Source organism: Podarcis tiliguerta (genome assembly GCF_965153285.1).
Source record: "Podarcis tiliguerta genome assembly, chromosome: 8".
Lineage (NCBI taxonomy): Eukaryota > Metazoa > Chordata > Lepidosauria > Squamata > Lacertidae > Podarcis > Podarcis tiliguerta.
Window position 1 is genome coordinate 78,273,292 of NC_139541.1, and position 141,984 is coordinate 78,415,275.

A 141,984-nucleotide genomic window follows, 5' to 3' on the forward strand; every position below is an offset into this window, starting at 1 on the left:
CTCTCAGCCTCACTCACCTCACAGAGTATTTGTTTTGGGGGAGGAAGGGAAAGGAGAATGTTAGCTGCTTTGAGACTCCTTCAGGTAGTGTTAAAGCGGGATATCAAATCCAAACTCTTCTTCTTCTTCTTCTACCCAAGCAAATAGGCTGTAACTGGGAAGCCCCTTTCCACTGCATGGCGTCATTAACAAGGCTTGTATTGACTGCCCACGAAGGTAATCAATTTGTGAGGCAAAATACCCTTCTGTCTCCTGGGTCCTTGTGTAAAGAGAGTTTCCCTCACTCCCAAAATGAATCAGCACTGTCAAATTTTAATCAGCAAGGATGAAAAGTTAGTGACATGCTGCTTTATTTTTAATAGGTTGTTTTAGTTCTGGTCCATTACTAAAATAGTGAATAAAAATATTGTTAGAAGAGGGCCTTTTTTAACATGAGTGGCAGCTTCTTTTAAAAAAACAACAACTCACACATTAATATCTGAAGGTGAAATTTCTATACTGAAACCTGTAGATACTCAAAAACATTTAAATTTAATCAAATAAGCTGCTAAGAAGCATATCATCTATCAGACTGACATCTCCAAGAAAATCGCTGGTGTATTCGCCACTCCTACGTTACAAAATATGCGCGTCCTTTTACCCAAGTGGGGACCCTACATGCAGAAAAACGCTATGCAGAAACCCATCCTCATCTGTGTATTCTTTTTACAAGCATACAGATTCGCTAAACATTTCCAAACCACCATGAAATCTAGAAACGTTGCTTGTTTCTAATTTAAAACTGGACACCAAATGCAAGTCACTTGGACAGGGCGTCCAAACCCCTGAAGCAGCCTTCTCAATGTGGTGACTTTCAGGTATCTGAGATTGCAAATCCCAAAGGGTTGAGAAGGCTACTGCAGAGCCCATGGATTGTCCTGAACCATTCCTCTCTGTGGAACACATACTTCTCATGTGGACTTAAATATTTCTGTATGCCAACGTATTTGAGTGATGCTCTTCTCTTGTTAAAAAATAAACAAAATCCAGTCTTGTTTAAATCCTTCAAAAGGAAAGAAGCCAAGGAGTTACAGACACCAAAAATATAATCTACAGAGCTCCCATCTTCAAAATATTTCGTACAGTCTCAGCTAGTAGCCTCGTCAGCAACTAGTTCATCTCTTTCAGAAAGGGGAGTAGCAAATTCCTACCTCAAACTCTCTCCCAATGGTTCACTCCAGTCCTATTAAAGGTAAAGGTAAAGGTACCCCTGCCCGTACGGGCCAGTCTTGACAGACTCTAGGGTTGTGCGCCCATCTCACTCAAGAGGCCGAGGGCCAGCGCTGTCCGGAGACACTTCCGGGTCACGTGGCCAGCGTGACAAAGCTGCATCTGGCGAGCCAGCGCAGCACACGGAAACGCCGTTTACCTTCCCGCCGGTAAGCGGTCCCTATTTATCTACTTGCACCCGGGGTTGCTTTCAAACTGCTAGGTTGGCAGGCGCTGGGACCGAACAACGGGAGCGCACCCCGCCGTGGGGATTCGAACCGCCGACCTTTCGATCGGCAAGCCCTAGGCACTGAGGCTTTTACCCACAGCGCCACCCGAGTCCCTATTACTATATTACCAGTCCTATTACTATACTCCTTTTTACTGTACTCCTGAGTGATCGGGAGGCAAAGTAGAACAAGGAGGGTCAAGATGTGGTCCCATGGACCTCCAGTTGCCATTCCGTATTCCAAGAGCATTGCAAAGCTATTCTATTCAGGCTGCAGTCACCAAAACTCAAAGCAATTAGCCGAAGCGCAGGGAATCAGGGCTGTTTTTCAAGACAAAAAGCAGAACACACTTCCCATCTTTCTGCACTTCCCAACTTGTGGGTAGGAGAGGTTCACTCTGCCTCACCTTTTTGGGACACTGTTAGTTTGGACTTTTGAAATCAGCTCGGTAGGTGAAGGAGAAGGTGCTCTCAAACAATTAAAAAGCCACCTGGCTACCTGCAAAGAGGGCACATGTACGTAAAAGCACACACAGCATTCAGCAGAGGCACAAGTGCCTTTTGAATTCTGCTGACAAACTGAAACAGCTTTTGAATGCAAGATGCAGCTCATCACCATTCAGACTCACCTGAAAAAAAGAGAAACCTCATTCACCACAGACCTCTGAAAGTCCTAGCCCTACCATGACGCTTTTAGGCAACTGAGCCATTGCTTGAACAATAAAGAATCTTGTGGCACCTTAGAGACCAACACTTTTACTAAAGCATAAGCTTTCCTGGGTCAGAGTCCACATCATGACAAGCACCTGATCTAATGAACTCTAGCCCATGAAAGCTAATGCCACAACACCTGCAAGTCTTTTACATTTCTAACAGATCTCATTGCTTCTGCTGCAACAGATTAAACCATGGCTACCCCTCTGGAAGCTGAGCCACAGCTTGCCATTTTCAGAGGAGTCTTATCTCTATGTACTCCTTTAAAAAAGCTGAAAAGACAGAAAGGGAGCAGTAGGTCCCATTCAGGAAAGCGAAATAAGCCTTAACTTATGAACTAGAGTCAAAAACAGCCACAATGAAGGATGTGGGATGAAAAGGACTTTCAGGAAATCAGTGATGCTGGAATAGTTAGCAAGTGACCATCAGCATAATTAAATTAAAAATCATCATTACACAAAAATATGATGCTAACACACTTGGTGGGAAGGAAGACGAAAAGACAGCCACATAAAAATAAAATATTATACTGTGGCACAAACCTGGCAAACAGCACACCTAGGATTATTCCACATAGTATATAACATTATGAACAATATTCTAAGGCAGACATCTATAGATAGAGAACTTGAATATTACGTTCTCGGCTATACATATAACAAGGTATACCTTTGGGTGTAGCTGCTGAAAATTTCAGGAATATCCCCTTTATTTTTTTGCTATTTATTATAGATTTGTTGCTTAATACCAAAATGTCCTTCAGCAATTTGCACACACAGGGTTGGTGCCAACGTTAGCCATACTCAGAGTAGAACCATTGAAATTAATGGATATGACTAACTTAGGTTCATTAGTGGTCTACTCCAAGCAGAATTTAGATGGATACAACCCGCAATTTCTTTTTTCTTTTTTAAATCAACATCAAGTTTTAACAGTAACACCACAGGAACCCCTCCCCCCCAAAAAACAAGAGTTAAGAGACAGCAGTGAGCATTTTTGTCATAATTCCTCAATAGCCTGGAAAAAGAGATACAGTGGTGCCTCGCAAGACAAAAAGAATCCATTCCGTGAGTCTCTTCGTCTAGCGGTTTTTTCGTCTTGCGAAGCAAGCCCATTAGCGGATTGGCGCTATGAGCGGTTTAGCGGCTATTAGCGGCTATTAAAGGCTTAAGGGATTAGCGGATTAGCTGCTAAAAGGCTATTAGCAGCTTAGTGCCTTAGAAAAAGGGGGTGGGGAGCGGAAAAAAAACCCCAGGAATCGCAAGACATTTTCGTCTTGCGAAGCAAGCCCATAGCAAATTCGTCCTGCGAAGCACCTCCAAAACGGAAAACCCTTTCGTCTAGCGGGTTTTCCGTCTTGCGAGGCATTCGTCTTGCGGGGCACCACTGTACATCTTAATCCACTGTAACATCCCTACTGACTCAATTCTACTCTATCAGTCACCCAGCAGCAGCCATACCACAGGGCAGACACCAGCTGCAGCTGGCTCTTCTCCCCAACTGTCGCCCACCAAGTGACAGGCCCCAACTGAACTATTTCCACCCCAGCCAGAAACAATCTCTTTAAGAACTGCCTCCTGAGGTAGCTTTCTTTTCTTTCCCCCTTCCCCTCTTTTCCTTGTGCATCATTCCTTTTGTAACACTGTGAGCCTGAGAAAAGACAGAATCTTACAACTGGATCCTGAAAAGCTCCTTTTTTTGGCAAAAAACAATTAAAACTCCATGGCAGGAATGCTCTCTGAAACTAGGGAAAATCCAGAGGTGTTTAAAAACGTGCTGTTGGGGGTGGAGGGCGGAAGAAAAGTTAATCCTGAAATATGTCTTTTTAAAAAATTGTTCCAACCCTCAATATGTTTTTATATCTCCCCCTCCTCCCTAAATGGCCCTACAATGGCAGATCTGACTCTTAAAATTATATTTTGGCTCCCAAGAACTGGGTATCTTATTCTCTGTTGTGGAAAGGGGGAAACTGAAATACTCCACCCCAATAATTCCCACATACGTATCGATTTTATATATATATATATATATACACACACACACACACACACACAAACCATCCCTCTCTGTATGTGTATACAGCGGTACCTCAGGCTAAAAACTTAATTCATTCTGGAGGTCTGTTCCTAACCTGAAACTGTTCTTAACCTGAGGTACTACTTTAGCTAATGGGACCTCCCCCTGCTGTTGCTGCGCCGCCACCACACAATTTCTGTTCTCATCCTGAAGCAAAGTTCTTCACCCGAGGTACTATTTCTGGGTTAGCGGAGTCTGTAACCTGAAGTGTCTGTAACCCAAGGTACCACTGTTTATATATAGATAGATATATATAGATATTAATATAAATATATATAATCAATATGTGGGAATTACTGGGGTGAAGGGTATATATAGTAGAAAGGGGAAGAATGAGATAGTCCACCCCAATAATTCCAATGTATGGATTACAGTATATATTACTAATATATGAATATACAGTGGTACCTCGGGTTACATACGCTTCAGGTTGCAGACTCCGCTAACCCAGAAATAGTGCTTCAGGTTAAGAACTTTGCTTCAGGATGAGAACAGAAATTGTGCTCTTATGGCGCGGCGGCGGCGGCAGGAGGAGGCCCCATTAGCTAAAGTGGTGCTTCAGTTTAAGAACAGTTTCAGGTTAAGAATAGACCTCCGGAACGAATTAAGTACTTAACCCGAGGTACCACTGTATACTACTAATATGTATTAATTAACATACAGTATTAATAGATTATGAGAGAGGGAGCAGGGCTGACGTGTCAAAACAGCGCCCCCCTCCCAGCAACCACGCATTAATGTTACGTTAATACACCTATCTATGCAATATCAAGCTGTCTCTCTATCTTACATCCTCTTTTCCTGAGGCCAAAGGGGCTCCCACAGGACAGCGCCCTCCCTCAGGCTGCTTCTCCCTCCTCCCCACAAGCGAATAGGCCCCATTCACCTGAGAGCGAGCGAGAGAGCAGGGCTCCCCTGTCAAAACGGCCCCCTCAGCCACCAGCCCCGGCCAGCTCGCAGATTAGAGGACAGGAGAGGCCATTCCTCACCCGCCCCAAAAGTCGCAGCTCCCACACCGGAACCGGAAGTACCCCAGGGCCATAGAGCGTTGGGAACGCGAGGGGACAGAGCGCATACCTTCCTAGCCGAAGCCCCCATTCGTCCGGAGTGAGTCGCGTGACCGGTGGCGGCGCCGGCCAATCACAGCGCTCCTCAGCCCTCCCGCTTTCCGTTCTCTGCGAACATCCCCCTCTGCTGGTCAGTAGGTGGGAATGCATCGCAAGGAAGCGCCCGCGCAGGCGCAGGAGGAGGGGAAAGCTCTGTTGGGGTCTTAAAACGGATCCCCATCCCATCCCATAATCCCCAAACATGCATTGGGGAAAGGCAGGAAGGGGCGGAAAGCCAGCTTTAGCCCCTGAACGGCAGCGCAAGAAGTTAAGAGCCCTGCTGGATCAACCAATGGCCTCATCTGGTCCTAGAATCCTAGTTGGAAGGGGCACCCAAAGGTCATCCAGTCCAACCCGCTGCAATGCAGGAATATGCAGGTGGCCCCGTATATGGGGATCTTGGTGCTGCCACCACCACGCTCTAACCAACTGAGCCAACGGCATCCTGCTCCCACAATGGCCACCAGGGTGTCTGTGGGAAAAATCCTCAAGCAGCAGGAACCGAGGGCAAGAGCACTCTCCCCTCCTGTTGTTTCCAGCAATCTGGGCTGCATCAATAGGAGTATAGCATCTAGATCAAGGGAAGTAATAGTGCCACTGTATTCTGCTCTGGTCAGACCTCACCTGGAGTACTGTGTCCAGTTCTGGGCACCACAGTTCAAGAAGGACACTGACAAACTGGAACGTGTCCAGAGGAGGGCAACCAGAATGGTCAAAGGCCTGGAAACGATGCCTTATGAGGAACGGCTAAGGGAGCTGGGCATGTTTTGCTTGGAGAAGAGCAGGTTAAGGGGTGATATGATAGCCAGGTTCAAATATATAAAAGGATGTCACATAGAGGAGGGAGAAAGGTTGTTTTCTGCGGCTCCAGAGAAGCGGACACGGAGCAATGGATCCAAACTACAAGAAAGAAGATTCCACCTAAACATTAAGAAGAACTTCCTGACAGTAAGAGCTGTTCGTCAGTGGAATTTGCTGCCAAGGAGTGTGGTGGAGTCTCCTTCTTTGGAGGTCTTTAAGCAGAGGCTTGACAACCATATGTCAGGAGTGCTCTGATGGTGTTTCCTGCTTGGCAGGGGGTTGGACTCGATGGCCCTTGTGGTCTCTTCCAACTCTATGATTCTATGATTCTATGATTTGGAAATATTGCTGCCTCCAACAGTGGAGGTACAGCACAGCCCCCCCCCCCCCGGCTAGTAGCCATTGATAGCCTTCTCCTCTATGAATTTGTCTAATCTTGCTTTGAAACCATCCAAGTTGGTAGCCCTCATTCCCAAGAGGGGTTAGGTTGGCTCCAACTATGTTGGGGGCCAAGATCTACCTGCTCAGACAAGCCTGTGGAAAATAAGGTGCAGACGGTGCTGATCACTAGGCTCCTGTTGAGGTAAATTATATTTAAATTGCTGTTTTCAGAGCTGCATTGCCATTGTTGTTTTTAACCAGTTTTGTTTTTATTATTCTGTATTTTATAACAGATGTTTTTAAACTTTTGTAAACACCACCTTGAAGCCCAACTTGGGAGAAAGGCGGGATATAAATATATTAAATAAACAAGATACCTGGAAATGCCACCTTGAGCTCCATAATTGAAGAAAGGTGAGATACAATTAAGTAAAGGTACCCCTGCCCGTACGGGCCAGTCGTGTCCGACTCTAGGGTTGCGTGCTCATCTCGCTCTAGAGGCCATGAGCCGGCGCCGTCCAAAGACACTTCCAGGTCACGTGGCCAGCGTGACGAAGCTGCAGCTGGCGAGCCAGCACCAGTGCAGCACACGGAAACGCTGTTTACCTTCCCGCTATAAAGCGGTCCCTATTTATCTACTTGCACTTAGGGGTGCTTTCGAACTGCTAGGTGGGCAGGAGCTGGGACCGAACGACGGGAGCTCACCCCACCGCGGGAATTCGAACCGCCGACCATACGACTGGCAAGTCCTAGGCACTGAGGTTTTACCCACAGCGCCACCCGCGTCCCGTTGAGATACAATTATCAGAATATAAATTTTTAAAAAAGGATAATTCTAGGCCCAAGGGGTGGGGTTGACCTGTCCTTCAAAAGTGCCAGGGCTGAAATAAACCTGCCCTTGGAAGACACCCCCTTTGACTCACTATCTCTGCTCCCTAACTGCCAAAAAGTGTGGAGCAGCTTTTCCAGATGACTTGCTTACTGAATACTCACCTGGGTTTTTCTCCGGGGAGGCTAGAAAACAGTTGTGTCAAAGCAAGCGTTATCCTACGCTGTCAACTGTGTTTCACTCTCACTTTCCTTATGGCAAAAAGTCCAGTCCTTTGGGGAAGTAGGCTTGCTGTGGAAGAGCTCCACCTCAGCTTTAACTGCACAACCCAAACTTGCTGATATGGAACTGAATCCCACCCGAAAAGGGCAAGTCTGTGAGCATCCAGCGTTGTTGGAAGTTAGCAACTGACAAGGAAACAAGCCCCGTACACAATCCGAAGCAGTGCCTGTTTTATTAATACTTCACATCTTTCCAGGGCTCAGCCTTGGCACAGAAAACAGGTTATAGGGCTAAAATTAAGGCAGTAATAATGCATACATTTGAAAGGTAAGCCCAGAGAAGGTACAGTACTTCGTTCAAAAGGACCCATCCAACATTACCACCATCCCAAGATGTATAAATTATTCTCCCTGCCTGGTTACAGATTCTGTGACAGCTTTTGAAGATTTATTTTCCTTACACACCTTGAAATGCTTTTTATGTGACCATGGGGTTGGAAATCAAGTGGTTGTGTTTTATTCTTATTATAACAACATCAAAATCCTTTCAGCTACTTCAACCTTTGACCTTAGGCAACATTTGGTTTTAAAGGAAGAAGCAGAAAGAAACCTGAAGAAGGGAGAATGTGACAAAAACCATTTGCCAGTACTGAGGAGGTGGCAATGTCTTCTAAATTCAGAATGGTGCCTAGGGACAGTTTCATTGTCGAATGCCAAAAAGGAGAAAAAGGCAGGGGGAGGCTATCTATGGTGCTATCCTCTTTCTAGGGATCTATTTGGTTTCCAAGGATGAGCTTTTATAGAAAGGTCACATCCCTTTTGCTGGTAGCTGCTAAGGACCTGCAGTGTCAAGGTCACCTTGGGTCGTATCCAAGGTCAGTTACACTCAGAGAAGACCAGGGCTTTTTTTCAGTCGAAACTCACCAGGACTCAGTTCTGGCACCTCTCAGGAAGACGCCATTGTCATTCTAAGAGACCGAGGGAGGCCTTCCAGCCCCTCTCTTTCTAGAAAAATAGCACTGGAGAAGACCCACTTAAATTAATACACTTGACTAACTTAGGCCTATTGATTTCCAGTCGGTCTACTCTGTCTAGGATTTAGTTACAATGCAACCCATTAGGAAAAACACACCGTGGTTTTCTGGTTCTGAATGTGAAAAATTTACACTCAGGACACAAGAGTCAAGGCCTATAATACTCGCTCCTTAACACATGTGTTGTTGTTTTTCTGTCATCACACCACCAGCCTATTTCTCCCCTCCCCTCCCCTCCATTAAATCTGGATTTCCCCTTTGCAGGGAAAACCCAAAGAAGTTAAAACAGAAAAACAAAAATGGTTGCCAACGACCTGTTTGCGATATCTCAGTGACCCATTCAAAGCATTAAGTCCTTGTTTGGAAGCACCCTAAATTTCTAGGCCCTAAGGCTGGACGGATAGGCTTGACAAGTGCCTGGGCAATGCCTTAAGAAACCTTTAGCGACCATGAAAGAGCTCAGCAAGATTCTGACTGGCCAGTCGGCAGGGGTACGAGAATCTGCAGTTACAAGAAACATTCTGAAATGCACAACAATGTTAGGTGCTCGCCAATTTTTTTACTGTGAGCAAATTTCCTCCTCAGCTCTACAATACCCCTGCATGGACATTTAAAAAAGATTTTGATGGACCACCTAGCACTTCCATGCTAGTGACATGTTGTAGCCTATACAGGGGGAAGAGAAGCACAGCCTGCCACATCCCACACGATAATATCCTGGCTTGTAATGCTGTCTGTTTTCTCTGGACCTAGCTGCATCAGACAGCCTCAAGTGCACTCTTTAAAAGTGGTGCAAGCTTTCAGCCCCAAGAGGCTTGCTTCGCACAGAGAAGATGAGAGGGGGAGTTTGTAACTCCGCATTAGAGAAGATTCATCGCAGCCACACATTCAATCCTTGGCACCTCTAGATAGGGATCTCTGCAGCAGCTAGAGAGAAAAACCAGGAGTGTCACTGTTAGGGCAACACCAGGTGAACCAACAGCTAAGTCTCATGACTTCATAAATGTATTGAAAGACATGTCCTTGTGGAATATACCGCTACGTATCTATGTTAGATCAGCTCCTGAGCTACTCCAAAACACAAGGCTGCCCATTAGCTATTGCAGTGTGCGTGGACTTTGCAAAAAGAATCTGAAGTACAAAACGTTCCACGGCAGTTCGGCATAAATCTTCAAGCAGAGGAAAAGGCCTTAGGGGTACACCCATGAAACTAACAAGACTACATTTGCTAGTCTGACATTTTTGCCCTAGCAGAACAAGTCAGTGTTGTCGACCCGATTTTACAGATGGGGAAAACTGAGGAAGAGAAACTAGGAAGCGAAATGCAGGGGGCTAACACTGAGGGCACTTCCCTCCCCTGCAATTCTGTCATTAGTGCAATCTTCCTTCCTTCCTTCCATTCATGCCATGCCTTCTCTCCCTAAGGGAAACCTGTCACGGATCCCTGATCAAGATCAATGTAATTTTCCCCTCTTCAGTTTGCCAGTAGGGAAAACATCCCCGTTTGCTTTGCCCAGGGATCTCTCTGCTACCGGTAAGATTCAAAATGGGGAGCGAGGCCCCTTCCCTCCCAGGCCACAGTGGGCCCATGCTCCTTCACAAGGTTGCAGCGCTGTCTGTTGACTTGAGCTTGGTCTCCATCTCCAGTCGCGCTTCGGCCTCCTTGTACTGGCTAGGGAACATGCTGCTCCCCACCAAACTGGCCGTGCCCTCTGGGTCACAATCCACAGGGAACGGAAAGGGGGCCGAGATGCCGGAGTGGATGGAATAAGCATCCAGCAGGAACTCCTGTTCTGCGGAATCTGGGAAGTCCATAGCAGCCGGCAGCAGGATATCGCTCAAGGTGGGGCCGTTGTAGGAAGAGAAGTCTTGGCCCAGGTTGTAGTCCTCAAACAGGTCCGGCACGGTGATGCGCTCCAAGTTGCTCAGGCTGTTCCTGTCTTCCGAACCGGTCAAGGAGCCGTCTGCAACCAGAACAAGGAAATCAACGCTACCCGGGGGGCATCTGAGAACAGTCACAGACCCCCTCCACAAAACATGACATAGATCAGGGGTCAGCAAACTTTTTTCAGAAGGGGGCCGGTCCACTGTCCCTTAAACCTTGTGGGGGGCTGGTCTATATTTTTTTTTGGGGGGGGGGGGAATAATGAACGAATTCCTATGCCCCACAAATAACCCAGAGATGCATTTTAAATAAAGGGACACCTTCTACTCATGTAAAAACACACTGATTCCCAGACCATCTGCAGGCCAGATTGAGAAGACAATTGGGCCAGATCCGGCCCCCAGGTCTTAGTTTGCTTACCCATGATAATAAATAATAATAATAATAATAATAATAATAATAATAATAATATTTATACCCCACCCTCCCCAGCCAAGACCGGGCTCAGGGTGGCTAACATCCAATATAAAACAAACTGATTGAAATACAACTTTAAAACAGGATTAAAATACAACATTAAAATACTAAAATACAGCCTCATTAAATGGAAACGCAAATAAAAAAATTTTGGGGGGATGAAAACGTCAAGTCTTCAGCATGGCTAACTTTCCAAACTGGTCCTACATGGGCCATAAAAAGCCAGGGAAGTCCCCAAATAGGAGTTCCATCACAGGAGGGGAAAGGAAAAAAGGAGAGGGGGAGGGAATCAAATTGATTCCAAGCCGAAGGCCAGGCGGAACAACTCTGTCTTGCATAGAATCTTCCTTCTTAGCAAACCCTGTTAAGTGTAGCGATTCCATTTACTGAAATTGGGGAATGCTTAAATGCATCACTGTGTGGGGAATGTTCCCCAGTAACTCTCGTGTCATGTGAGAGGCATCTTATTACATTCTCCGCCTTATTTTCTGCGCGACCGACTTGGCTGCATCTCTGTGAACACTGAAGGAGAGACCCGTGTTAGATAACTCTTCTCTAAACACAATAAAGGCGAGAGGCTTGCTAATGTGTGAATGGATGTGACAGAAAGAAGTACAGAAGTTGATGTTCTCCCAAAGAAGCAGTAAAGGAGAAGTCTGCTGGAAGGAGAAAATGGAAGCCTCTTAGAAAGAACTGAAAAAGCCAATGCAATTCTGGGCTGCATCAATAGGAGTATAGCATCTAGATCAAGGGAAGTAATAGTGCCACTGTATTCTGCTCTGGTCAGACCTCACCTGGAGTACTGTGTCCAGTTCTGGGCACCACAGTTCAAGAAGGACACTGACAAACTGGAACGTGTCCAGAGGAGGGCAACCAAAATGGTCAAAGGCCTGGAAACGATGCCTTATGAGGAACGGCTAAGGGAGCTGGGCATGCTTAGCCTGGAGAAGAGGAGGTTAAGGGGTGATATGATAGCTATGTTCAAATATATAAAAGGATGTCACATAGAGGAGGGAGAAAGGTTGTTTTCTGCTGCTCCAGAGAAGCGGACACGGAGCAATGGATCCAAATTACAAGAAAGAAGATTCCACCTAAACATTAGGAAGAACTTCCTGACAGTAAGAGCTGGTCGACAGTGGAATTTGCTGCCAAGGAGTGTGCGGGAGTCTCCTTCTTTGGAGGTCTTTAAGCAGAGGCTTGACAACCATATGTCAGGAGTGCTCTGATGGTGTTTCCTGCTTGGCAGGGGGTTGGACTCGATGGCCTTGTGGTCTCTTCCAACTCTATGATTCTATGATTCTATTCTATGATTCTAACTGCATGGCTTAGCTTGAGAGCAAACACTGGAAAGGAAGGAAAAAACAGTTTGTTTGACTGTTTAAGGAAGAAGCTGCAATCTTCAACTAAGAAAAACTAAGCCCATGCTTGGATAAGCATGAGAATGTGAATACTTTCCTTATATTCTTCTTTAGCTATATGCTCTGCAAGTAAAAGCTTTTTTGTGCATTTTAACAAGTGTTTGGACGCTGTTTAAATTTAAAGGAAAGAGTCAGTATTGCACATGATTTGGCTTCCTAGCGGCAATTTAGCTACTCTGCCAACAAACCCTCTCCTTGGTTTAGCTCAGTTTTTAAAGCACTTTGCAGGGACGGAGATTCCAGAATAGCCAACTCAAGTGACTTTTCCCCAAGGTAACAATAGCTATCGGAAATAAGAAGAGATTTTCTGGATCCCCTCCTGCCATTTGCAGCTGTAGGAGGTGAGGACAGGTGACCCCACCTAGGCCCAAAGTCACCCCCACCCCCAACCAGGCCTCAAAACTGTCCAGAATTCCTTTTGTCTTCTAAAAATCCACAGCTACAGCTTTTCTGTGGATTCTCACAAGATGCTGGTACATAGGCAAAACGTTATTTTTTTATCAGTACAAGAAGGCTTCAAAAGGCTAATGAATAGACTCTGTCAATGCCAAGAATACTCAGACCTGAGAACTGAATCTTATCTCATTCAGTTGCAACATCTTCGACATGCTGAACCACCAGGGCTCCTCGACCCACCCCCCTTTGGCTTCTCATTCCCCCTTTCCTGAGAAGGGTGCCAAGAGTCCACAATAGTCCCAAGACAGCTTTCTGTTCATGCTCAGAGGAACTCATGGGCAGGACTCTTGAAGAAGGAGGAGAAAGGGGAGGGAACGGGAATGAGAATAATAATAAATAATAATAATAAATAATAATAATAATAATAATAATAATAAATTTTATTTATATCCCACCCTCCCCAGCCGAAGCCGGGCTCAGGGCGGCTAACAACACTAAAATAGTGCAACATTCTAAAAACATATACAGTGGTGCCCTGCAAGACGAATGCCTCGCAAGACGGAAAACCCGCTAGATGAAAGGGTTTTCCGTTTTTCGATGCGCTTCACAGGATGAATTTCCCTATGGGCTTGCTTCGCAAGACGAAAATGTCTTGCGAGTCTTGAGGATTTTTTTCCGCTCCCCACCCCCTTTTTCTAAGCCCCTAAACCGCTAATAGCCTTTTAGCAGCTAATCCGCTAATCCCTTAAGCCTTTAATAGCCGCTAATAGCTGCTAAACCGCTAATAGCACTAATCCGCTAATCTGCTAATAGGGTTGCTTCGCAAGATGAAAAAACCGCTAGACGAAGAGACTCGCAGAACGAATTAATTTCGTTTTGCAAGGCACCACTGTATACTCTGTGCACATGACTGTGAACCCGTGCATGCTTTTTGTGAGTTATCACACTTGCTCCTTCTACCAGTTCATGGATGGTAGAAATAAAGCTTTTTCTCTGAAACTATTCCTTGAGTGTCTGTTGACTCCCACTTCCCTTTTCCCGGGCGCAATATTTTTCCCACCCGAGGGCAAAGCCTCATAAGGCTACACAGCAACTGGTATTCAGAAGCATGCTACTTCTGACAGTGGAAGGAGGGCTGTCCGAGGCCTAGATTTTGCTTCATTTTTACACCAGCTCACCACAACAGTGGCTCAGCCTGCAAACTGGGTCCCCGAAACATTATGGAAAGCCTCCGGTGTGTGTTTGGGGAGAGGGGTTGGTGGTCCCAGCACTGTGCCCTCTTCGATAATTTTCTGTACTACTGCATAATATTCCGTTTCGAACTCAGTAGGCTCCAAACAGAGGCAGGCTTCGGCCTAGCCTGGCTGGACTGACCTGCGGACGGAGTCAAGTTGAAATGGTCCATGTAGCCTGGCTTTTTCTTCTTCCTTTTGGCTTCGATCCCATGAGGGTCTGGTGAAACAAAAGGCAAAAGGGAAGTTGGACACAACTGTCCACGGTGTGCGGATTCTGCAAAACATAGCTGTGACCCCTTGGGCAGCAAACCAAGTTGCCGCCAAGTATACAAACCTGCGCCAGAGAACTCCTCTAGGACATCGGGCATGCCTTGCTTCCTTTTTTTGTTGACCCGGTAAGTGTCTGCAGAAAGATTGACCCAAAGGTTTGGCAAAGAAGTACATTTTCATTTTATTTTTCGCATTTTAGGTAAAAGGACCCCTGACCATTAGGTCCAGTCCTGTCCGACTCTGGGGTTGCGGCGCTCATCTCGCTTTACTGGCCAAGGGAGCCAGCGTACAGATTCCAGGTTATGTGGCCAGCATGACTAAGCTGCTTCTGGCGAACCAGAGCAGCGCACAGAAACGCTGTTTACCTTCCCGCTGGAGCGGTACCTATTTATCTACTTGCACTTTGATGTGCTTTCGAACTGCTAGGTTGGCAGGAGCAGGGACCGAGCAACAGGAGCTCACCCCGTCATAGGGATTCGAACCGCTGACCTTCTGATCCTAGGCTCTGTGGTTTAACCCACAGCACCACCCGTGTCCCTCGCCAGCACCCTCTTGTTTTTCCTATGGATAACAAGCCACCCACTGCAGCTTTTTGAGATTTCACTAGGTGTTTCCCCCACTAGGCACCAAGCTTCTCTTCACAGCCTTGAGGACTAGAAACTTGCGAAAGCCACAATGAAAGCTGAATTCCTCATTCTGCAGAATTTGCAGAGACCCGTGAGATAATGAGCGCTTCAAAGAGGAAGCTGCTCCAAATTTCCCACTGCACACAAAGGCAAAAGATTTGTTTGAACTGTAGAAGATTTTAGCAGCTGAATAAAGCAATCTGCTTTAAGGGCCCCAGACCCCAGGGAGAATTAACCTGGTGCTTGCATTCATGCAGTGCTGGGGAACCAGTGGTCCTGCTGATGTTTTTGGACTCCAATTCCCATCATCCCTGCCCATCAGTCGGCCTGGCTGGGGCTGATGGGACTTGGAGTCTAGAAACTTCCAGAGAACCACAACCTCCCCATTCCTGCATTAAGGAACGAGAGAGTGCCATAGCTCAGTGACAGAGCACATGCCTTGCACGAAGACGTTCCCACGTTCAATCTCTGGTAAAAAGGTAAAGGGACCCCTGACCATTAGGTCCAGTCGTGACCGACTCTGGGGTTGTGGCGCTCATCTCACTTTATTGGCCGAGGGAGCCGGCGTACAGCTTCCGGGTCATGTGGCCAGCATGACTAAGCCGCTTCTGGTGAACCAGAGCAGTGCACAGAAACGCTGTTTACCTTCCCGCCAGAGCGGTACCTATTTATCTACTTGCACTTTGATGTGCTTTCGAACTGCTAGGTTGGCAGGAGCAGGGACCGAGCAACGGGAGCTCACCCTGTCACGGGGATTGGAACCGCCGACCTTCTGATCGGCAAGTCCTAGGCTCTGTGGTTTAACCCACAGCACCACCCGCGTCCCCTCAATCTCTGGTATCTCTAGTTAAAAGGAACAGGTATAAAGTGAAAGGGAAGGCACACTTTGTCCAAGACCCTGCCAGCCAGTGCTAAGCTAGTTGGATGAACCGCCTGACCTGGTACCAGGCAATTTCTTATGCTCCCATCATACCGTTGTCCTTTGGCAGGTAGGTGAAGTTGAAGGGGTCGCTGGAGACACTGTCCGTCAAACGGCGGAGGTATACCTCCACCTCCACCGGCTCCGTGATGTCAAGGTGCTGGTATGGTGGCGTCTTGAAGACAATGGCAATCTGCCGGTGAACATCAGCTTGCGAAAAGTCAGCTTTCCCTTCCCACTTGTCCCTTCGAAAGATGATGGAGATGTCTTCTGCAAGGACGACAGAGGCAAGGAGGTCCTTTTAGATAAGGTCTTTTTATCTTTAGATAAGGTCCTTTTAGATAAGGTCTTCCCCTCCCGGAAGCCTGATTATTGTCTGCCCAAGAAACTACTCTATTCCGAACTTAAAAATGGGAAGCGTAATGCTGGTGGTCAACAAAAGAGGTTCAAAGCAAATCTAAAAAAAAATGTAGTATAAACACCGACAATTGGGAAACACTGGCCTGCGAGTGCTCCAATTAGAGAACAGCCTTTAATGAAGGTGTCATGGGCTTTGAAGATGCTGAACTCAGGACGAAAAGGAGAAATGTGCTAAGAGGAAGGCACGCTTGGCAAACCCTCACCGTGATCAACTCCCGCCCAGAAACCTATGTCCCCATTGGAAGGATGTGCAGATCCAGAATTGGCCTCCACAGTCACTTATGGACTCACTGTTAAGATTGTATTCATGGAACACAATCTTACTCGGCTACGAGGGATCGCCAAAGAAAGAAGAAGAGTTCTGCCTCCTCATAAGAAGGGAAGCTGAACCCATCACACTTCTCTGTCTTCCTCACGGTTGTGTTGAACCAAAGCTGAAATGTTCTGGAAGGCCTTCAAGAACCATCTTAGGTAGTCAAGATAACCCCAGAATAATTGGCAGTTGTTGCAAGAATGAGCTAATATATGTTTATATTCACTTCCTTTGATGTGTGGTAGTCAGCTGGCTTGATGCTATGCTTATCTGTAAACCTTGAGAAGCTTTGGCTAACTGCCACCTATGGCCTCACCGGCTAGGTGTTCTAGGAGGTTCTGGGTAAACTGACGTATGCTGGTTAGTGCATAAAGGATGTATATACATTTGCTTGGGGGTGGACAAGTCATGACAACCTCTCACTGTTGCAGTATCCGTCCTGAATCCGTAAAGGCAGTGAGACTCTGCACCCTGTGTTGTAAGTTTACACCTTTCTTTAATAAAGCACTAGAACGAGCCATTCTGGCATTTCTGAAACCCCTCTTTGGGATTCCTGCATCAAACCACTCTCACAGGCCTGCGGTTGGGGCCTGCAGTTCAGAACAGCAGGCACCCAATCAAACCAGCTCAGCAAGCCTGATGTGTTGGGGAATGAGAAAGATCCCTGGGGGTTCTTTTCACTTACCTTTCTGGACTTTATCACACAGCAAATAGAGCTCCTCTCCACCCGTACAGCTGCCATACTCCTTATTCATCCGGTAGATTTTCAGCTCCGACGTGTTTGTGGATTCTGCACGTACCCAGACCCAAAGTGTTAGAATCTGACCCTGCTTCCCATAACCACATGTGTTTTCTTTTCCGCCCCATGTGTCTGCAAGAGGCCTTCTCCAGAGAAAGCCCAGGTCACACACATAGCAAGGGGTGCTTGGGAGGAACATTCCCTTAAAGGGCAATCATCCAAAGATAAGATACAAAACTCATTCCGATGTCAGGGCTTACTCCTTGGAAAAGCAAATTCACAGGGCCTGCGGAGTCCAGCTTTGACCAGGACACTGATTTGAAAGCTGAAGTGGCGTGGGTTAAGGAGCTGTACTGGGTTCTTGGTCCTGAGGCTGATGATCAGATCCCTGAACCTGAGGCTGGAAGGCAGGCAGGCAGGCAGCTGCTGAACCATCCTACAACATCAGGGCCTATATACCTGGAGACAGAAAGCTCACAGGCACCTTCCCCCCACCTCAAGCCCAAGCAACCGCCTCCCACTTTACTTCAATCAATGGCACAGGAGACCAATGGCGTACAGACAAAGTGTCCAGCACCCTTTGATGGACTCCAGTTCTCCACAAGGAAACTGAGCCCAGTCGAGGTGGAGGCTGTTGTTGATTTCCAACCCTTACTGGAGCAAGTGTCTCACCAGGAGCTCTCCATGGTCCTGAAGCAACCAGCTTGCCGTACCCAGGGCTTCTCCCCAGATCAGAATATAACGCTTTTCATAGAATCATAGAGTTGGAAGAGACGACCACAAGGGCCATCGAGTCCAACCCCCTGCCAAGCAGGAAACACCATCAGAGCACTCCTGACATATGGTTGTCAAGCCTCTGCTTAAAGACCTCCAAAGAAGGAGACTCCACCACACTCCTTGGCAGCAAATTCCACTGTCGAACAGCTCTTACTGTCAGGAAGTTCTTCCTAATGTTTAGGTGGAATCTTCTTCCTTGTAGTTTGGATCCATTGCTCCATGTCCGCTTCTCTGGAGCAGCAGAAAACAACCTTTCTCCCTCCTCTATGTGACATCCTTTTATATATTTGCACATGGCTATCATATCACCCCTTCACCTCCTCTTCTCCAGGCTAAACATGCCCAGCTCCCTTAGCCGTTCCTCATAAGGCATCGTTTCCAGGCCTTTGACCATTTTGGTTCCCCTCCTCTGGACACGTTCCAGTTTGTCAGTGTCCTTCTTGAACTGTGGTGCCCAGAACTGGACACAGTACTCCAGGTGAGGTCTGACCAGAGCAGAATACAGTGGCACTTTTACTTCCCTTGATCTAGATGATCATGTGCAGTGTGTCATTCCCTCCTATCCACTAATTACAACCCATTTTCTGGGTTTTGTAGGGTCTCAATCCTAGAAAAAGCACTGGATTGGCGGGATTCCTAACACCATGTCTCTGCTCCCCCCCCCCTCGGTGTTTGTTTACTTGCCCTTGTTATTTTCCTTTGTAACCACGGCTAGAAATAACCACTTGCCCACTTCACCCCCTTCCAATACTCCCCATTGCTTACTCTTGTCAAAGATGGGTTCTGAAAGAACAGGGCTGAGGTGCCGCATCTTCCCTGTGCGATCTTGGTATGAGACTTGAAAACAAATCCTGACCACGTTCATGTCAACCTCCTGGTGGTTTTTTAATGAGCCAGCTATACAGAGAGAGAAGGAGAGAGAGAAAGTGGGAAAGAGCAAACCAAGCTCAGAATAGATGCATTTGTTGTATATGAGCAGAAACAGGGGCTTTTCAGTGGTGGCTCCCCATTTGTGGAAAGCTCTCCTCGGAAAGGCTCGTCTGGCACCACCATTACATAGCTTTAGGCACCAGTAGGGCTGCCATACGTCCAGGCTTTCCTTGATACGTCTAGAAATTGGGCAGCGAAATGGCGCCCAAGCAGATTTTTTGCTGAATTGGCAAAATGCCTGGGGGAACCCAGACATATGTCAAGGAGGGTTGTTATTTTTTTTATTTAAAAACTGCTTTAAAAATCAAAGAATAGCCTAAAAATGTTTTGTTTCTTGGGAGATTTTTTGAAGCTAAAAAACAAAAAGCTCAATAACTTTGTCCTGATTTTCACTTTGGGTAATATGGCAACCCTGAGTACCAGGCAAAAACATTTCTTTTTCGCCAGCCCTTTGGCTCTCAATTATCTGTGGCCATCTTGAGTGGGTGGGATGTTTTAATCCCATCTTTTAAAGCTAGGATTGTCTTTTACCTGTTTTTCATTCATGCCAGTTTAAATGTACGTGTTGGTTTGTATAAATAAGTCCCCAATAAATTTAATAAATAAGACTTATAGCAGTACTAGTAGCAATAATAAGTAAATGTTAGGGGGGGGGGTTGGTCCACAGAATAAAACTATGTCTCCCTCCACTCCTATTAGGTATCATAGCACTGGTTCTTGGTGAAAACAACAAGCCCATAACTCTTTTCCAAGCCCTCTTTAAGAGAGGGGCAGAGCTGGGGGGGGGGGGCAGATGATGGGCGTTGTAGCCCAAAACATCTACAGCGCAGGTCACAGCAACCAAAATGGCCACCATGCTCTTGTGATAAAAAACAACAGGAAGATGGCGTCCTGGATTTTGGCTTCAAGGTGTTGCCATTCCACCAGCCTCAGGAGGGCCACAGGCTCCCCAGTTTTTCCTTGATGGGCTGCCCAACTCACAAAGGCCTCTGGCCCATAGCTGTCAACTTTCAGATTTGAAAATAAGGGATCAGCAGCCTCACCTGTCCCGGGGACAGTCTACGGGATATCTAACAATCCGGGATAGCAGCGGGAAATGGCGCTGGAATAAGGCTATTTCCCGCAAGAAAAGGGAAGATTGACAGCTATGCTCTGGCTGCCAAATTTTGGTTCTAGTCCTGCAGGAGCTACTATGACCAACCTGGCCTCTCAAGGCGGCCTATGAGAGCGCCCGCCCCGCAATACCTTTGAAAGGATCGATCCCAAGTTGCAGCTTTTTCTCTATGGATTCCTCTATGTCCTTCTTCTTCACGCACTGGATCCCAAGGTTGTTAAAACTGCAAAGTGATCAGAGGAGAGTTTAGGGTTCAGGAAACCAGAAGGCTGCCAACAAAGGAGGCCTTTTGCTTCCAAGCTGCATTAAACCACATTGGTCTATTTCTCCATCTAGATCAATGTTGTCTGCAATTCTCAGCGTCTTGCTCTTTTTCAGTCCTGACCGGAGACAGCAGGGGATCAAGAGCATACCCAGGAACTTCCCCCCACCCCCCATCTTGATATTTTATTAAGGATTTTCTTGTTTTACAGAAGTAAGTGTAATGCCTCGTGTGGTTTTTTCCATGTAACATTTTTACAAATCCATTTCATTTGTTGAGACATTAGGGGGAGAAGAAAAGAAAAAAGAAAGGGGGGGTGGAGAGAGGGAAGATGGAAGGGGGGGTCGGGTGGCGTTGTTTCTATTATGTTTAATGTATGTAGAGTTTGGTGTCAGCGTTGCTTGTGTTGTTCACTTGTGTTCCTTTGGTGGTGAGAGAGGTCGGGGTTGGCCTAGGGTGTGATTGTTTGCTTGTGATTGGCTGTGGTGATCTTTGTTTTCGTGTGTGAGTGAGGTGGGTGGGTGTTTTGGATCAGGTGAGCCATATTGATTTGTATGCTGTTGGTGGATTATTGTCATTGTCCTGTTGGGCTGTGTATGTGATAAAGGGGAGCCATACCGGGGTGAAGGCGTCTTCTTCTGTTTGTCCCCGTGTCAGTTTCAGTTTATTAGTTAATTTTTCTAGTAGGGCTATTTCCCATACCATTTGGTACCATTGGTCCATACTTACTCCTGACAGGTCTCTCCAGTGTCTGGCTATGATGCTTCTGGCTGCTGAGAGTAGGTGGGTAATGAGTTCTTTGTGGTGTAAATGGGCATTGTTGTCTTGGAAGATGTTTATTAGGGCCAATTCTGGGGTGATGTCTATTACTTGCTTAGTTATTTTACATATTTCTTGTATGGCTGTTGTCCAGAATAGTTGGATTTTGGGACACTCCCACCACATGTGGAGGTATGTGCCTGTGGAGGTGCACCCTCTCCAACATTTTGGTGAGGTTCCTGATACCCAGGAACTTTAAAAGATTTTGAGCCCAGACCAATAGGCATACGTTTGCACAGAATTTGCATGTATTGCTTCATACGCACAGCTGCAAATTTTGACTGCAAATGCCACGGAAAGCAAACCAAGTTATTTCTCATCCAAATAACTCAAAGAAGCCATTCATTCAACTGGCACCCTTTGTACCCTGTCCCAGATCACGCCATTGCACTTCCTCTTCAATTCATTTGCTGCCCAATTCTTTTCCCAACAGATCCTGCTTGAAATCAGTTGGATTCCCCTTCAATTACTCCCAGATCATCTCATTTATTATTATTTTTAAAACACACTTACTCAAAAGTTATAAGACAGCTTTGTCCACTGTCGTCATATGTAATATTTGTAATATCTCAAAATGGTAATTCCAATCCTCAATTCCTCATCACCATCATCTCTAAATATGGTTATCTTAAATTAATTTATCCCCCTAAAATAAGTCAGATTGTGCACGCACACACAATACAGTCTGGTGTAGCAGAAAAAATATTAATGCTATTCTAGGCTGCATCAACAAATTATAGAGTCCAGATCAAGGGAAGCAATAGTCCCGCTCCAGTCTGCCTTGGTCAAACCACAACTAGAATCATAGAATCATAGAGTTGGAAGAGACCCCAAGGGCCATCGAGTCCAACCCCCTGCCAAGCAGGAAACACCATCAGAGCACTCCTGACATATGGTTGTCAAGCCTCTGCTTAAAGACCTCCAAAGAAGGAGACTCCACCACACTCCTTGGCAGCAAATTCCACTGTCGAACAGCTCTTACTGTCAGGAAGTTCTTCCTAATGTTTAGGTGGAATCTTCTTTCTTGTAGTTTGGATCCATTGCTCCGTGTCCGCTTCTCTGGAGCAGCAGAAAACAACCTTTCTCCCTCCTCTATGTGACATCCTTTTATATATTTGAACATGGCTATCATATCACCCCTTAACCTCCTCTTCTCCAGGCTAAACATGCCCAGCTTCCTTAGCCGTTCCTCATAAGGCATCGTTTCCAGTCGGACACAACTAAACAACAGCAGTCGTCACAGAGCTGCAATTCCCAGAGTGCTTTAACTATCAACCTCTCTCCACAGGGAACTCTGGGAACTATGGCTTTGTGAGAAGGAACAGGGCTCCCCTAACAACTCTCAGCACCTTTAACATACCTCACAGCAAACACAGTGCTGCAGCCAACCCTCCGCAGAGCGTCAAGCAATGCAAGGCGTTCTTACCTGTGCTTGGGGTTGGCTCGGGGCTTCAGCGTCACTTCACAGAGACCATTGTTGCAGTCTTTCCCCACCAGGCTGTGAGGGTGGATCCGGTGAGGCCAATCCTTCCACACCAAGCATGCTGTCACCTTCGCTTCTGGGATGCCTGCAAAGTTCTGCAGCTGGAGAAACAAACAGAGGAGGAGGAGGAGGAGGCCGTCTTCTGGGGGCCACCACCAAGGAGCCCACGAACCGCTATTGGCTGAGCTGCCCCTACGGCACCTTCCCAAAGGGCAAGACTTTCATGGGTTCTGTGCAGTTCTTCACACAGCCTTCACCAACCTGTTGGCCTTAACACAGCCTTTCTCAACCTTGGGTCACCAGATGTTGTTGGACTACAACTCCCATCGTCCATGACCACTGGGTCCTGTGAGCTAAGGACAATGGGAGTTGTAGTCCAAAACATCTGCAGCGCAGCCGGTTGGCAAAGGCGATCTTTTAAACAACGGCTGACTGCAAACTGGGCTTTGATGAAACACACAGTTGTGATGCGTCCAAGGGAACGGGGGCAATTGCCAGGCCCCCAGCTGGCTCTAGCCCACCGGCCAGCAGCCGGTCGAACTCTGGTTCTCGGTTCTGCATCAATCTGCGACTCAGAGCTTCAGAAGCCTTTCAGAAGCTGAGCGCGCAAGCCAGCAGAGATAAAAAACTCTTCGCGACGGAAGGGCAGGCAGAGGCATATGTAAAGCATATTTAAAGCTAAAGGGACCCCTGACCATTAGGTCCAGTCATGACCGACTCTGGGATTGCACACTCATCTTGCTCTATAGGCTGAGCGAGCCAGCGTTTGTCCGCAGACAGCTTCCGGGTCATGTGGCCGGCATGACTAAGCCGCTTCTGGTGAACCAGAGCAACGCACGGAAACGCCGTTTACCTTCCCGCTGGAGCGGTACCTATTTATCTACTCGCACTTTGACATGCTTTCGAACTGCTAGGTTGGCAGGAGCAGGGACCGAGCAACGGGAGCTCACCCCGTCGCGGGGATTCGAACCGCCAACTTTCTGATTGGCAAGTCTGTGGTTTAACCCACAGTGCCACCCGCGTCCCTAAAGCATATTTTCAAGCAGTTTATTCAGCATAGATCAGGACAAAGAAAACATGTCTGCTCTCCTTCACATCCAAGCAAGAAGCGTAAGGCAAAAGCTATACACAAACGGAAGTTCCCAGCAAGCTGTGCTGGAATGTAAACAGACACGAGACATACAACAGCTCCACACATCTGTTTAGGCGGAACAGAACATCAATATCCTAATACACACCACTCACCTCAATGGTCGGCAGAGTTTTGTTGGTCTCGGTGCTGAATTCGCCCAAGATGCTTCCAGCCGACCTGCCTTCGCACTGGTAACGGAAACGCATGCCCCTCTGCTTGGGCTGCTCCGTGATCACCAGCCTGGGCGGCTCCTGGATGACGTCGTCCAACTGCTCTCGGGACATCCCAGGACGCAGGGAAGAGGGGGCAGGGGGCCACGAGTCATCAGAGCATCTGCTACTGGGCAGCAACGGGAGGGACGTCCCCCTTGGAACCAGCTGGGGCCTTATTGTCAAGTTGTTAAGGTTCTGAGAGAGCTGGGAAGGAGACGGGTCTTGCAGCACAGAGGCTGAGAAGCAGGAGGAGCCGTAGGGCCGCAACAGGCTCAGGCCCATCGGCTCAGCTGGTCTCGGCATTCCGGCTGGTGATGCTAAGTTGGAGCGTTTGGGGATCAGCTCGGCTGGCCCGTTAAGCGAGACCCTGGGAGGAAGCGAGACAGGATCCACTTCGAAGCCATCTTCCTTAATCAGTTCATCAATGATTTCTGGAAGGCAGAATGAGAGCAGGGAGGGGTTAAGTTCCAGGTTCCATTCAAAGAGTTGATATTCACGTTTAAACCTCTGAATGGCCTTGGACTTTGCGCATCTCAAGAAATCCCCTTTCCCATAGGAACCACAAGCGCTGCAATCGTCAACAAGGCTTCTCGTTGAAAGAGAGGGGCATGTTTGGCCTGGAAAAGAGGAGACTGAGAGGAGATGTGATAGCCACCTTCAAATATCTCAAAGGCTGGAGGGTAGGACTTGAACCAATGCTAATGGCGTTGCCACTGCGACCAGCTATGGCGACGATTCCCGGGGGGAAACCAGGAGGACTGGTCAGAGGAGTCTCAAGGGAACAGTGGGGCAGTGAGGCCCATTGAACAGGAGGGGCCAGCAGGGGAGGCAGAATCAGTAAATACAGAGAGGACCAGCGAGGCCAATCTCACTTAAGAGGCCAGGGGCCAGCGCTGTTCGCAGACACTTCCGGGTCACGTGGCCAGCGTGGCAAGCTGCATCTGGCGAGCAAGCGCAGCACACGGAAACGCCGTTTACCTTCCCGCTAGTAAGCGGTCCCTATTTATCTACTTGCACCCGGGGGAGTTGCTTTCGAACTGCTAGGTTGGCAGGCACTGGGACCGAGCAACGGGAGTGCACCCCGCCGCGGGGATTCGAACCGCCGACTTGACGATCGGCAAGTCCTAGGCGCTGAGATTTTACCCACAGCGCCACCTGCGTCCCCTACAGAAGCTACTACTGTGCTATAAAATCCACTGTTCTGTGACAGTTTGTATATATATCTTAAGGTCCATAAATAGCAATACCCTAGAGGTCCCGGGCCCTAAGGAAGTTAGATTAGCCTCAACCAGAGCCAGGGCCTTTTCAACTCTGGCTCCGGCCTGGTGGAACGCTCTGTCTCATGAGACCAGGGCCCTGCAGGATCTGATTTCTTTCCACAGGGCCTGTAAGACAGAGTTGTTCCACCTGGCCTTTGGCTTAGAATCAGTTTGATTCCCTCCCCCTCTTTCTTTTTCCTTTCTCCTCCTGTGAAGAGGCTGCATCCTAATGTTGTATTTTAATCTTGTTTTTTAAATTGTATTTTAATCAACTTGTTTTTATTATTGGTTGTTAGCTGCCCTGAGCCCGGTCTTGGCTGGGGAGGCCGGGGTATAAATAAATTTTTATTTTTATTATTATTATTGTTACTATATGAGTTTGTACTACTGATGAAGCCCAGGACAGCGAAACAAAGCTAATATTCTGGAAATCCTTGTCTTACACTCTGTGAAAGGATTCTGTGGAACTGTAACAACCTTTCGTGTGGATTGTTGGACTCTATGAACAGACAGGTGGAACAGACGCTTACACATATATGGACCTTATGCATGAACTGATTAGAGAATGAACTGATCCACTGGGTCTTCTACATTTTTCGTTGACCTTTATGAGGTACTTTTGTTGAAATCTACAATTTAATACAATGAATAGCATACTTGATTTATTCCAATATACAGCCGGTTACGTCTTGTGTGCTTATTGAATATGTTTCACGTAACCAGAGGTTTGTTGTTATTTTGCAAACCTCCACTATAGCCAAAGAGAGCCCAGAGCGGGAAGGGAGGAGAAGAATGCACAAAGTAGAAAACACAAAAGTAGCCTGTGCCCCCTGCCCCACCAGCATCCCTTGAAACACTGCCGCAGCTCACGGATCAGACAGAACGCCTAATTGACTTCCACACACAGAAGCAGCCACTGAACTCCAACAAATCTTTATCTCTTAACACAGTACTGGTGCATAAAATCTTGTTCACATGTTTAGATTAAAGCCACTGAGTTATGTGACACTAAGGGACATACACACATGTAGGAATCAGTACTTTAACCACCAACTGGTCCTCCATACCTACACTGAGAACTTGGTTTAGATGCAACAGTCAAACCATGATTTTTGCCATCTCGAATAGGCTTTGTGCTCCTGCTCCTCCCCTCCCTCCATCATTTCCCGGTTCACACAAACCATGGTTTGCCATTACATCTGAATCGGCAAACTATGGTTTCCCTCCCAACGAGGAATGTTAAGCAAACTACTGTTTCCAGTTCTAGTTTGGAAGCAAGCTGTGGTTTACCCAGTTAGATGCAACATCAAATAGTGGTTTGCTGAACCAGGAAGTACAGTAAAAGACATGTGCTTAAGCTCTGAAGGGCAAACCATGCTTTGGTCATTAAATGTGAACCAAGCCACATGCAGAAGAAGAAGAGTTTGGATTTGATATCCTGCTTTATCACTACCCGAAGGAGTCTCAAAGCGGCTAACATTCTCCTTTCCCTTCCTCCCCCACAACAAACACTCTGTGAGGTGAGTGGGGCTGAGAGACTTCAAAGAAGTGTGACTGGCCCAAGGTCACCCAGCAGCTGCATGTGGAGGAGCGGAGACGCGAACCCGGTTCCCCAGATTAGGAGACTACCGCTCTCAACCACTACACCACACTAGCTCTCACTTACTGTATGTTCCTTGCATATGCCAAGAATATATCATCCTAATATTGATTTTTTTTTCCTTACCTGAAGCTTGCTTCACTACTCTGCCCCAAGCCCCAGAATTCTTACCTAATTCATCTGAAAAGAAAAGAAAGAACGATCAGTATTTTAAATCAAATCACAGCATATTCCGCCTGTCTGCACATATTGAACAGTGATGGGTTCACAATCCAGCCCATGTTTACTAACTCATCAGCCCTGCCTTCATTAAATGGTCATTAGGGGTCCCCTGGGAAGAGGGATTGATTGAAAAATTAACAGCAATAATTTAAGACTTTCGAAAAGCTTTTTTAAAAAACTAAAAGCACATAAAAACTTTTAAGTACTGTAACCCATCCCAGGACCCTACAATAAACGTAAATAATAAAAGTAACAATAATTCCTAGCCTTTCACTTTTTTATTTCTTTCATCGCTAACAGAGGAAGAATTAAACTCTGGGTTTCTAAGAAGTTGGTCAAAGGGATACACGTGAACCGAACGCAAATGGTCCTTACCAGCTGTCTCTGCCGTGGGCTGCATGATGGACAAACTGGAAGCTGGGAGGGAGGAGCCTGCGAAGAAAAACAATAATAATAATAATAATAAATTTTATTTATATCCCGCCCTCCCCAGCCGAAGCCAGGCTCAGGGCGGCTAACAACATTAAAATAGTGCAACATTATAAAAACATTATAAAAATTAATTAAAATCAAAATGGATGGCAACCATAAACTAAAGTATTGTAAAGATTGCCAAAGGAGGGAGTCAGGCTGCACCCTGACCAAAGGCCTGGTGGAACAGCTCTGTCTTGCAGGCCCTGCGGAAAGATGTCAAGTCCTGCAGGGCCCTTGTCTCTTGTGACAGAGCGTTCCACCAGGTTGGAGCCGCAGCCGAAAAAGCCCTGACTCTAGTTGAGGCCAGCCTAACCTCTCTGTGGCCTGGGACCTTCAAGATGTTTTTATTTGAAGACCGTAAGTTCCTCTGTGGGACATACCAGGAGAGGCGGTCCCGTAGGTACGAGGGTCCTAGGCCGTATAGGGCTTTGAAGGTTAAAACCAGCACCTTAAACCTGATCCTGTACTCCACCGGGAGCCAGTGCAGCTGGTATAGCACCGGGTGAATGTGATCTCGCAGTGAAGACCCCGTAAGGAGTCTCGCTGCGGCATTCTGCACCCGCTGGAGTTTCTGGGTCAGTCTCAAGGGCAGCCCCACGTAGAGTGAGTTACAATAATCCAGTCTGGAGGTGACCGTTGCGTGGATCACAGTGGCTAGGTCAGGGCGAGAGAGGTAAGGAGCCAACTGCTTAGCTTGGCGGAGATGAAAAAATGCCGCCTTTGTTATAGCTGCAATCTGCGCCTCCATGGAGAAAAACAACGTGTTGGGAAGCTGCATTCTACCATAATTTCCAGGCCTTGTCCACCAAAAGAAAGTGTTCATAACCAGGGGAGACCAACGGAGGCAGCCCACTATTAGAGAAGGCCAAGTGCAATCAGCAATGTTTAAATGCAGACCTCATTTAAAACAACCCACAATGCCCCAGATGCAGTGTCGCTCCAGGGCATTGTGGGAAATTCAAAATGGCGTCTTCAAGCCACTCAACATGGCAGCTGTTCAAGGTGCAACAGCAGACCAGTCTGACCTTTATTTCACCTGGTTAGTCTCCCCTGCATCCTCAAATTCAGTACCCGGAAAACCACCTTCCCTTTTTAAGCGTGCCTGAATTGCAGGGGTAAAGAGGTTACGAAGCGAAAGGCTATGTACACAGCATGCATTCAAAGCACACTGCTTTCTCCCAAGCAATCATGGGAAATGTACTTCACCCTCACGGAACTGTAACTCCCAGCACCCTTAACAAAGTGCCGTTGTCATCATCATTGGTTTATTAATCGCCTTGTAACCTAATGCGTTCTTAAAAAGGTAAAGGTACCCCTGCCTGTACGGGCCAGTCTCGACAGACTCTAGGGTTGTGCGCCCATCTCACTCAAGAGGCCAGAGGCCAGCGCTGTCCAGAGACACTTCCGGGTCAGGTGGCCAGCGTGACATCGCTGCTCTGGCGAGCCAGAGCCACACACGGAAACGCCGTTTACCTTCCCGCTAGTAAGCGGTCCCTATTTATCTACTTGCCCCTGGGGGTGCTTTCGAACTGCTAGGTTGGCAGGCGCTGGGACCAAGCAACGGGAGCGCACCCCGCCGCGGGGATTCGAACCGCCGACCTTTCGATCGGCAAGCCCTAGGTGCTGAGGCTTTTACCCACAGCGCCACCCGTGTCCCCAATGCGTTCTTACTGCCCCAGAATTCTTCCAAGCCACAGATATATCGTCTACTGCACCATTCACCTTCTAGGGCCAAATATCTACCCTTTGCTTTAATAATAAACATAAGAAAATCAGGCAAGCGCTGCTTGATCAGGCCAATGGGCCAACCTGTTCTCACAACAACAGTGGAGATAGAAACATCCATATTTTGTTCACTTCCCATTTCACTGCCATACAGCTTAGTTTCTAAGAGCATGCGACCTCCGAGCGATCTCCAAACACCAATGGCTAGGGTCTTACACATTTAAGTTGCAGATAGGGGACGTGGGTGGCGCTGTGGGTTAAACCACAGAGCCTAGGGCTTGCTGATCAGAAGGTCGGCGGTTCGAATCCCCGGGACGGGGTGAGCTCCCGTTGCTCGGTCCCTGTTCCTGCCAACCTAGCAGTTCAAAAGCATGTCAAAGTGCAAGTAGATAAATAGGTACCGCTCTGGCAGGGAGGTAAACGGTGTTTCCGTGCGCTGCTCTGGTTTGCCACAAGCGGCTTAGTCATGCTGGCCACATGACCCGGAAGCTGGACGCCGGCTCCCTCGGCCAATAAAGCAAGATGAGCGCCGCAACCCCAGAGTCAGCCACGACTGGACCTAATGGTCAGGGGTCCCTTTACCTTTACCTTTTTAGTATCAAGATGCATTCTCTACTTAAAAACACCTCATAAGAAATCAGAGCGATTTGAAGAAATCTGCAAAGCCACTAGCCCATTTTAAAAAAAGGGAAAAAATACCCTACTAGTCTACCTGTCTACATACACCTAAGCGTGCTCAACATTTTGTTGTCTGGTCACCTGGAGACAATTTTTGCTCACCACAGGCGACCAGGCAGACATGAGCCCATTTGTGAGATGGGATGATCAAAAAGTCTCTAAAAACAGAGCCACCAGCTTGGCACTACAGGGCCAAACTTTCTAAAACCAAATGACCATTCACAGAGCAGGAAACATCTGCTTCAAAACTCTGGGAGAAAGCAAAATTGATTTTACTTGCCCGCATCCAGAAACTCAAACACACACTCATGCCCCCTTCACCTGCCAGAGTAAGGAACCTCCCTGCCCCTTTACTTAATGAGTCTCTTGTGTGAAGTGGGGGCGGGGAAGGAAGAACCCCCTGCCTTTTCAGAAAAGGGATGTCCCCAGGATGGCCACATGGCTAAAGAAGGGACCAAGAGAACCCAAACACCCCCGCTCCTGTTCTTCTAAGTTTAGGACTGAAATGCAGAAATCAGCAAGCGAAGTGTGGAAATGAGCAGGCAGCAAGATTTCGACCTGTGCTGTTCAAAGCCAGAGGAAAAGCAGGGAAACCCACCCCCAATATCCCCCCCCCCCCGCGCCATGGGGAACCCACAAGCAGGATCCGAGCAACTCTCCCCTCGCCTCCTGCGGTTTCCGGCATTTAGAGGCACAGCAGAGAGACCGTGACTCTTTCCTGCCGGCCCCAGGCCTCCCAGCGACCCAGTCTGTTGCCTAGACAATAACACAGTGCCCCCAACCCCTGGGCCGGTAACTGAAAAGTCACACACACCCCTAGAACTCATTTCACTCCAGCTGCCCCATACCTAGAGCTGGGGAGGAGAGCATCTCTGCCAGAGATGCAATCGCAGCGGCTCCCGTCTCACTCCAGGCCTCTTCATAACCTGGCCCTGAGCTCCATTCCCCCTTCGGTCAGCCCTCCAGCCCCAATTTCTCTCTGTCTGTCTGTCTATTTTTATTATTTTTTCAAGCTTTGAGGGTTCCTGGAATTCCCCTGCTCTGCCGGCTGCTGCTTCCTGATTGGCTGCTGGCTGTCATGAAGTCATGCTCAATGGAACGGGAAAGCCCCAAGCCTAGCGGTAAAGGGCAGGATCTACTCTCAGGCGTGGAAAAAAAACCCAAAACGCAGCAAAAAAACGCACACACAACAACCAAGAGCCAAGAAAGGAAAAGCAAACAGGCACTCCCTCGTACTTAGTAAGGCAACAGGTGCTAGGCTAAGCGGGGGTGAAGGGGGTGGGGGTGGAGTCTTGGTTTCCTACACTCGTTTTCTCTTTCTCGCTCCGGGCAGGATCAGGCCTGCATGCACACCCAGTTGTTCCGCTTCCAGAGGTGGCCAGGCAGATGCTTCTCCGGAAAGGTCACGAGCAAGCAGGCCATGAAGGAAAAACAGCCTTCCCCTTAGCACCTGTTGCTCCAAGGTAGACTGCCCCTGCAGCTGGAGGTTCCATTTAGCTGCCCTGGCATTCCAAAACCTGCCCTCCATGAATTCCGACAACTAAGCCTTTTCAAAAAGCAAGCCAACCGCCGCACACAGGTGAATTCTACAAGATAATAAGCTGGGTGACGAATTACTTTCTAACAGCAGTCCTGAGCCTACTTGCCAACTAGCTCCTAGTAATAGGAGAAGAAGAAAATAATAATTCTAAAGCATCAACTCTTTCCACTCCTAAATTTATAAACGTTTGCTGTGTACCCCCCCCCCCACTCACCTGCTTTTAAGGCTATTATTAACGGTTGTTTTACAATACTTAAAAACAATAGCTTGGCGACAATGAAGTTGCATGCTAAACCGATAAGAAAATAAAGCAGCCTCCTTTTCATCTGTGTCTTGCGGAGCAGCCCGATGGTCTGCAAAAACCCAGAGACCAAACTGTTCCCCCCCCCCCAACACTGCTGGGACTCCATTTCCCATCAGCCCCAGTCACCATGGCAAATAGTCCTGGGTGATGGGATTTGGAGTCCAAGAACTTCTGGAGCGCAACAGGTTTCTTATTCCTGCCGTAAAGGAAGTTCTTCTTAGGGTGCAGGTGTTTCCCTCCATCCTCTGAAAAGCTTCACCTGTGCTAATATCTGCTGGTCCTTTAAATAGTTGGCAACTCAATGTGGAGATACTGCACGGTTGCTAAACAATCCCTACTCGCATATCAGAATTATCCGTGGTACCTAAACATGCAGAGTGGGAAAGATCCCAATTTTTTGTTTGCTTGTTTCCCCCTCTTTCATCACAGAGTTTCTCTTAACTTCAGCAAGAAATCGAACCCTGTAGGGAGTTCAGCGGCCCCTTACCCAGCTCTCCTTTTAGCTGTGTGTCCTCTCCAAATTGCCCCAGCTCCTCAAGGCAGGCATCAGGTTGGAAGATTTCTCCCTGGGCAAATGTGCATCCTCCTTCTTCTTCTGCAGCATCTTTCCCCCCAGCACCGGGTTCAGCTTTCGGTTTCGGGGCTTCCAGGCTCATTTCTTTTAAAGAGGAAAGGGATTGGGGGGGGGGGGAATCAGGAAGGATTTCCAATTCCAGGAAAAGAAAAGAGGGCTGTCATGACCGGAACTCACAGCCCCCTTCCCCTCCTTGGTCTTTTGGCACCGGAAGCTCCCTCTTCCAAAAAAAAAGAAAGAAAGAAAAAAGTTATTGGCCAAACCGATCGGCCATGTGGTTTCAAGAAACACAAACTGCCAGAAGGAGAACGCTGTGACCGGAGCTCAGCTTGATGGTCCATATTTGACTTTAACATCTGTCCACGGAGGCTGGTCCATCAGAGTGAATGGGGCACCTGCCCCCCCCAACCTGCCTTCCTATGGAGGGAGAAATGATCATCATCTTCAGCATCCTTATCCACAATAGATTTAAAGCACATCCGCAGCAACAATCCTGGGAACTGTAGCTTACCCTTCACAGAGCTTCAATTCCCAGTAAAGGTAAAGGGACCCCCTTTTTTATATATATACCTGTTGTCTTTGTCCACAGAGTTTTCTTGGCAGGGATGCTGGAGTGGAAGAGAAGACTCCCTGGAAAAGACCCTGTTGTTGGGAAAGATGGAGGGCACAAGGAGAAGGGGACGGCAGAGGACGAGATGGTTGGACAGTGTTCTCGAAGCTACCAGCATGAGTTTGACCAAACTGTGGGAGGCAGTGGAAGACAGGAGTGCCTGGCATGCTCTGGTCCATGGGGTCACGAAGAGTCGGACATGATTAAACGACTAAATAATAACAACAAAGGGACCCCTGACCATTAGGTCCAGTCGTGACCAATTCTGGGGTTGCGGCGCTCATCTCGCTTTACTGGCCGAGGGAGCCGGTGTACAGCTTCCAGGTCATGTGGCCAGCATGACTAAGCCGCTTCTGGCAAACCAGAGCAGCGCACGGAAACGCCGTTTACCTTCCTGCCGGAGCGGTACCTATTTATCTACTTGCACTCTGACGTGCTTTCAAACTGCTGGGTTGGCAGGAGCAGGGACCGAGCAACGGGAGCTCACCCCATCGCGGGGATTCGAACCGCCAACATCCTGATTGGCAATTCCTAGGCTCTCTGGTTTAACGCACAGCGCCACCCACATCCTCAATTCCCAGTACCTGTAACCAAACTGCAGTTCCCAGGATTCTTCAGAGGAAGTAATGTTGTTTTAAATGTATGATGTGTATGCAGATGTATCTCTCAGGATTGCCCTGGTAGAACTCAGCAGGGAGGAAGATGGGGATAAAACCAGAATTAGTTAGCACTGCCGTTTCACTGGGTTTGGCTTCCCTGGCAACAAAAGTGGGACAAACAACAACAGAATATTCGTGGTATATAAAGTGAATTGCGGCAGGAAGCTACGGAACGTGCACCAACTGGAAATGAATCAGTACGTCTGCACAAAATGTTCGCAGGTGGAAACAGTATTGGAACTCCCTGCCTATTGATATAAACCAGGCATCTGCACTGTACTCTTCAGTGCCTGCTAAAAATATTACAGAGAAGCAAACAGATGCTTAGAAAATTGAGGTACTTTTCATCTGCTTCAGTATTTTAACTTCTGCATGTTTTAAAGTATGGTTGTATTTTCCCTCTGATTTTATTGTTTTATCTTTTTTTAAAACACTTTGAGGTTGTTGTTTTTATTACAATCAAGGTTTATGAAATAAACTAACATTAATAGCCTCATGAGCATGGACCAACATGAATGCACAATGAATAGGATGTTTGGATAGGGCCCTAACAGCAGATTCGGCCCATTGATACCATAACTTACTAAATATTGTCCTATCTATTGTTCTCCAAATGCAAACAAACAAAACACAATAATGCTTTGTAATGCAAAGCATACTGTAAAGCTGTAAAAAGAGAAATAAATGAATTTTCCCCACTTTCTATTGTTTCAGTCAGTATTTGGAAAGAGATTCCAATGCTGCCCCATTGCGGTTGTGAAGACATGGTGGTTATTTTAGAGTAATTTATTTTTAATAAGGGAATGATTATTTTCTTGAATTAGGGAGCATACCACCATGTGGTACAGCCAACTTCAGATTATTTCATCTGGAGTAATCTGCAGTCGGTTTCCTTCTCTTGAATCATTATTATTGTAAATTATGAAGAGCATTTATACGCTGATTTACAATGGCCTTCATAGATACAACCCCGACCAAAATAAAAATAAGCAACACTGAAAAACACAACACATAGTCATTCAATCATTCGGAAAATCTTATCTATGGGGGGAAAGCGAAGAGTTATGCAACACCTTAAATGCGAATTTATTATTTTGCAAACTATGGCACGTTATTAGCATTTAGCTTCCCCTCCCATGTAAGTCTGCAACATGTGGTAAAGCTGCAAAAAGCGGGAGGCGGCAGCAGTTAATTCGGATTAATTCCTCCGGGGTTAACAAACCAGGATCTGCCTCCCTTGCAGGCACTCCCATGCCGCGGAGCCGCTCGCGAATATACGGTAACCAGAAGCCCAGACGGAGTTTAGAGGGGAGGAGGTCACGTGGGCCAGAGAGAGCGAGAGCGAGAGAGAGGGCGGGCGGGAGCAAAGCGGGACTTAGGGGGAACTCTCGCGAGAGCTGCACCAGGCAACGGCGCAGCAAGATGGCGGCGCCGGAGACGGAGGTGGTGGCGGCGGCGGGTCCCGCGTCCGGCCCTGAACAGGTAGCGGCCGCAGAGCCCCTTTCTCCGTCGCCCCCCTCGCGGGAGCTGCTGCTCAGCGGCTTTCCTTTCCCTGCCGGGGGGCAGCTGCCCCTCCCGCCGCCCTCCTTTTGCCCCTCCCGCGGGCGAGGAGGGGGGGTTAGGTCCCCTCATGCCCCAGCCCCGCCCCTCTCGCCAGTCACGTGACGCCCTTCTTCCCTACCCCAGAAAAAAAATATATTAATTGGCCTCCAGGGGCGATTGCCCACCATGCCCCTTCTCCAGGTCAGCTGTTTCTTATTTATCTCACTCATATATATATCTGCAGCCTTTTATTTATTATCGCCTGCATTTTTCCTCCCAAAACGCCAGGGGTGGGGTTGTTTTTTTGGGTGGGGAGGAGGGGTCCACACACGGCCAGCCCCCGTTTTATTCTCAGCCGGGCTCAGAGAGGCTTATGGCACGAGTGAGCAAGGGTCGCAACCCTGTGGTTATAGCACCCCCTCCGCCTGCAGAGACTCCCCAAGTTCAGTCTCTGGCACCTCCAGGTAGGTCTGGGAAATGCACCTGCCCCGAGACCTCGGAGAGGTGCTGCCAGCCAGTGTAGGCGGTACTGAGCTGCATGGGCCAATGGTCCGACCAGGCGCAAGTCGGCTTCTGAAAGGGCCCCTCTCAACCTTGAGGGTCTCCAGATGTTCTTGAACTACAGCTCCCCATCAGCCCTGACCAGCCACGTCGCCTGGGAACAATGGGATTTGTAGTCCGACAACGTCAGGCACCCAAGGTGGAGGAAGGCTGCTCTGAAGTGGTAAAAATCACTCCCAGTGCGTTTGGTAACCCGAATCACATCAGGTTCATTTATAATTTGCTTTTCCTTTAAGGAGACAAAGTGGCATGTGTGGTTCTTGCTCGCAAATAAGCAGTTTTACCTTCGCAACAGCTGTGTGAGGTAGGTTAGGTTAAGCAGTAGCGACTGGCCCTGAATTCCTGAAGGAGTCTTGTAGAGTGTATTCTGGATCCCTATTTCCAACCCAACAGAGTCTCATGGCCTAGTGTGGATGGGAGCTTAAATATAGAAAGCATAAGAACATAGCAAGGCGACATTCCAGCTCAGACACTTAGTTTATCAGCTCAGTAGTCTTTATACTGACAGGCTATAGAGTCGCAGACAGGACTTTCCTAGACGCTACAGAGTGAAACTGGACCTTCATACAAATCCCCAGAATATGAGCCTGGGTTTCATCATTCTGTATAGTTGCGCAAGTGGCAGTTTCTACCCTGCACCTTGCCACACTTCTATACCTGAAAGGTGTATAAATCCTTAATTCTTGGGGACCTGGTTCACCTGTAGTTTCATTGTTTGTATATATTTGCTTCAGGAAGGAAGCTTTTGCCACTCGTCAGGCACAATTTGTAGTAAAGCGAGTTGCCCGAATTGCCTCATGGAAACCATGCAGTGAACTTTATGATTAAATGAGGAGTCACCCATTTGTCTCTCTGTTCAGTGTCCCACACTAGCCACTCCTTCCTTCTTGGATGTGTCACACAGTGTTGCTTCAGCCTCAACACCCCACTTCTCTTGGGTACACCTCCACCCTTTTGATCTGGCATCCATCTTGTTCCCTTGACTTAGAAATTCTCGCCTGACTCTGTCCCTGGTTAGATAGATCTGATTTCTCAGGTGTATGCCAAGGAATCACTTTCATCTCAATGCCCCCCTCTGGGTAGTTATCTTCCTGCTCCTAATTGGTCTCATTAGCAAATTGCTCCTGCCTTTATCCCCCATAAAGAACCAACAAGTTCTGACCCAGATAGCTCTCTTGGCCCTTGCCCCCCATCCTTTATGACAATCTACATTTCTCACTGTGCTCTGCTTTTCTTGGCTGGTTTTCTTCTCTTGTCTCCAACTGACTTTCATGTTTCTTCCAATTTCAGACCATGTTTCCTCTTCCCCAATCTCCTTGACTGTACTGTCAAAAGCTTTTTCTCCCTGAAATTTACAGGTGTCACTCTGTTTTCTCCATCTAGGCTAAGAGTTCACCTGCCATTCCTTTCAACATCACTAATTTCAGAGCTTCCTACTTCAGGAATTGTTTCTCTTTTTTGAGGAGTTTGTCTTTGGGTTCCCTACTAAGGTTTTTTTCCCCCTCCTCTGTCCTCCTCCTAAGTTAAATTTCCTCTTTGAGTAGCTGCCCATTCAGCCTTCTCTTTCTGATCCTCATACTTTTTCTGTAGGGGAAACAGATGCATGAACATGCAGCTACATTTTTCATCTGTTAGATGCTTCCCCTTAACTGCATCTAATCTGCTTTTGCAGGTATTGTCCTCTTTTATCTGTAAGGAGACTCTTGCCCACAAACAAGCACCTGGCTTTCATGGGAAAACTTGACATCATGATCTCTCCTCTCCCCAATTGTCTGTTGATTCTGTGAATATTACACACAGTCTGCCCAAAATTTGTCTCATTCTAGACAGCAGTGCTCTCTCACCTACTACCTATTCTAGATGAAACAGCTTATTTTTCCCCTGTGTGGAGTCTCATCTCACTCAAAGCCAGTAATTCCTGCACAGATTGCTGTGACACATTTGTGTGCTGTGAGATGTAATAAATAAATAGAATCATTATAATTTGCCATCAGCTCAAAGCACTCAGCCCATAGTGCCTCCTGGGTACCTGCGTGATTCTTTGCTCTACCCTTACTTACATCTCCTTCCTGGGGAAGGACAGTTGTGGCCCATCTCAGTATTGGATGTGATTGGATCATTCAGTTGCTCCTGATGCAGAGATGAAGGGAGTCTGTCCGTTGCATCTCTGTGTGAGTTACTGCTCTGAGCTTACATTGAGAAGAAGCACTTGTAGAACAGTGACTTGTCTCGAAACACAGGTGAGCTCTTCCAAATGTGGGAAATTCTTAACACTTTCATTTTCTGAAAGCAAACCACTTCAGGTGTGTCTCCAATTATAATTTAGGGAAGTAAGCTCTAGCTATCAGAAGCTTAGGTAACAGTGCTCAGAGTGTTGTTGGCTGCAGGTGCTTGGGGTGAGAGGATGGGGGGGGGCACGGGAATTCCCATTCCACACCTTGTTTTTCCACCGTTTGCTGGGAAACAGCCCACACAGGGCCGGCAATCCTTTTGTTTGGCTGCCATCCATGTGTTAAAAGCAGTGTTACCTTTCAGTGTCCTCCCCACGCCTCACCTTGGGATTCCCCAGGTACATTTACCACTTGGATCATTCTTGCTACTTCCCCTTTATCCCCACCCTCTTTTACCATCTAGATTTTTACATAATATCCTTGTGATGAAATCTGCCACGCATAATCTGCCATTTTAAATAAATGATCTAAAAATAAAACTTGAATCCAGAATCAAAGCCTTAATTCTCTCAACAGTGTTGAATGTGGATGAAGAGGCTCATATTTTGGTCCTCCACCATTATTTTCCTGAAAGGAGATTGAATCATAGAATTGTAGAGTTGGAAGGGAACCCAAGGATCATCTAGTCCAACCCCCTGCAATACAGGAATTGTTTTTTAAAAGCAGATCTTATTTATTAATTTTTCACAAAGAAAAAATATATCCAAATTTTAACATAAACCATGTTACTTTATCAATTGACTTTCTGTCCTCCCCTTCCGTGGTCTCCATATTTACCCTTAAATGCTACATATTTCACGTACTGTTTAATTTAACCTATTTATCTTATTCACACTGTTGCTCATATTTCAAATCTTGCTCGTCTTTTCATCTTGCTATAATAGTTCTTTAAATACTCAATAACAATACAGGAATCTTTTGCCCAACATGGATTGGGGTGCTTTAAGAGTGAAGAACCGAGATGATAATTTGATTTGTTTTAAAATTCAAATGTAGTACCGAAAAGAATTTGCTGGCTTAAATATTCACTTAATGTCATGGGCTTACTTTACTGACCCTGCGTGCCTGTAGGGAGAGACTGGGAACATGAATTGAGTTTCTCATCTGAAAAATTGGATTAATAGTGATGAGGTGCTTTCCTTCTGGGCAAATTTGAATAACATAAATCATGTATGCCTTTCCTTCAGATCAGATCCTAATAAGAATTAGTGATTATGTGTTTTCTCCTAAGTACTCAAGGAACTTTGCATATGTTGTTTCAGTAATTCATAGAGCAGCCCTGTAAGATAAGCTAGTGAAAACTGGTTGGGGCTAGTATATAGATTGACAAGTTGCTTTTAACACAAGCCTTAATTAAAAGGTCCTACATAAATTTAGCAGCGATGAAGTAAGAGGGCAAATTCTTTTTTGCATCAGCAGCTGATTAAAGATTAGGTTCTGGACCATAGAAGAGTAACTGCATAGTTTTTATAGCGGAGGTTAATAAACAATGGGATCTGTATTAAGACTGGTACTATTTAACATTTATAAATGATCCTGTAGTCAAGTCTGCAGATTATTGGTTGCTTTTTATGTGGCGCTTGCCTGCATTTAGTTGAACCCCAGCTTTCTAAATACAATGAAATAAATAACAATTGATGAATAACCAGAATAGGAATAACCCAAGCAGCCTGCAGAGAGTCCCAAAAGTGTCTCTGCAACTAGGTAAATAGGAATGAAATGACAAATGAGATTTTCTCTTAAGTGAGTGTAAAGTGAGGCGCCCACAGGTAGAAAATCTTAACCACATAGAAACATGGAGGGTCTAAAGTGTCTGTGACTATCTATTAATATATCTTGGGGGGAGGGGGTCATTGTTGATAACTTAATGAAAATGTCAACAGGGTGAGGTTGTGGTAAAATAGTAAACTCAAGAATGGATGGGGAACAAAATAGCCACTGCTTAATGCCCTTTTATAAAAAGATGCTAAGCCCACCTTCGGAATATCGAATACAGTTCTCTCTCTCTCTCTCTCTCGCACACACACACACACACACACACAAAATCTCAAAAGACATATTGGAGAAATGGAAGAAGTGCAGGTAAGGACAGCCAAAATGATCACGGGGTTGACAGTCCTTTGTTGTTTCAGAAAAGACAAAATTATTTGTGGCTTCCTTGTTCAGAAAAACAATGGGGCAATGAGAGATGTTTATGAATGGTGTGCGGAATGGGGAAGAGGGAGGACAGATAAATTTATCCTTCCCATCCTGTAATACTAGAACTAAAGGGTAGATTAAATAGATGGTAGTCACTTTAGGACAGATGGAAAAAAATAGGGCAGAATTAACTTATAACAGGCGAGGACTGAAGACTTTTAAAAATTCAAGTAGACGTTTCAACCAAAGTTTGATTTTATAGTTTAACCATCTACTTTTTGTGCTGTATCCTTGCCAACCTCCTAGTGATAACTATAGTTAAGCAGTATATAAATTGTTTAAATACAAAGAAAATAAAAATAATACTCTAATTCATGGCCTGCTTGTGGCTTCCTGGAAGCATCTGCCTGGCTGCTGCTGGAAACGTTGATGGGCTCGACGGCCTCGGTGCAGCTGGGCTCTCCTTCCCCTGTTGCTGTTATCCCTATATTTCAGATGGCAGACCAAGGCTGAAGGATGGCGCCTTACGAACTTACGGCTGAGTTGAGATTTGAAATGGGGGTTATTAAAACCAGATTTCAAGCTCTCATCCACTGAGCTATCCCAGCTCATTGTTGTACAGCACTTTGCATCTAATTAAAAATCTTGTTTTCCGGGAAGCTGAACTCATTCCTGTCCCAAGAGGTGGGGGCGGTTTCGTGCTGCCGCAAAAAAGTTTGACCCTCTTGGCTTCTTATGACAAACGACTTTTGCTGATTTCCATCTCCCCGTTTTTCTCCCCACCTTTATAGCAAGTGACCAGCAATGGAACTGCAGGGGGAGGTGAAGCAGTTGCTGAGACCCAGCAGCAGAACCAGCCCCCACAGCAAGCTCCAAATGCTTGGCAGGTCATCAAAGGAGTCTTGTTCAGGTGAGATCTCGACTGCTCTAGAACTGCCGCGTTGTCATCCGGTGTGTGTATATATCACACTAGAAGGTGGGGTGTGTGTGTGTATTTGGTGTTTGTCCTTAAATCACTTGCTCTTGGACTTACATGGCCTGGGTCAAATTCCTGTACTTCTATGAAAGCAGCCAATACCCACTGTTTTCATGCATCTGCAGGGCAAAGCCCACAATAACTGGTGTTTCTATACCGCTTCAGTGTATTCCAAGCACTTTTTGATATTTTAAATTTTTAAATATTTGTATCCCAATTTTCCAACAGCGGTGCTGCGCTCAAAGCGGCTCACAGTAACAACAAAAGCATTAAAAAATAGCAGACATTTCAACCGGTCATAATCCTATCGAAAACACAAGAGCATGCAAAGCAAAAGCAAACACGTTCAGCAGACAATACGAACTCAAATGATCAGAAATGGCTTCTGAGCACCAGCCCTATGCCAGCAGACATGCTCTTTCTTTGCAAAGATGATCTCAGCCATTCTTGCGACCCAAGACACCCACACTGAGAGTTGGTGAGGGGATACAGTGGTACCTCGGGTTAAGTACTTAATTCGTTCTGGAGGTCCGTTCTTAACCTGAAACTGTTCTTAACCTGAAGCACCACTTTAGCTAATGGGGCCTCCTGCTGCTGCTGCCGCGCCGCCGGAGCACAATTTCTGTTCTTATCCTGAAGCAAAGTTCTTAACCTGGAGCACTATTTCTGGGTTAGCGGAGTCTGTAACCTGAAGCGTATGTAACCCGAGGTACCACTGTAGTGGCTTGCCTGTGGCCGTCCAGTTAAGTTTATGAAAGAGGTGGCATTTGAAGTAGGGACTTATACTGGCTCCTATCTTGGCCTCCTAGGCACACTGTCTCAACTGCATAGCACTAAATGACCAACCTAAAGCCTGTTTCTCTAAGGTGAGCTGAAGTGCCTCTGCCTCTCACCATCAGCTCAGATCCTCTGAATGCCCAAGGAGCATCCCTTGGTGCACAGTAAACCAGTACGCTTCCACCTCTCTGCATCACCTTGGAGCTAGAAAAGGGAAGTGGAGCCGTGTGGGTTTCACTCTGTGCCAACAGGGCTTCTGAGCTCAGAGAGCACCCATCATTGCATGCAGAGACAGAGCGACCAATGTGCCTAAGGAGTGCAGGGAGGCAGAGCAATCTGATGTGCCTCTGCTCCCCCTCCTGGCTTTTCAGGTGCAAGCGGAAGCATGGGGTGCAGAGGTCCATCACCTTCACTCTGGGTTTATAGGCTCAGGGCTTATTTTTTGCCCCTGGCCTGGAGCTGAAAAGAAGGAACAGATTTGTCTCTGATCCTGTTCTACATTCCAGACATAAGAACCTAGGGAGCTGCCTTATGCCGAGTCAGACCCGTGGTCCATTTAGCTCAGTATTGTCTGCACTGGCAGGCAGATTCCCAAGCTTTCAGACGGGGTTCTCTCCCAGCCATACCTGAAGATGTTGGGGCTTGAACCCAGAACCTTCTGCGTGCAAAGCAGGTGCTCTACCACTGAACTACACTCCCCCCCTTAATAAAAGGGGCATCTTGTCCTTTGGAAGGTGGGGGGAGGTGTCCTTTTTGGTTAGTCAGAATTTGCCAGCCCCTGGTCCGGATGGTCAAAAACTGCAGCTGGAGGCTTGCATGATTGAATTCTCCACCATGCAAGAAACATTCCCTACAGATCAATCTAACAGCAATAAAACTAACATGCTGGGACGTCAGCTGGGCTAGACCAGACCTCTGTCATCTTCTTCACTGCTCTTCTGCATGCAGAAAGTTATTCTATATGGAGGACAATAAGCAGCTTCCCTCCACCTGCAGTTTGAAGTAGCACATTGAAGAAACAGGCTTTATGTGCTATTTCATGAGACCTAAGAACCATGGCTTTATGTCCTTGTGAACATGGCGGTGGTCTTCCTCCAAGTGATTAGTATGTAGGTAGTGGCTTGTATGCAGAATCAGACCATTGGTCCACCCAGCTCAGTATTTGTGTGTCCCCCGACTGGGAGAAAAAAATAAAAGCTCCCATGTGAGAGCAGGGAGGATCTTCTACTTTCTGTGTGAGACAAGGGTTACGAGCTACCTTTGAGAGAGTAGGATTGTGTTTTCTCTTTCTTTCTCTGTTTTTGTTTTTATTTAGATTAGTTTATATTTCCGTAAAAAAAGCTTTAATAAAATCTTATTTTTAAAAAAGAATTTGTCTACACCAGCCTTCTTCAGCTTAGCAATGTGAGAGAGCCAGCGTGGTGTAGTGGTTAAGAGCGGTGGACTTGTAATCTGGGGAACCGGGTTTGTGTCTCCGCTCCTCCACATGCAGCTGCTGGGTGACCTTGGGCCAGTCACACTTCTCTGAAGTCTCTCAGCCCCACTCACCTCACAGAGTGTTTGTTGTGGGGGAGGAAGGGAAAGGAGAATGTTATCCGCTTTGAGACTCCTTCGGGTAGTGATAAAGCGGGATATCAAATCCAAACTCCTCCTCCTCCTCCTCCTCCTCTTCTTCTTCTTCTTCTTCTTCTTCTTCTAGCACCCTCCAAATGTTTGGGGCTAGAACTCCAATGCTGGCTGTAGCCCAAACCCACATCAGGCTTTGTACATCTACAAATTGGAGAGCCAGAAGTGGTGCAGCAGTTAAGAGTGTTGAACGAGGACTCAGGACTCCAGGGTTCGAATCCCCACTCAGCCATGAAGCTCACTGGGTGACCTTGGACCAGTCACTGCCTCTCAGCCTAGCCTCCCTCACAGGATTGTTGTGGGGAATTAAATGAGGGGAGGGAGAACCATATACGCCAACTCTGAGCTCCTTGGAAAAAAGGCTAGATACAAATAATAAAATATCCGGAGGGCGCCAAGGCGAGGAAGGCAAGTGAAGCCTGTCCGGGGCTGTCTGGGATTTCAGCCAGCGTCTTTTACTGCTCTCTTTAGAAATGCGAGGGCTTGAACCTTGAACCTTCTGCATGTGACGCAGCTGAGTTAAGAGTCCTTCCCCTTTCTAGAAGGAAGGGCGTGCGTGGGGCCATCCTATAGGCCTGTGCCAAAGTGTGTTCAGTAAAGTATTAAGCTGATTGCTACCCTAATTAACTTTTAAGTTAAGCACCTCTTCTCTAAGTTTTGGCGGCATCTTTCCAGGGCAGAGGTCCCCATAAGGCTTTTAACACCAGTCATTAGAGCCAGCTCTTTTGTCACTTGGGATCTCGATAGTTTGGTTTATGGGTGAGACTGCGGAGAGAAATGTCTGTGCTTTGACGTCTGTGTTTTGTGTGAGTCAATGCAACCAGACCCTGATGCAAAGTGAGGCACTGGGCTTCAGGAAGGAAGTGCCTGGCAGTGGCAGGGTCCTTCCCAAAGCTGGGAAAGCACAGACTAGGCTTTGGGAAGGAGGAGGGAGAACTCTAGGATCCTGTCAGGGCCCTTATGCCTCCTTCCCAAAACCCAGTGCAGCGTCAATGTTGCTGAGGGCCTCTCTAAAAAGGCTTTGAGGGCCACAAGTGGCTCTTGGGCTGCGTGTTGAACCACCCTGGTCCAGAAGTTGCTGGACCACAGCTCCAGTCATCAAGCAGGTGCCTTCCCTGTACTCATTTTGGCGCCTGCTAAAAATGTTCTTGTTTAGACTTACCTACCCAAACACTTAAGAAAGTTGAGCTACATTTATTTATTTATCATAGAATTTTGTAATATAAACAATAATCAAGCAACATGGACACTGACAAACTGGAAAGTGTCCAGAGGAGGGCAACCAAAATGGTCAAAGGCCTGGAAACGATGCCTTATGAGGAACGGCTAAGGGAGCTGGGCATGTTTAGCCTGGAGAAGAGGAGGTGAAGGGGTGATATGATAGCCATGTTCAAATATATAAAAGGATGTCACATAGAGGAGGGAGAAAGGTTGTTTTCTGCTGCTCCAGAGAAGCGGACACGGAGCAATGGATCCAAACTACAAGAAAGAAGATTCCACCTAAACATTAGGAAGAACTTCCTGACAGTAAGAGCTGTTCGACAGTGGAATTTGCTGCCAAGGAGTGTGGTGGAGTCTCCTTCTTTGGAGGTCTTTAAGCAGAGGCTTGACAACCATATGTCAGGAGTGCTCTGATGGTGTTTCCTGCTTGGCAGGGGGTTGGACTCGATGGCCCTTGTGGTCTCTTCCAACTCTATGATTCTATGATTCTATGAACATTCCACATTTAACGTTCAGTTAAACAATTTGGGACTTCTCCCTCCAGGGATTCCCAAAAATTTCAATTTGTATTCTGATCACTCCATGCCTTCACTTCTTCCCAAGAGAAGGCTAGCCACCATCCCGAAAAGCTGAGGTGATTTTAGTCTGTTTTAGCATTTAAAGTATGGTTGTGAACAGTCAAGTGGTGTATAATTTTCATGAAATAAATAAATAACAATTTCTGACCTTTGGCTGGGTCTGATGGGTGTTGGAGACTAACACCCTCTGGAGGACCACAACCTCCCCATCCCCAGCATAGGAGAAGTTGTGGCATGCGTTGTAATCCGGAGCTTATTTACTCAGAGTGGCTCCCTGTCAATATCAGTGGGCCTTACTGCTGTAAGTAAGCATGCAGCCTTCGACTTGCAGGGAGAGGTCTTCCTAGACTTCCAAAGGTCTCTTTCTGGGTTTTATCAAAGGCTTTGTCCTCTTCATGCTTCTCAAGCTTGAAAGCACAGAAGCGTGGTTGTGTTTCTCCGCTATTCTGCTTTAGCGTGTGGATCAATGACACTCCTTAATACGTGTGTGATGGCCTCTTGGGGTTTTTGTGGCTTGTGGGGATGAGGCCTACTGATCTTTTTCAGGGTTGCGGTTCTCTCTTGCTGGTCGTGGTGGTGGTTGGTTCCCCATCTGGCCTCTCCTTTATGGTACTCCGGGAGTGCACAGAGCTTGAAGCATGAGAAAAAGTTGCAGCTGGTATGGGAATCAAAGCAAATAGAGAGCGGTAGCTTCAGCCAGGCAAAGGGCCTTCTCGGTAGTGTGCCCTCCCTACGGAACGCCCTGCCTTCAGATGCCAAGAAGATAAAGAATTACACAACTTTCAGAAGACATCTGAAGGCAGCCCTGTATCGGGAGGTTTATAATGCTGGATGTTTTATGTTTTTAGATATGCTGTAAGCCGCCCAAGGCCAGTGCTAGAAATCCCCTGGGCGCCAGGCACATTTTGCGCCTAGCGTGGGTCCAGTTGTAAACATGCAGAGATCTCTCGGCACCAGGATGGCGACCGACATCGCCATCGTGTTGACAATATACACAGTTCATTTTCAGCTTTGTAACCCAAGGGGGAGGCACCTAGACATTCCATTGTGGCGGCCGTCACCTAGGTTTGAGGTGCCATTTGGTGAGTAGCTTAGGTATCCCAGTCACTAACACTGTTCTCGGGACGAGTGACGGTTCCAGAGGGCTCTGAGATAAGTTGGTCGGGTAGGGCGGAGTTGACTAAATTGAGTAATGCTGTTTCAGATACTGCTCCTTTCGTAGCATTCGCCATCTAGCCTCGCCATCTAGCCACTTGCCCAACGAAATCGGCCCACCAATAGCATTAGCAGGAGCCAACCTTTTTTAACGCATTCAAATGTCCCCTGAAGAGCAAGGTGACCAGGTGGGAAAGAGGAACCAGAGAGATTTTGTGCCATTTCCAAAGCCATTATTGCTTGGGATGCTATATTGGCTCTTTGAGCTGTGTCAGCAAAACGTTTTGGCATCTGTTCAGTGCCAGCTGAGCGATGAACTTCCGTATGATTAGAACGGTTAAAACATTTCCATTTATTAATGCAAATCAGATTGGAACAGGCTCGGCGCTGGCGTGTTCTCCTTGTTCCAGAAATGGGCAAATGCTGCAGTAATGCACTTCCAAAATTGTGGGTATGCAAAAAAAAATCATCTTTACTTGGCAAGGCCCCCACCCCCCCACCCCGGCTGCTGACATTGATCCAGAACATTGCTTTGAAGTTGAACGAAATAATCCACCCTTCATTGGGCTCAGCATTTTCCAGATGGTTGTGGCCCATTTTAAGTGGGGAGTCTTAGAGGAAGTCGCAGAATAGAATAAATGATTCCATTCTTTTAGTCTGGTAATTCAGAACTGTTGACAACCAAGGAAAACAGGCTTTCCACAGGCATTGCTGCCCCTCCTGCCACACATGTCTTGGTGAGTCACCTGTGGCAAAAAGGAAGTAAAAAAGGATCCGATTTTTGTAAAGCTTCCCTGCCGAATCACTCGGTTAGCTAATTAACCTCCTGGCTTAAAACTGATTGATTGGCCGGCTAGATTTGTGTGTGTTTATGCACTGTGAAAGCTCCTGAAGGATATTTGACAGGGGCGGTGGGGAAGATCTTGAAGGAAGGTGACATTGCCTCTTGGGTGCGTGAATTTTCAATTAAGAGATACCGGTCATTGTCTGGAGAAGAGCAAGGAATCTGCATTCCCCCCCCCCCCAATCAGATTTGGGAAGCTGGCAACACTATCTGGCCCTCCTAGGTTTGTGAGTTTCACAGATGATTCATGAGGCAGCGGAAGCCAGCGGTGCTGTGGTTCTGTCTTCCCAGTTGGCTGGTTATCTTCAGCTATAATTTTAAACACACTAGCCTGCGAATGCCGGAAGAGACGTGCGTAGCTTCTCTGCAGAACCAGACGTGCTTATATATGCAAGGCAGGGCGCCAGGGCAGGGGTCTGGGTCTCTGAGGTCCATTCATTCCGAAGCAAGCGTACCTGAGAAGTAGAATAAGCCGGTTGTGCAAGACAATGGATTTGCCTCGTTAACCGTGTTGTGTGTGTGGTTTTAATTGACCGTCCATGAATTCAGTAGAGCTTCTGCCAGTCTCTAGTGCACTCCACCATACAGGTAGCATATTCTCAATATACTTTGTGTATTATTCACACAAAGCCCCAGACTAGCATCTTTGCATGTAAAATGTTAGTAATAACAGCGAAGAAGGGGCACATCGGGAGGGGCAATGCTGCCCTAGCATGCCACATTCCGTTCTGCTGATCGTATCTCTCCGCCTGCCTCCTCAAAGGATATTGCAGAAGCAGAGTTAGCTCAGATGGTACCATTGGAGCAAGGAGTCCAATAGAAAGGGACACTGGGGTGGGGGGTGGGGTTTAAATAAGAACAGGCAAGGGCAGGAGGGAGAGAAGCCTGAGCTGCTCCTTTTTACCAATTTGACACAGTGTAAACACAGTTTACACAGTTTGCACTGTGTCAAAAACTGTATGGGACGTGGGTGGCGCTGTGGGTTAAACCATGGACAGCAGCAAGTGGGTGCCAAAGGAGTGGCCAAGGAGGTTGGTGTTGCCGGCAGGCTCCTGGCAACTGTTTGCAAGGTTAGTATGGATGTTACAGTTCTCACAGTTTCTCTAGTTTAAGTCCCCCAGGGCTTCCCATTGTGCCACCAGCAGAACCACTGACCCAGAGTCCCACATTATTGCCATGCCCACCAGGGACTTGGAGAGAAAAGGGAGACAATACATGCAACAGACTCTTGCTGTCCCTTCTCCCTTGCAAAACTCTCCAGTTTCTCTCAGGTAAAATCTCTTACCTGCTCTGGTTTGCCTGCTTCTCAGTAAGCAGCTGAGCTGCATTATAAGGGGAGGGCTCTGCCCACTCACTTGCTACTCTTGATTTTGGGAGCAAGGGGTTAGAGAGGCCTTTGGGGGAAGGAGCCAGGGGGTGGAGCCAATGTGTCTGGTCCTTCAGCCCCTTGTTTAGTTCAAGGTATGGCCCCTGCGAACAAGCAGAGTTTGACACAAATTCATCTTCGGGAAGGTTCTCTTTAATGTTGAGGCTGTTAGCAATTTCTTTGTGCAGTAGCTGCCTCTAGAAGGAACAGCCAGCTTATCTCGGCATCTTGTATTGATTCTCTACTTTTCTCTCTCTCTCTCCCCCCCCCCCCCAAAGGATCTTTATCATTTGGGCCATCAGCAGTTGGTTCCGTCGTGGGCCGGCACCACAGGATCCAACCACCGCTGGCGGAGCACCCAGGGCGCCCAGCCGCAATCTCTTTCCTAAAGACACTTTAATGGTAAGTGTGACCAGGAACATGGGTTGGCTGGGCCCCAAAGTTTGCAAAGTGTAAACAAGTATGCACTCAGTATGTAAAAGTACAATTACGCGCCTGTATGATCTGGATTAAAAAATTGCAGCCTGTAGAACTCTGCAGCCTGCAGAAGTCACAGAAGCTGAGCAGATTTGCAGCATTTCTCTCATTCTGTGTATTGCGTTCTGCCAGTTTTACTGTACTGCATAAATTTCTTTATTGAAGCTTCTTTGACACGACAAATTTTTTAAAGGGGGAAAAGAGACGAAAGAGGGCTCCCGATTCTTTGTCTGTCAATTACATAAAAAAGAATTATTCAAAACATTTGCTCCACGGCATCATCCTCTAGTTTTACCGTATTGCATCTTTTGTTCTGGAAGTCTTACGCAGCAGCTCATCAGCCACCTGAAAACTGAGCAGGCATTGCCCACGTGCTTTTCAGTGTACCTTTGCAGCCATGAGGGGGTGGCTAGAACCTTGCTTTTTCTCTTGAATGGGTAGCCGATTCCCCCCCCCCCCCCCCCGCACTGCTGAGGGATTGCAGTAAATGCATAGCCCTGATCATCGTAACAGTAAAGAAGCTGAACATTTGCCTGGGTCTATTCCTTTATTGCAGCCCATGATACAGGCTTCCCTGCCTCAAATAATGCTCTTCTCTTCTCCCTTCAGGATCTTCATGTCTATATATCAGAGCATGAGCACTTTACAGATTTCAACGCTACCTCCGCGTTGTTTTGGGAGCAGCGGGATCTTGTCTACGGGGACTGGACCAGTGGCGAGAATTCCGACGGGTGCTATGAACACTACGGAGAGTTAGATATTCCGGAGGTGCGTGAGCAATGCATGTTGCTGGCCGGCTGTTCTCCAGCTGCACTCAAGCCAAGCCCCCTGCTGCAGACCTCACTTTTCTTCCTACTTCTCTGCAGTGGGCTGCCTGTACTTAAGGGTACTCTCCATCTCCAGACACCAAAAGCAAAACTGCTTTAAGAAATACATTGCCTGGACTGGACTAGGAAGCATCTCTTCTTCCATGTTAGAGACAGTAGTTCCTCCACATTAGCAAGAGTTTATAGAGCTAAGAGGGACGCGGGTGGCACTGTGGGTTAAACCACAGAGCCTAGGGCTTGCCGATCAGAAGGTCGGCGGTTCAAATCCCCGTGACAGGATGAGCTTCCGTTGCTCGGTCTCTGCTCCTGCCAACCTAGCAGTTCGAAAGCACGAAGTGCAAGTAGATAAGTAGGTACCGCTTCAGTGGGAAGGTAAACAGCGTTTCTTTGCGCTGCTCTGGTTCGCCAGAAGCGGCTTAGTCCTGCTGGCCACATCACCCGGAAGCTGTATGCCGGCTCCCTTGACCAATAAAGCAAGATGAGCGCCGCAACCCCAGAGTCGTCCGCGACTGGACCTGATGGTCAGGGGTGCCTTTACCTTTACCTATAGAGCTAAGAGAGAGAGACTGGTGTGACCCACTGTCTGAATGTCCAGTACTGATTTAAAAGCCATGAGTGGTGATGATCCTTTATGAATGCAAATAGGGGCATCACTCCATTCTAGCACCTCAAAAGTCTTACCCAATCTCCTAGCCCAAGCGTGGGGAAACCTTAGGCCTGCCACATGTTATAAACTACAGCTCCCATCAGGCCCAGCAACCGTGGCCAAGGAGGATGGGAGTTGTAGTTCTGGAACAACTGGAGCACCAGAGGTTCCCCACATCTGACTGGCTATGGCAATTTGAATGGGGAAGCCCTCTTGGAAGACAGGGAAGCAGGACAGGACGGGTCTGGGGGAAGCTTTCTGTCTTTGGCCTTTTAAAATGTTAGGTGCTCAGAGAAGGCTTGGAAGGGCTAGGGGGACAAAGGAAGGAGAAGCCAAAGCTACTGTTTGACATTTTAAGGCAGACGATCCTTAACATTAGGAGGGAGCTTGTGTTTTTATATTTTGCTGGAAGCCTCCCAGAGTGCCTGCAGCTAAAAAAGCCAATGCAATTCTGGGCTGCATCAATAGGAGTATAGCATCTAGATCAAGGGAAGTAATAGTGCCACTGTATTCTGCTCTGGTCAGACCTCACCTGGAGTACTGTGTCCAGTTCAAGAAGGACACTGACAAACTGGAACGTGTCCAGAGGAGGGCAACCAAAATGGTCAAAGGCCTGGAAACGATGCCTTATGAGGAACGGCTAAGGGAGCTGGGCATGTTTAGCCTGGAGAAGAGGAGGTGAAGGGGTGATATGATAGCCATGTTCAAATATATAAAAGGATGTCACATAGAGGAGGGAGAAAGGTTGTTTTCTGCTGCTCCAGACAAGCGGACACGGAGCAATGGATCCAAACTACAAGAAAGAAGATTCCACCTAAACATTAGGAAGAACTTCCTGACAGTAAGAGCTGTTTGACAGTGGAATTTGCTGCCAAGGAGTGTGGTGGAGTCTCCTTCTTTGGAGGTCTTTAAGCAGAGGCTTGACAACCATATGTCAGGAGTGCTCTGATGGTGTTTCCTGCTTGGCAGGGGGTTGGACTCGATGGCCCTTGTGGTCTCTTCCAACTCTATGATTCTATGAGTCAGATGGGCAACATAAAACTAGTAGTATTACTCCAACAGCTGTGGCTTCCTTGATCACCTCCTTGCTGTGTTGCGTCCCCCCCGCCCCCCAAAAAATGTTTCAGTAAAATGGATGAGGCCAGTAATCCTATTGCGTTGGTTGTTTTTTCCCCCAGAGCGTTCAGCACAACGGCTCCATGTACATCCACGTGTATTTTACGAAGAGCGGGTTCCACCCCGATCCGAAACAGAAGAACCTGTACAGGCGACTCGCCACGGTCCACACGTCTCGAAGTAAGCCTTGCCCCCCGTCCCTCTCTATTTGCCGGGAGGCTGCAGCCAATGGTTGTGGGTAGAGATGTCTGCACTCAGCACTGTTCTCCCCCCTTCCCCCAGGGCACCTAGCTCCTCGCCTTCTTGTCACATCCTGCCACTTGCCCCACTGAGGCCCCCATTCCCAATTCCAGTAAGTGATGCATTTCCTCTCTCTCTCATCTCTCTCTCTCTCTCTCTTTCTCTTTCCCTCCAACCATCCTGGAGCGATGATAGGGGCTTGAGTGCTACTGGGGCTGCCTTGTCCTTTATGTGGCTGATGCATTTCTGTGCAGTCAACACGGTGATGCTTGATGGGGAACTGCAAATGGCTTTGGTAGCCACATGCTAGGAAGCTCCAGCGAGTTGCAGATTCCCAGTGCACATTTGCTGTGATAATGGATTGGGGGGGGGGTTCCCTCTCCCCACGCCGGAATTCAGTATGGTTCGTGATGTGTGTTCTCTCATATTTGAGCACGCATTTCGGTATACAGTGGTGCCCTGCAAGACGAATGCCTCGCAAGACGGAAAACCCGCTTTCCGTTTTCCAATGCACTTCGCAGGACGAATTTCTCTATGGGCTTGCTTCGCAAGACGAAAATGTCTTGCGATTCCTGGGGTTTTTTTTCCGCTCCCCACCCCCTTTTTCTAAGGCACTAAGCTGCTAATAGCCTTTTAGCAGCTAATCCGCTAATCCCTTAAGCCTTTAATAGCCGCTAATAGCCGCTAATAGCGCTAATCCGCTAATCCGCTCATGGGCTTGTTTCGCAAGACGAAAAAACCGCTAGATGAAGAGACTCGCGGAACGGATTCTTTTCGTCTTGCGAGGCACCACTGTATTTTCGTTCAGTGGTTGGAGCCCTATGGAAATGCCACTGGCTTTCAGCAAAGCAGTGTGTGTGTGTGTGTGTGTGTGTGTGTGTGTGTTTTGTAACATCTGGAAAAGGCATGGGGGTATTTGAACCCATGAGCAAGAGCCTATATTCTGCAGTGGCAATTCTTCCTGGAGCTTTCCAAATCTTGTATAAATTCAAGTGCTAAGGGCAGCACTGAACATGTTCTGTACCCCTCAAAGTCTGCATCTGAAAACTGAAAATTCTGAGCTCAGAGTTAGTTTTGCAGGTCTTATGCTATATATTGCTTGGGGGGGGGGGATTTGTAAATTTCCTGCCAATTCACCTTTTGTTTTTGTGGTACCGCCCTGGGACAATAGTAGTGATGGGAGGGAGAGCAAAGGAACCAAGCAATTCATTGATATTATACACCCATAAAAACAGAAAAGCATAACTGCGTTGGACTTGTTCCTTCTCCTTTTTGGCATATGTGTATTTGCGCAGAGGGGTTTGCTGCTGCTCCTTTTTTTTTTTTTTTTTACTGTATTCTTGCAGCTCTGCACGAGTATATGAAGAACACCCCCTCCTCTGCATCAGAGGCCCTTCTCTGTGTGCCCTACCTGAGGGTGGAGTGGGAAGTGGCTGCGCGAGAGCAGGCCTTTTCAGTGGTGGCCCCCTGTCTGTGGAATCCTCTCCCCAGAGAGTTGTGCCAAGCCCCATCTTTGTCACTTGTTAAGTACCAGGCTAAGAGTGGCTGGGGAAACAAATAAATTAATAATAATAATAATAATAATAATAATAATAATAATAATAATAATAATATAATAATAATGTATTATATAATAATTACATTATTATATAATATATATTACTATATAATAATTATATTATTGTATGTATATTATTATTATTATTATTATTATTATTATTATTATTATTAGACCTTTTCACTCACTCAGGCCTTTGGTAATTGCCTCCTTCAACAGCGTTCATATTTTACTGAGGTGCGTAGGACTTTTCCTAGTATATTGCTGGATGAGCCTTTTATGCATTGTTCATCATTTTAAGGTCTTTTTTTATTGCACTTGTTTCACTTTAGGATTTTTTTCTTTTGTACAAAAGGACTGGCAAATGCAGGAAATAATAATGACAACGACCGTGAGCGATAGAAACCCAGGTTGAAGCGTGCTTGCAGTTCTCAGGTTCAGGATAATGCTACTGTCTAGCTTTACCTGCTAGTAGTGTTTTGCATCTGCTTACCTTTCCTTCCCCTTTCTTCTTTGCAGTGATAAATAAGTATAAGCGCAGACGGTTCCAGAAAACCAAGAATCTGCTCACGGGGGAGACAGAAGCGGATCCCGAAATGATAAAAGTAACAATTACTTATTATCTCAGACCCCCTGCATATCGCCCTCCCCTCCCCGTCCTTCTTTAGCTGTCAAGGTCACAGGTTTCCCCCCCTTCCGGCTAGCACACCTCCATTCTTTCTGTCCCCATAATTCATCATTCCCGGATTGTGAGGTTGGCAGCCCAAGGCAGCTCTGGCAGAGCTGAGCCTCTGACAAATCGACATTGGTGGCCAAATCACTATGCTTAATGTTGCAGAACTATTTTCATCATTCCTTTCAGTTCCTCACTTCATAATACGCCGAAACCCTCCACCTGCCGTCTTTCTTCTGAAGCGGGGGGGTGGGAAATGCCATGAACCGTTCTCGTGTATTTATAGTGCTGGAAAGATAATAATTGGGCAGGGTGGGGCGAGATGAAGGCAGGGAGGAAATCTATTACAAACCGCTACAGTAAAAGCCTGGCTTTTTATTGAAACGCTTGGTCTGGAAAAGAGCTCTTTGCGAACTGAGGTTTTGTGGTTCATGCTGGGGGGAAATGTTTTAAGTGATGAGTTGAGGCTTGCCTGTGGTCTGCCCAGAAGCATCTGGCTGCACACTGTTGGGAACAGGATGCTGGGGTAGATGAATTCTTACGTAATGGGGGGGGGGGAGAATGCCTTTGGGGCTGATTTTGGCTCCCTGCCATCCAGATAGAGTCTTTGGGGCGTGTTGGCAAATGAGCAAGAGCGCTATATTTAAGCCTCACTTCTTGCGTGCAGCCGACATTATAATTTGTGGGGACTCTCCTAGCCCGGCCTCCACCACCCCTGTTCAAAATAAAGCTTTGCTGGTCACACCTGTGTCGCTTTGAATTGAGTGAGTGCTGAGACCCCTCCAGCTGCCACTTAGAAGGGCTGTGCCTAAGGCTAGCCAGAGGCCTTTGTCAAGCATGTTGTCTTCTTCTGCAAGCCCGGGGCTTCTGATAGAGCTAATTACAGGGCCTCTTCCTTGGCATCTCTAAACATCTTCCAGGCTGCGGCAGCAAGCAGGAATAGGAGCCGTCCCTTCTGACAGCATAAGGGTCAAAATGGCTTTGAAAACCTTGACTGTATGTATCTGCAGCAGTCCTGCTGCTGGGTTTGATGTGGAAACTGCTTGCAGTCCTTTACGCTTTTGTTGCAGAGAGCTGAAGATTACGGCCCCGTGGAGGTGATCTCACACTGGCACCCAAACCTCACCATCAACATTGTGGATGACCACACACCATGGGTAAAGGGCAGTGTTCCTCCGCCTCTGGACCAATGTAAGGACAACAGATAATTAGTTCCTCAGGCCTCTCGGGTCACAATATACAGTTGCAGCGGGGAGAGAAGAAATAAAAGCATGACCGTGGCACGTTCCCTTTTGCTGAAAGGCTGAAACCGCGGCACGTTCCCTTTTCCCTCAGGCTGACACCCGCAGCCTGGAAATTCCTTCCGGTGTGGGGGGAAAAGGGTCGACTTCTGCAGCCTGCATGGTTAATTTGAAAATCCAGGTTGTTGGGAAGTTTTCAGTTGTGCTAATCTACCCCCCGAGCTTCAATTGGGTTCTCTTTATGGATGTGTTGAGGGGAGAGGAGAGCCGGGAGACTGACGAAGCATGGAGAAAGGTGCACAAAATTATTTTGAAAGTGATATTTCACGTGTAAGGATATTTATGCAAACCGCCAGCTCATTGGAAAGAAAATCATGCCGTGGTGCAGTGCCGCTGTTGTGACATCATAAATTTATGAAATTGTCAGATGCGGGAGACACCTGGGGCGCAGGGCTGTGGGGTTCCTTTTCTGTGTTCCGCTGTGCCTCGGCAGCATCCTGGTCCAGCTGCACAACACGTCCCCCCCTTTTGGACTCTCTTTGTTTCAGATGTGAAATTTGACGCGGTGAGTGGCGACTACTACCCCATCTTGTACTTCAACGATTACTGGAACTTGCAAAAGGACTACTTCCCTATCAACGAGACCCTGGAGCGCCTTCCTTTCCGACTGTCCTTCTGCCCGCTGTCCCTGTGGCGATGGCAGCTGTATGCTGCCCAGAGCACCAAGTCACCCTGGAACTTCTTGGGGGAGGACTTGTATGAGCAGTCGGATGAGGAGCAAGACTCCGTGAAGGTGAGCAGGGAGTGATGGCAGCGATACCATTTCTGGGGGTGGGGAGCTGGGGGAAATCTCACACCCGGCAACCAGCGCATCCCTTTGGCTTCAGATAGTAAATGGGTAGACAGGCCTACAAAGCTCAGGACACAAATTGTCATGGCCCTCTATTAGCTGTGGTAGCTCGTTTACCAGAAGTAATGTATAGCCACTCCGGAGGAGGTGGGGTTGCAGGCTTCACGGCTCCACCACGCGCGCAGTGGGTGGAGGCCAGCCCCCACGTGATTGGGGGGATTCCCGGCCGCGTCACCCCCTGGCCGGCCAATTGGCTGGTTCAGAGGGTGTGGCCTGCCCTATAAAGGCAGGGCGCAGCCGGGGATCTCCCACTTTGTCGCTCATCAGCTGGTATAGTTCTGTAGATGGAAGGGGAGGAATTGCCATCACCTGCCCCGCATATTGAAGGGTAGTCCGGTAAAGGATTCGGGGGGGGGGGGGGCTGTCCAAAGCCTAGGCAGGTGAGGACCTAAGACACGCCCCTAACAGTGACCCCCAGGGGAGTTCCTAGTTGATGTGCGTCAGCAGGACTCCCCCTACTGGTGGTTAACCCTTCCCGGACTTCAAGCAGATGGGCTGAAGTTGGACATAGTCGGTTAGGACCAGTGCCTAAGCCAATACTGCTCATCACCTGTAACCAATAAAGTTGTGGCCTTTTTTTAGCCCATTAACCTTAATAATTGTGTCATGTGTCATTATTTCCACCGGGGGGGGTGTGAACTTGCCACGCAATTAGCATTAACTCTGGAAATGTATACTCGATTCAGATCAAACTAAGCCTTCTACAGCAGAAAAACATCAGGAGGCTTCCTTTGGTCAGAATTGAGTGTACATTTCCAGAGTTAATGGTAAATACATTACATATGACTGGCGTGCTTCTAATTTTGTATATTTTGGGGGGAAATGCCGGTCTTTCTCATACCCTCTTTTTCCTTTTTCCTAGGTTGCACTATTAGAAACCAATCCCTACCTTCTGGCGTTGACTATTATTGTTTCCATTGTACATAGCATTTTCGAATTCCTCGCTTTCAAAAATGGTAGGTTCTAAAATATTTGAGCTGCTTCTCTTCTCTCTCCCCAGCCCCCTTCCCCCCTCCTGCCTGTTTAAAGCCAGAAGGTGAAGGGGCAGGGGAGGATGCCGCAAGGCTCTAGCGCAGCTGCCTGTCTTCCTCCTCAGTGCCTTCTCCGCTTCGAGTCAAAGCCACCTCTGGCCAGATACCAGCCTAGCCAGCAGTACTGGAGGATTGTGGGAGGCAGGTGGCGCTGTGGTCTAAACCACCGAGCCTCTTGGGCTTGCCGATCAGAAGGTCAGCAGTTTGAATCCCCACGACGGGGTGAGCTCCCATTGCTCTGTCCCAGCTTCTGCCAACCTAGCAATTCAAAAGCACGCCATTGCAAGTAGATAAATCGGTACCGCTGAGGTGGAAAGATAAACGGCGTATCTGTGCTCTCTGGTTTCCGTCACGGTGTTCCATTGTGCCAGAAGCGGTTATTCATGCTGGCCACATGACCCGGAAAGCTGTCTGTGGACAAACGCTGGCTCTCTCAGCCTGAAAGCGAGATGAGCGCCGCAACCCCATAGTCGCCTTTGACCAAACTTAACTGTCCAGCAGTCCTTTATCTTTTTACTGGAGGGTTGGGAAGTAGCTCCAGTGAAAAATTGAAAAGCATTCTTTTCCTTTTTGTTTGTCGTCTTCCATTTTAGATATTCAATTCTGGAACAGCAGGCAGTCCCTAGAGGGGCTCTCTGTCCGCTCAGTATTCTTTGGAGTATTCCAGTCCCTCGTGGTCCTTCTCTACATCCTGGACAACGAAACTAACTTTGTGGTGCAAGTCAGCGTCTTCATTGGGCTCCTGATCGATCTCTGGAAGATCACAAAAGTTATGGATGTCAGGGTAAGAGCTGGACAAGGAGGGCAGTTAGTGCAAGAGGGTGTCTGCTCTCGTCTCATCTCTCGTTTCGATGACATGAAATTAGGGTAGTTAAAACAAAACAAAAAATAGGCATGAGATCCAAAAGGATCTCTCCTAGCTGGGCTAATGACCAGTACAGTGGTACCTCGGGTTACATACGCTTCAGGTTACATACGCTTCAGGTTACAGACTCTGCTAACCCAGAAATAGTACCTCGGGTTAAGAACTTTGCTTCAGGATGAGAACAGAAATTGTGCTCAGCAGCAGCAGGAGGCCCCATTAGCTAAAGTGGTGCTTCAGGTTAAGAACAGTTTCAGGTTCAGAACGGACCTCTGGAACGAATTAAGTACTTAACCCGAGGTACCACTGTAAAATGGGAGGATCACAGGGTGGTTTTTTGGTATTAAAAAAAAGAGAGAATATGTGGCATAATAGCAAACAAAACAGTAACATGCAGTTTAAAAGGCCATAGGCTGGCTAATTGAACCAAGGCCTGGTTGAAGAGGAATGCTTTCACCTGGCACCTAAAGATATGTAGTGAAGGCGCCAGGCAAGCCCCCCTGGGGAGAGCATTCCAGAAATGGGGAGCCACCACAGAGAAGGCCCCGTTCTCGTGTTGCCGCCCTCCGGACCTCTCGTGGCGGAGGAGCACAAAGAAGGGCTTTGGATGATGAGCACAGGGTCTGAGTCAGTTCATATGGGGAGAGTCGGTCCTTGAGCTACTGTGGTCCTGTCTCAATGAGTGTAAAATAATTGGGGCGAAAGAAACTAACTGATTGGGCGTGAGCTGCCATTGTCTGACTAGGAAGAGAAAGCAGTTGGGTAACTGCACAAGCCCAGCCATTCGGAACCAAAGAAAAACCTCGCTTGATCAACCCGGCAGCCCATCTTCCCCAGATCCAGTGGTAAACCAGATTCCTCACAAACCGGGCCAGAAGCACATAGACACCCAGTTGCTTCCCAGCAGCTGGTATCCAGGGGCGTAGTGTCTCTGAACACTGAGAGTTCCAGGTGGCCATTGCAACTTAAGAGCCATTGATAGCCCTGGCCTCCTCGAATTCCCTGCATCCCTTTTCGAAGCAGCCTGAGAACCAACTTCAGTACATGTTAACTGCCTTGTGCAAAGCAGTGCTTTATTTCACCTGCCCTTGTGCTTTTTCTGTATGAGGGCTCGAGAGTTACTGAAAAAGACGCTTGGTAATAGAACCGTTGCGTTAGTTTGTGTTGTTGTTGCTTTTGCAAGATGCTTAGAATTCTGCGTAGACTTCTAGCTATTTCAGAGGAAGCCGGGGATCTGGGACAATTTGAGTGTGAACAGGTTAAGCTGTTCTTGCCACAACCGCATCACATGGAGTTGGGTCAAAAAAGCATATGGGAATCCTAGTTTCCTGCACATCAGCAGGGCTGGAATGAGGACACTTTTTGCCTCCCTCTGCATCGTGGGCTTCACCTCATTTGCTTCAAGTCCGCTGGATTCCCTTCCCTCGATGTCTGTCTCTTAACGCCTTTCATCTCTCTGCTCTTTCCTCCCTCGGATAATGCCGCAACAGCTGGATCGGGAAAACAAAATTGCCGGGATCCTTCCACGCTTGACTTTCAAAGACAAATCGACGTACATCGAATCGTCTACCAAAGTCTATGATGACGTGAGTTTAGCGGCTGCTCTAGGAGAGAGTCCTCTCCAGATACTATGGGGAGGGGAGCTATTTTCCATGGTGGTGATTTGTACAAGTGCATACCGGCTAGGGAATTGGTTGTTGTCACTACTACTATTATTGTTAGTTAGTTACCCTAAGGGACACGGGTGGCACTGTGATCTAAACCACTGAGCCTCTTGGGCTTGCCGATCAGAAGGTCATCGGTTCGAACCCCGCGACGGAGTGCGCTCCCCTTGCTCTGTCCCAGCTCCTGCCAACCTAGCAGTTTGAAAGCATACTGGTCCAAGTAGACAAATAGGTACCGCTGCAGCGGGAAGGTAAACAGTGCTTCTGTGTGCTCTGGCTTCTGTGTGCTCTGTGCAGTTGCCTTTGACTGGACTTAACCATCCAGGGGCCTTTACTTTTATCTTTTTTTACCTGGGGCAAACTGCAAAAATCTAAATGCACCTTTGAAAACAGACAAAAACACTTAGTTACAACAAATTCAACCCAAAAACAACAACACATCACACCTGCACATGTGGGTGGCTAGTCAGGCACCTCTGGATCTCCCTCCGTTTCTAATTTTCCCAGTTGCGGACTTTCCTATTCCTTCTGAACTTGTCTTGATTTGTTCCCCTTTGCAGATGGCTTTCCGGTATCTCTCCTGGATCTTATTCCCCCTCCTGGGCTGCTACGCTGTTTACAGCCTCCTTTACATGGAGCACAAGGGCTGGTACTCCTGGGTTCTCAGCATGCTCTATGGGTTCCTGCTGACTTTTGGTGAGTAACGGGAGTATTCCCAAAGCAGCGTTCTGTGTGGCACGGCAGCTTGCATCTCCCCACGTGCGGAACTGGGCATCTCCATGTGAATTACCGTATTTTTCACTCTATAAGACGCACCAGACCACAAGACGCACCTAGTTTTTGGAGGAGGAAAACAAGAAAAAAAATATTCTGAATCTCAGAAGCCAGAACAGCAAGATGGATCGCTGTGCAGCGAAAGCAGCAATCCCTCTTGCTGTTCTGGCTTCTGGGATAGCTGGTCTCCAGGGCCAGATGAACTGCATCCAAGAGTATTAAAAGAACTGGCAGATGTGATCTCAGAACCACTGGCAGTCATCTTTGAGAATTCCTGGAGAACAGGCGTAGTCCCGGCAGACTGGAGGAGGGCAAATGTTGTCCTTATTTTCAAGAAGGGGAAAAGAGAGGACCCAAATAATTACCGCCCAGTCAGTCTGACATCAATACCAGGGAAGATTCTGGAGCAGATCATTAAGCAAACAGTCTGTGAGCACCTAGAAAGAAATGCTGTGATCACCAATAGTCAGCATGGATTTCTGAAAAATAAGTCATGTCAGACTAACCTGATCTCGTTTTATGACAGAATTACAAGCCTGGTAGATGAAGGGAACGCAGTGGATGTAGCCTACCTTGATTTCAGCAAGGCATTTGACAAGGTGCCCCATGATATTCTTGTAAAGAAGCTGGTAAAATGCGGTCTTGACTATGCTACCACTCAGTGGATTTGTAACTGGCTGACTGACCGGACGCAAAGGGTGCTCATCAATGGTTCCTCTTCATCCTGGAGAAGAGTGACTAGTGGGGTGCCACAGGGTTCTGTCTTGGGCCCGGTCTTATTCAACATCTTTATCAATGACTTGGAGGATGGACTCAAGGGCATCCTGATCAAATTTGCAGATGACACCAAACTGGGAGGGGTGGCTAACACCCCAGAGGACAGGATCACACTTCAAAACGACCTTGACAGATTAGAGAACTGGGCCAAAACAAACAAGATGAATTTTAACAGGGAGAAATGTAAAGTATTGCACTTGGGCAAAAAAAAATGAGAGGCACAAATACAAGATGGGTGACACCTGGCTTGAGAGCAGTACATGTGAAAAGGATCTAGGAGTCTTGGTTGACCACAAACTTGACATGAGCCAACAGTGTGACGCGGCAGCAAAAAAAGCCAATGCAATTCTGGGCTGCATCAATAGGAGTATAGCATCTAGATCAAGGGAAGTAATAGTGCCACTGTATTCTGCTCTGGTCAGACCTCACCTGGAGTACTGTGTCCACCACAGTTCAAGAAGGACACTGACAAACTGGAACATGTCCAGAGGAGGGCAACCAAAATGGTCAAAGGCCTGGAAACGATGCCTTATGAGGAACGGCTAAGGGAGCTGGGCATGTTTAGCCTGGAGAAGAGGAGGTTAAGGGGTGATATGATAGCCATGTTCAAATATATGAAGGGATGTCACATGGAGGAGGGAGAAAGGTTGTTTTCTGCTGCTCCAGAGAAGCGGACACGGAGCAATGGATCCAAACTACAAGAAAGAAGATTCCACCTAAACATTAGGAAGAACTTCCTGACAGTAAGAGCTGTTCGACAGTGGAATTTGCTGCCAAGGAGTGTGGTGGAGTCTCCTTCTTTGGAGGTCTTTAAGCAGAGGCTTGACAACCATATGTCAGGAGTGCTCTGATGGTGTTTCCTGCTTGGCAGGGGGTTGGACTCGATGGCCCTTGTGGTCTCTTCCAACTCTATGATTCTATGATTCCATGATTCTATGATAGCTGCGCAGCCTGCATTCGCCCCATAAGACGCACAGACATTTCCCCTTACTTTTTAGGAGGGAAAAAGTGAGTCTTATAGAGCAAAAAATATGGGATGTTCTCTTCGCCCATTAACCCAGGGTTGCCCCGGACTCCAAAGCTTTCTCTCTCTTTTTGATAAACAGAAAAAGCAAATCTCTAGTTATTCTGGGAAGAAAGTTATGGGGCAAAACTCACAGGAACTTCCTAAGCAATTTCTGTGAAATTTCCTTTCCTTTCAGTTTTAATTTACATACCGCCTTTCTATATTACTACGCTCAAGGCAGGTTACGGTTTCTTTGTTGAAGAAACAAAGATCGCGCACCTTGTAACAATCTGATTCAATGCAAAAATGTCATAATAAAAACTTGACTTTAAAATAAGCAACTTATATTAAATAAAGTATGATAACACTCAATAATCCATTAGGATATAATAGTACACAATAAAACCAAAGGTCAGCAAATAAGAATTAAACGAGAATTCAATCTTTGCAATTACGATAAATAATTTCTAAACTATAATCAATAAAAAATAACAGAAATGTGCCTATTAGACAGCAACAGAATCAGCCGCTGTGTGTGTGTGTAATCAATATTGTTTGATCTCCACACTCTGGACCATAGCTGTCAACTTTTCCCTTTTCTTGCAAGGAATCCTATTTGGAATAAGGGAATTTCCCTTTAAAAAAGGGAAATGTTGACAGCTGTAATCTGGACCAGCCAGACATAGTTGACTTCCCCTGGTAAGCAAAAGATTCCTAGGGGTGGCCGTGTCTCTAATTTTGTCCTTTGTCATCCACCCGTCCAGAGGAGGGCAACCAAAATGGTCAAAGGCCTGGAAACGATGCCTTATGAGGAACGGCTAAGGGAGCTGAGCATGTTTAGCCTGGAGAAGAGGAGGTTAAGGGGTGATATGGTAGCCATGTTCAAATATATAAAAGGATGTCACATAGAGGAGGGAGAAAGGTTGTTTTCTGCTGCTCCAGAGAAGCGGACACGGAGCAATGGATCCAAACGACAAGAAAGAAGATTCCACCTAAACATTAGGAAGAACTTCCTGACAGTAAGAGCTGTTTGACAGTGGAATTTGCTGCCAAGGAGTGTGGTGGAGTCTCCTTCTTTGGAGGTCTTTAAGCAGAGGCTTGACAACCATATGTCAGGAGTGCTCTGATGGTGTTTCCTGCTTGGCAGGGGGTTGGACTCGATGGCCCTTGTGGTCTCTTCCAACTCTATGATTCTACCCCACCCCAGGACACTCTCAATACTTGGAAGTGCACCCACTGGTCAGAAAAGGTTGCTGACGTCTGCGTTAACTACTCCAGCATTGACTTTTTCTTTTCCTTCCTTTGTTTTGTTGCCCTGCCCTGTCCCCTCTCCCAGGCTTCATCACCATGACGCCTCAGCTGTTCATCAACTACAAGCTGAAGTCTGTTGCTCACCTGCCCTGGCGGATGCTCACCTACAAAGCCCTCAACACCTTCATTGACGACCTGTTTGCCTTCGTCATCAAAATGCCCATGATGTACAGAATAGGCTGCCTTCGAGACGGTAATTTCTCTCCCTCCTGCATCTCATCGTATTCTCCCACCCCGCCTCCTGTGTATCTCAGGGGGGCTTTTTCTATGACCGCCCACCCCGAACCAATGATATCTCAGTTGCTAGAGCATGAGAACCTTAATCTCAGGATCATGGGTTCAACCCCACATTGGGCAAAAGATTCCTGCGTTGCAGGCTGGACGACCCTGGTGGTCCCTTCCAACTGTACAATTCTGTGATTCTGTTGAGTGTTTTCCAGACAATGTGCAGACTAATAATAATAATTATTTATTATTTGTACCCCGCCCATCCGGCTGGGTTTCCCCAGGCTCTCTGGGCAGCTTCCAACAAAGATTAAAAATGCATTAAAGTGTCACACATTAAAAAACTTCCCTGAACAGGGCTGCCTTCAGATGTCTTCTAAATGTCAGATAGTTGTTTATCTCTTTGACATCTGATGGGAGGGCGTTCCACAGGGCGGGCGCCACTACCGAGAAGGCCCTCTGCCTTCTTCCCTGTAGCTTTGCTTCTTGTAGGGAGGGAACCGCCAGAAGGCCCTCGGTGCTGGACCTCAGTGTCCAGGCAGAACGATGGGGTTGGAGACGCTCCTTCAGGTATACAGGACCGAGGCCGTTTAGGGCTTCCAGCACCAACACTTTGAATTGTGCTCGGAAACATACTGGGAGCCAATGTAGGTCTTTCAAGGCCAGTGTTATGTGGTCTCAGCGGCCACTCCCAGTCACCAGTCTAGCTGCCGCATTCTGGATTAGTTGTAGTTTCCGGGTCATCTTCAAAGGTAGCCCTATGTAGAGTGCATTGCAGTAGTCCAAGCGGGAGATAACTAGAGCATGCACCTAGAGCATGAGCCTCTTAATCCTGGTCGTGGGCAAAAGATTACTGCATTACAGGGAGTTGGACTATATGTCCCTTCCAACTCTACAATTCTGTGATCCTTGGACAAATCTATGGAGAACTCCGAGCCAAAGGGCCCTTCTCTCTCCTACCCTGTTGTAACGCCTGGCCTTTCCTCCTCCTCCTCCCGCAGATGTCGTTTTCTTCATTTACCTCTACCAGCGGTGGATCTACCGGGTGGATCCGACCCGCGTCAACGAGTTCGGGATCAGCGGGGAGGACCAAGTATCTCGGACCGCCACGCCGAGCGTTGCTCAGCAGGACGGTGGCCCTGCAGCGCTGGCCAACAGGGCCGTCAGGGCGGTCACGGAGGGCCCGGCCAACGGTGCCCCCGCAGCAGCGACGGAGCGAGGAGCCGCCGACATTCCCGCAGCCACCTCGGCGAGCTTGCCAGACGGCGCGGCCGAAGCGCCCCCTTCGAAAACGGCGGAGGAGAAGAAGAAAGATTAACCTGCTCCCGCGTTTTATTTTTTAAGATCCCTAACCTGACACTCTCACTGTTGGATAATGGACAGAAAGCAAAATGGGTGGGGGAGGCAAGCAGAGTTGCTTCGGCCCTCCAGGGTCCAAAGCGTTTTATTTTCTATTCCAGTAAACACGCGGCGGCTGGGGCGGGTTTTCGGGAGGGGGCGGGGTGGGGTGGGAGGAAGACCGCTTGAAATGTTGGTGGAGTTCGATGTGATAAGCTGTATCCATGAGAGAGAAACCTCACCCACCCACCCGCTCCCCCCCGCCCCTCCGTAAATCTCTATGTTTAAAAGCAAAACTCAAACCAGTAATCATTGTGACCTCCATGCCATTGTGCGGGTATTTAGGACATTGTTATTAAGGAGTTTCCCTCCAAGTTGTGTCTCCGTTTCATAAAGAGAGCTGATGATCAGAACAAAAGATAGCAAAACACCGTTTCTCATCATTACATCCTAATAACAGACTCTGGATTTAATAAATTCATTTGGGTGTTTTAAGTTAAAAATAATAATACACCAAAACAACCCCTCTGCTTCTCCCTCCTCCTGTTTCTTCTCACAAGGCTTTAGGGTAAGGAATTTCCTCCAGGACTCTGCATGTGTCACTGGGTGTAAAATCCAGCTTTCATTTAACAGCAAGATTCAGGTTTCTAACACAGTGTTAATTATGTGTGAATTACTTCCTTTCCTTTGGGATCTTCAGTGGCTTTAGTATTATGGGGTGGGGTGGAGATTACCTGCTGTAAATTTCTGTGATGTCTCTCTTAACTGCCCCCCCACCCACCCACACTGATTTTCACATAATGCCAAACCATGGTTTAGCATTGCATATAAACCCAGCCCTCCTGCTTAACTCTGGCTTGATAACTACGGCTAAAGGCCATTTGTTAACCATGGTTCATAGTTTGCAAACCTTAGTTGTCATTAACCAAAGCTTAGCATTACTTCTAAGCCCAGACCTCCTCCCTGAACTATGGTTAACAAGCCATCGACATCCACAAGCCAGACCTGGGAGTGAAGAACAACAAAAAATTCAAACTGCTCTCAAGGAATGGCTGATCTCACTGATGTTTTTAACTGTACTGTGCTGTAGTAAACCAAGTTTTGAGTGATCATCTGCCAGACACTTCGACTTTCACTAATGTTTATTAGGTTTAGCATTAACCATGGTTTAGCTTATTGCAAGAATTAAAATTCCCCTCAATATTTTTCCCCATGCATTTTAAGGTAAGGTGCATCAACCCTTTGCTTATTTGAGTTGTCTCCCCCCCCTCCCTGTGTCTTGTCTTTCCCCCCACTTAAAATAAGGTCACGGAGACCTATACACAATTTTTCTTTTTAGGCTGCTCTCGTCTCGGATTTACAACTGCTAAACCACAGTGTGAGGATGCTGTTCCTGCTTGGGTCAGCAAAGCTTCCCTCCCCACAGCAATCAGCACTGCTGCCTCCAAAAATGTGGGTCATGCTGGGTGGACTTTTCCTGGGGGAGGCTCCATAAACACACAGCTTTGCTTCCCTGCTTTGTGATGATCTCACCCTTATGAGATGGGCTGTTCTTGCTCATAGACCTTTTCTGCAGCTCAGTGCCAGGAAATCTGCTTTGTTGTTGTTGTTTAGTCATGTCCGACTCTTCGTGACCCCATGGACCAGAGCACACCAGGCACTCCTGTCTTCCACTGCCTCCCGCGGTTTGGTCAAACTCATGCTGGTAGCTTCGAGAACACTGTCCAGTCATCTCGTCCTCTGCCGTCCCCTTCTCCTTGTGCCCTCCACTTTTCCAGGGAGTCTTCTCTTCTCATGAGGTGGCCAAAGTATTGGAGCCTCAGCTTCAGGATCTGTCCTTCCAGTGAGCACTCAGGGCTGATTTCCTTCAGAAGGAAATCATCTAGCTGCTGCCTCCCTCCTTTCCTCCCTCCCTCCCTTCCTTCCTTCCTTCCTTCCTTCTTGTTTCCTTCCTCCCAAAGTGAAGGAATGTGGTAGCTTAATCCCACTGAAGCAGCTGATCAGCCTCTGCTGGCGTGAAGTGTTCTTACAACTCTGGAACTGCAACGCCACTATCCTGAATTCTGCGCGCAGCATCAAATTTTACGTTAGTGCAGCCGGCCTGCAAAGAAGTGGCTTTTGCTGAGCCCCGGCTATAGATTATTTGGAGACAGGAGGGGAGCGAGCGGCAGCCTCTGGTGCCTCTTGCCAGGCCCATCCTCTCTCAAAATATCTGCCTCATCCCCGGGACCAACCTTTCTCCGTACGTTATAAAGGGCAGGAAATTCTTTTCGGCTAAACTCGCAGGGAGTCATGCCTCAGGAATGCTCTTTCCAGAAATGTCTCGCAGTTGCATGTGTTGAGTCTGGACTGTCACTTTGTGGCATCCTAACGGTTTATCTTGGATTAAGGGCATTAGGGGCACCCTTGTTGCAAAGAACACAAGGAAGGCGGGGGGAGAACGTGGAAGAAAGGGGACACGGGACCAACATCAGGCTAACAATTTCCCACAGGGTTCCTCCCTGTGAATTCCCTCCCTTTCTCTCCAGAGCAGCACTTTCTCCTGTATGCTAACCACAGTTTAGCTTTAACCAGCTTCTTACTGGTTTTAATTCCAAAATGCTGCCGTTTGTATTGGGAATAATAATCTGGCTGGAGTATAAATTTGTAGGGGATATAGAGAAAGAGCCAGAGCATTAATCCTTTGCTGCTTTAACCATTGAGAAATCCTTCTCTGGCTGCACTTCTGTACCCAAACAGTTTCTCAGACTCCGGTCAAGTGCTGGCCAGTTGCTGCTGAGCCTTCCTTTGCAGCCTTAAGGACTAGAAACTTGTTTTAAGGGTATAGCAAGGAGCCTCACCATGCTGAGTTTTGTATCTAGTACCAGTTTCTGTGCTTGGGCAATGGCCGTCTCTGCTCACACACCTCTGGTTACTGGGAAATACAGTGGTACCTCAGGTTACATATGCTTCAGGTTACAGACTCCACTAATCCAGAAATATTACCTCGGGTTAAGAACTTTGCTTCAGGATGAGAACAGAAATCGTGCAGCAGCAGCGAGAGGCCCCATTAGCTAAAGTGGTGCTTCAGGTTAAGAACGGTTTCAGGTTAAGAACGGACCTCCGGAACGAATTAAGTTCTTAACCCGAGATACCACTGTAACAGCATTTTTAGAAGTGTGCATGCACACGAAAGCTCATACCAATAGCAAACTTGGTTGGTCTCTAAGGTGCTACTGGAAGGAATTTTTTAATAGCATTTTTAGAGACCATTTCTACACTGCGTTAATTTGCTGTCCAATAACCCATCCAGCACAGGTACAAAATGTACAGGGGTGTATTGGTCTTTAAGAAATAAGAATGGCTGTGTAATGTTAGTGACAGTTCAAGCTGAGTGAAGAGCACTGCAGGAGATCTTTTTGGCCGGGTGCAATGAATTGTTAACGCTTCTGCTCTGCAGGCAAGATGGAGCTGCCACCACCATGAACTGGCTTAAGATTTGATTTCTACAGACCTTGCAGGCAGCGGGGAGGATGCTGGAGGTTGAAGGGTAGCAACTTATACCTTTAAAATAAAATTTTAAAAGCATCCTTAGAGCTGGGATGAACCATCCGCAGCCTTCCAGATGTGATTGAAGTCCAGTTCACATCAGCCCCTGTCCGCACGGCCAGTGGTCAAGATATCATTGCATATTAGATTTATATACCGTATTTTCTGCTCTATAAGACTCACTTTTTCCCTCCCAAAAAGTAAGGGGGAATGTGTGTGTGTCTTATGGAGCGAATGCAAGCTGCGCAGCTATCCCAGAAGCCAGAACAGCAAGAGGGATTGCTGCTTTCACTGCGCAGCGATCCCTCTTGCTGTTCTGGCTTCTGAGATTGAGAAATTTTTTTTCTTCTTGTTTTCCTCCTCCAAAAACTAGGTGCATCTAGTGATCTGGTGCGTCTTACAGAGCGAAAAATACAGTTCTCTTCATCAAGAGACATTGCTTTGAATGGAGAACATCCCAGATTCAGGTTCTGTCCGTCCAGGTTAAAAGGACCAGGCAACAGGAAAGACCCCTCAAGAACCACTGCTGGCGTCAGAGGAGTTGATCTTGAGCCTGAATAACTGACAGTCTAACCCGGTTTTATAAGGCAGTGCTTCCTACATTCCTGAACTCTCAAAGGGGCAGAACTATTTTTGATAAGTGGGAAATGGAAGCAGGGGGTATTTTGGGTCAAGCAGCGGAATTTCAAAAAATATTTAAGGAATAAGCAAACACAACATCCAGTCACTAGTCCAAAATACAGAAGAAGTGGTGGCTTGGGGTGTGGTTAGATAGGCTCCCCATATTTTGTGAGGAGGGGGTGATCAGCTTTTCTCACATGGCAAACTTTTGCAGGGTGTCTCCCAATTCCCCTGGGCTGTCCCACAAAACATGCCAGGGTGTGGCCTTTTTTTGGGGGGGGGAGCTCTGTTCCATGTGGCTGCCGCAGAAGAAAACATCTGGAACCAGATGTCAACAGCTGTACACGCGCGCACACACACAGAAAGCCTGTGTTGGAAATAGCATTTTCCATTTTGTGCCCGAGGCCACTGGAAAGATCTGAAGCTGTTGGGCAAAAGAAACCCGGAACATTTAGCCCATCTGAGAAGGGCCCTCTTTTCGAAATGGCCCCAGATAACCCCAGGCTCTTGGCGCGTGACGGGTTACACTCCTTCGCTGCAACTTCATATTTTCACAGCTTGTTTTGTTGACCTCCAGTTCTTGGCGAATCGGAGCAAGATCTGGCTTTGCCTTGCGCTGGGAGTGTCTGTTTGGCAGCCTCCATAGCTATTGGGTTACCAGATGTGTGTGTGTGTAAGAGAGAAGGGACACTCTTGCCCCTTTTGAATTAAAGGAAGGATTTTAGCCGGGGTAAATTTTCCTGCTCCAGCACCCGGCAGAAAATCAACTCCTCTAAGCAAAATGGCCGCCCCAGTACAGGACAGGGGACCTGTTGAACCGCCAGGTGATATTGGACCCCAACTCCCATCATGCCTCACTGTGAGCCACACTGCCTGGGGTTGATAGGAGTTGGAGTTCAACATCAAGGCCTATGGCTTTTCTAACCTGGGTAAAGGGACCCCTGACCATTAGGTCCAGTCGTGACCAACTCTGGGGTTGCGGCGCTCATCTCGCTTTATTGGTCGAGGGAGCCGGCGTACAGCTTCCGGGTCATGTGGCCAGCATGACTAAGCCGCTTCTGGCGAACCAGAGCAGCGCACGGAAACGCCGTTTACCTTCCCGCCGGAGTGGTACCTATTTATCTACTTGCACTTTGAGGTGCTTTCGAACTGCTAGGTTGGCAGGAGCAGGGACCGAGCAACGGGAGCTCACCCCGTCACGGGGATTTGAACTGCCGACCTTCTGATTGGCGAGTCCTAGGCTCTGTGGTTTAACCCACAGTGCCACCCACGTCCCTTTCTAACCTGGGTACAGGTAACTACATTAGAGGGCATTGCCTTTTCTCACAAGGTAACAGTGCCCTGCATGTGAGAGAGGAAGGAAGAGGGGCCATTTTTTGAACCCAGTTTCCAGCCTTTGAGGGTTGCAATGATGGAACTGAGGAGGACTGTTAATCTGTTTACAATATCTGAGGGGAGGAAATGGGTTTAGTCATGACCCACCGAAAGGAGAAACAGACAACGCTTTGCTCCATGCTGCCATGCCCAGAAATTCTTTGCCAGAAACCGTCCCCTTTCATGAGGGATAGTGGCGGAAATTTTTTTGTAGAGGATGACTCGTCCGTTAGACAAGGCACAGTCTAGCCCTCACTCTGCACTGTAATTTGAAACAGGGCTCAACTCCTAGCTGTGATTTACATGACAGTGCCTAGAACAGGAGCAGCGACAATAAGGGTGTCTCTGAGATTATGCAGAGTGCCTTTCCTTCCACTTGGGAGTCAAAATCATGGCTGTTTTCTGTGCTGACCTGAGAAGAAATGTTTCCGGGACAGAGGATGTGGTTTCCTGGCGGGCATAAAACCCATTTCATTCACAAATTTAGATATTTAAACCGCCTCCCCTTGAGGCAGGCTGCTGCTTCCACATTGAATGCCAGATTTGTCTTAATAGGCACATCACAGAGCAAGTTCTGGACTTCCGAGCCTAAATATTTAGAATTACATTACTTAAGCTCCCCCCCCCCTTTTTTGAGTGTTCACACTTTATGTACATTAAGTATCGAAAATTGTAAAATAATTCGGTTGTCACGCATTCAAACATAGTTACAGGTAGGTAGCCATGTTAGTTTGCCGTAGTCGAAAGAAAATAATAAAATAAAATAAAATAATTCCTTCCAGTAGCACCTTAGTCGGTCTCTAAGGTGCTACTGGAATGAATATTTTATTTTATTTTATTTATCTATACACATAGCTCTGCAGCCAAGATACTCATTAGGATCTTGAGGACCGCTCCTTTTGCTTTAAAAAATAAAAAGCTAGCTTCTCCCCTCTGCCCAGTTACAGAAACTGGGGAGGAAGAGAGACTCCTGAAAACATTAAATTATGAAGCATTCTCAGATGCAACTGCAGTACTGACACATTGCCGCCAGGAGGCGCTCCAGGAACCACGCAAATCAAAATCTACAATTGAGAAGAGGGAACCATAAGAAAGAATGGAGCGCAAGTGTTTTTTTACAGAGCCGACTGGAGCCCTTTGCATTATCCTTGCATTATCAGCGTGTGTTCCTGAGAGAGAGGGCTGAGGAGGAGCACTCTGCTCTATTCCATCCTTGCAGGACCGGCTCTACTGTTAAGCAATGTGAGGCGGCTGCTTCTGGCTGCAGATGCTGAGGTGGTGTCCCCTCTCCAAACGGAAAAAGGAAAAAAAAAAACTTCCTACTAAGCATGCTGGCTGCTCCCAAGCCCATGAGCTAGCATCCCTGCATAGCCATGCCTGATGGTTGTCCGTCCAGCCTAGTCACGCAGACAGCCAGTGGTTGGAGTGTCTGTCGGACCAGAACCTGGAAGGTAAAGGTAAAGGGACCCCTGACCATTAGGTCCAGTCGTGACCGACGCTGGGGTTGCGGCGCTCATCTCGCTTTATTGGCCGAGGGAGCCGGCGTACAGCTTCCGGGTCATGTGGCCAGCAGGACTAAGCCGCTTCTGGCGAACCAGAGCAGTGCACAGAAACGCCGTTTAGAATCATAGAATCATAGAATCCTAGAGTTGGAAGAGACCCCAAGGGCCATCAAGTCCAACCCCCTGCCAAGCAGGAAACACCATCAGAGCACTCCTGACATATGGTTGTCAAGCCTCTGCTTAAAGACCTCCAAAGAAGGAGACTCCACCACACTCCCTGGCAGCAAATTCCACATTTACCTTCCTGCCGGACTGGTACCTATTTATCTACTTGCACTTTGACATGCTTTCAAACTGCTAGGTTGGCAGGAGCAGGGACTGAGCAACGGGAGCTCACCCCTTCGTGGGGATTCGAACCGCCGACCTTCTGATCGGCAAGTCCTAAGCTCTGTGGTTTAACCCACAGCGCCACCCGCGTCCAGGACCTGGAAGGATAAGGAACCCTAAGGCCACTCAGTACGCTTCATGGCTGAGGAGGGATTTGAACTCAGGACCTGGAAGAGCAGGATTCAAATTCCTCCTCAGCCATGAAGCATACTGAGTGGCCTTCGGGTTCCTTATTTTTAAACCAGACGTGGACCACACAGCCCTTCAAACAGAGGACTGGTCTCTGTGAAGTCGGATGCCCTGTGGTTTTACTTGAAACAGGCATCTCTTTCTGTGCGAGAGTGAAAGGATTAGAAGATAATCTTTTCTGTGCAAGAGTGAAAGGGTTAGAAGATACACTCTTTGATCTGCAATCAAAGCAAGTTATCTCTTTTATTCCTCAGGGCTAGTGGTTTTTTTTTCACATATACATTTAATCCGTTGATCAACGAAAACCCACAGGGTGGAATGAGATTTATTTAGTCAGGCAACAGTTGTGACAATAGCACAATCCCTTCTGGGATTGTTAACCCAATTCCCAAATCGTTTTCTCTTCCAGGTCCAGAGGCCATTTCCCTAAAGTCCACTTAAGTATCAAAACCTTGTAAATGTTCAGAAATGCCTCCTGCTCCCTGTCCTTGATTTCTCCATCTGCAAGGGAGGGTATTCGGTTATCTTTGCTGCCTCAAGGAAAACGTTCTGTCTTCTTCCAGGGTCACGCTATCAACTCCCTTCTTACTCCCTCCGGACAAGGCGTTTGCTGTTTCCCTAAGGCGGGCAAAGGTTGCTCTTCCATTGTGGGGCCAGCCAGAGAGACACTTAAACATTTTTTCCAAGTTTAAAAGAAGGCCTCAGGACGCATAGGGGTTGCTGTTAGATCCTTATACCTAAATTTTTCTAAGCACCGTGCCTATATGAAAAGATAAACCCATCCCTCGCCTGCAGGCTCACAATACAACAAACAGTTGTTGTTGTTTTTTATTGGAAATTTTAGTTACTACATAACATAAACCCCCCACTCCCCAGTACAGAAATAAAGAGTTTGGATTTGATATCCCGCTTTATCACTACCCGAAGGAGTCTCAAAGCGGCTAACATTCTCCTTTCCCTTCCTCCCCCACAACAAACACTCTGTGAGGTGAGTGGGGCTGAGAGACTTCAGAGAAGTCCCCTCACACGCAGGAGGATAGAGGAAGACCCAGAACAAAGGTGTGCCCGCCCTTATTTAGACATTTTAAATTACCCGCCCTGGAGTCCAAGACCACCCCCAGAAGCATCATACATACATCATAGAAAAGGCGATCTACAACAGAAATATGAGTGTGTTATCTCCTGTCTGGCAGGTTACCTATTAATGGTCACTTGATTGGGAGCCTGGCCAGTTTTTTGCAATGATAAATACTTAGTTCCTGAGCCGGGTCACAGGCTCACGCTATTCACACACAGACATACCCTTAAGACAGGATTTGTGAACGACAATGGGGAGGCTTTTCCATTTTCCTTCAACCTTGCAGAGAAATATTTGAGGTCAATTTGGGAGGGACAAAATGGTTTCAGGACTTTTTCTGTGGGGTTTCAGACATGGAGTTTATATATGCAGTTATGAACATTTACCATATACATAAATGACCTCAAAATTCTCATAACACAGCCTAACTTACTTTGCAGAGTTGCTGTGCGAGGATTAAATGAGAAGAGAGAAGAATCACGTACGCTACCTGAGGCTCTTTGGAGAAAAACAGTAGGCTGTAATTTCAATAAATTGTTTTGCAAGCATTTAACAAATGTGCAGTTAGAAGGATCCCCTTGAAGAGATGGTGCGCTCACAATTCCTAGCAATTTACTATCCATAACCCCCTCTGCAAGGCTGGGTGGTGATAGGAGGGGAAACCAAAAAGCTCCCAAAGGATGACTCAGGAATGTAGAACATCGGACTCTTTTTTTGCTGAGAGGAGGGAGCGAAGATGCTTGCCTTTTTCCAACTTAAACAGAATTAGGCCTCTCTTGCAACTTCTGCCACCACCAGTGGCATGGCGTGGGGGGTGCAGGGGGGGCCGGCTTCACCGGGCGCAACATCTGGGGGGGGGGCGCTCGCACTCGCAGCTCTCTGCCCCTACCTGGCTCACTCACTCTCTCTCACTGCAGTGCTGGCTGTGCGAATCCTATCCGAGCCGCCGGGTCGCCGCCCACTGTGGAGGGGAGGGTGCCAGGCGTGCGGTGCGGAGAGAGAGCGAGGGACTATCTGGGGGAGGGACAGTGCAGCGGGGGGGGGGGCGCAAATTACTTGCCTTGCCCCGGGTGCTGACAACCCACGCTACGCCACTGGCCACCACCACCACCCAGCACACAAATTAAATTTATGAAAAACCAATGAATTGGAAATCCAACAGCAATACCTAAAATCAAACAGTTACAGCAGCAGGAGGTCTCTATTTTCCAGGGACCTCCCTGATTTAGAGAAGACATCCCGGTTTCTGATTTGGTCCCGCTTTTCCTTAGGATGTCCCTATTTTCATTGGAGAAATGTTGGAGGGTATGGAGTTATCCGACCTCCGAGCCGTCTGAAGGCAATCCTGTACAGGGAAGTGTTTTTTTAAAAATGTTAAATGTTTTATTTTATTATTATCTATGTTGTTGGCCCAGCTGCCCAGTGCCTGGGGCAGCACAGTAAGATGTGTGGGGTATAAAGGGTAAAATTATCATTCTTCTTCTTTATGGAATTGGATGTCCCTATTTTCATCAGGGAAACGTTGGAGGGTATGCCGATGTTATTGATCAGATCACAACCATCATTATGGGATGCCTGGAATGATAAGTATGGGGTGGGCCACAACCTTTGAATGGCTGTTATCTAATGGGAATAAAGGGAAGGATTGTGCAAAAGGCAAGGTGAAGGAAATCAGATGCAAGGGTGCCAATTGTTTTTCCTGGGAAAGTTAAATTGCTTGTCCAAATACCACCCTACTAATTCTGATAAGAAAAGCGTGCCTTCTCCAATAACTCTGAGCAGAAGATCTTTTCCTGCAAAAAAAAAAGGCAAGCAGTGGCTCCAGGGCAGACTGATCACGGCTGACCAGCGGAATTTTATTCATTAATCTAGTTTTGTGCTGTCCTGGTCAATGTAATCTGAAGCACCAGCATTTTTTTTGTTCTTAAGCAAAGTGTTGCATCGTTATCTGCCCCTGAAATAACCTTGGCAAGATAAGCTTTGCCAGAGGTCAGCTGCCAAGCAGCAATACTTTCTGTAAAGAAAGCTTGCCGGACTCAAAACCTGGCAGATGACTCTGCTGTGAAATGGGCTACTTGTTGTTTGTCTGCATTGAGGAGAAAGTCCATTACAGAGAGAGAGAGAGAGAGAGAGAGAGAGAGAGGAGGGGGGTTATGTAGGACCTTCACATGTTTCAGGGCTTGAACTTTGACCTACAAAACAAGTAATGAGAATAAACTGCGACACAGTTTTATCTCTGGCTCCTTTTCAGCTGAGATTAGATTTATGAAATGCCTTTGCTGTGCAATTTAGAAGCCAGGTCCCCAAATGACCATATTGAAATATTGGCTGGAATCAGTGATTTCAATTTCAGCATGGCTGTAAATGATGATTGTTGTGTTTCGTTTATTTTATTTTTTTAGAACAGCATAGAACCTTCACCTTGCTGTTGTTCCCATTGTGCAGATAAGGCAACTGAGGCAGGCATGCCACGGCTCGCCAAAGCCCTTGTTCGTTTTGTGATTGACAGGTAAGACCTTTGAATCCCAGGCCTTTCTGAAATTGTCTGGTGAGGAGCGCAGGGAAACGACATGGTGCATCTGCAGCAGCGCAGCCGGACGCCTTCCTCTGCCCCGGCTGCAACAAAACATGTCTCTCCTGCATCGGTCTCTAGAGCCACAGCAGGCGCTTTAACTCTCCAATGGTCTGACTTCACCTCTGAAAGCTCACTCCTCCATTGTCTCCCGAGGCAGACGGATGCCACCAAGTATCTACGGTACTACAAAATACTTGCAAGTCACTAATACGGCTGCTACTCTGGAAATTAATGTTGATATGAATTTTACAAGATGAATTTTAACAGGGAGAAATGTAAAGTATTGCACTTGGGCAAAAAAAATGAGAGGCACAAATACAAGATGGGTGACACCTGGCTTGAGAGCAGTACATGTGAAAAGGATCTAGGAGTCTTGGTTGACCACAAACTTGACATGAGCCAACAGTGTGACGCGGCAGCTAAAAAAGCCAATGCAATTCTGGGCTGCATCAATAGGAGTATAGCATCTAGATCAAGGGAAGTAATAGTGCCACTGTATTCTGCTCTGGTCAGACCTCACCTGGAGTACTGTGTCCAGTTCTGGGCACCACAGTTCAAGAAGGACACTGACAAACTGGAACGTGTCCAGAGGAGGGCAACCAAAATGGTCAAAGGCCTGGAAACGATGCCTTATGAGGAACGGCTAAGGGAGCTGGGCATGTTTAGCCTGGAGAAGAGGAGGTTAAGGGGTGATAGGATAGCCATGTTCAAATATATAAAAGGATGTCACATAGAGGAGGGAGAAAGGTTGTTTTCTGCTGCTCCAGAGAAGCGGACACGGAGCAATGGATCCAAACTACAAGAAAGAAGATTCCACCTAAACATTAGGAAGAACTTCCTGACAGTAATAGCTGTTCGACAGTGGAATTTGCTGCCAAGGAGTGTGGTGGAGTCTCCTTCTTTGGAGGTCTTTAAGCAGAGGCTTGAAAACCATATGTCAGGAGTGCTCTGATGGTGTTTCCTGCTTGGCAGGGGGTTGGACTCGATGGCCCTTGGGGTCTCTTCCAACTCTATGATTCTATGATTCTATGATATTAATTGCTGCCTCAGACCCTAACCTCATACGAGTGGATGGCACCAGTACAAGGCCGGATTTAGGTTCGATGAGGCCCTAAGCTACTGAAGGTAATGGGGCCCTTTATATGTCCAGCTGTCCTTTGTCAACACCAAATTGTCACTGTTTTCCGTGTTGAATATATGCTATATGGCAATTTATGGACCTAATAGGTATCTAAAGCCATTCACACATGCAGAATGTAGGCACCCTATATATAGAAATGAGCAAACCAGTGATATTTTAGGGAGCAGGCTAGCAGGTGGGGCCCAAGACTTACATAGAAGCACACAACACAAAACACTGTTGCTATGTGTAGGTTTAATTTTATTTGTTTTTTATCGTATATTTTGGAAATGTACATCCAGGTTTTTTTCCTTTAATTTTTTGGGGGGGGGGCCCCAAGAGAGTGGGGCCCTAAGCTATAGCTTGTTTAGCTTTTAAATAAATCCGGCACTGCATCAGTAGCAAAAATTGTCTAGCGTGGGGCTAGGGAGCACTTTTCACACTCAGAGCCATATTCCAGTGTGAGCAATCCCTTGGGGGCCGTGTTGTAAACTAAATCTGCCCTTCTTCCCTTATGGGGTATCCAAGAGCCTGTATAGAGTCCTTAAGTGGGTTCCCTATCAGTAGGAGAAAATTACAGAGGCCAACCAGAGAATATTGGGAAGCAAAGCAGCTAGTAAGCCTGATCTTTATTACAGCTGTTGCAACAGGGTGCTCCCCTCACACGCAGGAAAGGAGGAGGACCCAGAACAAAGGTGTGCCCGCCCTTATGTTTTAAATTGCCCGCCCTGGAGTCCAAGACCACCCCCAGAAACATCATACCTACATCATAGAAAAGGCGGTTTACAGCAGAAATCTGAGTGTGCTGTTTATCTCCTGTCCGGCAGATTACCTGTTAATGGTCTCTTGATTGGATTACCTGGGGAGCCTGGCCAGTCTTTTGCAATGATAAATACTTAGTTCCTGAGCCGGGTCACAGGCTCACCCTATTCATACACAGACATACCCTTAAGACAGGCTTTGTGAACGACAATGGGGAGGCTTTTCCATTTTCCTTCGACCTTGCAGAGAAATATTTGAGGTCAATTTGGGAGGGACAAAATGGTCTCAGGACTTTTTCTGTGGGGTTTCAAACATGTGGTTTACATATGCAGTTATGAACATTTATCTTTTTTATATATATGACCTTAAAATTCTTGTAACAGCTGCATGCAAGAGGTGGGCAAGCCCAGGTGCAAATGAGCCATTGCCAGGTATGTGTGGGTTGGTTTTTTTTTAACCCTGGTCTCCCAATTTTGAGTCCAGCCCTCTAACCACTGCACCATAATGAGGTTGTGTGCGTTCTGATCTGTTTTTTCACCTCAGCCATCGAAATGTCTTGGGGCTGGCATTGTTTTAGGGGGACGGCTGGAAAAGTCTAATAACTTTTGTGGAATTCTTACTTGCGAGGCTACGTGAAGGACTCAACCTTCGCACAGAAATTAAACAATCGGGCGCATGACGTCTTTGGAAACAGCTTGAGAAGACACAGCAGTCAGCCTGACATGCACAGAGCAAGTAAAAATTAACTAGCTACATCTTTCTGCAGATTGTGGAGCCTTTCCCCGGGAATGTGGATAAGGTTGCTGCTTTCTCCCAAACCCAGGCCAGCAGCAGAAATTAATCCGGTGATGTTTCTCCTTGCATGGAAATCGTGACTGCATTTCTAGGTGTGTCGGCTTCTCTGAAAAACCCAAGAGTATTTTACTAGCCTTGCATCTGTGCCTTTAAGAACAGCTTGTCAGGCAGCTATGAGGCAGGTGAAGTTTCTCCAGTTTCATCACCGCCCCAGGGAAAATATTTACCTGTTTGATTTCTGCCCATCTAACTGCAGGTCAAAGGCACAGCTCTCTTTGCTAGGGAGAGTGTATAAATTTTGCAAGGGGACGTGGGGATTTGGCCAGAGAATTCCTCCCCACCCCACTTTCCCTAATTCAAGCCTGACAGAGACTTTTTGGAGAGCTGCAGAAACATTGCCCTAATATGGCTTTTGGAACGGGCAATCTTTACATTTTGCATAATAGTCGTGACTCTTTTTCCTTACCCTGGAGCTCTGAACACAGCCGCTTATCAGATCTCCCACCAGCCAGGCTCCCCAGAGTTGTGGGTAATGGTTAACTCTGCAATCTCACACTGTGACCGCCCCGCCCCCCCACATCCCCCAAAGAAACAAACAATGGGGCTGAAATATACTGGGAGTCCTAACAGGGGCGTTTTAAAGTGGCTTATCGAGGCATCTTTAGTTTATTAGCCAAACACACCTGGGGGGCGTTGCTTGCACAGCAGCTAGAGAAAGTTTTGGGGAGACCTGCAGGGCTGACCTGAAGCCTCCAGGTTTTCCTGGCCCCTTCCAGGTGACTTATTGAGGGGGAATTGAATCTCCAGGAAGGCGAGAGTGACTATTAAAAAAAAATGTTTCACGCCACCCCAAACTCCGAGTGGTGAGATAATCCAGGGGTTCGAGGGGTTTACGTAGGTTCAGTCGCCTTGGAAGAAAGGTCAATGGAGACTGTGGTGTTTTGGGTTGTTGTTTTTTACACAACTTGATGCCACCAAGTATCTAATGTACTGTACTACAAAATTCTTGCAAGTCACTAATACGGCTGCTACTCTGGAAATTAATATTTCTATTAACTGCTACATCAGACCCTCACCTCAGACAAGTGGATGGCACCAGTACAAGGCCGGGTTTAGATTTGATGAGGCCATCAGCTACTGAAGGCAATGGGACCCTTTATATGTCCAGCTGTCCTTTGTCAACAACAAATTGCCGCTGTTTTTTGTGTTGAATATATGCTATATGGTAATTTATGGACCTAAAAGGTATCTAAAGCCAGTTGCACATGTTGCTATGCGACCAGTCCATCCAGAATGTAGGCACCCTATATATAGAAATGAGCAAACCAGTGATATTTTAGGGATCAGGCTAGCCCATTACGTACATCATAGGAGCCTACACAAAACACTGTTGCTGTATGTAGGTTTCATTTTATTTGTTTTTTATCTTATACAGTGGTACCTCGGATTACATACGCTTCAGGTTACAGACTCTGCTAACCCAGAAATTGTACCTCAGGTTAAGAACTTTGCTTCAGGATGAGAACAGAAATCGTGCTCTGGCGGCGCGGCAGCAGCAGGAGGCTCCATTACCTAAAGTGGTTCTTCAGGTTAAGAACAGTTTCAGGTTAAGAACGACCTCCGGAACGAATTAAGTACTTAACCCGAGGTACCACTGTACTTTGGAAATGTACATCCATTTTTTTTCTTTCATTTTTTGGGGGCCCCCCAGAGAGTGGGGCCCTAAACTATAGCTTGCTTAGCTTATACTGTACGTAAATCCGACACTGGGCTCACGGCATTAACACCCCCAGCAGATCTTGCTTCTCCATTAGTCGCCACTTTGGAATCCAGCACAGAGCAAGCAGCTCTCTGTGTCTCCAGCTTCCAGGACCCACCGGGTTGAAAACTGACAACCTGGTTACAGGAATTTGCAATCTGTGTGACACATGTGAACAGTGAGTGTGGAATGAGACAACTGTGAAGGTGTCCTGAGAAACAAATCAGTCTCCTGCGAGCCTCATGTGCCCACCTGCAGGGGAGGCTGCCGGCTGCTTCTCTTTCATGACGCGCATCCAGTTGGCTTGGCAGTGTCCGTCCCCTGGTTGGAGGATGCGCAGGAGGTTTTGAAGCTGTACAATCACAACCTGAGATTCAGAGTCTCATGCTCCACCGACTGTGCATAAGGCAGAGGAATAAGGTCGGGACAGTGAACCTCTGGCCCTCCAGATGTAGCTGGACTACAACTCCCATCATCCCCGACAGTTGGCCATGCTGGCTGGGGCAGTTGGGACTTGGCACCCAACAATGCCTGGGTTGTTCATCCCTGGGATAAAGTGAGCTCAAATCAGGGGAGACATACTCAGAGCAGGAACTCCGACAGAGACACAGCAGATGCATCCCTCTGAGGGTAGATAGAAGTGGAAGAGACCACAAGGGCCATCAAGTCCAACCCCCTGCCAAGCAGGAAACACCATCAGAGCACTCCTGACATATGGTTGTCAAGCCTCTGCTTAAAGACCTCCAAAGAAGGAGACTCCATCACACTCCTTGGCAGCAAATTCCACTGTCGAACAGCTCTTACTGTCAGGAAGTTCTTCCTAATGTTTAGGTGGAATCTTCTTTCTTGTAGTTTGGATCCATTGCTCCATGTCCGCTTCTCTGGAGCAGCAGAAAACAACCTTTCTCCCTCCTCTAGGTGACATCCTTTTATATATTTGAACATGGCTATCCTATCACCCCTTAACCTCCTCTTCTCCAGGCTAAACATGCCCAGCTCCCTTAGCCGTTCCTCATAAGGCATCATTTCCAGGCCTTTGACCATTTTGGTTGCCCTCCTCTGGACACGTTCCAGTTTGTCAGTGTCAGATGGTCTTAGCCAGGATAGTTCTGTTGGTTAGGGTGTGGTGCTGATCATGCCAAGGTTGCAGGTTCGATCCCTGTAAGAAGTGGGTCTAAGACCCTGAATCCCGCTCCTTAAAATACAATCTGAACAAAACTGGTGAAGCGGCAAAGAGTTTATTGAATACAAGATGTTCTTGCAAGAGTAGGTGTCCAAAGTAGGCACACCCCAGCTTTGGCAAAGCATAAGCTTATATTCCCTATACTGTATCCTGAAGCACAGGTTCCCTCTCTTGCCTCCCCATTGGCTAGGTACTACAAGGTTTACAGCCTTGTATAGGTATATGTAAAGGTACCCCTGACCATTAGGTCCTGTCGCGGACAACTCTGGGGTTGTGGTGCTCATCTTGCTTTACAGGCCGAGGGAGCCGGCGTTTGTCAGCAGACAGCCTCCGGGTCATGTGGCCAGCATCATCATAATAATAACAACAACAATAACAATTTATTTATACCCCACACATCTGGCTGGGCTTCCCCAGCCACTCTGTATTAAAATACAGTAATGCATCAAACATTAAAAGCTTCCCTAAACAGGGCTGGCAAACCAGAACAGCGCACAGAAACACCGTTTACCTTCCCATTGGAGCAGTACCTATTTACCTACTTGCACATTGATGTGCTATCGAACTGCTAGGTGGGCAGGAGCTGGGACCGAGCAACAGGAGCTCACCCCGTCACGGGGATTCAAACCACCGACCTTCTGATCGGCCAGCCCTAGGCTCTGTGGTTTGGACCACAGTATCCTGAAGCACAGGTTCCCTCCCTTGCCTCCCCATTGGCTGGATACTACAAGGTTTACAGCCTATCATGAATGCCTAATTACCTTACTAACATTCCCCTTATTTGGTCTACTTTCCTATGCTGTTACTTGCTAAGCCAAGCAAAAGTACGACGTCTTGACCACACGTTCTAAACATCTCCAGTTATGAGCAGTGGGTTGACCTAGACTGCAGGTGTCTGTCTGGCTGTTATAACTGCATCCTGTCCACATGCTCCAGACTTCTCTAGTTATCAGGTGTGAATCGATCTGAACTGTAAACATCTGCCTGACTTGTTGCATTTGTGGTTTATGTGAGAAAGCAACATCCTCATTCTTCACAATCTCCATATGGGACAGCTTTGTTGCAGGGGGTTGGACTAGATGACCCTCAGGGTCCCCTTCCAACGCCACAATTCTATGATTCTATCCACTCTGTGGAAAGTGCTGCAGGTGTCGAAGTAAGGTCTTTAGTTTCGATTGAGACCCATGCATAACTTAGCTGTCCAAAAGCACAGCACATCAGCCTTTAAGGTGCCCCAGGACTTGAACTTGGAAAAAGGGTAAAAGAATATTGGGAAATGATATATAATGAATTGGGGGGGGGGAATGTTTTAAAGTACCTTTCAAAGACAAACAAACAACCAGAGTCCTTTTTGTGGGGAATAATTCAGAGGGAAATTCCCAGGTGCCAAAAAAGAGTATTTATGTATGCTGCTACTGCGGCCCGCGTTTTGTTAGCCCCAAAATGGAAAATGAGTGAGGTCCCAACCTGATGGAATACAGTAGCAGATTTAACATATAGAATAAGAGAACAAGAAGAATGTACGTTTAAAGAAGACTGGAAAATGTTTACTGAATATATGGCGGGGGGGGGGTTGTGTTTATTTAAAAACGCTGGTAGCATTAAGATAAATTCAACAGGATAAGTTTTGATGGATATAGCAATGGATTACTGAATGGTTGTAAAATATGCAGGGGTGTACAGTACGCAAAACGAACCATGGAAAGAGGAGAAGGGAAGTCATTGATTTAAGGTTGTAGAAATAAATGTTTTGAAATGTCATTTAGAAAATTTTATAAAAATTATACATACATATATTTTTCATTGAGACCCATGCGTATCTTAGCTGTCCAAAAGTACAGCACGTCAGCCTTTAAGGTGCCCCAGGACTCTTCCTCCCCCCTTAACCATTAGGAATAACAGCTATGCTCCTGGGATGAGTTCTCACAAGTTTGGAAAACTTACTCTGCAGCCAAGCCTTGGGATGGCTTTGTCTAGGGTCAGCACTGTCCAGTTCCACCTTGCCAATCTCTGTGCAGAATGCACCCATATTTTCTCGCTTCCTCTTTATTTATTTATATATTTTTTGGAATGTGGGTGCTTGTAACTTTAAGAAAAGTCTTTTTCTCTCCCTCCCTCCCTCCCTCCCTCTCTCTCTCTTTTCTGTTCCTCTCCTCCCATTAACCCTGCTTGGGCTGGAAGGAATGTTCACACACCCTTCCCTATTTCTCTCGTGCCCCCTCCTTCCCTTTCAACTTGCTAATCTCTCAAGCCTCTCTTCTTCTCCCAAACAATTTTTCAGCGGTGTGTAGGAGTGGGTGAGTCAGGAACAGAGCAAAAGAGGAGAAAAAAAAGGGGAAGGGACTTTCCCCCCCTTCTTCCACTGCCTTAGCTTTTCTCTGTTATATATTTTTTTTGGAGAAGTCAGCTATTTTGGAAAGCGGGAAGCGCTTTGGAGAAGTTAACCGGGCAAGTTTTGTTATGATAGCCCTTGCTATAGATGTAGGCATCATCAGTTTTGCTTAGAAGCCAGAGCAGAAAGAGCTTGGCAAAGCATGGAAAGTGGGGGAAATCAGGTGCAAGTTTTGAAAAGCTGCTGAGACGCAAGAGAGTAGGAAATCCGCGCTCGGAGTGGCAAGTGAAGCCAAACTTAAGCTGGAAATTCGAGGGAAAGAACATTTTATTGGCACTCTCTTATTTTTGTGATACGGACAAATGTTTCGAGCTGGGAAATTATTCTGAATTTCCACAAGTTGTTTTTTTTTAAAATAGAAAAGTTTGGATCCAGTCGTTCTCCTGGGTACTGACTTCACCGAAGATTTCGTCACTTGTTTTTGGGATTCGGCTCCAGCGACAACCTTCTCCTTCGTCTCTTTTTAAACAGTGAACGTGGGAGATATTGGAGAGAGAAGCCGCCCCTGCTTCTTTCTGGGCTCCTCTGCCAATGAGCCCCTAGAGTGTTTTGGGGAGCTGGGATCTGTTGGAGGGACTTCTGTTTTGGAAAATGGGTCAACTTGGCCGATCTTTCTTCACCTGCCTTCTGGCTTTGTGGATGAGTATCGGCAACGCGCAGGAAGGTAAGCGAATGTTTGTGTGTTTCGGGGTGAAACTAGCTACACAACATTGGCATCTGGTCAGGGGCGAGCGAGAGAGTACCAAGAGTGATGTGATGGGTAAATTGTTGGGTGTGGACCAGGGAGAGACTGGTCCGATTGCCCACTGGGCAGCGATGCTGACTGAGAGCCAAGTGGCCATAACTCAGCCTCGACTTACACCGCAGGGTTGTTGTCAGGGTGAAAAAAGGTCAGATCCCTCCATAGCAGCGGTTCTCAACCTGTGGATCCCCAAATGTTCTTGGACTACAACTCCCATCATCCCTCAGCTCTGGCCTTGCTAGCTAGGGGTGATGGGAGTTGTAGTTCCAAGAACATCTGGGGACCCACAAGTTGAGAAAGGCGGCTCTATAGACGCGATGCCAAGTGGCCACCTCTCAACTTGACCTGGACTCTCTTCCTCGGAGGTCCTTAAACAAAGGTTGGATGGCCATCTGTCACGGATGCTTCAGTTGAGATTCCCGCATTGCAGGGGGTTGGACTAGATGACCCCACGGCGTCCCTTCCAACACTACGATTTTACGATTCCTAGGGTGGCTGTGAGCATCAAATGTTATATCCGCGCGGTGCGACCACCTGAAATCATGGGAGGAAAGACGAGATGATAAATATTTACTATTAAGCCGGTTTGTGTAAATGAGAAGCTGCGGAGAAGCCCCCCCCCCCAATTTTCCTCACAACAGCCCTGTGAGGTAAATTGGGCTCAGGGCCACCCTTGTGGGTGTTTGTGTCCAACTGAGAACAGGATTTGAGCCCGCTGTCTCAGCGACACCCGGCTGCCCCTCAAAACAGAGAGAGACAGTGGCACAATGGGATTTCTTCAAAACAGGCGGTCTCCCTTTCATCCCCGAGTCTGGTGACTGTGTGGGCTGGTGATTCAGTCATCTATCCTGCGCCAGCTTTCTGAAGGGCCTCAGCCTCCAGGAATGTCTCCCTTCTCCAGGTGTCCCCAGCTGGGCCACATCAGTCACCGCTTCTCCATCTTCTCCCTGGAGTCGCCTCTTGAGTTTAGAGAGGGAAATCTGATTCTTTTTGGACTCTGGGGAGAGTAACGCAAGCAAAAACAGCTATTGTAACTAGAGCTGGGGTAGAACTTTGATGCTGTCAGGTGGGTCCCTGGAGAAGGCCTCTCTGACTGTGTGGATGGATCCGTGGTATAAGGGTCAGCACTAAGCTCCAGCCCCGACCCCACAAACCGCTTGCTGTTATTCCACTGATTTTCATACTCCAGAGCGGTAGTTGTCTTACTCTCTCTTGCGGCAAAAACAACAGAGAGCCCCGTGGCACCCACAAATTTATGATGGCATAAGCTTTCGCGGACTATGGTCTGCTCCATCGGTTGCAACTCAGAATAACGCTCCGTGCGTCTCGTGAAGTGGACTGTGGTTTATCGGAACTTATGCTACCCTAAATTTGCCAGGCTTTAAGGTGTTTCAAAGACTTCTTGCTATATTGAGGTCGGTAGCATTTGCAGAGTCCATAAGCAAAATTAATAGGTCTCTCCCCCAAGGGGTCCTCAAGTTACATTTTGACCAGGTTTGGTGGGGGGGGGGAGGAATGGGCAATAAGAAATGAAATGAGCAAGCGCATATCCCTATACCTAGAATGAATTTCCATTGGGAATGAGAATGGAATGCTTAATCTAAAGACTTCATGGGAAAAGGTAACATTCTGAACATTCTGATGAAGGATTTGAAGAGAAATCATGAGTAGTGGAACTGCTTAGGTATTCCGAGAGGCTGTGATGAAAGTGACTTGGAAATTACAGCTAATCCAGAATGTGGCAGATAGACTGGTGACTGGGAACGGCAGCCGGGACCATATAATACCAGTCCTAAAAGACAGGAGTGCCTGGCGTGCTCTGGTCCATGGGGTCATGAAGAGTCGGACACGAGTAAATGACTAAACAACAACAACAAAAGAGCTACATTGGCTCCCAGTACATTTTTGAGCACAATTCAAAGTGCTGGTGCTGGCTTTTGAAGCCATAAACAGCCTCAAGGGCCCAGTATACCTGAAGGAGCGTCTCCACCCCCATTGTCCAGCCCAAGCACTGAGGTCCAGCACTGAGGGCCTTCTGGTGGTTCCCTCACCTAGATAAATTAAGTTACAGGGAACCAAACAGAGGGCCTTATTGGCAGCGGCACCCACTCTTCCATCAGATGTCAAGGAGATAAATGACTTTATGGCTTTTAGAAGACATATGAAGGCAGCCCTGTACAGGGAGGTTTTTTAATGCCTGAGGGGTTTTTTAATGTTAGCACAGTGATACCTCAGGTTAAGTACTTAATTTGTTCCGGAGGTCCGTTCTTAACCTGAAACTGTTCTTAACCTGAAGCACCACTTTAGCTAATGGGTCCTCCTGCTGCTGCCACGCTGCCAGAGCACGATTTCTGTTCTCATCCTGAAGCAAAGTTCTTAACTATTTCTGGGTTAGCGGAGTCTGTAACCTGAAGCGTATGTAACTGTATTTTGATGGAAGTTGCCCAAAGTGGCTGGGGCAACCCAAGTCAGATGGGCTGCATGTAAATAATCAGTGGTGATATATAAATATCCGTGATAATATATTGAGAGAATATGCTCAAGATCTCTTAACGCAGACAGACAGTTGGATCAGTCCAAGGGGGGCCCAGTCTAGTCCAGCATCCTGTTCTTGCAGTGGCCAATGAGAACCCCAAAAAGCAGGGCCTGAACACAACACCACTCTCCCAATTTGTGATTCCCTGCATTCTGCCTCTGACATAGCCTTTGTGGTTTCTATCAGTTGGTTGCACCTGTAACCCACGTTGCTTTTTAAGAGAGGGTTGTCAATGTGCTTAAAGGGGATTTCCTTCCCCTCGCTGGATGATGCATATTTTCCAATTTCTGTCTGAGATTGGGATTCGTACCAGAAAGAATGCTCATGACTCGCCTTATTACTCAGAACCAAATGGGCGTGGTCTTGTTTTCTCCCTTAAAGGAGCATTAGATTCCGAATGGTGAAATGGAAGTGTCATACTGGAGGGGTCAAGACTGCTGTCACTGCTCCCCACATCTCTGCAAAACAGCTGTATAAAACAAACAGCCTAGAATCTCTTCTCGGGCGAAACAACACAACGATTTGCTACACAGGGTGGGCTGCCTGCGGCCTTTCTCTGTCGCCACCCATGTCTTCGTACTCCCTGCTGAATAAAATCAGGGGAAACTACACCTTCTGGGGCTATATAAATAACTGCTAGCATAGCTCTTGTTCTTCACTCCACCCATGAGACTTTGCAGAAAGAGCGGGAGGAATTTCACCGTTCTAGTTTTGTACCTTAGGTTGGTCAAAGCGGAACGAATTGGTGCCTTTGAGTTCGTGCCCCTGGGAGGAGAGTGCAAAACTGGATCACCTGAAATATTTGCTGGGAAATGGGTGCGTTTGGCAGAACATATCAGGTTCCAGGAGAATGAGGAGCCAAGTCGCTTTCATTGTGTTTAGCCAAAGGGTATAGCGAGCTGAAACTGTTGGCCGGCCTCACCCAGAAGTGACAGGGGTTGTGATTAACTGAAACGTACCCTACCCGACTGCGGACCAAGGAGCCACCTGTACAATTAACGGCCAACATTTCGCCTGTTTCCCTCTACCGCTGTCTCAGAAAGCACCGCTCTGTGGGTGGTATATAAATCTCGGCAGGTTAATCTCCCATCATATTTAAGTTCTTTCAAACAATATAGCAGGCTGCACTATTGTTCTAGAAAAAGAGGTAGCTGGAACTCACAATGAACACACCTCCCTTGTTCTCTTATAAGGCAGCAACTGAGTTCTTGTCAGCTCTGGCTGAAAAAAAGCCCTGGCCTCAGGCCACCCTGTGTGTTGCTGTTATTTCTTACCTATGTCATTTTAAACTGTGATATTAATGCTGTATTCTGAGTTTTAGATTTTGCTTTATGTCGAAATTGTTTCCCATTTGGTTGTGTATTTTTTTGATGTGGTTTATTTATTGTTTATGACTTTTGTAATTTTGTAAATCTTGTTATGCTGTAAGCCGCCTTGAGCATTGTTTTTTTAACTGTGGAAAGGCGGCATACAAATAAAAAATGATGATGATGATGATGATGTAAGCACAAAGGGTAGGGTGAAAATGTCCCTGTGTCTGCAGCTCATAGCTCTGTACACTACAGTTCACCACAGTACTTCAGCAGCTTGGCTGATGCCACAGATTCTGAATTTGATGATAGTCTTGGTTTCCCCCAAAGAATTCTGGGAGCTGTAGCTTGCGAAGGGTGTTGAGAGTTCTTCAGGAAACCACTATTCCCCTCCCAGAGCTACAAGTTGTCTGGGATGAATATGTATGGGGTGCATATGGCCCCGGTCTTCCTTACCCAGGTTTGTGGAGGGGACGGATTTGAAACTATAAAAGTTCCCGGAAATACTGGGTGCAAGCCTTCCTGAACTTCTTGCCCTCTCGGCGTTCTGGATTACAAACCCCTGACCATTGGCCGCAGGAGTAGCAGTCTACCAAATTCAAAGTGTTGGTGCTGACCTTTAAAGCCCTAAATGGCCTCGGTCCAGTATACCTGAAGGAGCGTCTCCACCTCCATCATTCTGCCCGGACACTGAGGTCCAGCGCCAAGGGCCTTCTGGCGGTTCCCTCACTGCGAGAAGCAAAGTTACAGGGAACCAGGCAGAGGGCCTTCTCGGTAGTGGCGCCCTCCCTGTGGAACGCCCTCCCACCAGATGTCAAAGAGAAAAATAACTACCAAACTTTTAGAAGACATCTAAAAGCAGCCCTGTTTAGGGAAGCTTTTAATGTTTAATAGGTTATTGTATTTTAGTGTTTTGTTGGAAGCCGCCCAGAGTGGCTGGGGAAACCAAGCCAGATGGGTGGGGTATAAATAATAAATTATTATTATACCAGCAATTGAAGGGGGGCAACCAGGTTGGGTAAGGCTGATCATGACAAGCATGCAGCTCCAATCGAATCTGGATCCGTGTTCGCATCTGTCAGCCAGCTTGCGAACGTTAAGCTTAAAAACTAGCTCCTTTGGGGACGAGGAATGTGTCGGCATCATAGAAGAGCGCCAGTCTCTCCGTAAGCCGGAGCGTTTCAGAAAAAGATTTTGAGGAGGCGCCAAAATGCTCTGGAAATCGGAAACAATTGTGTGTCGGATTTGCTGCAACCCAGTCAAGTGGGGAAGTGATTGCGAAGGTCTGCCTCTTTCCTCCTACTGTGGGGAGGATACCTGAGTTTACCCCAGCCACTCCCCTTATGCACATTCCTTTGGTGGAATGAAATCTTGCAGACTGGAAGCTTAATGTGCAGGGCAAGGGAAGAGAAGACAACTGGCTGTATCATACATAGCCTGCAATAGCTGCATTTGTACTAGCTTAAAGGTAAAGGGACCTCTGACCATTAGGTCCAGTTGCGGACGACTCTGGGGTTGCGGCGCTCATCTTGCTTTCCTGGCCAAAGAAGCTGGCGTACAGCTTCTGGGTCATGTGGCCAGCAGGACTAAGCCGCTTCTGGTGACCCAGAGCAGCACACGGAAACACCATTTACCTTCCCGCTGGAGTGGTACCTATTTATCTACTTGCACTTTGACGTGCTTTCGAACTGCTAGGTTGGCAGGAGCAGGGACCGAGCAACGGGAGCTCACCCCATTGTGAGGATTCGAACCGCCGACCTTCTGATCGGCAGGCCCTAGGCTCTGTGGTTTAGACCACAGTGCCACCCGCATCCCATGTAGCTTAGATGGCTTTAAAAAAACCCCCACCATGATTAGATGTTCAAGGAGGAATACCAGCAGCAATTAACCATGAGATCTCAGTGGAACCTCCATGATCGCAAGCAGGCTATCTCTGAACAGCACAAGCTGGGAGCCAGCAGCAAGGAGAGGCCGAGACTTTCATGTTCTGCCTACGAAGTTGCCAGGAGCATGCAATTTAACAGGCCTAACCTGTGGTCTGGTTTGGGAGGAGTTACACGGTGCTGCCCTCAAACAAGAGGGGAAGAAAGTCACATATCTGAGCCTACTAATCCCAGATGCATCCACGGAGGCTTAATACGGGCTGCTGAGAACAAAGCAGTGGTTCCTCTGCACATGCCCAGAGACACTCTGCTGTTTACTGTGGCCTTATATGTTCAAGGACTGAAAAGGATTACCAGCAGGCCCTGGGAAAGAAGTTTTATCTCCCTCCTTAGGCTGCCACCTTTTTCTGGATAAACCACTGTCCTTTAACTATTTGGCTGCCTGTTCATTGAAATATATGTGAGCCTCATTTGCTCTGTTGCCTTACTGAGGCTGGGTTTAGGGTTGCCAACTCACCTGGACAAAACTAGCAGCCTGTAGACCGTGCTGTTGTTGAAGGCGCAGGAGCCAGGCCTGCAAAGGGACTTTGGCAACCCTATCCATGATAGAGGCCAGTGGGGTTGGGGAAGATTTCAGCCAACTGGGAGGATCTGCCTTCCTCTGCTCCGCTCTCCCAATTAACTTCCATCTCCAGGGGCTGCCCTGTGACGTCATCAGGGCCTCACCCCTAGGTCTCAGGTTTGGGGCTTGAAATCTCAGGATCTGGGCTGCTCTTGACCTGGCAAGCCTAGCTATGGCTGTTAGCGCTGCCTGATGGGAGTTGTAGTCCAAAACCTCCAGTGGGTACCACTGGGGCAATCTTTGGGGATGGGAACTGGATTTTTGGGGGGCGGGACAGGGGCTGCTGCTGGGGCTGGAGGGAGCGGTGATAGAGCAAGCCCGCCTCTCCACAACCACAACAGAGGTTTCAGTTCTCGCTGCAGTACTTGGCTCAAAAGGGAGGCGAATGGTCTCCAGCCCAGGAGTCCTGTGCCAACTTTTTCTCCCTGGGGCTGGGAGAGGCGGGCTTGTTTACATCATTCGCTCAGTGAGGTCATAGAGTTGAAAGGGCCATGCAGTCTCCCTTGTGCGGCTCCATTAGGGCTCTCTGCCCTGCATTGGCAAGTCGGAGCAGGGCCTTTTAGTGTGAACACCCCTGTTCTGTGGAACAGCTTCCCTGCTGAAATGCAGCGGGCACCCACAATTTCAACTTTCCGGAAACAATTGCAGCCGTTCTTGTTTGGACAAGCTTTTCCAGCTAAACGAAAAGGTCTCTGCCTAAGCTGTTTATTTTGTATTATTAAAAAAAACCTATACAGTGGTACCTCAGGTTACATACGCTTCAGGTTACAGACTCCGCTAACCCAGAAATAGTGCTTCAGGTTAAGAACTTTGCTTCAGGATGAGAACAGAAATCGTGCTCCGGCAGCACGGCAGCAGCAGGAGGCCCCATTAGCTAAAGTGGTGCTTCAGGTTAAGAACAGTTTCAGGTTAAGAACGGACCTCCGGAACGAATTAAGTACTTAACCTGAGGTACCACTGTACAGTACAGTGGTAACTCGGGTTACAGATGTTTCAGGTTACACATTCCGCTAACCCAGAAATAGTACTTCGGGTTAAGAACTTTTCTTCAGGATGAGAACAGAAATCATGCAGCGGCAGCGGGAGGCCCCATTAGCTAAAGTGGTACCTCAGGTTAAGAACAATTTCAGGTTAAGAACGGACCTCCAGAACGAATTAAGTTCTTAACCCGAGGTACCACTGTATTTACTTTCTCGTACACTTTTGAAACCGTTTTCAGTCGCTCCTATTGTATGTGCATGAGACACATTGGAAAGACAATTCATGAATTAAAGTAATAAGAATAATCAGTGCTTTTTTCTGGGGGGGGGGGGACGCAGGGGTACGCATTCCCTGGCCTAAACATTTTGTGAATCTAAGTTTGACCTCATTGAGGGGCAGTATTTCAATAAGAGTAGGAAAATGAAATTACCCCTAAACATTTTTTTTAGAAAAAAACCACTAACGTTGATGATGATGATATGCTTCGTCCAAATGCCTCCAGTAAGGGCTGTCAGATACCAACCCCAGTATAGTGCCATTGACACAGTTGGCACTTTTGAGAATAATCCGAAAAGAAAGGTCCCTGCCCCAACATGCTTACAATCAATCTTGAAAAAAAGAAAGAAAACACAACCAGGATGAGGGACATGGGCGTAGCCAGAATTTCACTGCATGCTTCTCTGTTGGACCAGGAGCCAATTTGGGTCTCTTGGCATAGAAGAAGATCCCCCCCCCCTTCCCAATCCTTCCTAGAGAAAGCAGCGTGAGGCTCAAGAGTGAGGCCTGGGTTTCTTCCAAGTACACAACTTTTGTTTCTCAGGCCCTGGAATGTGTCCCTCATTCCTCAAGGGTTAACAGCGGCTGCAGGGCAGGATATTCTCAGACTGGATTTATGCGCCGGCTGCCCCACCTCCTCTGTTCCGCACACATTATGCATCATCTAGTGGCGTATATTTTATGTCCCATGTGCCGCTCTCGCTCTTTGACCTCGAAGCGCCACAGAGATTCTACAGCCTCACTTTGCAGCCGAGGGAGATTGGCCCTCCTGAAATTAGAATATGTTCTCGCTTGGTTAGTGTGGAAGATTGACCAAATCAGTTTATAGAGGAACATTTTATCCAGGGCTTTTTTTCAGGGGGGATGCAGGGGTACGCATACCCCTAAACATTTTGTGAATCTAAGTCTGCCATCATTGAGGGCGCAGTATTTCAATATGGATGCAGGACGCGGGTGGCGCTGTGGGTTAAAGCACAGAGCCTAGGACTTTCCGATCAGAAGGTCGGCGGTTCGAATCCCCGCGATGGGGTGAGCTTCCGTTGCTCGGTCCCTGCTCCTCCCAACCTAGCAGCTCGAAAGCACGTCAAAGTGCAAGTAGATAAATAGGTACTGCTCTGGCGGGAAGGTAAATGGCGTTTCCGTGTGCGGCTCTGGTTCACCAGAAGCGACTTAGTCATGCTGGCCACATGACCCAGAAGCTGTATGCTGGCTCCCTCGGCCAATAAAGCGAGATGAGCGCCGCAACTCCAGAGTCAGCCACGACCTGACTTAACGGTCAGGGGTCCCTTTACCTTTATTTCAATATGAGTAGGAAACGGAGAGTACTCCTAAACATTTTTTTAGGGAAAAAAGCACTGGTTTTATCTATGAAGCTTATGGTGGTCCGTGGACATCATTTGGGGATCCCTGCTCTATTGTGCTGTCTCACATTGACCAGAGTTTAGGTCTGATACTCTTGTCTTCATCCCTGGAATTGGGGTGTGTGATGCTGCTTTTTTTTTGGGGGGGGGGTGTTTACATGGCTGGAGGAAGGGTGAAGCAGACCCCCCTCCCCTGTTCTCCGCTGACCAGTTCCTCATCCCAGTTTGGCATCCACCAGCAAAACAGGCTTGGGGGTGTTGCAGGAATTTATGTATAGGTTTTTTGGGGGGTTGCCCCTCCAGCAGATATCATGCACATGCAGCCCACAACCAAAATCAGCACAATCGCTTTTGTGACTTTTGTGATTTGTCCATACAAAACACTTCATCACATTTTCTTCCCATCTATTCAAAGGGCCTTTGCTGCACGATACCAAATGTAACAACCCACTGATAAATGTACCTATGTACTGGCTCACTGGGGAAACTTCAGAAATTCATATAGACTTGTGAGCTCAGCTGCTCAGCAGCCCCTCTGCCTGAGTGATAATTCCTGGCATCCTGATACCTGAGTGCCAGACAGGTAGCCATTCCAGAAATAAACCCAGATGAAGACAAAAGGGTATATTAACTTGGATGGGAAACAGGGAAATGTAAATATCTCTTTTGCTTCACTTGATGGGTGTTTGGTGGAGGGCAAGGGGAACCATGGGGCAGGGTCCAGGATGCTCAGATTACTGCCACCAGACCTCCCTTTTCATGATGTAACCGTGATGTATGAGTGATGTAGTTTGGGGAGGGGGTAACATGGGGATTAAAGGTAAAGGTACCCCTGCCCATACGGGCCAGTTGTGCCCAAATCTGGGGTGCGTGCTCATCTCACTTAAGAGGCCGGGAGCCAGCGCTGTCCGCAGACACTTCCGGGTCACGTGGCCAGCGTGACGAAGCTACTCTGGCGAGCCAGCACCAGCACAGCGCACGGAAACACCTTTTACCTTCCCCTATTTATCTACTTGCACTTAGGGGTGCTTTCGAACTGCTAGGTGGGCAGGAGCTGGGACCGAGCAATGGGAGCTCACCCCGCCGCGGGGATTCGAACTGCCGACCATACGATCGGCAAGTCCGGCGGGAAGGTAAACGCGTTTCTGTGCACTGCTCTGGTTCGCCAGGAGCGGCTTAGTCATGCTGGCCACATGACCTGGAAACTGGCTCCCTCGGCCGGTAAAGCGAGATGAGGGCTGCAACCCCCGAGTCGGCCACGACTGGACCTAATGGCCTGGGGTCCCTTTATCCTCAGAGGAATGGGGGGAGAAATGGACTAGAAACAAGAGATTAAAGATGGCATCCTTGCTGTCCAGAAACTCCAAAAGGCTCTTGACCCGGAGATTGCAACCCCTTAAACTGTCGTTGAAATGGCGGGCAGAGTGATTTCCCCTCCTTTCACTTCCCAGACTGTGAGGGAAAAGGAGGCGGTGAAACTGGAATTGGGTGAAGGAGTCCCGCCCCCCGCCATTCAAGGCTCCCACAGTGTTGGTTGTTGCTTCACGATAGAGAAAAATAAAAGAGTTTTTCCTGGCATCGACAGGATTGCTGCCCCATAAATCTGTTTATTTGCAGCATTCCTCTCAGTGCATAGTATTGGTTCAGTTCGGCTGCATGTGGGTGGTTTGGTTCTCCCCGCGCCAGTTTAATCAAACTGTGGGCGGAGTGAATCCGTTTTATTCCGGCAAACTTTTGATGTTTTTTGTGTGCTTGCTTTCAACCGCTGACCCTTAGCCAATGTGCTTTATTGTCGCTGTGTTTCTGAAATCGCCATTTGAAATGCTGCACGCTGCACTGGGCGGGGTTTTTTTGCGCTAGAAGGGTGGGGAAGAAATGTTTTAATTTTAAAAAAACCCATGTATTTCTGCCAACAAGAAACGTATCTGTTTTACTTTATGGGTTTGGGGGGATAATAAAGGCCTAAGAAAAATATAACCACAACAAATATATAACTGGGGTAGTCCTAGGCAAGAGAAGGGTAAGTTTTCTACAACTTTGATATTTATGGAGGGGATTTCAACAGGGGCAGCTTGTCAGGCAAGTTATAGCACACCTGCTGAAATCCCCTACACAAATATTAAAGGTGTGGGAGCGGTATTCTTCCCCCGCCCTTTCCTTTTTTTCCATACAGCTGCCCTAGTATATCCAGGAGTTTTGAAAGTAATCAGGGAGCTTAAATCTGTTCTGTTGAATTGACTGGAGATTTGGGAAGAGAAGCTTCACCTGTTGAATTTCTGCCGCTAGGCCAGAATGGCAGAAGTCCAACAGGTGAAGCTTTACTGTAAAAAGCTAATAAGGGGGTTTTAGCAGACTGCTACTAAGACCAGAAGAACACCCGGCCCCCATCCTCCGGGCCTCTAAGCTTGCAGAGCTGCTCTATCCTGGCCCACACTAGGGCTTGGGTGGGTATTTTTTGATGGGCCGGGGAATTATAAGAACCGTCATTAAGCGGGTGGGGCTGGTGCAGCTGCTATCCCTTGGCAGCTGGTGACGGAGAGGCGAGCAGAGTCATCGTCCGCAGCCGGCCTGGCCAGCCAGATCTGAACGTCACCGTTCCCTCCCGCTGCCCCAAATTGGCACATTACAGAAGACAAGATTTGCAAAAGGGGAAAAAGAAGGAGGAAAGTGATGCTAAAGAGTTGCCAACTTTTAAAACTAGCTGCTCCTGCTCCCTGAAGCAGTCAGATGATCTGCCACAGACGATAGCAGGTGGCAAATGGATAAGAGTTTAAAAATATTAAGCGAGATATGTATGTGTGTTAGTTAATCAACCAACCAATCTTTGTCTCCAGGCTTAACAACCTTTCTTGTTGATTCCTGCAACCCAGACTCATGCTACTGGCAGTAGAGCTGGCTTGAGTTCTCATTTTTTTCCTGGTCAGTGGCCATCCCTTTAAATAATATTCATAGCCTAATTTGACCCAGACCTCGGACCCCACTGAACCGTTCTGCGATGCCAAAGCACAGCCATTGGAATATACAGTGGTACCTCGGGTTAAGTACTTAATTCGTTCCGGAGGTCCGTTCGTAACCTGAAACTGTTCTTAACCTGAAGCACCACTTTAGCTAATGGGGCCTCCTTCTGCCGCTGCGCCACCGGAGCACGATTTCTGTTCTTATCCTGAAGCAAAGTTCTTAACCTGAAGCACTATTTCTGGATTAGCGGAGTCTGTAACCTGAAGCGTATGTAACCTGAAGCATATGTAACCCGAGGTACCACTGTATTTTAATAAGAGAGTGAGGCATCTTGTGGGTCTCAGAGCATGCGCAGTGCATTTTTCCCTTTACGCAACTGGACTCCTGAGTGTGACGATGAGAGCCATGCTTTCCAAGTCGGAAGTTTTTCATTCTCAGGCCTGCTTCAGCCCGAACGCCCTTCCCTTGTAAAGGTAAAGGTACCCCTGCCCGTACGGGCCAGTCTTGACAGACTCTAGGGTTGTGCGCCCATCTCACTCAAGAGGCCGGGGGCCAGCGCTGTCTGGAGACACTTCCGGGTCACGTGGCCAGCATGACATCGCTGCTCTGGCGAGCCAGAGCCGCACACGGAAACGCCGTTTACCTTCTTGCTAGTAAGCGGTCCCTATTTATCTACTTGCACCCGGGAGTGCTTTCGAACTGCTAGGTTGGCAGGCGCTGGGACCGAACGACGGGAGCGCACCCCGCCGCGGGGATTCGAACCGCCGACCTTTCGATCGGCAAGCCCTAGGCGCTGAGGCTTTTACCCACAGCGCCACCCACGTCCCATGCCCTTCCCTTGTAGCAGGACTCAATTTTATTTATGTAAAATTGCAGACCCTCCCAGGATTTGTGGGTGGGCAGAGAACGGCAAGGTTAAACGAGCTTAAAACCTGTTTTCAGTGAATAGAGGTTCTGGATATGGGCTAATACCTGGGAATTGGAAAAGGGGACAATCATCATCATCATCATCACCACAGAGTCATAGAATTGAAGAGTTGGAAGGGACCCTACGGATCATCTAGCCCACCCCCTGTAAGGCAGCTGTTCCATATGTGGTTCGAACCTGCAACCTTGGTGTTATATCAGTACCACTCTGTATCCAATATTATTCTTACTTTAATTTCTTACTGGCCCTTCACCACATGGTCTCTGAGCAATTTTAAAACATTCAGAGGAGCCAGTGTCACATAGTGGTTAGAGTATTGCACTCAGACCTGGGAGACCAGGGTTCAAACCCCCACTTGGCCATGGAACTTATTGGGTGGCCTTGGGACTGCCATAGCCTCTCAGCTTAGCCTACCTCGCAGGCTTGTTGTGAGGATGAAATGGGGTGCAATAAAGCTTTGGGGCGCCATGAATGCCACTTCGATCTCCTTAGGGCAGGCATGGCCAAACTTGGCCCTCCAGCTGCTTTTGGGACTACAACTCCCATCATCCCTAGCTAACAGGACCAGTGGCCAGGGATGATGGGAACTGTAGTCCCAAAACAGCTGGAGGGCCAAGTTTGGCCATGCCTGCCTTAGGGGAAAGGTCGGCTATTGATGCAAAAGGCCAGCAAATGGTAGATAAATAGCTATGAAAATCGGGTCGAAACAATGCTGTAGGGTGGGTCCTAAAATATATACAGTGGTACCTCAGGTTAAGTACTTAATTCGTTCCGGAGGTCTGTACTTAACCTGAAACTGTTCTTAACCTGAAGCACCACTTTAGCTAATGGGGCCTCCTGCTGCTGCCGCGCCGCGGGAGCACGATTTCTGTTCTCATCCTGAAGCAAAGTTCTTAACCTGAAGCACTATTTCTGGGTTAGCGGAGTCTGTAACCTGAAGCGTATGTAACCTGAAGCATATGTAACCTGAGGTACCACTGTACATCTCAGGTGTCAGGTACAGTTATGGACGTGATTCGTGCGGGATGCATGTTCGCAACCCGCAGTGGCGCATAGGCGCACGTGCGGATTGCGATTCGTGTTTCTGCGTATGTGCAAAAACGCAATTTTAGCGCTTCTGCGCATGCGCGACCGCCTAAAGCTGGTGCATCCCGTTACCCGTTCGGTGCATCCGTAATCTGAAAAAACACAACCTGAAGCGTCTGTAACCCGAGGTATGACTGTACATACTTATTAAAGAGGCACTTATTCAGTGTGCAGCAGAAACTGCACAACAAAGGTAGACTCCCATTGGCTAGGCTCCCATCGCTGTTTCTATCCTAGACCCATCCCTATGTCTCATTTTCCTTCTGCACGATGCTATTCAGGTGCTCCAACGCAATCTCTTTCTCTCCTCCAGCCGTCTTCTTCCAAGAGAGCCCTTCGAACCTGACATCTTCCTTGGGCAAGGACATCAAGCTTTCGTGCTCCGCCCGTTCTCTTGGCGAGCCGCCTGAGATCACTTGGCTGCGGGACGGAGCCGCCCTGGACTTGGCGGACAGTAACCAGATGCAGTTTCCCTTGGATGATGAAGAATGGATGACCACCAGCGAATTGAGGTGAGCACCTTGCATCCCACAGTTGGTGGGTTGGCAGGCTCAGCGTTGGGAAGATCTAGCGGACAGCAAGCTTAGTACGAGTCATCATCATCATCATTTTTAATTTGTATACAGTGGTGCCTCGCAAGACGAAAAGAATCTGTTCCGCGAGTCTCTTCGTCTAGCGGTTTTTTCGTCTTGCGAAGCAACCCTATTAGCGGCTTAGCGGATTAGCGCTATTAGTGGTTTAGCGGCTATTAGCGGCTATTAAAGGCTTAAGGGATTAGCGGATTAGCTGCTAAAAGGCTATTAGCAGCTTAGTGCCTTAGAAAAAGGGGGTGGGGAGCGAAAAAAAATCGCAGGAACTCGCAAGACATTTTCGTCTTGCGAAGCAAGCCCATAGCAAATTCGTTTTGCGAAGCACCTCCAAAACGGAAAACCCTTTCGTCTAGCGGGTTTTCCGTCTTACGAGGCATTCGTCTTGCGGGGCACCACTGTACAGTCTTTCTATCTTACAATACTCAAGGTGGTTTACAAGCTGAAGAAACAAAAAATGTACATCTTATAACAATCTAATGCAATACAAAAATGTAATAATAAAACATAACTTTGAAATAGGCAACCTACATCAAAAAGGTAACATTCAACAATCATTATAATAGTATAAAATGATAATACCAACATATAAAAGTTAAACAGAAATCCACTCAACAGTTACAATGCAGTGGTACCTCTGGTTAAGAACTTAATTCGTTCTGGAGGTCTGTTCTTAACCTGAAACTGTTCTTAACCTGAAGCACCACTCTGGGTAATGGGGCCTCCTGCTGCCGCTGCACGATTTCTGTTCTCATCCTGAAGCAAAGTTCTTAACCTGAGGTAATATTTCCGGGTTAGCGGAGTCTGTAACCTGAAGCGTATGTAACCTGAAGCGTATGTAACCCGAGGTACCACTGTAAATAATATCCAAACTATAATCAATAAAACAACGGCAAGCCACAGTACATAAAACAATACAATACACATTGAGAAGCTGTTGACACATTGAGTCAATAGTGTGATGCAGCAGCAGCAAAACAAAGAAGCCAATGCTGATCTAGGCTGCTTCAACAGAAGTCTAGCGATCAAGGGAAGTCATAGTCCCACTCTGTTCTGCCTTGGTCAGGCCACACCTGGAGTCCTGTGTCCAGTTCTGGGCACCACAGTTTAAGAAGGATGTTGACAAGCTGGAAAGTGGGCAAAGGAGAGTGACCAAGATGGTCAAGGGTCTGGAAACCAAGCCTTATGAGGAACGGTCGAGGGAGTTGGGTGTGTTTAGCCTGGAGAAGAGGAGACCGAGAAGAGATATGAGAGCCATCTTCAAATGTCTAAACTAAGGGGCTGTCACGGGGAAGATGGAACTACAGTGGTACCTCTGGATGCGAACGGGATCTGTTCCGGAGAAGCGAACGCAACCTGCGTCTGTGGGTCACGATTCGCCGCTTCTGCGCATGCGCGTGACGTCATTTTGACCGCCTGCACATGCGCGAGCAGCGAAACCCGGAAGTAACCCGAAAATACTTATCCCGAAGTTACTTCAACCCGAGGTATGACTGTACCCTCCTGCTCTGGAAGGCAGGACTCGAACCAATGGATTCAAGTTACAAGCCGACTAAACATCAGGAAAAACTTTCTGACAGTAAGAGCGGTTTGGCAGTGGGACAGACTCTCTCGGGAGGTTTTTAAGCGGAGGTTGAATGGCCACCTGTCATGGATGCCAGGCATAATTGCATGAACTTTCATCCTGTCGCCTCTCCCTCGCCTTTTCTCTAAAATGTCCCAAACCTTTCCCCACGTGGAAGTTGCCTTGACCGTTTGGCTAGCCCCTTTCTGACCGTATTCCGATATCCTTTTTGACGCGAGGCAACCAAAACTGCGCTCTACAGCCAGTCAGTCAGTTGCGCAACAGGAGGAAACCGTGCCACAGGAGAGCGGGGGAAAGTTGAAGCGGCAATGGGTGTTGTCTGTTTGACTTAAACCACCATCCCTGCTTTCCTCCACGTGAACAGCCGAGCCATCTTCCTTGTGGAGAGATGGGGAGCTGGCTGGCTTTCTCTGAGGGTGTGTGTGTATGAGAGAGAGAGACACACACATTGGGAAATATTTCCAGTTGCTCAACCCCGAAGCAGCGTAACTTGGTGAGGAGGTGTGGGGCTGGCAGCTTTTCTCTCCTGCCCTCGCATGACGCTTTTCTTCTCCGCTTCTTTCATTGCCCTTTCCTCTGGCAGGCCAGGCAAAGTAGGAACTGAATGGGGATGAAAGGAGCAGGGGCGGCTTCTAGGACCGCGGCCCAAACTGGATGTCTGAAGTCCTGGATTATCCAAGAGGCAGGCTAAGGGCTCGTCCACTCTCCTGCTGCTTCTCTGCTCCGTCCCCCTGTGTCCCCCCCAATAGCCCAGGGGAAAGGGCTCTTTAGCCCACAATTCCAGTTTTCGCTAGATTGACATTTGCTGCAATTTAGCACTGAAGTGTGGGTTTTCCCTGGGAAAGGAGCACGGCCAGGGCGAAATGGCTTGCACCCGTGTCTTCTAAGCACATGAAGGATAGCTCAGCCAGTAGAGCATGAGACTGACCTGGGAGTCAGTCACCATCTCTTAGCCCATGGGTAGGCAAACTAAGGCCCGAGGGCCGGATCTGGCCCAGTCGCCTTCTAAATCCGGCCCATGGATGGTCCGGGAATCAGCTTGTTTTTCATAGAATCATAGAATCATAGAGTTGGAAGAGACCACAAGGGCCATCGAGTCCAACCCCCTGCCAACAGGAAACACCATCAGAGCACTCCTGACATATGGTTGTCAAGCCTCTGCTTAAAGACCTCCAAAGAAGGAGACTCCACCACACTCCTTGGCAGCAAATTCCCCTCTTACTGTCAGGAAGTTCTTCCTAATGTTTAGGTGGAATCTTCTTTCTTGTAGTTTGGATCCATTGCTCCGTGTCCGCTTCTCTGGAGCAGCAGAAAACAACCTTTCTCCCTCCTCTATGTGACATCCTTTTATATATTTGAACATGGCTATCATATCACCCCTTAACCTCCTCTTCTCCAGGCTAAACATGCCCAGCTCCCTTAGCCGTTCCTCATAAGGCATCGTTTCCAGGCCTTTGACCATTTTGGTTGCCCTCCTCTGGACACGTTCCAGTTTGTCAGTGTCCTTCTTGAACTGTGGTGCCCAGAACTGGACACAGTACTCCAGGTGAGATCTGACCAGAGCAGAATACATGAGTAGAATGTGTCCTTTTATTTAAAATGCATCTCTGGGTTATTTGTGGGGCCTGCCTGGTATTTTTACATGAGTAGAATGTGTCCTTTTATTTAAAATGCACCTCTGGGTTATTTGTGGGACATAGGAATTCGTTCATTCCCCCCCCCCCCAAAAAAAATATAGTCTGGCCCCCCACAAGGTCTGAGGGACAGTGGACTGTCCCCCTGCTGAAAAGCTTTGCTGACCCCCGTCTTAGCCTAACCTGCCTCACAGGGTTGTTGTGAGGGTGAAATGGGGGGGGGGGGGAGAACCAGCTGCAGCACCTCGAGATCCTTGGAAGATAAAGGGGGTATATCAATGTAATAAATAGTCATAGTAATAATGGTTCCCTTTCTGGTGGTCCACTCCCCAACCCCACGCTCCATCTCGCAAAATGGTAATGATAATCCATTACTGGATTATACTGAATAAAGTCCCTATTTTTTTCCTTGGGGGAAGCAGGCCTGTTGTGCAACAGCGCCAAATTCGCTGTTATTGTGCAAATTGAATTTGCCCATACGCGATTGAATTCCACCCGCAAAATAGCAACAGTCTGGAATCTCCAACAGTTCCCACGGTTTTTATATATTTTTTACTCTGCCTTTGTTTCGTTAGCTGCGTGGGCTCTTTAAACTTGTTTCTTTCCTTTCCGAAAAAGCTTATACATTCATCTCGAGTTTGACAAACAGCAAAAGACACAATGCTCAGCTGGAACAAACAGAAGGGTTTAAAGAACTCTGTAGAATAAACACACACACAACTAGCAGAAGAGTAAGATGCTTTGTTTTGTCTGCTGCTGCTGCTCGTGATGTCCAGGAGGAAACTGGCAGCTGGTCTTCTGGATTCAGGAGTCTGAGGATGGAAGGGGGAAGAATCATGACCCATAAACAAACAGAGAGGTTGTCGGCCTTTCTGCAGTGACACAAACAACCCAAAACACAAACAATCCCTAACCAGCGATAAACCATAACCCGGAGGGGTAGGGGCCCCAATATTTAAAATCAGAAATATTGGGGCCCTGTACAATTTGCCACAGCATACCCTCCAACATTTCTCCAATGGAAATAAGGATGTCCTAAGGCAGCATTTCCCAACCTTGGGCCTCCAGCTGTTTTTGGACTACAACTCCCATAATCCTCAGCTAGCAAGACCAGTGGTCAGGGATGATGGGAATTGTAGTTCGAAAACAGCTGGAGGCCCAAGGTTGGGAAACACTGTCCTAAGGGAAAGCAGGGCATTCTGAAATCAAATCAGAAACTGGGGCGGCTTTTGTAAACCCTGGGAAATGGGGACATTTGAAGAGTCTGCCGTGGCATTCAAGTCGAGTTGAAAATGTTGGTTCTGTATGCCCCAATTCTCTTAACAAATATCTCAAACGTTGTCAGAGGTTTTCGGTGCATATGGGACCCAAGTTTATATGCATGGATTTTAATGGCATTACTCATAGTGTGTTTTGTATCCTGATGTTTAATGAAAATGGGGTTTTTTGGACACACAACCTGTGCTTAGCCTCCTGGAGTGAGGCACCCTGGAAGAAAAGGGGTGGGTCAGGGGTGAGTGGTCTAGATTAAGGTTACCAGATTTTTTCAAAGAATCCAGGGACACTTTAAAAAAAAAGAGAGAGAGAAAAGTTATTAAAGAAAAAGTTATTAAAAAAAATAATAATTAAGAAGTAATATATTCTCTTCTGTGGTCTCCTCTGTCGCGCGGCCTTCCTCTGGACCCTGGCCTGCTCTCTTGGAGAGCTAGCCGCCATGGAGTAGGCTTGGGTCAGGCCTGGGCTCGGCCATGTCTCTTTGCCCTCCTGGTGCTCTCCTACCTCTCCTTTTCAGTGGCGTGGCAAGGTTGGAGCTCCCCTCTTTTTTCTTCTTCCTCTTTCTCTCTCTTCCTTCTCCTCTCCTCCTTTTCCCTGTGTCAGCTCTGGGGTTTTCCTGGCCCTGGAGCGCCATTGGGCAGTCGGCTGGGTGGCCAGGCGCTCTCGCTCCCGGCTCAATTTGGGTCGCAGGGGGGGGGTGTCAGTGGTTCCCCCAGTTGACACGCTGGGCGCCCCCAGTTCCCCCTCGGTAGTGGCAGCGGCAGTCTCAGCAGCCAGGAGCCAGCCTGACAGCGCAGTTGGCTCTGGATGGCTTCAGGAGCTACTCGCTGCCCGCCATTTTGCCTCGCCAGAAGTCCCCCTAAAAAAGCCAATGCAATTCTGGGCTGCATCAATAGGAGTATAGCATCTAGATCAAGGGAAGTAATAGTGCCACTGTATTCTGCTCTGGTCAGACCTCACCTGGAGTACTGTGTCCAGTTCTGGGCACCACAGTTCAAGAAGGACACTGACAAACTGGAACGTGTCCAGAGGAGGGCAACCAAAATGGTCAAAGGCCTGGAAACGGTGCCTTATGAGGAACGGCTAAGGGAGCTGGGCATGTTTAGCCTGGAGAAGAGGAGGTTAAGGGGTGATATGATAGCCATGTTCAAATATATAAAAGGATGTCACATAGAGGAGGGAGAAAGGTTGTTTTCTGCTGCTCCAGAGAAGCGGACACGGAGCAATGGATCCAAACTACAAGAAAGAAGATTCCACCTAAACATTAGGAAGAACTTCCTGACAGTAAGAGCTGTTCGACAGTGGAATTTGCTGCCAAGGAGTGTGGTGGAGTCTCCTTCTTTGGAGGTCTTTAAGCAGAGGCTTGACAACCATATGTCAGGAGTGCTCTGGTGGTGTTTCCTGCTTGGCAGGGGGTTGGACTCGATGGCCCTTGTGGTGTCTTCCAACTCTATGATTCTATGATTCTATTCTATGATGTGTCATGTGCTGTTGAACAAATCACACAACATTTATTCCCTACTAATAAATCTACAACACTTAAAATAAAAATCCGGGGACACTCCGGGGACAGATTTGTGAATCCGGGGACAGTTTTGTGAATCCGGGGACTGTCCCCGGGAAATGGGGACGTCTGGTCACCTTAGTCTAGATGAACTTTCAGACTGATCCTGAGGGGAAGGCCCATGGCTCAGCGGCAGAACATGTTTTGCATGCAGATGGTCCTGGGATCAATCCTGATGTCTCCAGGTTGGGTTGAAACCCTGGAGAGCCACTCTCAGTCCGTGCAGACAAGGCCAAGCCAAATGGACCAATGGTTTGACTCGGTATAAGGCAACTTCCTGTGATCCTACCCAGCAGGGCTCTTCTCATGTTCTCATGAACAGGCCTGGAGCCTAGCCTGGTAGTATTCACCTGAGCAAGTGGTCCAGATCAGGAGGAGAGGTTGTTGGCATCCGAGTGGCGTGAGCCTTTGGAGGTCAAACTGTGGGACCTGCTGTGGCTCTAGAGACTGATACGAGTGAGACATGTTTTGTTGCAGCCGGGGTAGATGAAGGCGTCCGACTGATGCACCACTGAGCTCCTCTCGGCAGTCATTCCTCCTCTGGTCACTGCTAGAGATACTCTTGTTTAAAAAATCCCACAATCCTGCTCTCTCTCCTCAGATCAGGAGTGAATTGAAGGCGCTGAGAAGCCAAATTAACCCCCTGTGTTGCTGTTCTCCTCTTCCCTGACAGCATCCCTTCTGTTCAGCTCTCGGACATGGGGAACTACCAGTGCGCGGCCTCGGTGAACGGATCTGAAGTCCTCTCTGATGAAGCCTACCTGAATCTGGAAGGTAAACGCTGTTTGTCTGAGCGTGATGTGCGCACACCAGATCACACCGAGAGGATCTTACACGAGTGTTCATCACAGGGTCGAAGAAGGAGGGTGGTGACAGAGAAAAGAGGCGCTGGAGCCCAAACTGGCTTTGCAGCCAGCTTCTCTTTCTTTCAAAACTTTCCCAACGTGAAAGCTTTGAAGAACGCAGATGCAACAAGTACTGTAAATATAAATGGAAGATGTTGTGTCTAGGGTGAGACCTTGGTTCCTTAGCCATAGATGATGACCTTGTGCGAGTGTTTGGGTGAGCTGTGTGGGGTTTCTACTGCGGTTGGAGGAGCCCTAGATAAGACTGGGTTTGAGCGTCACAGCGGAAGCCTGCCAGTGCTGCAGTTTGTGGATTGTTGGCATCTGTGATTGCTGAGAGGGAGAGAGCCTGTGGCTGTGCCTGATTGTAGACTGAATATGTCCCAAGCCGCCAATTAGTTTCTGGGCCCAATTCAAAGTTCTGGTGGCCTATAAAGCCTTAAATGGCTCAGGACCACAATACCTCAATATACACCAACCCGGACAATGCACTCATCATCTGAGGCCCTTCTTCGTGTGCCTCCTCCGCGAGAGGTCCAGAGGGCAGCAACACAAGAACGGGGCCTTTTCCGGGGTGGCTCCCTGTCTGTAGAATACTCTCCCCAGGGAGGCTCGCCTAGCACCTTCATTATATGCCTGTAGGCACCCAGCAAAAGCATTCCTTTTCAACCAGGCCTTTGGCTTTTACATGCGTTTGTGGGAGGGGGGTGTTGTTTTGTTGTTTTGGTTTCAACTATTTACTTGCGTTTTTTTACCTTGCGTTTTTACCCTGTGAATCCTCTTCATATCTTTGGATGAAGAGCAGTATATAAACCTAATAAATCAAAATAAATAACACAGGTGTGTTAGCAGACATGGAATCTTGAGCGAATGATACTGAGTGAGCAGAATCCTGTTTAATAGATTTTGATGTTTTATGGATATGTACCTGTATTGCTTTATAGACAGTATTTAATTTTGTTCGATTTCCGTTCTGAAACACTTTGAAACGTAAGTATGTATTTAAAAAAACCACTTGAGATAATGGTAATAACTTGTACGTAAAATAACAAAAAATAAAAATTACAGCGCCGTCAGGGACGAAAACCCACTCTTCAAAGCTGAATCAGCACAAACAGCAATCTGAGGGAAACCCGAACTAACGTTTGCTTCGATTCCGCTTTGAAGAACCTCACATTTACGCATCACAAGGGAGCCTTCTGTGTCTGCTAGCTGAGTCTGTTCCTTCTTGTCCCCCCTTTTTTGTGTCCAGGTCTCCCTTTTTTCACTGAAGAGCCCCAGGATCTGGAGGTCACAGTCAACGCCCCTTTCAACCTCAGCTGCAGGGCTCAGGGCCCCCCAGAACCAGTGCGGGTGATCTGGCTGCAAGACAGCGCCCCCCTCAACTCCTTGAACGACCCGCAGGCCCGGACACCTTCCACACTGGCCTTGAGAGGTGAGTCGCACAACGAATCATGTCTGATTCCTCTGCTCAGGAAACTACCTTTACAAAATGAAGTCATGTGATCACATCCGTCCCATACGTCCAAAGCAAAATAAATCCTGGGAACTGTAGTTTGTTCAGGATGCTGGATGTGGTAGTTCCACGGGGCAAACTACAGTTCCCAGGACTTTACAGAAGAAGCTCTGTGCTGTCCAGGAGGTCAGCTGTCCGGAGAAACACACATTGGGCGTTTGGCATTGGTCCCCTCTCAATCTCCTCCTTGGGACCAGAGCTTTCAAAATCCATCTATAGCTTTCTTCCGTCTCGATCCACGGCTTTGTTTTGCGGCTTTGCCTTTCCAAGTGGAGTTTAATCTTCTCAGTGCTGGGAGCCCTAATTCCCGACATCTGGGTTCCTGTATGATCTCTGTATGTGAAGAAGCATACTCTGTATACACCCCATAGTTCCTTCCTTGCCTTTCCCTGGCTCTGGACCAAGGTGTTGAAAACCGTTTCAGGGCCTAGCTGATGAGGCTCCGATCGAGCTTTTGTTTGCTTCTCCTTTTTCTGCATCTGGGTGGCTGAGCCAAAAATCCCCCGTCCTTTATTTTCCTCTCTGTTCTGCTGGCTGCAAAGAGAGAGCCCTGGTTCTCCCCGCAAGCCAGTCCCTCTCTGGCGTTATTGAAGAGCAGGGGGCAGGAGGGAAGGGCCGTGAATTCAGGAGGGGGACCCCTATTCTCGCCCTCCATTCAGCCTTGCCTTCGTGAGCGTGCCCCTTTCCCCCCCTCCCTCACGTCCTTGTTCATTGTCTCGGGTGTCCCCCTCTCTCAAAGCCCCTCTTGTCCCCAGCCTCCAGCTTCTTTTGTTCCCTTTTCTATGCGAGTGGCTGGTTCCCGATGGCTCGGCTGGGGAGGGGGGTTTACTCCGAGCGTGGGAACGGGCCCTGCAAGCCTTGCCAAATGCCAATTGGGCAGTGTGCGTGCGTCCGTGCATCTGCAAGCGTGTCTCCGTCTCTTGCCGCTCACGAAAACAACGCCGACCTGTTTCGAGGGTCCAGAGTGCTTCACCTTCATTCTCTCGGTAACCCTTACAACACACCTGTAAGGTAGGCCAAGGGGTCGGGTGGCCAGACGCATCTCAGCAGGTGTCGCTTGTGCGAGAAGCTGTAGCACTTGGTGAAATGCCCTCCTGTGCAAAGAGACAGGAGAGCTTGTCCTGCTTTTAATACAGTGGTACCTCGGGTTACATACGCTTCAGGTTACAGACTCCGCTAACCCAGAAATAGTACCTCGGGTTAAGAACTTTGCTTCAGGATGAGAACAGAAATCGTGCTCCGGCGGCGCGGCGGCAGCGGGAGGCCCCATTAGCTAAAGTGGTGCTTCAGGTTCAGAACCGTTTCAGGTTAAGAACGGACCTCTAGAACGGATTAAGTACTTAACCTGAGGTACCACTGTAATAATATTAATAATTTTATTATTTGCATCCTGCCCATCTTGACTGGGTTTGCCCCAGCCACTCTGGGCGGCTTTCAACGAGTATAAAAGCATAATAAACATCAAACATTAAAAACTTCCCTATACAAGGCTGCCTTCAGATGTCTTCTCTAAGTCGTATAGTTATTTATCTCCTTGACATCTGATGGGAGGGCGTTCCACAGGGCGGGCACCACTACCAGTGTGAGAGCCAGTGTGGTGTAGTGGTTGAGAGCGGTAGTCTTGTAATCTGGGGAACCGGGTTCGCGTCTCCGCTCCTCCACATGCAGCTGCTGGGTGACCTTGGGCCAGTCACACTTCTCTGAAGTCTCTCAGTCCCACTCACCTCACAGAGTGTTTGTTGTGGGGGAGGAGGGGAAAGGAGAATGTTAGCCGCTTTGAGACACCTTAAAGGGAGTGAAAGGCGGGATATCAAATCCAAACTCCTCTTCTTCTACCAAAAAGGCCCTCTGCCTGGTTCCCTGTAGCTTCGCTTCTTGCAGTGGAGATGGGTGGGCCATGTGGAGATCGGGTAAGCATTTCGGGAGAGGGGATGTTTGGAAGGGCCCCTTGTTCTTTGGCACCACAGATGACGGGCAGTACTGCAAGCCACTCAGAGCCGTGGAAGGTGAACCAAGAAAGGACCACAGCTCATCCCTTTGACATCTTTGTCGGTCTATTTAGCATAATATTGTGAACACCAGACTCCTCCAGGCTACCTATTTATTAAGCTTTCATTCTGATTTGCATGGGACGCGGGTGGCGCTATGGGTTAAACCACAGAGCCTAGGACTTGCCGATCAGAAGGTCGGCGGTTCAAATCCCCGCGAGGGGTGAGCTCCCGTTGCTCAGCCCCTGCTCCTGCCAACCTAGCAGTTCGAAAGCACGTCAAAGTGCAAGTAGATAAATAGGTACCACTCTGGCGGGAAGGTAAACGGCGTTTCCGTGTGCTGCTCTGGTTCGCCAGAAGCGGCTTAGTCATGCTGGCCACATGACCCAGAAGCTGTACGCCGGCTCCTCGGCCAGTAAAGCGAGATGAGCGCCGCAACCCCAGAGTCGGCCACGACTGGACCTAATGGTCAGGGGTCCCTTTACCTGATTTGCTTGCACAAATCTTATGTGGGGATTGTACCACATCCTGTCTTATTGAGCATTCATTCTTAAAAAAAAGATGGCAATAAACATTTGACCCCAATTTGCTCTGATTTGCTTGCTGGATGTTTATACAGTTTCCTGTTTCTCATTTGTTCACCCCACACTTCTCGCTGCATTTTCCTAGCCTCAGGAAGCGGATTTGTTGTGCTGAGGTGACAGAGTGTTTTAACCCTGGCGGGCCCAAATTTCCCAGCATGCATTTGAATCCCTCCTGAAAAATGCTGACGGGAGAGTCTTTCCACCCTGCTAGCCGATGGTCTACTCTGTTTGCCCCAGAACAGTTTGGGGGGCTTCCCAGAATCCTTGCCGCTGGGCCTTTCTGCCAAAGGCCACCGGCTGATTAGCTGAAGCCAGCCACAGCTATTTTCCTTTTCTTGCTTTTTTCTTTTGCTGATTTGGCAGTTGCGTGGGGTTGCGAGCCTCAAACCAGACGCCTGGGTAAGAGGAAGTGGGTGTGAAGGGCTCCTTTGGCCAAAGGGCATCTCTTGCTTCCCCTCGAATAGAAACCAAAATCTTGGCAGCAAGAAGCTCCTTGTGGCCGTAGCCCTAAGCACACGGGCTGCTGGAGGCAACCCCCCTTGAGCCCGGTGGGACTTCCATGCGTAGGGCGGAGATTTCCGCCAGAATCTGTTCTTGCCTGGGAGTGTAGTCTGTGCCATGCAGCTTATTCAGACGCAGGGTGGGTTGGAGGCAAAAGAGTGGCGCAAATGGCAAGATGTCTTTGCCATATTATTGCAAGGAAGAGCTTGGGGAAAATACCCGCAAGACAACCGAGCAAGACAGGAAGGGTTTGGGAACCTGAGGCTAGTGCAATAGACCCTCCTGTGGAGGCCTCTGATGGTTGTTTCAGAGAGAAGGACACATGCTTTGAATGCAGAAGGTCTTAGGTGGAAGGCAGCCCTGTTTAGGGAAGCTTTTAATGTTGGATGCATTACTGTACAGTGGTACCTTGGGTTAAGCACTTAATTCGTTCCGGAGGATTGTACTTAACCTGAAACTGTTCTTAACCTGAAGCACCACTTTAGCCAATGGGGCCTCCTGCTGCTGCCACGCCGCCACGATTTCTGTTCTCATCCTGAAGCAAAGTTCTTAACCTGAAGCACTATTTCTGGGTTAGCGGAGTCTGTAACCTGAAGCGTATGTAACCCGAGGTACCACTGTATTTTAATATTTGGTTGGAAGCCGCCCAGAGTGGCTGAGGAAGCCCAGCCAGATGGGTGGGGTATTAATAATAATAATAATAATAATGATGATGATGATGATGATGCCTGGCTTCTGTAACACCCAAGCTGTAACTCACTGCCCTGAAAATCCACCCACCGTAGTCTTGCTTCTGGCTGCAGGCTTTCCCCTCTTTTTCGCATTTTCGCATTAGCTTGGGCCTGACTCTTGAAAGGATGTCAGCCAAACACCTCCTATAACAAAAGGGAAAAAAGGGGGGTCTGTGTTCCCTTTGGGGTTCAAATAACAAAACAAAACCCTGATCTGCAGCTCGTGTTTCTTGTTTCTTTTTTCATCCCGGTTTTTAAAATGGTGTTGCTCCACGATCCATATCTATCCTGTGGCTGTCCTGTCATAGAGTCATAGACTTGTACAGTTGGAAGGGACCCTGAGGGTCATCTAGTCTGACCCCCTGCAATGCAGGAATCTCAGCTAAAGCATCCATGACAGATGGTCATCCAACCTCTGTTTAAAAATATCTCCAAGAAAGGAGAGTCCACCAACTTTCGTGGAAGTCTGTTCCACTGCCGAACAGCTCTTACTGTCAGAAAGTATTTTTCCGAATGTTTAGTCGGAATCTCCGTTCTTGTAGCTTGAAGCCATGGGTTCGAGTCCTACCCCCTAGAGCTTGAAATGCTTCATTTTGACGTCTCTCCCTCTGCCTCTTTCTGACGCACCACCAGCTTCAATCCATATTTAGAAAAGGAGCGGCCGAGCGGTCATTTTAAGGAGGTTGTGTGGACAAGGCCCAAGCCAGCAGCAGGCGAAGCGTTTCCCCTGAAACATCTGGAGGGTATTAGTGGCTGTGCAAAACATCTGGGGGGGAAGGTGACAGATTAGCAGCAGCTATGCACACATTTCTTTTGCCCTGTTGTGGTTACCGGGGGTCAAAATTGTTCTGCTGGGTTTTGAAAAGAGGACAAGAGGAGGGGGTTTGCCCCTCTGGCCTGTTTGACCAGAGGCAACAATGGCACGAAAAAACCCCTGTTTCCGCTCCCTGTGGGAAGATAGATGCATTGTGTCACTCCAAGCACTTTCACTTCTCTTAAAAACAGTTGCCCTCCGATGTTCACACACTGCCCTTTGTCGTGCTCTTCCCTTCCTCCTCTCCCCTCAGAGCTGAGGTAAAAACCAGCCCTTCCAGTGTCTTGAATAGTGTTTCTCTACCCTGCGCGTGTTTTGCCTCGCCCCACATACCTGCTGTGCCTCTTATTTCTCTTACTGCTCATTTGGCCTAGCTGTGGCACGCAGTGAGTCAGGGAAGGGGAATTCTGGGCAGGAGGTGACATGCATCTGAGTCACGAGCCAGGATCCGGATGCCGCTGCAGGAAGCCGGCCAGGGGAGCATTTGGACGAGGGGCCCTGAATGGGCAGATGTGGGGCCCAGGCAGTGACTGAAAGATAGCTGGAAAAGGATGAAGGCTTTGATACCTCTGATTTAGACCACTGGTATTCAAGAGCCTGGCAAATGGCCCTTTCTGAGGAGATTTCTCATGGACGAAAAATATCCAGTGGGCCCAGTGTCTGATTTTTTTGCAATGGTGCTATTGCCTTTCACTTACCAGTGAGGAAGCACGTGGCCGGATTGGTCCCCGTCGGCTTACAGCACAACCGCTTCCATCTGCAATTAATTTTTTTAGTGGGACAAATGGGAAAACGAAAGCGCAGGGAGACACCGTTTTATTTATTTGGCGAGCCTGCAAATTTGTACCTGTCTTTCCTTTAGAGCTTAATTATTTCGATAAGGAAATATTGCAGCTCTTTTCTTCCCCCGCTTGTGATAACGCTGCGTAGATTACCGTATTTTTCGCTCTACAAGACGCACCAGACCACAAGACGCACCTAGTTTTTGGAGAAGGAAAACAAGAAAAAAAATATTCTGAATCTCAGAAGCCAGAACAGCAAGAGGGATCGCTGCGCAGCGAAAGCAGCAATCCCTCTTGCTGTTCTGGCTTCTGGGATAGCTGTGCAGCCTGCATTCGCTCCATAAGACGCACACACATTTCCCCTTACTTTTTAGGAGGGAAAAAGTGAGTCTTATAGAGCAAAAAATACGGTATTTCTTTCTCTCCAGAAGTCCTGTCCTCACCAAAGGGACATGCGTCCACCAGACGGTGCATCCTTCCCAAATCTGGGTGGTTGGGTGACCTTTCACGTGGCAATGAGGGATGTTCCTGGAGAGGAGGTTTGCCATAAGTTGGCGCGTGCAAAAGAGAGGAGAGTGATGCAAAAAGTTGAGAAATGTGCAGGCAACGGGAGTGTGACCCGGGAATGGAGGAAGTTGGATGAGGCAGGGGAGGTTATGCATGTCAGAGGTGAGTGCCTGTCCGTGAAACGAAAGATGCATTTGCGGACAGCCCAGGGTAGAGGAGCATTTAAGCAGACGCTGCTTTTATCTCTTTGGTGTGGAACGAAAGTGATGTTGAAGGCACAAGGCCAGGGTTATTTCTGACCATGTGGTAGGCCCACCTGAACACAAGAGCGTCGAAAATGTGCTCTTTGATTGTGCAGAATGGCTCGCTTGAGGGTTCTTGTACTGCCCGGTACTTGGTGGGCCACTGGAATTTGGGTCATACCCTGCCAGGACGGACAGACAGGCGGACATTACAGTGGTGCCCCGCAAGACGAATGCCTCACAAGACGGAAAACCCGCTAGACGAAAGGGTTTTTCATTTTGGAGGTGCTTCGCAGGACGAATTTCTCTATGGGCTTGCTTTGCAAGACGAAAATGTCTTGCGATTCCTGGGGGTTTTTTTCGCTCCCCACCCCCTTTTTCTAAGGCACTAAGCTGCTAATAGCCTTTTAGCAGCTAATCCGCTAATCCCTTAAGCCTTTTAATAGCCGCTAATAGCGCTAATCCGCTAATCCGCTAATGGGCTTGCTTCGCAAGACGAAAAAACAGCTAGACGAAGAGACTCACGGAAAAGATTCTTTTCGTCTTGCGAGGCACCACTGTATTGCCGTTTTAAATGTGGGCAGATGAGAGGGAGGAAAAGAGACTCAGTGCGACCCCTCTGGGAAGTGAAATGGCGTGAGAATCATCAAATTTTAGAGTCGGAAGGGATTCTAAGGGTCATCTAGCCCAACCCCTGCAATGCAGGAATCTTAACTAAGCAGAGATGTAGAATCTGTGGCCCTCCAGATGCAACCACTACTGCTCCAATCGTCCCTAACCATTGGTCATGCTGGCTGGGAATGATGGGAGTTGGAGTCCACCAGAACCTGGAAGGTGCCACGTTGGTTACATCTGTGCATTCTTCCCCAAGCATTTGGGGAAATGCTAGTGAACCGCACATTCCCCAACTATAGGCTGTTCCCCATTGTTGCAGCTGGTGATAAATTGCATTCTTGATAGTCAGGGGATCGTCTTCCTCTGATTCCAGAGAGGAAGGGAGGGTTTCTGAAATGTAGGAAGGCCGTGCATTATCACAAGAGTTTGGGTTTTGTGGTGTGGCTTTTGCTGTTTGGACAGAGGAAAAGGGGAAACAGTCCATTAAAAGCTGCAGATTCGCTCTGTTACTTGCTGAAGGAGAATGTGGATTCAATCTGTGGGAATCCTGTGACAAATCTAGTGATTAGCTGTAGGAAAAAGAGATACAGTGCAACCGAAACACATCTTTTATGTAGGTAAAGTAAAGGTAAAGGTAAGGTAAAGAACCCCTGGACGGTTAAGTCTAGTCAAAGGCAACTATGGGGTTGTGGTGCGCATCTCGCTTTCAGGCTGAGGGAGCCGGCGTTTGTCCACAGACAGCTTTCCTGGTCATGTGGTGGAAACCAGAGCATCTTTTATGTAAACCAGTTTGGCTGGCCTAGCGAAGAGCAAATCTGTTAAACGACAAAAGGTGCTGATGATGAAGAAGAGTTTGGATTTGATATCCCGCTTTATCACTACCCTAAGGAGTCTCAAAGCGGCTCACATTCTCCTTTCCCTTCCTCCCTCACAACAAACACTCTGTGAGGTGAGTGGGGCTGAGAGACTTCAAAGAAGTGTGACTAGCCCAAGGTCACCCAGCAGCTGCATGTGGAGGAGCGGAGATGCGAACCCGGTTCACCAGATTACGAGTCTATTGCTCTTAACCACTACACCACACTGGCTCTCTGATGGGCAATCCGAGAGGAATCCTTGGGCCTGGGAAGATGGATGTTGCCAAGGTGATGGGGTATGTCTTTGAAGTGACAGGAGAAGAGAGATTTTGAGCAAGGTATTCTGAAAAGAAGAAGGAAGACTGGGGTCCATCTTGGGCAGGCTGGCTGCAGGCTGGCTGGGAGAGATGCCTTGGACTGCATGGCTGCAGTCCTGTGAGGGACAAGCCCCTCTTGAAAGGACCATCCTGGAAGATTTGGACTCCCTCCATGCAGACTGAAGGTGTGAATAAACCATATTTCTCAAAGCTACGACAGTCTCCGCCATGTCTCAATTCTCCAAGGGAACACAGGCCGTGGGTGAATGCCTGGAGCCCCCGGGCTCTTGCCACCACTTGGCAGAGAGAGGAGGAGGTGGAACCCACCTTTTGTAACAGTACACATCCAAACATATTGGGCAGTTGCGCTAATGTTTGGGGAGTAGCCTAAGCCTGTCTTTCCTGCTGGCTTCCTTGCTCAGCCTGCAATTTGTCAATAGTCTCTCCAGAAAGATGTCTGTGGTCTCTCTGCAGAAGGAAGCTACTGCAATAAAAGGATGCCCAAGAACTATAAAAGTGGAGGTCACAAGGCAAGAGGGAGGCACATGGCATGTGCAAGAACAAAACCGCGCAATGCACTTCTCCAAAAGTGTGCGGTCCTCTTGTTTCAACACTGCCACATCAATCCTATGGGTCCACCTGCAAAGGACTATGAGAGAGAGAGAGAGAAAAAGAAGAAGCATCTCTTTCCACCCACGTTTGCAATTACAGTATGCATGCTGTTTCATGTCCTTGTCTGGCATGCAAGGAGGACCTCAGAGGCAGGTGGGCTGTGGGCAGGCCGGGAAGAGCCTGGCTGGAAACCAGAAAATCCGAAAGCTCAGAGGAAGTAATTGCCACAACGGCTAGATCTGTTGTCCCATGCACAGGGATGACATCCCTCTGTATAACAGGTGCTGGGGACAGACAATAAAGAACCCTCCGACATGCTTTTCTTGAAAAATTCCTGGGCTATGGATTCATTAGTGGCTTAAAACACCACAAGGTTGCCTCGGCCCCAAGTAAAAGGTAAAGGGATCCCTAACCATTAGGTCCAGTCGTGACAGACTCTGGGGTTGCGGCGCTCGTCTCGCTTTATTGGCTGAGGGAGCCGGCGTACAGCTTCCGGGTCATGTGGCCAGCATGACTAAGCCACTTCTGGTGAACCAGAGCAGCGCATGGAAACGCCGTTTACCTTCCCGCCGGAGTGGTACCTATTTATCTACTTGCACTTTGATGTGCTTTGAACTGCTAGGTTGGCAGGAGCAGGAACAGAGCAACGGGAGCTCACCCCGTCATGGGGATTCGAACCGTCGACCTTCTGATCGGCAAGTCCTAGGCTCTGTGATTTAGCTCACAGCGCCACCCGCGTCCCTCGGCCCCAAGTACCAGGGTTCAAATCCTTGCTCAGCCATGGGATGCCTGATTATCGTCTTCCAAAGCAGCTACTCTATTCCGAACTTTAAAACGGTAAGCGTAATGCTGGTGGTCAACAAAAGAGGTTTAAAGACTCTCTCAAGGCAAAACTAAAAATATATATGGTATAAACACCGACAACAGGGAAACACTGACCTGCGAGCGCTCCAATTGGAGCACAGCCTTCACCAAAGGCGTCATAGATTTTGAAATATATTTTTAAAATTTAAAAAATTGTCCAGTAGCACCTTAGAGACCAACTAAGTTTGTTCTTGGTACAGTGGTACCGCGGGTTACAGATGCGCCGCTGCGGGTTGCGAACCTGCATCCCACACAAATCACGTCCATAACTGTACCTGACACCTGAGATGTACAGTGGTATCTCAGGTTACATACGCTTCAGGTTTCATACGCTTCAGGTTACAGACTCCGCTAACCCAGAAATAGTGCTTCAGGTTAAGAGCTTTGCTTCAGGATGAGAACAGAAATCCCATGGCGGCGGCGCAGCAGCAGCAGCGGGAGGCCCCATTAGCTAAAGTGGTGCTTCAGGTTAAGAACAGTTTCAGATTAAGAACGGACCTCTGGAACGAATTAAGTACGTAACCAGAGGTACCACTGTATAAGCTTTCGTGTGCATGCACACTTCCTTAGATAGATTTTGAAGACGCTCGAACTGAGGACGACAGGGAGAAACGTGTGAAGAGGAAGGCACGCTTGGCAAACCCTGCGATCAATTCCAGTTGGGACCTATGTCCCAACTGGAAGGGTGTGTGGATCCAGAATTGGCCTCCACAGTCACCTGGACTCACTGTTAAAACCATGTTCATGGAAGATAATCTTACTTGGCCATGAAGGAGAAGAAGAAGAGAGAGCCATGAAACTCACTTTGGGTGTCCTTGGGCCACTGCCTCTCAGCCCAGCGCACCTCGCAGGGCTGTTGTAGCGATTAAAGGAGGGCAGGGAGAGAACCACGTACACCGTGGTTGAGCTCCTTGGAGGAGGAAAAAGTAGGATATAAATGCAATAAATAAAGCAATAACCAACTGCAGAGGGCACCAAGATGGAGGGAAGGATGTCCTCACCAGACCCTTCTTACGGCAGCGAAGAGACCGAAATAGTTAAATCATTTAGTTAAATCGTCTTGAAGAGAAACTGCTGGGTGGAAATAAAACAAGGCCAAATGTGATGTGGTAGAAAGGGAGTGAGCGAGCTATGTTGCAGATAAGAAAGCCTTTGGAGACATCCGGAGATGGAGGATGCAGCAGATCTTGCTGTAGGAGTTTCAGAGACAATTGCAGATTAAGCACTTAGGCGGGAGACCATGGAAGAGAGAATTTTGGGGGGTGAAGTCAAACTGTTGGAAGGCTGTAGCACCGGCTGCGGCCGTAGAGACCGATGCAGGAGAGACGTGTTTGGTTGCAGCCGGGGGAGATGAAGGCGTCCAGTTGTGCTGCTGCAGATTCACCGTGGCATTTCTTCTCTCTGCGCTCCTCCTAGGAGACGGGAGGATGCGGCAAATTATGCTGCAGAAGCTTCGGAGAGAATGACGGATTAAGCACTTGTGCCTTATGATGTAAAATGGGATAACGACAAAAGGGACTGATTGCAGGCTAATTGTCCAAAGCTGTGAACCGCTACCGTATTTTTTGCTCTATAAGACTCACTTTTCCCCTCCTAAAAAGTAAGGGGAAATGTGTGTGCGTCTTATGGAGCGAATGCAGGCTGCGCAGCCATCACAGAAGCCAGAACAGCAAGAGGGATTGCTGCTTTCGCTGCGCAGCGATCCCTCTTGCTGTTCTGGCTTCTGAGATTCAGAATATTTTTTTCCTTGTTTTCCTCCTCCAAAAACTAGGTGCGTATTGTGGTCTGGTGCGTCTTATAGAGCGAAAAATACAGTAATTTAAGAAGGCTATTGATAAACTAGAATATGAGCAGAGGAGGCAACCAAGATGATCAAGGGTCTAGAAACCAAGCCTTATGAGGAACAGTCGAGGGAGTTGGGTGTGTTTAGCCTGGAGAAGAGGAGACTGAGCGGAGCTAGAATAGCCGTCTTCCACTAGCTAAAGGGTTTTCACACAGACAATGGAGCAAGCTTGTTTTCTCTCTCTCCGGAGGGTAATCCCCAAACAGCAGCTTCAAGTTACAAGAAAGGAGATTCCAACTAAACATCAGAAATAGCTTTCTGACGGGAAGAGCTGTTCAGTAGTGGAAGTTTGTGGTCTCTCCTTCCTTGGAGGTTTTTAAGCAGAGGTTGGGTGGCCATCTGTCAGGGATGCTTTAGCTGAGATTCCTGCATTGCAGGGGGTTGGACTAGATGGCCCTCAGGGTCCCTTCCAACACTACAACTCTACGATTCTACATTTGAATCCTTCATAGTGACTTCCGCATTGGGGTTGCTACCTTGTGCGTACAAATAAATGCATTTGATTCGTTACCTGGTTATTACTGGCCTCCGGTAAGGGAACCTAGGCACAGTCGTACCTTGGAAGTCAAACGGAATCCGTTCCGGAAGTCCTTTCGACTTCCAAAACGTTCGAAAACCAAATGGCACCTTCTGATTGGCTGCAGGAAGATCCTGCAGCCAATCGGAAGCCACGGAAGCCCCGTCGGACAATCAGATTCCGAAAGAACGTTCACAAACTGGAACAATCACTTCCGGGTTTGCGGCATTAGGGAGCCAAAACGTCTGAGTTCCAAGGCATTCAGGATCCAAAGCGTTTGGATCCCTCCAACAGTGGCAAAGGGGCAAGCTTGTTCTCTGATTCCTGGTTGTCTCTGTGAACTCCACAGAGTTTCTCGCCTGTGAGCCTTTGCCTTAATGTGGAACGAAGTGGGTGCTTCCGTGCAGATCTCCCTGGCTGCTCCTTTCCTGCCAACACCATCTGTTTATGCAGTTGCCCACTGGCTGACTCAGCCCTTGCAGGAATGATGTGGTCGGAGAGTAGCAGCAACCACCGTGAGGGGACTGGCCGTTGTTCACCCGCGCTCTCTTTGCCTCTTGTCTGCGGTACTTGGCCCTTAGCCTTTGCCTCTCCACAGGGATGTCAGGGCCGCCAAGCAGGTGGTCTGCCGGCATTGGATTTTTACATCTTCCCTCTCCCCTTAAATGCCATCAGTTGGTCGAGGTGACAGCTTCCGGGTGCCCACCGGCTGACTCAGTCCTTACAGGAATGGTGCGGTCAGAAAATAGCACCTGTTGTTGCGTGGGAGAGAGGGTTAAATCTGGGCCCTTCGCCAAGTCCCAGTAACAATGGTGTGTTCAAAGTGCAGTGACTCTTGGTTGCCGTCAGGGATCTGAAAGCTTTCATTCAGCCAGCGGATTTCATCCTCGGTGGGGTCTGTGTGCGTACATCATGTTCGCTCGCCATAGTGCTTCACAAAAATGCAAGGGGACGCACACACTTCACTGCTGTGATGGTGCTTGCGGCATGGAATGCTGTTGCAAAAGAGGCAGAGGAACCTATTGGCTAGTGACTGTGTCGTCGCTAGTGGCAAACTCCTCCTCCAGGCCTTTGACCATTTTGGTTGCCCTCCTCTGGACACGTTCCAGTTTGTCAGTGTCTTTCTTGAACTGTGGTGCCCAGAACTGGACACAGTACTCCAGGTGAGGTCTGACCAGAGCAGAATACAGTGGCACTATTACTTCCCTTGATCTAGATGCTATACTCCTATTGATGCAGCCCAGAATTGCATTGGCTTTTTTAGCTGCCGCGTCACACTGTTGGCTCATGTCAAGTTTGTGGTCAACCAAGACTCCTAGATCCTTTTCACATGTCCAGAGGAACGTGTCCAGAGGAGGGCAACCAAAATGGTCAAAGGCCTGGAAACGATGCCTTATGAGGAACGGCTAAGGGAGCTGGGCATGTTTAGCCTGGAGAAGAGGAGGTTAAGGGGTGATATGATAGCCATGTTCAAATATATAAAAGGATGTCACATAGAGGAGGGAGAAAGGTTGTTTTCTGCTGCTCCAGAGAAGCGGACACGGAGCAATGGATCCAAACTACAAGAAAGAAGATTCCACCTAAACATTAGGAAAAACTTCCTGACAGTAAGAGCTGTTTGACAGTGGAATTTGCTGCCAAGGAGTGTGGTGGAGTCTCCTTCTTTGGAGGTCTTTAAGCAGAGGCTTGACAACCATATGTCAGGAGTGCTCTGATGGTGTTTCCTGCTTGGCAGGGGGTTGGACTCGATGGCCCTTGTGGTCTCTTCCAACTCTATGATTCTATGAGATTCTTCGAGGTGAAGGTGGGAGATAAATGTGATTTTTAAAAAACAAATATTTCCTTAATGAATGTATGTATAAATGACTATAGCCCTTTAAACACAACCAAAAACTGCAGCAGTATCACGATAATTTCACTTTTGGACAAAATATTACTTTAGACCTGTGCACTGTTTGGTTTTGCTTTCTTTCTTTACATTTATTTTTTAAATTCTATGCCTTTTACTGTTACAAATCTCTAAGGGATTTACAAGTGGAATTATTGAGGAAAGCGGTTGAAAACAAGCGATTTAAAACGTCTAAAAAGAAAAGAAACCAGCGATAAACTAACAAGAGGAGCTTAGTTGTAAAGGAGCTTACAGGGAGTTTGATAGTAAGGCAAATCGAAGCCAATAAGCTGTGAAGACCAATTAAACACAGTTAGCATCTGCATAGATACTGACCTCATTCACACATTTGTTTTGGCATCTGTCTGTCTCGAGAGACAGGGCAGTGCACCTCTGGTGGGTGTGGGTGTGAAGCCAAACCACTGCGTTAGCAATACCAAAATGGCTTCCCAGGGGCGCAATCCGGGGCAGTGCGCGTGGAGGTCCTAGGCTGCCCCAACGACAAGACCCCCTTTCTCGGCCTCACTGATGTGGTCTGAAATATACTCAGAGTCGCAAAGTGATTTCTTGCTCTTTATTCAGCTCATAGTGGTGAGGAGGAATGAATGAAAGTCCCCTCAAAGTATCTGCTTTATATACATTATTTACACAATGGGCTGCACATGATTGGCTAATTCTGGAATTCTACTGTAAGCCAATCAGGTTGTGGATTCACTTATATCTGGAGCATGATTGGGTGGTTCCTGCCAACCAATCAGACTGCTGCATTGTTCTAGGACCAATCAGACTGCTGCATTCTGAATCCTATTGTTCTAGGACCAATCAGACCGCTGCAATTTGGATCCTGTTGTTCTAGGACCAATCAGACTGCTGTAGTTTGGATCCTATTCAACTCAGTACATAACATGGTCCAAAGGAAAACAGAGCAAGATGTTTGGCACCAGCTTGGCTGCAGGGGTTGCCAAAAGGAGGCATACAAGACACCATCCAACCGCCTTAGGGACTCCACTCCACATTTGTGTAGGGTTGACTCCGTAGCCTTTTTCTTCTCCCAAAGATATCCCGCAAGGCAGCGGATGTTTAGGACCAGAGTTTTCCTCCTCCTAGATGGGCCACCTTTCCAAGTAGCTCATCTGCCCCTCACTTCCCTCTACGACACGTGCAGATGGACGGAGAGGAGGAAACCATTCCAATGCAGGGAGAGAAAACCTTTCTCCAATGGAAGGTTTTCCTCAGCCCAACTGTTATGTACTGAGTCGAATAGGATCCAAAAGGCAGCAGTCTGATTGGTCCTAGAACAATAGGATTCAGAATGCAGCAGTCTGATTGGTCCTAGAATAATAGGATCCAAACTACAGCAGTCTGATTGGTCCTAGAATAATAGGATCCAAACTGCAGCAGTCTGATTGGTCCTAGAACAATAGGATTCAGAATGCAGCAGTCTGATTGGTCCTAGAATAATAGGATCCAGAATGCAGCAGTTCTGATTGGTCCGCAGGAGCCACCCAATCCAGCTCCAGGTGGAACGGAATCCACAACCGGATTCGCCTACAGGAGAATCCCGGAATTAGCCAATCACATGGGGCCCATTGTGTAAATAATGTATATAAGGCAGACATTCTGGGGGAACTTTCATTCCTCCTCACCACTATGAGCTGAATAAAGAGCATGAAATCCACTCCCGACTCTGAGTATATTTCACCTACCCACTGTAATTGGGTGACTTGTTTGTGCCAGCTAAATCTGCTGCCGCTGGGCTGTTGAAGGGAAGCTCCTCTCAGTTCTTATCCCTGCTGCCTCTCAGTTCTTATCCTTTTTTAATCTTTAAACCAGAACTGGATCAAGCAGACCTTTATCCAGAGCGCTCCCTGTGGCTGTCCTGATGGCAACAGAAGCCAGCCCCTGTTTCTTGCAGTAGTGCCTATTCCAGCCACCCTTTTCCCTAATCAGGATAAACGAACCCAGGACTCCTGGCTCGAGAGACCATCCGAGGCACAGAAACGGGGCCAAGGCTTGGAGCTTGGAACCAGACATGAGGAAACCCAAACCACAGACGGGTGGGCGGAAGGAACAGGACATACCAGCTGGGACAGAGGACTGGTCCCCAGATGTTCTTTCTCCAGGGCAGAGGGGAGGGTGGAAGGAAGGGACCTGGTTGGCTAGAGGACGACAAAAGTCTGGCTTTTGTTTTCTTACGTCCGTTTGTTTTCTAACGTTTATGCCCTGCCTTTTCTTCCGTCACGGAACTGGAGGCCGTTCAGTTCCCAGGAGGACACAGGAAGCCAGACCATCTAGCTCAGCCTTGTCTAGCTCTCTGCTCCTCAACCTTGCGTCACCAGATGTTGAGAAAGAACTCACCCCCAGCCATTGGTCCCAAGGTTGAAGAATAACAGGACTATCAGCAGCTAACCAGGATTTTAGATGAGGATCTCTCTCTCTCTCCCAGCCCTACCTGGCTGAACCTGGGACTTCCTGAATGTTGTTATTTAATATTATTTACTCTTAAAAAAGCACACCCTGCTTTTATCCTCCGTAAAGAAGATGCTCAGAGCACCTTACAAATGAAGGTAAAGGTAAAGGGTCTCCTGACCATTAGGTCCAGTCGTGGCCGACTCTGGGGTTGGGGCGCTCATCTCGCTTTATTGGCCGAGGGAGCCAGCGTACAGCTTCCGGGTCATGTGGCCAGCAGGACTAAGCCGTTTCTGGCGAACCAGAGCAGCGCACAGAAACACCGTTTACCTTCCCGCCGGAGCGGTACCTATTTGTCTACTTGCACTTTTGATGTGCTTTCGAACTGCTAGGTTGGCAGGAGCAGGGACCGAGCAACGGGAGCTCACCCCGTCGCGGGGATTCGAACTGCCGACCTTCTGATCGGCAAGTCCTAGGCTCTGTGGTTTAACAGCGCCACCTGTGTCCCTTACACGTGTAAACACACGTGTAAAAACCACATAAACCCAAGCACCATATGCAAATCAGTTTAATTAGCAGAGGTGCTAATTTCAATATAAGTAAGGTGACATTTTATTCACCCGGGATTAAATAATTATTCTGAATAATAATGTTTGCTTTGTGCGTGGGGACTTTGGGCAAAGGAGTATTTTATTCTTTTGATAAATTATTATTAATAATAAAAGCGTTGCAGGGGGTTTTTGTGGGGGGGGGGCGGTTGATGTTTCATGCTGGAAATCTGTAATAACAGCCCAGAATAGCCCCCAATCTCATTTCCCTGATTTTTCTTTGCCTGTAATTTGAAACTGGAGAGAGTGGCGAGGGGGTGAGTTTGAGGTGCTGTTGTACATTACTCTTGAGAAGTCCACAGTGTGCTCTTGAGAAGTACCCAGAATGTCATGCTAGGTGTGGAATATATGAGTTTATTCTGGAGCTCAAATAACAGCAGAGGTGGTCCTGCCTTGGTGGATTTTATTAAGGGACCTCAACACACAAATAGTACTAATGACTCAGTCTCCTTTCCAGATCTGTAAAATGGGAAGATTAGCTGCTTTACAGGGATGCTGGATTTGCAAGGCAAAAACTGAGAGGTCCTGAGTACTGCCTTGTGGAGTAGAGGGTGAGACTTGGGCCTGGGAGAGAGAGATTTAAGTCTCCGCTCAGTCTTAAATTCACCTGGCTGAAGAGATTTCACCCCTCCCATACCCAAGAATCTCCTGAGCAGTCTGCTGATTCTGCAGAGAGGAGGAGGCGTGTTCTTATATCTACTTATTCTGCTCCAGCACCACAGTCAGTGAGAGAGAGTCGGTCAGTGAGAGAGTCAGGGAGTGAGTCAGTCAGGGATAGAAAAAGACTGAGTGTTATCTCTGTGTAGATAAGGTCGCTGCAGAAAGCAGCAGAAACACTCAGTGCACTCCAGCATCTCCATTTGTATATAGTTTGTATAGTACAGTAGCTGTTAGTGAATAAAAGAAGATATTCTTCAGTGCTGTCGTCCGAGTGATTTATGCTCTGCTGTACTCTGCTGTACAACGACTGTCTTCTTGTTGGAGTGACTTTTGGTGCTCACAGCTCTGAGCTGTGAGTCCACAGCACTTAGACCTGTTCCTGTGAGAAAGGTGGTCTCCTGGAAGTGCTACCCAGCTCGCCTAGCCCAGTCGGGGCTGAAGTGGATGAGTCCAGTTGGTGACACTGGCTCAAGGGCGATGATGACATCAGCAAGCTAGGTTATAAATAATGAACATGCAGCGCTCTGTAAGCTGGGAGCGCGAATGGCTTCACAAGAACACTGCGAAGATTCATGAGCTAAGGAACGTAAAATCGCCTTAGACCTAAAACCGGAACAGATATGCTAATAATCATTGAGTTTTAAAACAAGGCTGCTGTGGATACTGACTAAATATATCTACTTTTGTGCCTCCTTTCGTCTCTCAGGTCTGAATCACAGCGCATCATTCTCATGCGAGGCCCACAACGATAAGGGGGTGGGCACATCTCGGACTGCAAAAGTGACAGGTGAGAGGATAAGTTGTGGGGTGCATTCCTAGAGCAAACGGAGACCTTTGCCAAGGCCGCAGCACAACTGCTTTAGGTACACTGTGAGGGTGAAGCTAAATGCATATTTGGATTTAACACGGAAGTTTTGAACAATGCAAGCACTGTCAGCTGGTGTGTGTGATAATTAATGGGATCTGTGCAGACACAGAGGGGAAGTTCCTCCCCCTGCTGCAATTCTGGAGGAAAACCCCATTTATGAAGCTAGGTTATTTTGCTAAGGGAGAATTCCTCTCAGTGAATATACTCACTTCAGTGGAGGAATGTTCATCAGGACCATAGGAGAGGAGGAAAGGGAAGATGTCCACACACACACACACACACACACACACACACACACACACACTACACCTTCTCTGATCCTGTTAAGTAGCATCCCCCTTCCGCAGCTGATGCAATTTACATTTTTAAAAACCCGGACTTCAAATGCAAATATACAACACAAAGACCCTTTTTTAACTTGGCAAGTTGCCCTGAGTTTATAGGAGGAGCACATGCTACTTTCAGATTGCAGATTTGGATCATTACTGACACACACACACACACACACACACACACACACACACACCAAAATTCCCTGCAAGTAGAAAACTAGCATGTTGAGCATAAGGCTTAAGATGAAACCTTTATCCTAGAAATGCTAGCTTTCCATCGGCAGGGATTCCTTGGCATACATTTAGAAAGGTAGCTGGCGCAATAAGTGTGCTTCGTATAATTGCCAGAGTATTCTTTTTAAAATAAAGTTTTATTGATCTGCAATATATAACAATTACCAAAAAGAGAGAGAGAGAGAAAATATGCAAAAACAAAACTCCAACTAGTCCCCCTCGTCCCTCTAGGTACAGATCAATCCGGTTAAGTTTGCCAAAGTCCAATCTGTGGTTTTGGTAGTTGCTGTTGTTCAGGGTTATCAGTAAAGTATTTTATAAAAGGAAGCCGTGTATTCTTGACAACTTCTGGATCACAGTAATGATGAACAAGCCCGTGAGAAGGATCCTGTATCCTAATCACAAGTACGTAGGCCCCGCTGACCACAGTGGGACTTACATCTGAGTAAACATGTATAGGGCCACTAAAACACCCTCTTTTTGACTTTCCTCCGCAGTAAGCTCTTGTGGTATATCATACACCTGCTCTCTTACATCTTCCCTCTAGTGGTACCTGGGCGGCCAAGCGCCTTATCCCTTCTGCATCGTAGCGACCACCACCTGGAAGTGACGTGGGAACCAGGACCGAGTGGGGCCTACGCTCTTGAGTTGTGCACCATCCAGGTAAGAAGGGAAGCCTTGAAGCCTGCCCAAACTCCCTCGCTGTTATGTACTGAGTTGAATAGGATCCAAACTGCAGCAGTCTGATTGGTCCTAGAACAATAGGATCCAAATTGCAGCAGTCTGATCGGTCCTAGAACAATAGGATTCAGAATGCAGCAGTCTGATTGGTCCTAGAACAATGCAGCAGTATGTTTGGTTGGCAGGAACCACCCAATCATGCTCCAGATATAAGTGAATCCACAACCTGATAGGCTTACAGTAGAATTCCGGAATTAGCCAATCATGTGCAGCCCATTGTGTAAATAATGTATATAAAGCAGATACAGTGGTGCCCCGCAAGACGAATGCCTCGCAAGACGGAAAACCCGCTAGACGAAAGGGTTTTCCGTTTTGGAGGTGCTTCGCAAAACGAATTTGCTATGGGCTTGATTCGCAAGACGAAAATGTCTTGCGATTCCTGGGGTTTTTTTCCCCCCTCCCAGCCTTTTTCCCAAGCCCCTAAGCCACTTAACAGCTGTTCGCTAAGCCGCTGAACAGCTGATCTAAACCGCTTATCAGCTGATCTAAGCCGCTAATAGCCTTTTAGCAGCTAATCCGCTAATCCCTTAAGCCTTTAATAGCCGCTAATGGCCTTTTAGCAGCTAATCCGCTAATCCCTTAAACCTTTAATAGCCGCTAATAGCCTTTTAGCAGCTAATCCGCTAATCCCTTAAGCCTTTAATAGCCACTAATAGCCGCTAAACCGCTAATCCGCTAATGGGCTTGCTTTGCAAGACGAAAAAAACCGCAAGACGAAGAGACTCGCGGAACGGATTCTTTTCGTCTTGCGAGGCACCACTCTACTTTGAGGGGACTTCCATTCATTCCTCCTCACCACTATGAGCTGAATAAAGAGCATGAAATCACTTTGCTACTCTGAGTATATTTCACTCGCCCAACTATTTTGAGGAAGGATGCCTCACTCGGCCACTTTCGCCCCTGCCCTTCGAGGGAACGCTTTTATTTTTAGGAGCCATTTCCTGGCCAGCTTCTGCTTCTCTCAAATGTCCAACCGGATGCCCTCGTGACGTGTGACAAGCTCCCAGGAAGAGGGAACTGAAAGAGCCTCGAAAAGGGATTGCAGAGGCCAGGAAACAAAACTGATAGCAAGGGGGCAGGGTGTTCAAATATAGGGCCATCCGACCGTCCCCTTCTAGGGCCTGAGGTGGCAGAGTGATCTGTACCAGTTTGGGGTTTGGATGGGTGCCGCTTTTGAATGTTTCCCCCACATAAAACAAAGCAAACTGCTCGAGAACAGAAGGCAGGTGCCTCTGAGGCAAAAATCCTCCGCATTGTGTTAGTGAGTTTTTATTATTTAATTGCATGTATTTATTCAAGTAGGGACATGGGTGGGTAAACCGCAGAGCCTAGGACTTGCCGATCAGAAGGTCGGCGGTTCGAATCCCCACGACAGGGTGAGCTCCCGTTGCTCGGTCCTTGCTCCTGCCAACCTAGCAGTTCAAAAGCACACCAAAGTGCAAGTAGATAAATAGGTACCACTCTGGCGGGAAGGTAAACGGCGTTTCCGTGCGCTGCTCTGGTTCGCCAGAAGCGACTTAGTCATGCTGGCCACATGACCCGGAAGCTGTACGCCGGCTCCCTTGGCCAAGAAAGCAAGATGAGCGCCGCAACCCCAGAGTCGGCCACGACTGGACCTAATGGTCAGGGGTCCCTTTACCTTTACTTTACCTTTATTCAGTTTGCTCAAGGTGGTGGCTCTTCTTCCTCACAACAGCCCTGTGAGGTAGGTGAAGTTGAGAGGCAGTGATTGGCCAAAGGACACCCAGCAAGCGTCATGGCCAGCATTCGAACCCTGGTCTCTCACAGGTCCTAATATAGGGTTGACATACGTCTGGAACTTCCCAGACATGTCCGGGATTCCAATGACAGAATTAGGGTCTGTGGGGGAGTCTTGGAAAATTGGCAAAATGTCTGGATCTTTGAAATTTCCCCAATTGAGGAGAGCTTGAACATAGAGGGAGCTTTGAAAAAGTGTGACATGCCCCCTGCACCGCAAAGTGGTACAGTCTGGAATTCCGCCGCAGAGATCGAGCCTTTGAGCCCATCCACACGTTATGCAGTCGGCGAAAATCCTGGACTGTTCCACTGCAGAGGGGAGGGGGAGTTTTCTTTTTCTTTTTTTTCATTCTTCAATGTTGTTACACGGTCCAGTGAGGCTTCATATAGAATCACAAAATTGTATAGTTGGAAGGTGTCCCAGACGCAGGGGTGCCAACTTGAATAAAACATTGAGGAGTGGGGTGGTAAGCCCTGCCCTGCAAAATCAGTCACATTGTGCAGTGGCCACACACTATTTGAATGGCAAGTTTTCAAAGAATATCTGAAAAATAAATATAGTAGTTTAAATTCTGTTGCAGCATTCGAGGAACTTCAGTAATAGTTCTAAGGTAGATATAAGAAATTAGATTTAATGAGAATAAGTTTAATTATAAAAATAAATGTGTATTGGCAATAAGTAATATGAATTTGAAGTATGGAATAGACGGGAGGTTGGGTCTTTAGTGTTAAGACCAATAGATGTTTTATTGTTTGCTAAGAATATTATGTGTCTATGGTTATTTTTGTAATTTGTGTATAATTTGGTATTTGTGTTTTTTGTTTGTTTGTTTGTCTTTCTTGTTGTATAAATAAAAAACTTTAAATAAAAAAAATTTGGGGGGGGGCTAGCCCCCTAAAAAATAAAATAGGGGGGGGGGCTAGGAGTCCGCTTCTATGCCCAGAGGGGCATCTAATGCAAGGCAGAATCTCAGCTAGATTATTGTAGAGCATAATATGTTCCTAACTCCTGCCCCGTCAACCCATCCCCGGCACACACTGCCTTTCCGTCCTCAAATCCTTACCCCTGCCCCTTTTTCCCAGGCTGTGCGCTCGGACGAGGACCTCAGCACCGTGTCAGACCGAGAACTCTATAACCAGAACCTCCACGTCCCCCCATTCAGCCACACCCTGGATGGCTTGAGCCCCTTCACCACCTACCACGTGCGGGTGTCCTGTCGCTCCCGAGAGGGCAACTCCCCGTGGACCCACTGGGTTGCTATGGAAACCCTGGAAGGAGGTGAGCTTGAAATGGGAGTCGGGGGGGGGGGCAGAGTAGGTGGCCGATCCTTCTGGGTTCTGCCTTGATCTCTCGGAGGAGAAAGGAAATCACAGAGGTGTGCCGCTTGGAGCAAGAATGAGGAACCAGATGTTGCTAGACTACAACTCCCATCAGCCTCCGGGCCGTTGGACATACTAGCTGGGCCTTATGGGAGTTGGGGTCCAAGCAACATCCAAAAGGCCACAAGCTGTCTCTGAACTTAGAGAGGGGCCAGTTTGGAAGCCAGGAAGATGGAGAGGGGCCTAATGAATGGCTTAGAGCAGTGTTTTCCCAACCTTGGGTCTTCAAATGCTTTGGACCACATCTGCCATCATCCCTAGCTGGCAGGACCAGTGGTCAGGGATGATGGGAGTTGTAGTCCAGGGGTCAGCAACCTTTTTCAGCCGTGGGCCGGTCCACTGTCCCTCAGACCTTGTGGGGGGGCCAGACTGTATTTTTGGGGGGGGGGAATGAACAAATTCCTATGTCCCACAGATAACCCAGAGATGCATTTTAAATAAAAGGACACATTCTACTCATGTAAAAACACCAGGCAAACCCCACAAATAACTCAGAGGAGAATTTTAAATAAAAGGACACATTCTACTCATGTAAAAACACACTGATTCCCGGAGCATCCGCGGGCTGGATTGAGAAGGCAATTGGGCCGCATCCGGCCCCCGGGCCTTAGGTTGCCGACCCCTGTTGTAGTCCAAAAACCCAAGGTTGAGAAAGGCTGGTTTAGAGTCAGAGTTTCCCAGCTGCTTTTGGACTACAACTCCCATCATCCCTATCTAGCAAGGCCATTGGTCAGGGATGATGGGAACTGTAGTCCAAAAACAGCTGGAGACCCACAGTTAGGAAACATTGGTTTCGAGAGTAACAGTGGTTCTTAAAGAGTGTGGCCTGCCACTGTGGCATGGAGGGAGAGGAAAGCAGTTGTAGCTGAAGATTCACGGGCAATCAAAGAAACATTTAAACATTAGGATAGGATAGTACCGAAATGATTTCTCCACAACCTATTGTTGTGAGCAGGGATTTTCAACTCTGACAAATATGAAAGATCAGAAAAGAGGGCTGCTTTTTTTGTGTTCATAAGAGTTTGTCTCGAATTAGACCTTTTATAAATGAGATTACCCAACAAAAGCAAGCTCACCTCTCTCACTGAATTGCATACTTAAAGTCCATGCATAGGAGGTTCATTTATCATTGTATTTTGGGAGTGATTCACATTCTTATGTAGCTGCATTGTTTTATACTTTCCTGACATGAATAGGAGTATAGCATCTAGATCAAGGGAAGTAATAGTGCCACTGTATTCTGCTCTGGTCAGACCTCACCTGGAGTACTGTGTCCAGTTCTGGGCACCACAGTTCAAGAAGGACACTGACAAACTGGAACGTGTCCAGAGGAGGGCAACCAAAATGGTCAAAGGCCTGGAAACAATGCCTTATGAGGAACTGCTAAGGGAGCTGGGCATGTTTAGCCTGGAGAAGAGGAGGTTAAGGGGTGATATGATAGCCATGTTCAAATATAGAAAAGGATGTCACATAGAGGAAGGAGAAAGGTTGTTTTCTGCTGCTCCAGAGAAGCGGACACGGAGCAATGGATCCAAACTACAAGAAAGAAGATTCCACCTAAACATTAGGAAGAACTTCCTGGCAGTAAGAGCTGTTCGACAGTGGAATTTGCTGCCAAGGAGTGTGGTGGAGTCTCCTTCTTTGGAGGTCTTTAAGCAGAGGCTTGACAACCATATGTCAGGAGTGCTCTGATGGTGTTTCCTGCTTGGCAGGGGGTTGGACTCGATGGCCCTTGTGGTCTCCTCCAACTCTATGATTCTATGATTCTATGACATCCCACAATCATATCATATAATAGTTGCATTTTATGTTATAAATCAAGCTGTGCTAGGAGTGTTTCTTTCTTGTTTTCCAATGCATTTCTTATCAATAAAAAAAATCTGTGTGGCTCGAGCAAACGGTTATCTTGAAAGTGTGGCTCAGAGTGTGGCTCATAAGTTTGAGAATCAGTGGTTTAGAAGCTTAGACAATGGTTGTTACCAGTCAATTGGCTGAGACTGGGCTATAGCCACTTGCCTGACGCCTCTTTGTGGCTAATGAGAAAGGGTCATGGCCGCAGTGTTTCCATTGTAACGTACACTTTTCCGCGGCAGTGCCCACCGCTCCGCCAGAGAACATCATGGCCACTCAGAACGGCACCTGCACCATTGTGCAGTGGCGAGAGCCGCGTGGCGTCATCAACGGGATCATACGCGGATACAAGCTGGTCTGTCAAAGCGGCGACTCGCCCGAGGTGAGGACCTCCTTTCTCAGGACTGGAGAGGGCACCCTCCCCATTGACTTCCCTGTAATTATCCTGAGCCATCGCCCGCCATCTTCCTAATCCCCTGCCTGGCGTTTTCGCCACTCTCTCCCTCTCCACCAGGTGGTTGTGGACGTGGGGCTGACCAACGAGACCGTCTTGAACCTGAACAAAACAGTGCACAATCTGACCGTCCGTGTCGCGGCCTACACGCAAGCAGGAGATGGTCCCTGGAGCAAAGCCATCATGGTTTCAACTGGGGATGTCGGTAAGGAATACAAGATATTGTGCCATGTTTTTTTGGTGGGGGTGATGGGTTTCCCTCACAAGCTTTAGTGTTGTGGCAAATAACAGAAGTACAGGGAAAGGAGAGGGTGGGGGAAGTTACATAACAGCATAATTTGTTTCCTTGGATGCTGCCCAAGGGGGCTACTCTGAGTAACGTAGGATACGGTCCAAAGAGTTCAGACCCAGAATGATGAAACCGGTTAAGGACTACTTGAAATAAATAAAGTTCCGTTTTCATAGCCAATTATTCCTGCATATCTTTCTAAGTGTATCATATGAGATATGGGGGAATCGTTTGGCTGCCAAAAAAAAAGTTTTTTTTTTTTTTTAAAGTTCTTAACTGTTCCCAACTGTTTCCCAACTCCTTGGTGGTTCTTCCAAAACGATCATTTGATCTCTCTTTTTGTTTTGTTTTGTTCTTCTGGCCCAGCCTTTGACTTCCTGCTTTCTAAGAATGGTTCTGTGTTGGGCAATTCCTGATCTCAGTCCTGGTTCTGATCTAGCAGGATCTCCTGCTTCTAATTTGTATCCCACTTCTTGTTATGATGGCTTCTGGCGCCTTGCGGAGTCATAGAAACTGAAGCTGGTTATAAAACAGGACCCGTGCTTTCTGCTTTAGGAATTTTGATTCTCTTTGATGCCCCCAGAAAAATGGCCTGAGGCCCTGTTGGTGGAAGCTTGACGCTGACATTTGGCTTAGAGGGAGACCATATTCAAATAAATATATTTTTCTTTTACAGATGAACTGCCGCAGCCCCAGCCAGGTAAGAACAGTGCATAACACTCTACCCGCAACCTACAGAAATGATTTGGGATTTTGGGATGGGCAGCATCGGGGAATGAGAGGCGGTGCCGTTTCCTTCTAGAACATTCCAGAGAGCACTTTGTTCTGGAAATCTGCTTTCCTCCTTTCTTTCTTTTGGTGTTGGCTAATTTGATTATATCTTGTTTTGGTTTTGTTTCTCTCTTGCGCTAATAAGAATAAATCAAAACTTGTTTTCCCAAAGTTCCCCAGTGTAGGCAATACCTCGTGACCAGGCTAGAGGGCGACATTGCTCTCCTTTTTCAAAATGGATCCTCTAGGAGGAGAAGGAGCTGCAAGGGTTTGTGTCTTTTGTGACTATTGGCAGGGAGGAAGATGGGAAGACTGCATATTTGCCTTCCACCTGCATTCCCATTTTGATTAGGATATTTTCGATTTTTGTGACACACACCCACACACACACACACCCCTGCTTTGGCTGCAGGAAACATCTGAACAAAAGGATTGGGAAGGTCCAAGAAGCTAGTGCAGGGGATTTCTAAACACACTGAGGATCTTTTTAGTTCGGTTCCAACTGGGATTTTTATTGAACTTGATTACAATTTGTTGTAAGGGAAATTTTATATTGAACTTTTGCCGGAAGGATTGTCAAGGCCAAGTTTGACTGACAGAATCACACACTTCTTTCCAGTCCAAGACTGTGAACTGGATTAAGATTTTGGGATATGGGGCAGTTGTTTTCAAATGTCACAGCCTGAAGTGGTGTAGGAAGTGTTGGTTTCTAACAGGGTGGATTTTATTTAAATCACGAGTCAGTAAGACTTGATTTAAATCATTTTTTTTTTTTACAGAAAGACTCATTCTTGCTGGTATAATCTTACAACCAGATGAAGGTTTCATTTTTGAAATAATATATGTTCAGAGTAGTTTTTATAGTTATATCAAAAAATTCTGATTTGGTTATACTATTAAAAATACATTGACAGATAATTATGAAATTATTGTGAGGTTTAATAAGTTAACTGTTTATATTTAGACAACTTTTCTGCTGTACTTGATTGGAAGGCGAAAAATAATCATTTCCTTAATAACAATTTAATCAATTTATTTAACTAAAGCAATAACATTATAGCATATGTATCCATGTTTGTTAACTGATGTGGTTAAATGATTTAAAAAAACAAACAACCAAAAAATCTTAGACTGAATTTTAGCACACATGAAAAGCTTAAATCCTGATGAATAGCCTTGGGACTATAATGTAACAAATAGAAAACTATCTTTAGAAAGATTTTTCCTCCAAAAGCATTTTATTTTAAAAATCCAATTTAAATTTTAAAAAATCCAATTTAAATTTTAAAAAATCCAATTTAATTTTTTAAAAAATCTGATTTTTATTTATTTATTTATTTATTTATTTTAAAAAAATCGTTGATTTTTATCCACCCTGGTTTCTAAGGAGAACTCGGCTGGCTGCCAAAAAACTAGGAGATCCCCTCATCTTCCCCTCAGCATCGTACTTGGTCCCAGATTCGGTCAATGGATTCTCTCCTCTATTCTTCCAGTTTAAACAGTAACAGGGGCTGCCTGCTCACCGTACACTTAAAGCACATTGTCCTCTGCTCCAAAGAATCCTGGGAAATGTAGTTTGTTTAGGGTGCTTGCAGTAAACTACAATTCCCAGGATTCTCTGGGGACAACTTAGCAACTTAGGTGCTTTAAATGTATGTCGTGTGCACAGCCGAGGCAGGGAAAGGTGTGTGTGTATGTTCAGGGAGGCAGGAGAGGAGATATTGTTTATTAATATCCTTCCTAACTTGCGCTAGCAAGTTCCTTTACTTAGCAGAGTTTTACATTCCCCTTTTAATGCACAGCAGGTAGCTGGTTGCAGGCTTGTGTAAGCCTCTCAATACCATACAATTCAGTATTGAATTGTATGTTCCGGGTGAGTTCCCTTTTTATCCCTCTTAAAAGAATAAACACACAACAATCTTATTGAGAGTCAGTAAAAGAAGTTTACTCACAGCACCATCAGTTCACAGTTGGATCCCTGAAGGCAGACTTAGTTACGAAGTATGTGGAGCTATCCCATATGGGGATAATCCCAGTGTCCTCTGTGGGTTGGAAGCCACCAGAGCATCTCTAGCTAAAAACTGCTCCAATGATGGAAGAAGTCAGAGAGAAGAGTGCTGTGTGCCTTGTCCTTTTGTTACCTGGACAGGTAAGGTCACACCCACCTCTAGTCACATGCAAAGGAAGTATGTCCCAGCCCAGGAGGAAACAGGAAGTTTTCGACTGGCTGGACCAAACATTCCCCCCGCATGTCCTCTCTAGGAAAACAAGGAATGTTGTACTTGACTGCTATTTATGTATCACATCCCACAAGGTGATGTGCTGGATGGGCAACCGGAATGGCTCCTCCCATTGACCCTTACTCCTCTTCCCTTCTCCGTAGTAGAAACCACCGCCCCTGCCTTCTCCTGGCACTGGTGGTACGTGGTAATTGCCATAGCCACGGCCGCCGCCGCTGCCGCCTTCATAATCATCTTCTTGGCACGGATGAGGAGGAAGGAAACCCGCTATGGGTAAGTGGAGAACGGACACCTGCCATGGATGCTTTCATTGAGATTCCTGAATTGCAGTGGGTTGGACTAGATGACCACTGAGGGACCCATCTCGCCTTTCTGTGATTCTGTGACACCGGTTCTGGCAGCTTCTCCTCTTTCACTGTCTGTTTCTCTCCTCCTGCCCATTTTGCAGGGAAGCGTTTGAACCCAGCATGGAGCAGGGAGAGCTGGTGGTCCACTACCGAGTCCGCAAATCCTACAGCCGCCGGACCACCGAAGCCACTTGTGAGTGTCATGGAAGGAGTGAGTCCGCCTTTCCCAACTACCCAGCATGCATTGCGCCCAAGCCTTATTGTCCAGGATCCAACAAAGAATGCTCCCACCTCCACCACAGTTGTAGGTTATTCCCCATATACAAACACCGCCCAATGCTCTTTTTCGGCAGACATCAGCTATTGTCTCCTTAATTTGGTGGCTCCGCCTGCCTTCTTCCCATCTTTTGCCTCAGTCATGGCTGCTGCTCCTTGCAGTCTCCTTGACGCAGGGCGCTTTGGCCCTGCAACGGTTTGATATTCAAACCTGCTTTCGACAATATTTGGAGAAGTATTTTTTTAAAAATAATATTTATTAGATGTTTAATAGTTACAAAAAGAAAAAGAGTAAAAAAGAAAAGAAAAAACAATAAAAAAATTAACAAACAATACATCAAAAATAGAAGGAAAAAACAATACAACAAAACAAGAAAAAAACTAAAACATTTAAAAACACATCCAAATTTCATTTCTTTATCTTTCATATGCTTGTTTCCTTGACTTCCTCGCGCCTCCCTTTTTTGTATTCTAGTTCAAATTAGTTGGTTCAACAAATCCTTTCCCTCTTTCTCAATTTTTGTTCTATAATTTATCTTAACACAGTTTAACTTTAAATTTTCCACTTTAGCGCATTAACAATTAATTTTTATATAATTCTTAATAACACTTCTGCTAAAACCATATAACTTCATTCCAATATTCTTCTAACATTCATTCATTTTGCAATATTTCTGTAAATATACTTTAAATTTTTTCCAATCTTCTTCCATCGACTCTTCTCCCTGGTCTCGGATTCTGCCAGTCATTTCCGCCATTTCTATATAGTCCATCAGCTTCATCTGCCATTGACAATATTTGGAGAAGTAGGACAGAGAGATTACTGGCCATTATTATTTCTGGATTGAGCCCAATATTCCTGCCTCCCTGGTCCCACTATCGCTCCCAGGGCCTGCCCAAGTCGTTTTGCTGCATCCTGATGACACCCATGCCACTGCTATGACCGCTACAAACCCTGCCCCCTACCGTCACCCCTGCTCTGCCACAGTGTCATGGGCGAAAATCCAGCAGGGCTGGCGATGGAGAGGACGATGAGGCAGTCCGATTTGCTGCCTGAGGCAAATGGCTTCACCTCGCCTCACTGAAGAGCTGCTCTAAAAGTGAGCTCAGGTAGGGAGTGCCAATGGATTTGAATGAAAAACAGGGCCGCTGAGAAAGAAGAGGAAGGTATCTGCATACTCGGGAGAATGCCAAGGTTTACAAAATATGAAAGATTTAACGGGCCCCAAACAGCCCAGTGAAGATGCTTTGTGTGTTCAGTAACCGCAGAATGGAACGTCTCCCCTGGAAAAGAAAACTTAGACACCTGGCAAGGGGAGGGGAGAGCAAGAAGGGATGGCCTTTCTGATTTGGAAAACTCTTGTTTTGCTGGCTCAGAAGTGAGAGGAATGACCTGAGCTGAAAGAGCTTAAATAGGGCTCCCAGACAATCAGAAAATTAGGCTGGAAGCCACACAGGACCTGGCGAAATGCTCTCAGCAACAGCAGGAGATGAAAACGGCTGGTGCATCTTGGCTGGCCTATATTGGATGAGGTTTCTTTGAAAGCTTGAAGGACCCTGGCCAAACAACTAACCACCCCAGCCCTTCTCCAACTACATTTAGAAATCAGGCCGCCTTCCCTATCCTCCCCCTGTTTAAACCCCACATCCTGGTCTGTGGCAGAGACCTGGAGGTGTGGGCCCCGTGGTGGCCGTGTGCAGAATGTGCCATGACCTTCTCTCTCTTTTTTCCTTTTCTTGTGACAGTGAACAGCCTGGGCATTAGCGAGGAACTGAAAGAGAAGCTGCGAGACGTCATGATAGATCGCCACAAGGTGGCCTTGGGGAAAACCCTCGGTGAAGGTACATTAACCTGGTCAACTGGCACTTGTTTCCAAGATGGAGGCTTCTCCTCAGTGAGGCATAGTTGGGGAGAGACCTCAGGCCAAGTGGGATCCTATTGGAATGGTTAACAACAAGCCAAGGGCCATAGGCAGCCAACCAGAGCCAACAATCACCTGAGTGATGACTATGTGGGCCGCCATTTTGAACACTGCTTGCCCTTAGGCCAGGGGTCGGCAAGGTTTACCTTGCCTGAGCCGGTCCACTCCCGCGGAGATCGCTCTGTGGGCCGGATCGTGTCTGCGCAGGAGTGATTTCTGGCGTCTGCAGATGTGATTTCCGGTGTTTGCACATGCGCGGACGCGATTTTCGGCACCGCGGAAGCGAGTCCCTGCTCCGCACTGTGCCAGTTCAGCACAGTGTGCGGGGGCTCACTAAGTGGGTGGCTGTGCTGGTCCCGTGGATTAACCGTGAGGCGAGGTCCGAGTCCAGTCCGAGGTCAAGGGTGCAGTATGGAGGCAGTCCATCAAAGCTGAAGCTGGGTGCAAGGCAGGGAGTCTGGTGAGGTCAGGAGCTCCGGCAGGAAAGCAGGACAGGGTGCAGGCAGGAACCGGCTACCAACAATGTTGCTCCCGCAACTTGGGACTGGGGCTGGCCGGCTTTTATCTGCCCCAAGGCATGGGGAGGTCCCGATCCTCTGGTGACTCGCCTCTCCTGACCTGGAGGCGAGCACTCCTCCTGCGGGAACTTAGTTCCCTCCGCCTCTCTGCCCTGAGCCTCTGCAGCTCAGGAGAGGCTGGAGGGTTACCGGACCCAGAGGCAACCTCAGCTTCCTCTGATGGGGCTGAGAGTGGAGCACCTGCAGGCAATGGGTCCTCCATCAGCTCAGGAGCCAGAGCAGACTCAGCTGGTGCCTGCACCTGAGGATCCAGCACAGCTGAGGACCCTTCAGGCTCAAGCCCCAGCCCCGGCTCAGCTGGTTCTGGAGGCGGGGAATCCTGTGCAGGCTGGGATTCCTCAGGTTCAGCCTCCGAGTCTGAATCCCAGGCCATCACAGTGGCTCAGTTCGGGGGCGGCTCGTGGGCCGTTTAAATGACCCCTGTGGGCCGCTTGTGGCCCATGGGCCGCAGGTTACCGAACCCTGCCTTAGGCCTTTCTTTCCTCAGCAGCTTAGTTTCCAGGCCAAGGCAGATGGCCACTTTCTCCTTCACAAGTGCATACAGGTGTGTCTGCAGACTACAGCATTAGGGGCTTTCTGATTTAGAGAAAGAGCCAGGGAGAGGCAACAGGGTTTATATTTCTCTGGCTGCCTCCATTGAACAGCTCTTGATCCTTTTGGACATTAATTGGTAGACAGGTACAGGACTTACACATGGCACAAATAACAAAGCTGCAGATCAAACTTTTTCCAAAACGCAGTACAATGGTTACATACACTTCAGGTTACATACGCTTCAGGCTACAGACTCTGCTAACCCAGAAATAGTACCTCGGGTTAAGAACTTTGTTTCAGGATGAGAACAGAAATCGTGCTCTGGCGGCGCGGCGGCAGCGGGAGGCCCTATTAGATAAAGTGGTGCTTCAGGTTAAGAACAGTTTCAGGTTAAGAACAGACCTCCAGAATGAATTAAGTACTTAACCCAAGGTACCACTGTATGCTTTTACCTACAAGTTTTAGTAAGGCAGCACATTAAATAATTCTTGGGAAATTAATTTTAGAAAGCAAGCTAATTTTACAGTTTATGTAGTTACCGATAAAAGCAAATAGAAAACAGAGATAAATGCAAACAGCTATGCTTATTCTAATCTGTCTCCCTAACCAGGCCAATAATTATCAATTTGCACCCTTCGCTTCAGCTTCTAGGTCCCTTTGGAGTCTTTTGCTTTCAGCTGCAATGCCCACTGTGCTCTCCTAACATTTCCTGCCTTCATAAAGTGTTTCACCTCTCTTTCTCTCTTTCCGTCCTCCAGCTCCAAACTCCACAACTAACTCTTCTACTTCTCCAATAAACTATGCTGTTTTCTAGCTTGTGTACAGTATTTTCATTTCCCTTTCCAACCTTTAAGCCAATCAGAAGGAAAAGAGAATTCCGATTAATTTTCTATTTCCCTTTGATTGCCAGATTCCTAGGCTGAACTTTTGACCCTTCTGTGCAAAACATCGCCTTGTACTTTTGACCCTCAAACATTTCACTATTCTGTGCAAGAGAGCTTCTAAAATGAAAAACAATTTTATATCAACCAGCTGAATACAAAACAGCAGGACGCTTTCAGGGGAGGAGTGGGTCAAAAGTATCCTGTTCTCATCCTGTTGGTGTTAGCACTCCAATTTAGAGGAAAAGGATGTGTGTTATGGCCCTAGACTAGGACTTAGGGGCTTATAAACCACTGAGCTTCTTGGACTTGCTGATTGGAAGATCGGCGGTTCAAATCCATGCAACGGGGTGATCTCCCATTGCTCTGTCCCAGCTTCTGCCAACCTAGCAGTTCGAAAACACACCAGTGCAAGTAGATAAATAGGTACCACTGTGGCGGGAGGGTAAACAGCACTTCCATGCGCCCTGGCATTCATCACAGTGTCCCATTGTGTCAGAAGCGGTTTAGTCATGCTGGCCACATGACCAGGAAAGCTGTCTGTGGACAAACGCCAGCTCCCTTGGCCTGAAAGCAAGATGAACACCACACCCCATAGTCGCCTTTGACTGGATTTAACTGTTCAAGGGTACTTTACCTTTACACTTAACTTTCCACTGCTCTTTTCAAGTATGGTCCATACTTTAAAACTCAGGTTTTGAGCACCTTCCTTTTTGCTCCAGATACTTCCCTGTAAAAACCCGCTCTTTAAAGCTCAATTGGAGCAAACATCAATCCACAGAAAACCCAAACTGACGTTTGCTCCAATTGAGCTTTATGGTGCAGCTTTTTGCAG

General features: G+C 47.6%; 3 protein-coding genes across 9 annotated transcripts in view; 2 read left to right on the forward strand and 1 right to left on the reverse strand.

Moving 5' to 3' along the window:
- Window positions 1-7,814: 7,814 nt before the first annotated feature.
- Window positions 7,815-34,996, reverse strand: RELB (RELB proto-oncogene, NF-kB subunit). 4 transcript variants are annotated; one of them, XM_083455222.1, is made up of 12 exons: window positions 34,934-34,996; window positions 32,356-32,662; window positions 27,523-27,579; window positions 23,968-24,497; window positions 22,666-22,823; window positions 20,290-20,381; window positions 18,880-19,011; window positions 17,284-17,388; window positions 15,920-16,135; window positions 14,385-14,453; window positions 14,190-14,267; window positions 7,815-10,603 (listed from the first exon to the last, which is right to left on the reverse strand). In XM_083455222.1, the coding sequence occupies exons 2-12, from the start codon at window positions 32,522-32,524 to the stop codon at window positions 10,236-10,238; spliced, it is 1,974 nt and encodes a 657-aa protein (XP_083311348.1). In that variant the 5' UTR covers window positions 32,525-32,662; window positions 34,934-34,996; the 3' UTR covers window positions 7,815-10,235. The 4 variants fall into 4 exon arrangements, with proteins under 4 accessions (XP_083311348.1, XP_083311347.1, XP_083311346.1 ...); XM_083455221.1 differs by having other exon boundaries at window positions 34,785-34,996; XM_083455220.1 differs by lacking the exon at window positions 34,934-34,996 and adding an exon at window positions 27,052-27,105 and having other exon boundaries at window positions 32,356-34,404.
- Window positions 34,997-35,077: 81 nt separating this feature from the next.
- On the forward strand, window positions 35,078-66,515 carry CLPTM1 (CLPTM1 regulator of GABA type A receptor forward trafficking). Of its 2 annotated transcripts, none has more exons than XM_083455237.1 (14): window positions 35,078-35,193; window positions 40,976-41,094; window positions 49,006-49,129; window positions 49,814-49,972; window positions 51,856-51,973; window positions 54,111-54,196; window positions 55,335-55,455; window positions 56,054-56,298; window positions 57,278-57,371; window positions 58,040-58,230; window positions 59,799-59,894; window positions 60,533-60,668; window positions 63,866-64,033; window positions 65,067-66,515. In XM_083455237.1, exons 1-14 carry the CDS (start codon window positions 35,134-35,136, stop codon window positions 65,381-65,383), a joined length of 2,034 nt encoding a protein of 677 aa, XP_083311363.1. In that variant the 5' UTR covers window positions 35,078-35,133; the 3' UTR covers window positions 65,384-66,515. The 2 variants fall into 2 exon arrangements, with proteins under 2 accessions (XP_083311363.1, XP_083311362.1); XM_083455236.1 differs by having other exon boundaries at window positions 35,104-35,454.
- A 17,921-nt stretch (window positions 66,516-84,436) lies between these two features.
- Window positions 84,437-141,984, forward strand: part of AXL (AXL receptor tyrosine kinase) — a 75,618-nt gene continuing 18,070 nt past the window's right edge. Inside the window, exons 1-13 of one of the 3 annotated variants that reach the window (XM_083454993.1) lie at window positions 84,437-85,332; window positions 99,665-99,863; window positions 106,670-106,770; window positions 108,094-108,276; window positions 126,400-126,480; window positions 127,675-127,790; window positions 130,710-130,905; window positions 133,100-133,239; window positions 133,372-133,516; window positions 134,277-134,300; window positions 136,755-136,884; window positions 137,060-137,151; window positions 138,981-139,076. In XM_083454993.1, coding sequence (XP_083311119.1) covers window positions 85,260-85,332; window positions 99,665-99,863; window positions 106,670-106,770; window positions 108,094-108,276; window positions 126,400-126,480; window positions 127,675-127,790; window positions 130,710-130,905; window positions 133,100-133,239; window positions 133,372-133,516; window positions 134,277-134,300; window positions 136,755-136,884; window positions 137,060-137,151; window positions 138,981-139,076 — 1,576 coding nt within the window. In that variant the 5' untranslated portion in view covers window positions 84,437-85,259. Of the gene's footprint in view, window positions 85,333-99,664; window positions 99,864-101,445; window positions 101,518-106,669; window positions 106,771-108,093; window positions 108,277-126,399; window positions 126,481-127,674; window positions 127,791-130,709; window positions 130,906-133,099; window positions 133,240-133,371; window positions 133,517-134,276; window positions 134,301-136,754; window positions 136,885-137,059; window positions 137,152-138,980; window positions 139,077-141,984 lie in introns of those variants that run through there. The other 2 variants (XM_083454994.1, XM_083454995.1) reach the window with 2 other exon arrangements.

What these genes read in the sequence shown, in the direction of transcription:
- RELB (XM_083455220.1), bottom strand. Translation starts at nt 32,524, where the DNA reads ATGAGCCTGGAAGCCCCGAAACCGAAAGCTGAACCCGGTGCTGGGGGG. An exon ending in GCCCACGGCAGAGACAGCTG is followed by an intron (nt 27,106 to 27,522) that starts GTAAGGACCATT and finishes TTTTCTTTTCAG; the next exon opens with ATGAATTAGGTAAGAATTCT. An exon ending in AGAGGAGTTCTCTGGCGCAG is followed by an intron (nt 14,268 to 14,384) that starts GTTTGTATACTT and finishes TTGTTTCACCAG; the next exon opens with ACCCTCATGGGATCGAAGCC.
- CLPTM1 (XM_083455237.1), top strand. Translation starts at nt 35,134, where the DNA reads ATGGCGGCGCCGGAGACGGAGGTGGTGGCGGCGGCGGGTCCCGCGTCC. An exon ending in CCGCGTCCGGCCCTGAACAG is followed by an intron (nt 35,194 to 40,975) that starts GTAGCGGCCGCA and finishes CCACCTTTATAG; the next exon opens with CAAGTGACCAGCAATGGAAC. An exon ending in GAGAGTTAGATATTCCGGAG is followed by an intron (nt 49,973 to 51,855) that starts GTGCGTGAGCAA and finishes TTTTTCCCCCAG; the next exon opens with AGCGTTCAGCACAACGGCTC.